Source organism: Pinus tabuliformis, chromosome 7 (assembly GCF_031772625.1).
Source record: "Pinus tabuliformis cultivar Carrire ecotype Pingquan chromosome 7, CPIR1, whole genome shotgun sequence".
NCBI lineage: Eukaryota > Viridiplantae > Streptophyta > Pinopsida > Pinales > Pinaceae > Pinus > Pinus tabuliformis.
The window spans coordinates 345,997,635-346,141,813 of NC_142293.1; the positions used below are offsets into that span (position 1 = coordinate 345,997,635).

Consider the following 144,179-nt stretch of genomic DNA (forward strand, 5'->3'; position numbering starts at 1 on the left):
AATGCCCCTTTTCCCTGTGTACCCGCCACAATAGTTGACTTTACGAATAAAACTAAAAAACTCATTGTTTTTAGTTTTATCGTGAAAAAGACCGCTCAGACCTCCATGCAAGCACCAGAGTACATGCAACCGTCAACCCACATCCAACTGCCAACTTGCTGAAGCTGCTGAAACTCCAGACCACCTTTCAGTCATGTGCGCTTCCTACAAACCGTGCATAGTCGCCCATCACTCCGTTCAAAGCCGAAACCAGGTATTTACCCAAATTCGCTGAGAAACCCTGTTTTATTCCCAAACCTTGACTCAATTGCTTTAAATTGCTAAGTAATTCAATAAGACAGTTGCCCAATGACTCCAAAATACTTTGAATTAGACTAGTTTTCCCCAATTTCACTGAAAACCCTTCGCCCCCATCCTTGAATCCACAAGAACCAAGGATGGCTGCTCCCATTGCATTGAATGTCCTACCAATTTCTACTCCCCACAGGGATTTAAACCATATCCCATTGGAAGATAAAGATTTTCAAATTAAAGATACCTTTGTCCAAGAATCCCCATTGAAACTATACCGCAGGTACAGAGACCATTACCTGAACCATGCAGACAAAATAGGTCTTTGGGAATCGGGTTTGCCCAAATACCAATTCCCTAGAGTTCATATCTTCCCAGAGATTATCCACTATTTCCATATGAACTATAGCCCCAGTCAGAGAGCAGCGATTACTCCAGACCATTCTGTATTATTTACCATCAATGATGAGTCCATAAATGAAATGCTGTAGTTACAACCAGGCCAAAACCCGACCCCTCTTTCTGTTGGAGATTTGCTTAACAGATTCCCTACACTCACCTAAATCAAACTTGCTCAATTATTCCAAACCTTTATTAGGGAAGAGCAATACATTCCAAAGGATCCTCCACCATACATGTCTACCATATTCTCTGATCTTGGCCGAGACATCATAGAAATGATATCCAGTGTGTTAGGCCAAACTACAAGTGAATTTGTTGATGAAATCATTATAGCCTTTATGTCCATTACACTCTTCGACAGCCCCCTGCCATCATGTTTGATTATGCTAAGTTCATTTCTGATAAGATGCATGATCAATTCATGAGGATGGATAATGAAAGAGTGTTCAAATATTCTTCAATGTTATATCATCTTTTCCTGTATTATCAAGCTGATAATTCAAAATCACACTCCAAAAGCTTGATACCAGAGGCAACCCTAGATCAGTGGTCTTCTGGACTTCATTAATCCACCTATATGACTCTCAATATTCTTATACTGATTTCATAGATCTCTTTGTGCACCCAGTGGCAACTATGTTACTAGGAAGTCCTCCCCCCAGAATCAGTGCAGATATCAGGAGGGTCCTACAGTTGTCCAAACAATATAGAGTGGGAGATTGGTACTTGTACCAAAATCACACTGAAATCAAAATATATGGATGTGAGTTGGCTCCCTACAAACTGCCTAGATACCTCCCCATGAGATTGTTTGCTCTGGAGTACTACAGGCAAATGATTAATTTAGATGAGGTGCATTTTGTGAAGGCCAAGAAGAAAGCTCAACTTAGGATAAAAGATCAACTTGGCCCCTTCATATGTAACAGTAGGTAAGCAGGAAAGGAAGCAAAAGAAATCCTCCAAAGGCTGAAACTAAAACAAAGTTTTATATGGAGATATGACCCTTTAGATTTCATATGCAATAGGAGACAAAAGAACAAATTATCTCCTTGTATCCACCACAGAATTCCTGAAATTGAACAGTATGTTAATCAACTAGAATGGGTGGAAAACACTTTCGTAGACCGAGATAGCACAGAAGTTGCTGTCAATAATGTATTGATTGATTTAGAAAGAAGACTTGACGAAGATTCATTTGTACAGGTGCCAAGAGAGTACCAATCTCAAAGGGAAACACAGGAACACAGTGGGCAAACAACAGAGGAAGGACCGCAAGAGCAAGGGGAATCAGAGCAGCCAGAGATATTAGAAGAACTTGCTCAGCCAAAACATATCATGAGTAATCCTCCTATTTTACAGACTCCTCTAAATGAGGAGAAGAATCCCAAGAGAGATAGAGAGGAGGCCACTCCTTCTAGCAAACCTGTTGCCCAGACTTATGTCAAGAGGCAAAGGTTGAATCCATTTTCAGAACAAGAGTTCACTGAAGAAATAGCTGGAACTGCAGGTACAAAAAGAGTAGAAAGCAGGCAGACCACTCCCTCAGGAGGTACACAAGAACCTTCCACTTCACAGGCTCAAATGCTAGAGAGACAACAGAGCATGGAAGTATCCTCATTCAGAGCTCCAAGTGGCCAGAGCCAAGACATTAGAGAGAAATATAAAGAAATAAAGGCCAAGAATGAAATATTGAAGGCCCAAAGCTATGCGCATTACCTAAAAATGGCTCCTACTAATCAGACAAGACTAATATTAGCCTTTGATGTGAAAGAGGGTGAAATGCAGATGACATTCGTGAAGCCTACTACACAGCAGCCCAGGTCAATTGCAAATTACTTGAAAATATACTTTGAAGTATTGGTGAAGGATATCCATCCTATTGACCAAATAGAATTACACAAGCAGACTGGGGAAATGGTCTGCTCCACCTTGACCAGCAAGGCAATCGCAGCTCACCAACTCCAGAATTCGCTGAATAATATATCAGCGCAATTCCAGTTAGAGAAGACCTCTTCGCAGGCCAAAGATACCAGGATAAAGTCCTTAGAGGACTTAGTCGTAGAACTGGGGCGTGATCCAAAAGATGTGAAAGCTGTAGAAAAGCTTATTAAAAAGAAAAACGATGACATAGTTTCACTGAAAAAGCAGCTCAAAATTCCTCCTCTGCATCATCCTCATATAGCTAAAGTATTGGAAACTCAGAAGGAGGAAGAGCTTATGGACTTAGTCCTTAATCTGAATGAACAATTAAAAGAAACAGAGAAAGAGCTGGATAACATGATACAGTCTAGACAGAGTGAGTTGGCCATCACTCCTCAAACTGTAATTCCTACAGTCTCTACAAAAGTACCCTCCACATTGGTTGCTTCACTAGCACCAACAGTTCCACCAGCTACCGCTCTGCCAGTTACAGGTACATCTACAAGCACAGGGACATCCACAGAAAAGACAGTTGAATTGGTAAAAGCCATGGAGGAAATGACCATCCAGGCTACTGCGCTCAAAAAACTTAGAGAAAAGGTGTCAAGTTTGGAAACTGATTACAAACTTGCACAAATACAACAGAAGGAAGAGGCTCAAAAGAATCAAAGAATGGGAGAAAGAATAAAAGTCCTTGAAAAGGACTTGACATTGCAACAACCACTTGGAGATATGAAGGAAATTCTTTAGGTCAACATCATTGGTTCTATCAATGATGTTTGGCCATCTATTCAAGTAATTTTTGAACAAACTGAACTAGTACAAGTGGCTACAAAAGCAATTCACAAGACAATGGAAGAGTTGGGAGATAAACATGAAGAAGCCAACCAATTGATAACATTCCTGAACAACAGAAACAGGTATCGGCTTGATGAACTAGAAATAGAAGATAGAACAGGAACCATCATAGAGATCAAGAAGGTTCTTACCAAGAGGAACCTTATGCTCAGTCTTGAGAAAAAACGCCAGAGTATTCAAGCAGACATTGATAGATTTATGACAAAGTTTGGTATTTTAAGAGAAAAAGGACTTCCCAATCCTATGGTAATACATGAAAAGCTGATGACCCAAGATGATTATGTTGAAAGACTAAACAAATTAGCTAGTAGCCAAGCTAGTACTTCAGGGGTAAAAGCTCTGCCCACTGGAAAGGTATTATATGATAGTCTGGAAAATCTGTTTTTCATAGAGCATGAGGTAAAGCACTTGTTTGTCAACAGGCCAAATTTTGCCAAGTATATTGAAGCTAACAAGATATATAGAAATATGATAAGGATGAAATTACCTGACAGTGAATGGTGGATGAAACTAACAGATTTACTATAAAGTTACTGCAGTAAATCTATATGGCTGCCAGTTAAAACAGGTAAAACAGAGTCAAAGTGTAGCAGGTAAAGAGTATCAGTAGGTAGAAGACATAAAGTGATTCCAGCACATAAGTATCAAGCAACTGAAAGAGCCAAATCTGAATTACAACAGCCAGCACAGTCATAATAAAAGGGACAACAAGAAGATAGTTCTCCATCTGTCTCTATCTTCATGCTTGAAGATATTTTCGGTTTCCTAGAATAATTCTCATATTGTTATGAGATATTTTGTAACAATTTTTGTATAAATACTTCACAAATTGAAGTAATTAGGGTGGATTAAAATACATTTCTGTAGACATTTTATATTGAGCCAAGGAGCTATTGTACTCAAGACTGGACTGGTTTTGCTGGGTCATGAAATAAAGCTAAGGACATTTCACTGGATTCTTGTGCATAGTTGGAACCAAATAAGTATTATCTCTTCATGTTTAAATATTGTTTTCTCATCATGTTATAAATATTCACATGTGTCTCTTATGAAATCTGAAAAGTAAACAAGGAATGATATCTCAGAATTAGCTTAAATGCTCTCTGTTTTAACTGTTTACTTTCTATATGTTTTCTGCTAAACTATCTTGGTCTGGGAATTCTTAATTGCTCCCTTACTTCCATAGTTCCCCCCCCATTGGTCCATAGTAAAGGATTCTTAGTTGCCCTTTGCTACTGATCATCCTTCTTTTCTTCATCTTAATCCCGGTTAAGGATTCTTCATTGCCCTTTGCCTTGGTTAGGACTACCTCATCCATTTGAACCTGCAGATTTGCTTTTTTCTATGCTAGCCTACCCTGTGAACTCTTACTTTAGTGATTGATCTGATCTAGTTAAGCCACTCTTTGATTGACTCCATAGCCCAATGGCCTGAATACTTGTTTTGCCCATCTGTTTTCTTAATTCCACCACCCAATCAAAACAAAACATCATGAGCACTAATAACTAGCCTGAAATCCTACCCAAAACAAAGTTAAATTATAAAGAGAGAGCCCTCTCTAGACTTAGGTTGGCTAGAACCTGAGTCTAAAAGATTAGGTTTGTGGTTACCTCAGATTATTCCTTCTTTTATAACTTCTAGGGAAGACTTCTGAGTGATAACACCATGGACCCATGTTGCTCCCAATTTTCCCAAAAAACGTCGTTTAGGGCCTCAAAACAGCTCCGGAAGTTTAGGACCCGAAAAATGGCTAAAAATAGTAAACTGTGCTACAATTAAGGAAACTGAAAAGTTGAAAGAAACAATGGTGGGGGTCCAAGTGGACTTGGTGGGTGGCCACCAATATCCACCTGGATCAAGGTGGAGGAGGAGTCTTCTTGTTATTAAATTCAGAAGGATGCTTATAGTTGGCATCTCTTCCTACTTAGTGCAATAAACACGCTTGCAATCCCTCGTTTTAATTGAGCAGGTCCCAACTTGTAGAGTTAATCCGAATGTAATGGATCACAATGTCTGGTGAATGCATGGAACTAAATGTTGTATTAATAGTGTTTCTAAGATCGATCATTTCAGGCAGGCAGTCATGAGGGGTTATAACAAGAAGATGGATCAGCTTGAAAACTCGAGGATTCGGGTCTAGTGTTCATTTCGCTTTGCAGGAGAAATCGATTGTGGCATGAATCCCTCAATGGAGCATCAATCTAGTGACAGACAAGAGGAAGCCTCCTTTCACCTGGCTCAGTTGACAATATATGTCGATTTCATCATGAATTTGATCTCCAAGCATGGAGAAATGATGTTGACTGAGTCATGCGCTCTTCTCACCTTGCTTTCTCAGAAGTTTAATTTGTTGGAAACCAATTTGGAGAGGTTGCAAGTGGTAATGGACATGTTGAACCTCAGGATGGATAATTTGGATATTTCGTCAGACTCTAGGGCAAACGGGGCAAATTCTGAAGAGTTTGAGGATTTCATGGCACAGCAGGATGAGACACTAGATCTTCAGGAGGCGGTAGTTGATGAGGAAAATAGAGGCTCAGTCTCTTCCGATACTCAGACATAGATTGGAAATACTAGATATGAAGTGAATTCTACTACTGGAGTAAGTGTTGTATGCTAGATCTTTTCTATAGTTTACACTATGTAATGCAAATATGTAGCCATCTTAAGAGTTTTTTGGAGGTTTTATATGAGAATCTACCTTAACCTTAAAGTATATAGACAGAGAGAAATAGATGTAGTTCTTTTTGGAATCTTTTGAAGGTTATGGAGGAAATTTATATTAAAGATGTAAAAGGTTCTTGCCTTCAAACGAAATTGATTTAATAGAAAACTATAACCACTTCCTTTATATATATATATATATAATACATATACAATATATGTATAAAAATTAAATTGTGATATTTCTTTTCAATTTTTTTATTATCATATACTAATTAGATAAATTCTAAAAAAACTTAATAAATAGAAAAAATTATCCTACCAGACATATGAAAAGTTTGTGGAGATGGGAATGTGTGTGAAGGTGTGGAAGTTTCTATTAAATGACATATAAATCTTCATCTCACGACTCCTGTTAGTCCATGGTTGTTGGCATTTTTAAACGATGCATTATGAGTTCATCTCAAGGAGTGACTTTTGCGGTGATGTTGTGTCAAAAATGTTCGACCCAACTAAAGTCTTCATTTTGACCTTAACATTTAAAATCTTGCCTTTACATAAGTCTAATGGCACGAATATACACAATTCTTGTCTTTGTAATCACAATAGGTAGCATGCAAGCAATTAATAACATTGAAGAAAGTGTGCAAGGACAATTGTTAAAAAAACAACTGTGCGGAGAAGTAGGTGTACAAAAGAAGTGTTGTGGGCAAAGGACATGTGTGCGAGAAGTTTGTGGAGGGGAGAATGTGTGTCGCCATTCGGAAGTGTGAATGTGTGCGGAAGACAAAGTGTTGTGCGAAACAAGGATGCACAGAGGTTAGGGATGCCTAAAGTTAATTGAACTATGTGTGGAGGTAAAACATGTGTCCAAGTAAAAGGGTAAGTATCATTTGACCCCTGCCACAACATTGCAGAAGCATGAAGTTAAAATATTTTATGTTTTACTTCGATGCATGCAAGACAAACATAGAAGTGAAAATAATAAATTCGCTTTAAATTCACATAAATCTGATTTAATTGGGAGAATTTATTAAAAAAATTATGCTCCACTCAAAAAGATGTCCAATGGTATTTATATAAAAATTAAGCGTAAAGTTAGTAATAAGAGTTGATGTTTATAGGTTTGCGTTATGAGTGTTTTGGCTTCAAGAATCCTATTAACTCTAAAATTGGTGGAAGCAAGGGGTCTGTGGAGGTAAGGCATGTGCGAAGGTAGATGGGAAAGTTCCATTGCTCCACATAAGGTGGATCAAATTGCAAATATTTAATTTATAATCGTGTTGACAAGGAGACCCAACTGGTTAGACTTGGGTATAATTGTTAAATAATGAAGTTGTGATAAATAAATTATACAAGGAATCTATCTTTACACAACCTTTCAACAATTATGCATAAAATGACTTTAACAGGAAACAGTGAAATATGGGTCCATTCTATATTCATTAACAAAATCAGGTACATCAACCAACAAACCCATGGAAGTAAGAACTTAAACCAAATTTAAAATCAATACTAAACATGGAACACACATCCGAGACTCAAAACTCCTGTCAAATGTTTATATTAATATTGATAAACAACAAAACATTAGATATAATTTACAAGCTAAGAGTGGTGCTTGGAAAACTCATTATCAATTAATACTCCTACCCATTGTCATAGGATTTAGAGCCATACAAGATTTCATACAAAATGTTATCTCATAATTCTTCACAACATTCGTGAGTAGACTCAAAATATACAAAATAGACAAGACTATATTGCAACATAGTAATCAAGCATATCAAGTCTTTTTGACATTGTCAATGATATTGTCTATTGAAATTGTGAAGGCTCCAGATATTGAGAATCCACATAACAATAAAACAACCTTTGAGTGTTTTGTTTTTATTTTGCAAAAGATATCTGCAAAAGTTTTAGGAAGAACTGTTGAAGAAGATCCCTTGAAAGGGTGCAATTTGGCTTGCCATCTACATCCTTGATTGTACACTGCAAACTGTTTTCACAAGAAAATAACTTTTTGCCACTACAACTTGTGCAATAAAGCATGTTATCTACTGGACACTCCATTGTTCTAATAAGCTATTTACACTCGTTGCAGAATGGCTTGTATAGTGCGCAAAACATATCATCTAGCATGAAGATTCTAGTAATCTACAATAGTTTGTTTGTTGATAGGCATAAATTTTTGTTAAATTTATGGTATATATAGAATGTAAGAAAAAAGAGCAGGTGAAGGATCAAATAATTCCAAAAACATAATAGAAGAAAGCTTATAAAAAGTTAAGATGCAATTGAAAACTTGCTTGGACATTTGTTTTTGTGAGAGCCTATAAATACGATTTAAGCTTATTAAAATTCAAGATGCAATTGGAAACTTGCATGGACATGTGTTTTTGTGAGAGTTTGTAAATAAGATTTTGTTGATTCATTATTAAGTGAATAAAAAAAACTTAATGAACATGTATGTATGCTATGTAACCCTTTTGGACCACTTCGAACCATGTTTTTGAACAGAAGCATGATTGTCTTTCTGCTTGCTATATCTTTTTGCAGTTCAATAATTTTTTGTCTATATTGTTCACCCAAATGCACTTGGTAAAAATTGAAGTGAAAAATTCAATTAGTTGCAACAAAGAGAGCATGAAAATATGAATTATTTTAGAAACGAGTGCAAAAAAAAGAAAAGAAAAGGGAAGAAAATATAGGGAAAAAGCAAAGGATAACAAGACACGATGACTCTATAGAATACAATGGCACTGTCATTATTTGTTTCACCATCTTGGACATATATTTCAAACTAACGATTATTTTGTTGGCATCTTATAACATCTATTGCAAAGCTTCCAACTTAATAATATGTATTTGCTTCTAAAAGCATAACAATTGTAGTATCTAGAGTAAGACGATGTTCAGAATAGAGCATTTATATTGTCTCAACAACAAATGTTGGAGTCAATTAGATGTGGTGACTTGTGCCACCCCTTTCATATTTTTTTAAGACATTGAATCTCGTTATGTGAACACAACTCCCAACACAAAAATAGGACAAGACTTCATAAATTAGTGTATCAGTTATGCTGATAGTTATTGTAAGTTTTCCATGCATGTCAACAAGATCAGCATGTACGGTTTGAGCATTTGGTGGTGAGCAAGATACTACAACACAAGCAGGGCCATATAATACTAAGGCATCTTCTTCAAAAATATTTGTTGAGTTTCCCATGCAAAAGTTAATTATGGACAATGTAACTATCTTTTCTTTTGCTTGATTGCGAAAAGAAAAAACATTTCTATTAGTGGTTTGTATCCTTTTTTCTACTTTAAAAACACTAAAATGGCAAAAGAAAATGCAAAAATTAATTAATGTGCAAATGCAAAGACTCTGCTTTGTTCTTGACTGTGGAAGCAGAAACAATGAATCTTTTGTCCATATGACTGGATTCATTGCCACTTGTTCCACTATATGCTTTGTGAGTTGACATCTTTTGCATTGTTACACTTGGAGAAGCACAACCATGAAGATAATATATTGTATATCAACTATCAACAAGATTATATAGGAACCTAGATGTTTTAAACATTGATTGTGGAAGCAGAAACAATGAATCTTTTGTCCATATGACTGGATTCATTGCCACTTGTTCCACTATATGCTTTGTGAGTTGACATCTTTTGCATTGTTACACTTGGAGAAGCACAACCATGAAGATAATATATTGTATATCAACTATCAACAAGATTATACAGGAACCTAGATGTTTTAAACATTGATTGTGTAACTTAAACATATCCTAGTAATATACTTAAGTAATGCATATGCAGTGTTAAAAACATGTAATTATATTTATATGCATATCAAAGAGGAATCATTGTTCAAATTTACTCATTTGCATTAAAACAAAGGTACACAATGCAAGGCTATTGAATTGCATATGCTTTATTTAAAAAATACACATTGAAAAAAAAAAACTTTGTAGTTCAAATGACTACAACTCCAACATTTGATTAACAATTGCTTCAAATTTTATTCAAATAGTTTATATCCTTAACATGGCATAAATTGAATCAAGGTAATTAGAGGCTTTATCTACTGCAAATGCCAAAGAAAATAGAGACATAGAAACAAACTAGTTGAAGGAGATGACAAATTACTTACACCTAAAGAGTACAAGTTTTAAAGAGTAAACATTGTTCAAGTCAACAAATTCCTTACAATGTTCCTATAACAAATATTTGAATTCATGTTAGAAAGGTTAATGATTGAACTATTAAATATGATAAAATATTAAGTCCCAAACAATAAAAGAAATAATGAGAAAAAAACAATACTTGGAACAAGGGGAGTGATTTTCTGTTGGTACTTTTAGTTTTTTTTTTTTTTTTTTTTTTTTTTTTTTTTTTTTTTTTTTAAAGAATAAACAATGCAGGTATAAGATTTCAACCATTTGTTGCAAAGTTCAATTTAGGCACAAGCTAGCATGAATTGCATCATGATCACTCCAATATGCATCCAACAAACCGACTTGACAACAACCAAGGTCAAGACTTGTCCAAATATGATCTATTTGAAATTATGAGTTTGGAGTATAATTGTATGTCAATTCATGCAACTGGATCAATTGCATATTTTCAATTAGTTGCTTTGTTCTTTGGCTATTTTAATGCATGTCAACATTCAATAATAATCAAGATATAGTGGCCATGAAGAATCAGTAATTTGGTAATTGATATTATTTCAATGACTGTAAAGACAGGAGTAAAAGGAGTAGCATGTATGTTCATATTGTAAATTGGTCATATTACATAGACCCATGACATCACAAGCTCACTTTGCATTTCAAAATTTATTTGTTTCAAATATGCTTATGTGTTTTTTAATGCCAGTAAGAACACCATGAACAGAGTATGATGAATTCAAATTGAAGTTAGAAAACTTATGTTCGCTAAATAGGCAATTTGTGCATGTCTCTTGCAAGAAAATAACCATGGTGTTCATAATGTCTTCATCTTCTTGAATATCATTAAGATGCACACACAAGCTACGCATGTTTGGGGAGACCAAGTACATTAGTATACGAAAAAATAGTTAAGAACAAGATCAAATTTCCGCGGTGTATTTTCAATCAAGCATTTCATTTATATGTCTAATTTTTTGTAAACATGGAAATTTTCATGTGTTAGTTTTTGAAGCAAGAACAATTAATTCATGGTTTTCACTCGTGAAAAAAGGGTTATGGAGGGGTGGATTGTGTGGAAGTAGGGGGTCCACCCACATGAGTCGATTGTGTACACTAAACCATCTGCTTTAATATTACTTGGGTCAAATGTAAGTATTTCTAAAGTCAAGCCTTGTGCTCTATGTGTTGTTCTAGCGCAAGCTAGTTTTACTGGAAATTGTCTTCATATTTTGCAATGACTTTTGCTTCCAAATGATGGTAATAACTTTGCAACACGAAACACTGGTGTCCATGTTTTTTCAATATCCGTGCCATATAATTCTTGGAATTTTTTTCTTTGTACTTTTCCGACAGATGAATAAAAAAATTCTAGCCAAGCTACATCTTGTCCATTTTCTCTATGAACAATGAGCTTTCAAGATTCCATCAACACCATTAACAAGGCCATCTTCGATATCATAGTTTCCATCATTTAATTCAATGAGTAGATTTATTTTGCTAGCAGTATCGTTGGTTTTTCATAAGATGCAAAGTTTGTTTGAATGCTTTCAATTTTGTCAAATTATTGAAGGACTATTAACTTTGTATCCACATGTGACAACATTTTTTCATTATGTCTTTGCACATCTTTATTTCTGTAAAATAGATATGGAAAAAATGGGTCAATTGATAGTGCATATAACAATGATGATTGAAGAATTCCATGTCAATATTCAACTGGTAATTCAATCTCATTTTGTTCAAAGTCGAAACAAAATCTATGTCTTTTTTACACACTGGAACATGAAAAACATAGTATTTTACTTTATCTTGCCAAAACTATATGTCATCTCAACTTGTTCAACATCAGTTGTTCAAAGATCAGAGAGTATTTAACAGGTTGGGTCTGATACAAATTGCCACACGTTATCAAGTCAACATTTCCAAAGCATTTAATAGGGGTATGTTTTGTTTTATACAATCATTTATCAAGATGGTAAAAAAGTGTGCAACCAACAAGAGAAACCTCATCAATAAGCACAACACAAAGATGTTCAAAATGTGTAGACAATGTATCCATCTTTTCATTGCTTAAAGACAAGTATTCAGATTTGTTAAAATGGATGAAAAGGTAGAGTGCAATGTGACACCACCAACATTGAAAGCTTCTTTTCTTGTATAAGCTGTTATGAATCCCTTTCTTGTAAGTGGATTGTATTAAGTCATATTATTGTACATGCGCACAAGCGATTGGAAATTTTCTCTTGCAACATATGTCTTTCTAGTGCTTTCATCTCCAATAAAAAAACAAATATATTGGTTCTGCGGGAGCTTGTTTCTTCTTAAGCAATATATATTTTACTATTGATGCTTGTTCTTTATTCAATTGTCTTCTTATGCTACAAAATTATTCATCTTCTAGTATATGTGGTTGTTTTACAATATGATAAGGTTGATCAATTGATGTTTTTATGTGTTTCATTCTATGAAAATAGTGGAGGTCAGTATCAATATTGTACTCTTCATATTCTTTACTTTTGTTCAAGAAGAGGCCATTAGAAATCGAATTGTTTTGTTCCATCACAACTCTATCGAAACCTCCACGATCATTTAGTTGATAAATGTTTGATGTGTCATCAAGGTCACCCCATGCTCTAGGAACTATATAAGTGAACACTTGTTCATTTTGTCTTATGGTTTCTTTTAGGCTCAAATAGGCATTCATCCAACTAGAATACATATGTTTAAAAACACATCAAGCCTATATGGCACATATAGCATCAACTTTTCTCGATAAAAGTTGTGTAGGTCCTTATGTTCACTATGGGAAAATGACACATCACCATGTTTTTGTTTCTTTCTCTTTATTGTATAGCTTCATGCAAACTCGTCTAAACAAATGTGTTTAATAATTGAAGGCCATTGCAAATTACAATCAATAATTCAAATGCATAACACAACCTCTAAATCATTTGGCTCTTGCTGCAAATGTTTTGGTCATTTGAGGATAGACTCCCTTTGATCTCTGGGAGAAGTATCAATGAATATACATTTTCTTGAACTTGTAAACAAAGGAAGGTAGAAAACAGCGGACACATTTTGTTGTGGAGACATTTGTTGCCAGTTTAGCAAAGCTTTTCCAAGCTAGATGATTGTTTGCATAATATCAAGGTTTGTTTTCAAATATTATTCTCGAATATGTTTAAAAGTTGTTGCCATGGTTTTATCAAGTTTTGTCATGTAATAGCTACGATATTTGGATGTTGCATAAGAATAAAGCACAAATTGAGGATATGTGTTTGCATTCCACATTTTTGGAATATGATTGTAGAAATTTGATAGAATTGCCTCTGCTCAAGAAATTGAATCTAAAATCATGAGACACAATTCTACTTTATTGATATGCGGAATGAAATTCACAATTTAGAACAACATGCATAAACATGCAATAAGAAAAACCACAAATACATAGTGATTTCTAGGAGAACCCAACTGGGGAAAAACCCCTCAAGGCTCTTTGCATTAATAAGATTAATAGAGAATCTATTACAATTGTTGATCCAGGTGGATATTGGTGGCCACCCTCCAATTCAACTTGGACCCCCACCATTGTTTCTTTCAGTTTCCTTATTTGTAGCACAATTTACTATTTTTGGCAGTTTTTCAGGTCCTGAACTTCTGGAGCCTGCCTGCGGCATTGCCAAACCGGCCATCAAGAAGCAAGGCCTCTATACTCCACTACCTACCCATAGTCGACCTTGGGAATCCATCTCCATGGATTACATGTCGGGCCATCTCCATGGATTACATGTCGGGCCTTCCTTCTACTAAGCATGGAAAAGACTGTGTTTTTTGTGGTCCTCGATAGGTTCTCAAAGATGGCCATTATGGCGGCCTGCAAGATGAATATCACATCAGAAGCCACTGCTAAACTCTTCTTTGAATGAGTGTGGGTACACTATGGGATCCCACAGTCTATCATCTCAGATCGGGACAGTAGGTTCCTCAATACATTTTGGTCCAGTCTCTGGTCGATGTTGGACACCAGACTCACTAAGTCCACAACCTTCCATCCCCAAACTGATGGCCAGACAGATGTTGTCAACAGGATGATCGTACACATTCTGCGCATGTACATCTCAAATCATCCACGCACATGGATGAGAGCCTCCCCTATGTTCAACACAACTATAATTGGGCTCTCCACAGCTCGACTGGCCACAACCCTTTTCAGGTGGGCTTGGGATTCCAACCACTATGTTCCATTGATGTGGCCATGCCATTTGCAGCTACTCAGGCAGATTTAGCTCATGTCCAATCCGAAACAGATAAGGCAAACAACTTCATTAAGCACATCCAACATATCTGCCAGCAGGTCCATGACATTCTAGAGAAATCAAATGCCAAGTACAAGCAACGACATGATCAACATCGGGTGCCACACAAGTTTCAGGTGGGCGACAAAGTCTAGTTGCATTTGCAAAACGAACGCCTTACTGGAGCCTATCAGAAACTCAGACCACTCTGATATGGTCCTTACACCATTACCAAGGTTATGGGAGACAATGCATTTGAGATCAACATTCCCCCATTCCTTGGCATACACCCAGTTTTCAATGTGGACCGCCTTTGGCCATACTTTCCACCATTACTAGACACATCCAACATTGCAGAACAACTCACACCAACAGAGTTAAATCCAGATTGCATGGAACAAGTTGCAACTGATCGGATCATGGACACGTAGATCAAGCACACTCGCCAGCAGAAGATCCAACTGTATCGAGTTGTCAAAGCATGCCAATTCCTTCATGAGGGAAAGTGGCTCACCAAGGACCAAGTTCAACAGAAGTTTCTTCATCTCATGGAGGAACTCAATGCAATAGGGACCATTGCTTCCTAAGGGGGGAGGAATGATCCAGGTGGATATTGGTGGCCACCCGCCAATTCCACTTGGACCCCCACCATTATTTCTTTCAATTTCCTTATTTGTAGCACAATTTACTATTTTTGGCAGTTTTTCGGGTCCTAAACTTCCGGAGCTGTTTTGAGGCCTTAAATGACGCTTTTTGGGAAAACTGCCATTGACCGATGTTGCTCTCCCCAAAGTTGTAGTCCTCAGATAGAACTTTCTGACAGGTGTTGTGCATGTCAAACAGAGATCGTATGCCAATGTTATGACCCCAGGAAGTTGATGTACCAATTTACCCAAAATGGGGCTCACAGTTTGACGCTTCATCTCCTAGGGTTAGGGTTTTGGAAGTTTAGGGTTTTCCATTGTTTCTAAAAAATAAATAGGCCTTCGAGCCTCATTTTAAGACAGTTCAGAGGCATGTAACCGCCACATGTCTCCTCAGAGATAAGCTATCATCACCCGAGCTAGTTTATTTCCATTTTTGTTTGTAAGCATATTTTAGTATTTTACATTAATTAAATGAAGTATTTTTTTCTGTTGTATCTCTGTATTTATGGTTATATCTGTAATTTGTTGCATGCCTGTTTAAATCCGGATCAATCGCTAGCTCCAACTCTAATCTCAACCCGCAAAAGAATAATTGTTCTTTCTGCTCAACAAACAACTCTGGCCAACACTTAGCCAAATATCAGCTCACCTAGCCTCCTATTTCCTTACGCAATTCCTGAAGAAATTAGCCCCTATTATTTTGGAATTATTCTCGAATTCATTGCGTAATTCCCAAGGATATATCATCTTATTGCATGCAACACCTATACACTCAAACTAGTTTACAACTGCTTGTTACACTGCCTTGTCATTTCCACTTCAGCTGAGGAACTCGAATTCTCTACATGCACTAGCTATTTTGGGATGATTGATCAGTTAACTAACAAATATATGAGTTAGATTGTTGTCCCACTGCACAACTGAACTTTAACTGACTCCAACAATACTTAGAGGTCAGTTAACTGAATACAACTGAAATAACTTAATTGGATTACTAAAACTTAGCAATCACACATGCATAACTGAACTCCAACCCCTCTAACTTGAATTTACTGGGCTAACTGAGTGACAAGAGTCATGTCACACTAGTTAATTGCCTCCAAGTTGTCCTACTAATGTGGAAATTTGATTTACTCAATTTGACTAAGGCTAAAGTCAAATTTATCATTTCTTGCTACATTTTTTCAACATTCCCTCTTAGCAAGAAAGGGATTTTCTGCCACCCCTATCCAACACCTATGGAATTTGAAATTACCTCTTGACAATGCCTTTGTTAAGATGTAAATATCTTGCTCCTCAGTTGGAATTTATTGTAGCAACATAATTCTCCTCTTCACACAGTCCCAAAAATGATGATACTGGATATCAATGTGTTTGGACATGTCATGAAATATCAGATTCTTAGAGAGCTTAATACAACTATGATTATCACAATATATCATTGTCAGATCCATCTTCTGACTGAATTTTCCCACCAATATTTTCCTCATTTAGATTGCTGCACATGTTGCTTGACTTGCAGCCATGTATTCAGCCTTTGTTGAGCCGAGCACCACATAACTCTGCTTCCTGATGTACTAGGAAATAACTGCGGACCCAACACTGAAGATAACACATGACGTATTTTTCGTGTTAGATGGACTCCCTGCCTAATCTGCATTGGTGAAACCTTGTAGCTTCACTCCCTTTATCTGTTTGTACCATAATCCATAATGGGTAGTGCCTCTAAGGTACCATAACACATGCTTTTTTTCCTTCCAATATAATTTGGTAGGCCCCACCATAGCTTGGCTAAGCTGGTTGACTACATAGCACATGTCGGGTAATGTGCTCACAATATACATTAGTGAAACCACAAGCTTCCTATAAATGGTAACAACAACCTCTTCACCTTAAGTGTCATTCTCCTTCCTCCAGTTTGTAGCTAGAGGTGTGCCCATGGGCTTATACTCTACATGTGAAATCTTTGAAGTATCTCGATAGCATAATTGCCTTGAGACACAAATAATTCACCATCACCCTTCCATACTTGCACCCCGAGGAAGTAATGCATGATGCCCATGTCTTTCATCTCAAATTCCCTTGCAAGATCCTCTTTGCAAGAGCGGATCAACTACTCATCACCTGTCAATATTAAATCATCAATATACAAAACAAGAATAAGCAACTTACCATCTACCACAATGTGATAGATGTTCACATCTGCTTCACTTTTGGTGAAGCCCAATCCAATGAGATAATTGTTGATCCGAGTGTACCATGCTCGGGGTGCTTGTTTGAGACCATATAATGCTCTCTTGAGTCTGCACACATGTGACTCTCGATCATATGCCTCAAATCCTTTTGGTTGCTCTATGTAAAATTCCTCCTCAACAACCATGTTGAGAAAGGCAGTATTCACATCCATCTAGTGGATTTTACACCCCATCTACACAGCCAATGCTATAATGGATCTAATTGAGGAATACCTTGCAACTAGTGTAGAAGTTTCCTCATAGTCCACTCCCTCTATCTGAGAGAAACCTTTGGCCACAAATTTGGCCTTGTACTTCTCGATGCTCCTGTTAGTTGCATGCTTCACTATGTAGATCCATCTTGAACCAACCATTGACCTCCCTTCTGGTCTCAGCACCACCTCCCATACAATGTTCTTCATGATGGATTCATATTCTTCCACCATGGCATCAACCCAAATTGGTTGAGCAATCGTTCCCTCAAATGAAGAAGGTTATGTCTCAATGAGCTTTGACATGAAAGCCATGTAACCAGTGTACCTATTAGGTGACCTCCTCTGCCCGCGTTGTGATGTGGGGGTTCCCACATTCTCCCTTGCATCCTACAACAATCTATCATCTTCTCTGGTTCTCTTTCTCCCCTCTTTGGAAGATTTTGGCTGAGTGGTTTCCAATACTCTACCTCATGTCTGCTCCACTGCATGTGACTACTCCAAAACCTTTTGAATCTCATCCCGAGGCTCCTACTTTGGAGCTAGCAGCTCCTGGTCCAGTGGGATACTCAATTCTCATTCTAACGAGCATATCATAATGTTGTCCTCATCGAACTTGACATCTCTCCTTACAAATGTCATCCTTAGTGAAGGAAAATACACCCGTTAATTGCGTGGAGTTTCGATGTATCCTAAAAAACTCCCAACTCTGCTTTAGGCTCAAGTTTCTTCCTTGAATCCTTAGAGACATGACAATAAGATGAAGATCAAAAATTCTGAATAAGACACATTAGGGTTTCTCCCAGAGAAGGCTTCCTCTGGTGTGATCATACCAAGTATCCTATGAGGACTCTAGTTCTGCAAGTAGATTGTGGTGTTGCATGCTTCCACCCATAGATGTAATGGAAACCCCTGATCATGCAACATGGACCTTACTGCTCCCACTGTGCTCCTATTATTCCTCTTAGCTACCTCATTTTGTTGTGGGTTATGGGGTTTTGTCAGCTATCTTCGAATACCTTCTTTCACACAAAAATCCTTTAAGGCATGCGAAACAAATTCACCTCCATTGTTGCTCCTGAGAGCCTTCACTTTCTTCCCAGTCTCCCTCTCAACTAATGCCTTGAATTCAACAAATTTTGAGAAAACTTCATCCTTCTTTCGCATGACGAAGAACCGACTTTTTCTAGAGAAATCATCAATAAAAATAACATAGTACCTATCTTTTGCGGTGGAGGTTGTAGAAAGGGGTCCACAAACATCAGAGTGGACTCACTCCAAGACTTCATCTGCTTTGTTATCTCGGTCATTGAAAGTGGATTTGACATATTTCCCCAATGTGCAACCCTTACAGACAGCTTGCTAGTCAAGGGAGCCTTTAGGGAAACCGGTGGTAATTTGTTGCATGATCTTTAAGGCACCATGGTGTAAATGACCCAATCTCCTGTGCCAAATTTTTCAACATCACGACTCAGAAATTTCTGAGCCTTACTTCTCAATGCCGTGCAATCTCCCACCTCAATTTTGTATAGGTTCTTCACTCAAACCCCGATTTGCTTCACTTTCCCGATAGCTATGTGTCTTATAAAGGATTTCCCTTTATTGAAAATAACATTATAGCCATGATCCTCCAATACTACTACATAGATCAGGTTCTTCTTCAACCCTGGTAGAAACATAGTATCTTTGAGGTGAAGAGGAGAGGATTTCTCCCTCTCAAAGGTGACAATACTAATTCCCATAACATTGTACCTCCCATCATCCCCCATTTTGATATGCATATGGAGATCCTTCTCCTCCAAGCTGCTAAAAAACTCCTTGCACCCTATCATATGGAACAAGGCACCAAATCAAGGTACCACACACTCCCCATAAGAGTGTTTACCATGCATGCTATTAGGGTGAATTCTAATTCGAATTATAAAGCCAATGCTTCACCTATCGCTCCTACTAAAGGATTCTTGGTAGACTTTTTATGCGGGCTTTTTTTTGCATAGTGCTTGAATTCGTGGCAGTGGAAGCATTTTATATTTCTTATGTCTTTCTTCTTGCCATTATTTTGGCTGGACTCAGGTTTGCTCTAGGTCTTCTTCCCATTTCCCTTCTTCCCCTTTCCACCCAACGCAAGATTCTCTTCATCCTCAGATTTCGATGATGTTCCATCCTAATTATTTCTCTTGTACTCTTCTTGAAACAAATCGAACCACAACCTTTCCCAATTCGGTAAATTTTCCCTTCCATTCACAGAGTCCTGGTAGTTGTGTTGGAATTTTGGAAGGCCTAGAAGACTTAGCCTCACTAGGTCATCTTCTGCAACATTCACCCCGACCCTTCCAAGCTCATCTCGAACTTGTGTAAACCTGGAGAGATACTACATAATAGTATCATTCTTCTACATCTTAATGTTTTGAAGTTTGTCTTTTAGGGCCAATTTTCTATGGTCACTGCTATTTTCGAAAAGCTAAGTCATTGCCCTCCATATAGAAAATGGTGTCTCTTTGCCGTGGAGATTTGAGACCACGTGGTCTCGCACACCTTCCAAAAGAACTCTCCTAGTCTTTGCAACATCCTTCTTCCATTGGGCTAATTGTTGTACATTTGACTGTGGAGGTTTTGCAATATCAGTTTTCATATATTCTAACACACCATTTGTCATTGAGCATTACTTCCATTCGATCCTTCCAGGCTATGAAATTCGAGCTACCCTCCAGGGAATACTCCAATCTCAGTCTGTTGAAAGAAATTCTCCCAATCCTGAAGAAGAATTGTCGCACTAAAGTTGCTACTTCAAAATTCTGGAAACAAATTTGAAATACTAGTTCCAATTTGATTTTTGCAACTCTAATACCATCTAGAAATTTGACAGAATTGAAATTGCTCAAGAAATTTAATCTAAAATCACAAGAAACAATTCTATTGTACTAATATGCAAAATGAAATTCACAATTTAGAACAACATGCATAGACATGCAATAAGAAAAACCACAAATACTCAATGATTTCTAGGGTAACCCAATTGGGAAAAAGACCCTCAAGCATCTTTGGATTAATCAGATGAATATAGAATCTATTATAATTTCTAGCTCCAACTTTGAGCTCAACCTGCAAAATAATAATTGTTCTCTCTACTCAATGAACAACTCTGGCCAACACTTAGTGAAATATCAACTCACCTGTCCTCCTATTTCCTTGCACAATTCCTGAGGAAATTAGCCCTTATTCTTTAGGAATTTTCCTCCAATTGATTACACAATTCCCAAGGATTGATCATCTGACTGCCTGCAACACTTGTACAGTCAAACTAGTTTGCAATTGCTTGTTACATTGCCTTGTCATCTCCACTTCAATTGTGGAACTCGAATTCTCTACATGCACTAGCCATTTTGGGTAGATTGATCAATTAACTAACATATTTATGAGTTAGAATGATGTCCCAATACACAATTGACCTTCAACTGACTCCATCAATAGTTAGAGGTCAGTTAACTGAATACAACTAAAAATAGTTGAAATGGATTACTAAAATTTAGCAATCACACATGCATAACTGAACTCCAAGCCCTCTAACTCGAATTTACTGAGCCAATTGAGTGACAAAAGCCATGTCATACTAGTTAACTACCTCCAAGTTGTCATGTTGATGTGGACATTTGATTTACTCAATTTGACTAAGGCTCAATTCAAATTGAGCCTTTCCTCCTACATTTTTTCAACATGATGACAAAATACAATTTGTACATTTTTTTTTCTTCATAAAATAATTATTTGTTTTAAACTAGTTTTTATGGCATCAATGTATTCTTGCTTGGACCAACTAAGTCTCTCAAAAAGTTGTCAAACACATATGTTTCATTGTATGTGGCATGTTCTAATGTTTCAAAAATAAGTTTGGCATTTTTCTTTGTTTTTTCATCTGTGAACTCAATTGGTTCAAGTATAGTTGTTTTCCTTATTGGAGGAATGGGAAAATTGAACCTACAATGAACATTTTTTTCCTATAAGACTTTGTATGATGATGATGGTGAATTGTTTTGAACATTTGTAATAATATATGAATCACAAGACAAATATCTATTTACAAAATGCTAATTATCTCAGCATGATCTCAACATTCGTATTTCTGCCATAGACTGGTGCATTCTTTGTTCATATCAACGCATGGTCATGTTGGCTTCCTCTGTTTTGGAATTCTGTTACAAAAAAATAGTCTTGCAATTCACCAAGATACTTCTTATCATGGGAAACTAGTTGTCGTAGGGCACCTATCCTATTATTGTAGTAATGTACACATGTTACTGGATCATTTCTTAATAAGGTTTCAATCATGTTTTTTGTTATCTCATTGTCAATAGAAGGGTTGCTTTTGTCCTTTGTAACTTGTATCACATTGACTAGTGGTTTCCAACGATGGTCACCATAACTGAAGGAAACAAAAAAAGTCGGTGGATCCAATTGTCATATCATTGCATAAACATTCCTACATAAACCAAGAAAGTAATATGGAGATGTGCAAATTGTTCTTAGATCCATGTAACCAACTTCTGATTTAAGAATATGATCTAGATTTGGCTTTGACTTAACATCCTTTGCTAATAGTTTTCTTCCCTTTAGTTTTCCTTTTCTTATTCTTACCCAAACACAGTTGAGAACTTGTCTAAGTATAATGCATACTACCTTGTAAAAAAAAATGTGATGTGGTATGAAAATTCATGGTCCTTGTGCAATATTTCCCATTGTGCAACTTTTTGATATGTAAATTTTCTTATAATATCATCTGCATGTTTTTCTCCATAGAAAAGTGCAGGGAAGCTCATTTCCTCAGAATATTTGTCCTGGAAAATCCCCAATGGCATATATACCTCGCCAGGGGCAATGTTTAACTAATTACTTTGAAGATCATAAATACTATGTGATTCTGTGAACCCATGCAACAATGTTTTTGTCATTGGCTCTTCATTATTGTCATTGATATCACTGTCTATTTCAATATTTGTCTCAACTACTAGTGTATTTGTGGCCTCCATAAAAGTTTTCTTCCAATTGTCATTTATGACAACCCTCTCCATCCAATAAAGCATGGTTTTGCATAAGCGATACAACATTTTCATAACCATATGCAACCTATCGTGACCATAAACATAAATGATTTTGTAATAGAGTATTCTCTTTATTGCCATTGCAATTGTATCCATTTCTTTTATGTCACAAGTGCATGTTGAATTTGAGACGTGTCAGTGGGAACACTTATTATACCTCTAGTTAGGCCCATTTGTTAACCTCTATATTTTTGATCCAGCGCTCGAATTTGCATGAATGGTAAGCACATTGATACTAGTCATTCTTCTAACTTAATTAGTTTGCATATGATACATATATGCTTATTATGTCTAATTTCTCGAGGGCATGAAAATATGGGAATCTCATCATGATCTAAGGATTTTTGACAATGCTTGGAAATTTTTTCATGTTTCAATTCCATATCCTTAGTTTCAACATGTTTTTTATTTTTTTTAAATCAATTTATTTATTTGTTATAACATCCTTTCCAAAGAAAGTTTGACAACAACATGAGCAATCGTAGATAAGCATGTTAGCAATTGCTTTTTCAAACATTTGTTCAATGAGTGTGACCACGTTCTTTGATATATACTTTCTCTTCCTATCATGAATTGTAACTGCTTTTGATTTTTTGTTCATGTTTTTATTGTTTGCCTCAATCTTGTTCATAAGAAACTTTTTTATTATTCGAAGGGAATTATTTTTTCATTCCATACAATTGCTACTTTTTGAAAGCATTGGCATACTATTCATAAATATATTGCCTCTATGTTCCAATGGTTCAAAATAACATTGCACCAAATTTTGTTAATACTGAATAACATTAAACGTGATTGACTTAGATTTCTCTGAATTGAATCAAGTCAAAATATTCTACAAGGCACACACAAATATCTAACCGCAAAACATGAGCCATCTCGGCAAAAACAAAAAGACCACCTTTTATGTCTCCTTTTTCATATGGGAGTGCCAAAAGTAAAATATAACACTTGCAATCCAAATTATTTGTTTTGTATTTTTGCATGTTAACTTTGACCTAGTGGTCTATGCATTTTAGTGCAAAATGATCACCTTGTAAAACTGCATTTGAGAAAGTCTGGGCCATAATGTGATGCAAGAAACCCACATCATATTCATGTTTTGTTAAATGACAAATGCATTGAAATGAGTTTTCACCATAAGCACCATTGAAATTTTTCATTTGTTGAAGTCCTTGTTATAACATCTTGAATTCTATTTATGTCCATTAGTGTTTGATTATTGCATACCATAAAGCATCTACATTACCTCTAGAACTATCAATATCTGCATTTTCCTTATTTGCATAAGAGTGGTTCAAAATGTCCAGCAAGAGATTGTCATCATGAAATAATATGTCATATGTGGGCATGTCTACAAATGAATTGAAATGTAAGTATGGCCTCTTTTGCATCTTTCACCAAATTTTTATTAGTATGTTGAACCACTTTTACGAACAATGTATGTAAAAAATGTCTACCCAAAGCCCCCTCTCATTCGATGTGCACTCAAGTGAAGCAGATAGTGATATACATAGAAGATAAACTTTAGGATCATCGACATTATGCATTTCCCTCAATGAATATGTATTTAACTCATTTCTGTAAGACAATAATGCTTCATTGCATTTATTTTGCAAACAAAGTCTAAAATGTTGTATTATCCCTTGTCTCAATTCTATGGAAGTATATCTATTATGCAAAAACAATCACGGAGAATCAAATAAGCAATATCCAACAGTAAAATTGAAGTTGTTTATATGAGTCAAATGGTGTTTTGTCCAAGCAACATTAATATCAAGCTCTTTATACACACCAAATTTGTTTAGTTTAGTCATGTGCTTGTCTCCATCTTCTTGTTTATTTTGTGCCTCAAGCCCATCCATTTGTTGTCTTTTTCTTTTCACTATCTACAAATTATAGTTTTATAAAAATAAACACAAAAAAAGAATAAGAATTATTTTTTCATTTTTTCTCTTTCTAGATATTGACAAAAACAATTTCTATTAATTCCATTTACATGTTGCTAAATTGTGCATACCTTGTATCAATTGGAAATTGTATAGATTTGTAATGACTATAAGAAATGTAGGCAAGTTCCACCTTAGATTGAGATGATTTGTTCCCTTGCAAATCAACAAAGAATCCAATCAAAAGAAGAAAATATCTCAATGATTCAACATTCTGAGAGTCCGAATATTACCTTCCTTTGTAGAATGCAAAAATCATTACTGCAAGCAATAAGGAAAGAAATGGTTCAATATCAACATACAAACCAATAGTGACACTGTAAAATTGCATATTATTGAAAGGACACTCATCGTTAAACTCAGATTTAGTGGTTCATTGTAGAAAGAGGATCAATGAAATAAACCGATATATGCATTTATAATATTGAATTAACAAGAAAACTTACATTTTGTCAATTTTAACACTCAAACTTGTTTTTCATATGGCAAAAAAAAATTCAAGTTGAATAGTTATTTCAAAATGACTCAGACTGAACCCTTAAAAAAAAATTCTCCTATAAATTTACCAATGAAACAATATATATATATATATTATGAGTCAAATTCCGTGGGTGCAAAATAAATGTGTTCCTTACTCTGCAATCGCATTTTCTCCACACACCCATTCTCCTGCATAGGAGAAATAAGATGGGTATTTCTATGTTTTTAACATAAAGTTCCATGTCCCTCCATGAGATTGCATGTAAACACTTATTCCTTAATAGTAAGAGAGTGGAGCATTGTTAACAAGAAGCAAGAGATAGGAAAGTCTTACGGTAAATGAAAAATTTGACATCATGCCATAGGAGTTTTATTGTGTGTTCCTCGAGCTTGTGCCCTAAGTCTCTCGCTTTGAAAAACCTTACCAAGTCTAATGCAATTACCTGAGTCATGAATTTCTACATACAAGATTACACTCACCACTGTAGCTAAACTTTGTGCCAAGTTGAATTTTGTACGAAATGAAGATTTGTGTGGAATAAAGACATGTGTAGAACTAAGGTATGTGTGAAACTGCGGAGATAAAAAGGTAAGTTTCATTGTTCCGCACAAGGTGAGCCCAAAAACAAACATTGAATTAATCATATTGGAAAAACAACACAAATATCTAGACTTGGGTGTAATGATTTCTTTAGTCATAGATTTCCTTTTTGCATTGCATGCAAAGAAATGAAGAAGGCCTTGACTTGGTAAATTAAAGAGTTAAAATGCTTGTAAAAGTGGTCAATTAAGATAATAAATTTGAAAATTAGAGTATTTCCTACCAGTTATCAATTACAAGTTGATGCAAATATCAACAAATATTTGCTTAAATCGGTCCCTCTAGGAGTTGGTCCCTTGAAAAGGCACTTCCTTTAACCCCCAGGATCAAATCCCTATTAAAAATTGTAGCCGGAAGATTCCAATGCACTTGGAAAATTATAAAGAAAACATGCACAAAAACACAACTCATAGGTTCTTTGTTACGTACAAATCCCATGTCCCCAGATCTCCAGAACTATTCAATAATATAATTAAAATTAGTTACGGGTTTTTGGCTGACTGGTTGCTCACTTAACCTTTTACAAATGGAAAAAATTACCAATGTGCTTGCTTCTTGCGGGCACCACAACCGCGTCACTTAACGGATTCGGGGAATGAAAAGAAGTTTCTGCCACCATCACTTGATAGTCCCTGGTCTTGGGTCCCGACGCTATTAAAAATAAAGTTATGGGGTTAGGGATTTTTGGGCTTTCCAGGCTAAGAACTCTATTACAGGATTCTGTTAGTTGACGATCCCTTGTCCGTCACTTGATTAACTCCTCGACACTCAATTAAAATAAGTTACGGGGTCTAGCATTTTTGGCTAAATCTTTGTCATAGGATTCCATCAATAAACAGTCCCGACTTCGATAATTGATAGACACATATAAAAGAGAAAAAAAAAACTAAGTGTCGGCCTTTTCAATCTTATTCTCAAGTTCGACTTTCTGATTCCTTTCAAACCTCTGCACTCTTTTTCCCCTCTATTAGACTATGTGACTCCTCTAAGACAACTCCTCTCCCTTCTCCACCCTCCTGCAACCACTCTGATACTAATATTGGGTGTTTTACAGGTCTTAGGATTGATAATTAAACACAAGCTTTATAGATCTGTGTGAAAACAAAATTCTAGAAGGATTGATTACACAATTATAGAGCTCTCGTAGACAAATTTACCACTCTCATGCACTCACTCCCCAATTTTCTTATTAATCAAAGAAATATAAAATTACATCAAAATGGTTTAGATCCTTGAATATAGGATATGAAGACCAATTTGGGGAAAATTAAACAAACCACAACAAATTGTCTAATTTTAATGAAATACATGGTAATTCTGAACAACTCCTAATCTAACAAACCACACTTTGAGGAACCAACTCCTCTATTAAATGATTTTGGCCTCTTGGTCAATGAGAATTGCGGATGCCCCACATCATATTCCCAAGGAACAAAGATTTCATGGGCTCATGTCCATGAGCTCTTCAATGGATTTGCCACTTTTCTGTATAAGTGTGGCAATCATCCAAGTTACATCTGACACTGGCAGGTTCTTCCATTTAACTAAGTACTCAAAGTACTCTTTGTCCCTGGTCTTCCTGATCAACCTTTTTTTCCAAAATCCTTTGTAGCTACAAAGGTTCAGCTACTAGTAATTTCTTTTCCCATGGAATTGCCTGCTACTTCTGGTTACTGGTTGGTTTTTATGTCTCAGGATCATACTTGTATAGGTCTGCTACATTAAAAATGGGTGAAATTCCAACTCCAGGTGGCAATTCAAGTTCATAAGCATTAGTAGAAAATTTCTTTAGAATTCTGCAAGGTCCTATATTTTTAAACTTCAATTTGTTGTACTCACCCTTTGGAAATCTCTCTCTCCTCAATTGTGCAAGTACCAGATTTCCAACCTCAAAATTATACTCTCTTCTACTAAGGTCTACTCTGCTTTTATACTTCAAACTATTGTCATACAATTTATGCTTCACTTGGTCATGGATCTCTTTTATAGTTGTAGCAAAATCCTCTCCTGTTGCACTCCTCTGCTCTATTCTTCCCAAATTTTTGAGTTCATGTACTCCTCTTGGGTTCATCCCATACATAATCTAGAAAGGGCTTTGTCCAGTGTTTCTGTTAGGAGTTTCATTGCAAGCATATTCAAACCGTGCTAGAATATGATCCCACTGTTTAGGGTTGTTTCCAATTAGACTGCACATAATGTTTCCCAAGATTCTATTCACAACTTCAGTTTGACTAGCATTATGTGGGTAATATGTTGAGCTAAACTATAGTTTTGTGTCAAATATCTTCCACAAGGTTCTCCATAAATGTCCCAATAATTTAGTATCCTTGTCTAAAACAATGTTCTTGGGAATTCCATGTAGCCTTATGTTACACGTCATTCTGTCGTATTAGGTAAATGACCATCGGTTTGGATCTCTTGTTATCCACACATGTGTTTTGGAGCATTACCCTGCAGAGTTTGAAACTAAATTATCCCAAAGAAAGTGGAATTTCTAGATCCTATGGTACAAAACCTCGATTTTGGCTATGTTTGCAGTTACCTAGCTGATTCCTGCACATACCTAGGGAAGACCATTATTATCTATGCATAAGTATGCACTATCTTCCACCATGACTTGTGAACATGACTTGAAGTACGTAAAAATAAAGAGTAAAGTCTAGAAGCATTGTTGGTAGCATCTATTCCAACCAACAAGCTTCTAATGAGTGCCTATTCAATGTTGATCCCTCCCATCATGGAGTAGCTCCCCTCCCTTTGTGGAACCTCTATCCCACTAATAATGGATCTCATCCCTTGGAGAATGGATCCATAACTTCCCATTCTTGACCTATAAAACCATTACAGGTCTAAGGATTGGGAGAGTAATGTTGGAAGTAGGTTTATGTTGTTGAGATTAGGTTGGAAGGCTTTTCTTGCAAGGAAGAAGGTTGGATATTGCAGAAGGGGCTTGATACATCAAGGCTACATGGTTGTAAGACTTTTCTCCAGTTTTATGAATATAATAAATTGTTCTTTCTTAGTTACATCTTCATTGATTTAATTTGTAGGATTCCTTGATCACCTACATGAGTTTTAGTTGTGAAATTGATCAGTTCACATGTATAATTGATTAATTAGTTCATTTATCTCTTTGATTATATGTTGTATGCTTTGATCTATTGTTTGTCTTTGTCTTTGTAGATCTCTTTCAGGACATTGTGGAGAAGCTGTTAGGAGTGACGAGAGGACATTTAGAGCATCAAAGAGTGAGTGATCAAAATATTTAAGGGACTTCATCAATCAGTTTGCTAAACTGGTAAGAGGTCCCCTTCATTTTATTTGATTTCAAACGATCATAACTTAGAGAAATGTAGCAGTTACTCTGTGTTTGTTACTAGGTTTCTTTGAAGTCTAGGGAGATCGCTCTTGTCTGCAAGAGGGATTTGTCCGCATAACACCTTACTACTTCTTTAAAAACCAAATTAGCAATATGTCTAGCATCACTACTCTTAGCAACAGGAATAAAATGAGCCATTTTTGAAAACCTATCTACAACCATAAAGACAAAATCATTACCTTTCTGTGTTTTAGGCATTCCTAGAACAAAATCCATACTTACAGAATCCCAAGGCCTCTATGGAATTGGCAATGGGGTATACAATCCAATGTTTTGGCTTCTTACTTTGGCATACTGACAAGTTTTGCACCTCTTCACAAACGTTTGCAAATCAGATCTCAGATTTGGCCAATAGTAATGTCTCCTCAACAAGTTATAAGTATTGTCTTGCCCAAAATGTCCTCCAAGGCCTCCACTGTGTTTATCCTTAATCAGGTTCTCCCTCATAGAATAATTTGGAATGCACAACTGGTTGTTTTTGAAAAGTAGTCCATCTTGAATCATGTAATCAAGTCATGAAATCTTATCTTATGAAGCTGGACTCTTACAAGCTTCAAAGACCTCCTTGAAGTCAGCAATAAAAGTTGTCTCTTGATAAAAGCATATGCAATTTTATTAGATTGACCACTGATGTGCTTTAAAACAAATGTAAAACTCTACAAGTATTCAACCCACTTAATATGTTTCTAGTTCAACTTAGGTTGTTGCATTATATAATGTAGAGCACGATTATCAATGTATAAAATAAATTCTCTAAACAAAAAATAACGCCTCCATTTCTTAAGAGCTTGAACCACTGCATAGAATTCCTTGTCATAGGTTGTGTACTTTCTTCTGGCCTCATTCAACTTCTTATTGCAATAAGTTTGTACTTGTGGCTAAGCACTACTCGAATTGCATCATTACTGGAATTAGTATTTACTTGAAAAGGCTTATTAAAATCTGGAAGAGCAAGCATTGACCACTATGTGATCTTCCTCTTCAACATCTGAAACCCTTTTTCAGCTTCATTAGTCCACCTAAATGGTTGTTGATTCTTCTTCATTGTCTCTACAATTGGTGCGCTCATCTTATTGAAATTTCTAATAAACTTCCTATAAAAACTCACCAAACCATTAAAACTTCTAACTTCAAAAGCACTTTTGGGAGAGGGCCATTCAAGGATAACTTTCACTTTACCTGGTTCCATCTTCAATCCTTCTTTGGTAATTGCAAATTCCAAAGATTACCAATTCTGATTTCAAAAAGGAACATTTCTTCAAATTTACAAGCAACTTCTCTTGCTGTGGCTTCTCTAATACATACCTCAAATGCCTCAGATGCACCTCATTGATTTGATTGTACACTAAAATATCATCCAGGTAAACATTCACAAACTTCCCTATGAATTCTTGTAGTGCTTCATTCATCAACCTCATGAATGTATTGGGTGCATTAGACAAACCAAATGCTATGACCATTCATTCATACAAACCCTCATTAGTCTTAAATGCAGTCTTCCACTTGTCTCCCTCTTTGATTATGATTTAATGGTATCCACTCATAAAATCAATTTTAGAAAACCAACTGACACTGTCCAGACAATCCAATATATCATCAATACGTGACAGGGGAACACAATACCTGATTATAATTTTGTTCAGGGCTCTCGAATCTGTAACATGCACCATCCACCATCCTTCTTTGGAGTCAATATTGTAGGTACTGCACATGGACTAAGACTCTCCATGATCAGTCCCTTATCCAACAACTTGCACTTGTTTTCTGACTTCTTCATTTTCCTTATGTGTCATGCGGTAGGCAACTTTATTAGGAAAACTAGCTCTTGGTATCAAGTCAATGTGATGACTGATACTCCTTACTGGTGGCAATTCACTTGGCAGATCATCCACCACATTATCATGATACTCCTCTAACATCTCTTGAATTTCTACAGGAAAACCAGAGATAGTACTAGAAATAAGAACTACTCCAAGCTTACAAACAATAGTAAAATTTATGTCTTCTAGCTTCATTTGTTGTAGGAATTCCTTGTTACTCATCAACAATTCCTTTGAATCACTACTTCCAAAAGTTCCTTCTTCCCACAATGGAAACAAAGTATGTTTTATGCCATCATTTTGGAACTTATAAGTGTTCCTCTTGCCATCATGCACCATGCTTCTGTCAAACTACCATGGTCTTCCAAGAAAAAATGTGACACACATCCATTGGCATCACATAGCATAAAATCTTGTATTTGTAGCTACCAATCTGTAGCTCTATCTCACGCTATTCATTCACTAAAATCTGATGTCCCTTCTGTAGCCAAGACACCTTATAGGGTGTTGGTTCTTCTACTTCTTCAATTGTAGCTTTTGTATAACCTCTATGGACACTAGGTTGTTTGTGCTACCACTATTAATTACTAATTTATAACACTTACCTTGAACCTTGCAAATAATTTGGAACAAGGCTCTCCTCTGAGCAGGCTCAACAAATTCTTTCTCCTGCTTGATCAACATCTTCTTCATCATAAGGGATTCTCCTATCTCTTGCACATTCTCTGCTTCTTGCACCTCTTCCTCCACCTCTTCTACTTGAGCTACAACAACATTGTTATGCTCTTAACCTGCGAGAAATTCCAGAATATGAAATATGCGAAGAAATACAACCCAGAACACAGAATAAAATGAGAAAAACAACAAGTATTTTATTATTCAGAGATGAATGCAATGTTCACTTGCCTCTTCGAGGGGGCAACCTCTAGCAGAGCAGAGCTTGATTAAAAAATAAGACTCGATGATCTTTCCATTCTAACTAATACTATTTATAACTAAATGACCTTCAACAACCTAAGGACTAGTGGTCCTTTGCATAACATGGGTTAACCACTTTATTTATTAGTTATGGCCTGTTTGCAACTAACTGTGGTCCCTTTCTTAAATGCGGGTCAACCACTTACAATTATTAATACGAGCTTATTGACTCTTTAACTAACTATGATTATGACTCGACCCTATTGGGTTTATTACATAAATAAAGGGGTTAGGGTTGGACCCTAACATGCCCTCCCCCATCAAAAGTAGCCTTGTCCTCAAGGCTGAAGCTGCGAAAACTGCTAAAGAATAGTGGCTAGTTCCCAGGTCGAATCTTCTGGAGAGGTGTCTTTCCACATGAAGAGGACTTCCTTGATCGTGCGGCCACACAGATGTCTTTCACGAGTGTCGAGGACATGTTCTGGTTGGAGCCAGAGTGAACCTTCCTCATCCAATTCGGGTAGACTGGTTTGAATTCTGCAATTGTTCCCCACCACTTTCTTAAGGCATGATACATGGAAGACTGGATGGAGTTTTGAAGTTGGTGGCAAGGCCAGCTTGTAGGCTACTACTCCAATGCGCTGGAGTATTTGATAAGGTCCGTAGAATTTTGGAGATAATTTCTGGTAGCCCTTTTCTTTTAGCGATGTTTGCTTATATGGTTGCAGCCGTAGGAATACCTAATTCCCGTTCTTGAAATGTGCGCTTGAACGATGCTAGTCGACCTGTTGCTTCATTCGATTCTAAGTTTGATGGATATTATCTTTAAGATGAGCTAGCATGGCAGCACGATTCTGTAGGAGTTGATCAATTGCTTGCACCTTAGAGCACCCAGGGATATAATAAATAGGTGAAGGTGGGAGTTGGCCATACGCTACTTCATATGGAGTCATCTTGGTTGCTTCATGATAGTTAATATTATACAACCATTCAGCTAAAGGTAACCACTATACCCAGTGACACTGCTTTTCTGAAGTGAAGCATCTTAGGTATGTCTCCAAAAATTTATTGACTGCTTCAGTTTGACCATCGGTTTGGGGATGATAAGCAGTACTTAGTTGGAGTTGGGTGCCTTGTAGCTTGAAAAGTTCTTGCCAAAATTTGCTGGTGAAAGTCGGGTCACGATCGGACATAATGGAAGTTGGCATGCCATGAAGTTTGAAGATCTGGTCCATGAAAGCTTGAGCCACCAAAGCGCGGTAAATGGGTGGGGTAGAGTGCAAAAATGAGCATATTTAGAAATTCTGTCCACAACCACCATGATGACATATTTGTGGCATGACTTCGAGAGACTAGTAATGAAATCCATGGAAACATCCATCCAGATGGAGGCAGGGAGTGGAAATGGCTGTAAGGTTCCTGGTAACCTTATTGTTTCTCCTTTGTGGCGTTGACACACATCACATTCAACTACAAAAGTAAGAATGTCATTTTCATGCATGTCGAAAAGAAATAACGACGAGTGCGAGCATAAGTCTTCTGAAAACCTGCATGCCCTGTAGTGGGAGATGAGTGTAGCTCTGCCAAAATGCGAGTTTTGAGGGTGGATGTCGGTGATATAACTACTCGATCCTTGTAGCGAAGAATATCATCCTTCCAAGAGTAGCCGACTAAGGAATTAGGATCTGCTTTCAAGTTATTAATAAGTTGGGAGAGAGAGGGGTGTGAAAACCATTCCTTGCGAGCTTCTTCAATCCAATCTGGTATGGGAAGAGAGATTGAGAGCATGGTACTTTCATCCTCAAATTAGCGCGATAAAGCATCCGCTAGTACATTGTCACGCCCTTTCTTGTAAATTATCTCATAATCATATCCCAACATTTTGGCTAGCCATTTATTTTGCTGTGGCAAGGAGAGATGCTGCTCCAAGAAATATTTGAGGCTTTGATGTCTGTGCGGATTTGGAAATGCCACCCCAATAAGTATGGTCGCTAGGTATTTACTGCATGTAAGATGGCCATAATTTCTTTCTCATAGGTAGATTGACCCATATGTTTCCCACTCAATTGTTGGCTGGTGAAAGCCAAGGGTCAACCTTCCTCCATTAAGACAACACCAATACCAGTACCTAAAGCATCACATTCAATCACAAAAGATTTGGTGAATTCTGGTAATTCCAATACTAGAGTGGAACACATGGCCTATTTGAGAGCCACAAATGCCTGTTGTGTTGCATCAGTCTAGAGGAATGATTTTTTCTTAAGAAAGTTTGTGAGGGGTCTAGCAATGTGACCATAATTGCGGACAAATTTGCAATAGTAGCCAGTGAGACCCAAGAATCCCCTCAGACTCTTCAAGGTTTTTGGTTGGGGCCAATCTTGCATTGCCTGTATCTTTTTAGGATCAACCTTGACACCTTCATGACCCCCAATGCGTCCCAAATACTCGACTTCTTCCACGCCAAAAGAGCACTTGGACAATTTGACAAATAATTTGTGATTCCGGAGTAGTTACAAGATCAGGGCTACATGCTGAAGATGTTTTTCCCAAGTTAGGCTGTAGATGAGAATGTCATCAAAGAAAACGAGGACAAATTTTCAGAGATATGGTTTCAACAGGTGATTCATGAGGCTTTGAAAAGTAGATGGAGCATTACAGAGACCAAATGGCATGACCAAGAATTCGTAATGGCCTTCATGATTTCGAAAAGAAATCTTGGGAATGTCTTCTTCTTTCATGCATATTTGGTGATAGCCAGAGCGAAGATCTAGCTTGGTAAATAATTGAGCACCATTTAGTTCATCAAGCAGATCATCAACAATCGGAATAGGGAATTTGTCTTTGACAGTGAGCTTGTTGAGGGCTTGAAAGTCTGGACACATGCACCATTCTCCATATTTCTTTAGCACCATGATCACTGGTGATGAATAAGGATTGATGTTAGGATGTATAACCCCTGCTTCAAGGAGTTCCTTGATTATTTTTTCAATTTCATTCTTTTGGGCGAAAGGATATCGATATGGGTGCACATTAGGCGGTTGGCCCCCCTGGACCAAAGGGATGCTATAATCATGTTCACATCTAGAGGGTGGAAGCTCTTTAGGTTTTTCAAGTACCTGCTGGTGGCGGTCTAAGACCTGTTGCATCTCAGGATGAATATGAAGAGTAGTGGATTCTATGGCTTGGATGGCATTAAACTGGGTGATGACTCCATGACAACCCTTTTTCAACAACTTTTCCATTCGATGCGAGTTGATGATAGTAGGATCACCTGCCTGGAGTCCACGTAGTGTATGAATGTGGTCATTCTGCTTAAAGCTCATATATAACTCCTGGAAATCCATTGTGATTGGGCCTAGTGTGCGAAGCCATTTAGCACCCAAGACAATGTCACAACCACCCATATTAATCGCAAAAATGTGGGTCTTTAGGTGGTAATCTCCCATCTGAAGTTTAATATTTTTGCAGCGCCTTCACATTTCATTGTCCCCCCATCAGCAACAAGGACTTGGAAATTAGAGACTACCCTTACAAAATAATGAATAGCTTCGGCGACTTGCTTATCGATAAAATTATGAGTGCTGCCACTATCAATCAATACCACTACAGGGCGATGTTTGAGAAAGCCTCTGAATTTGAGAGTTTGGGGTGCATAAATGCCCGCCAAAGCATGTAGTGAGATAACTGGTTCATCTGGCGTAGCTGTGAGATCATTGTCATGCTGGGTTTCCTCAACTTCGTCCTCTGGCCCCTCAAGGGGTGGGGCTTCCTCAGATGAGCTGTGATCAGTAGCATCAATTTGAAAGAATTTGGGTTCCTTGCATTTATGTCCCAGGGAGTATTTGTCATCACAGTAGTAGCACAATCCTTGTTTTCATTATTCCGCCATTTCTCCTAGAGACACCTTTTGAACCTTAAGTGTTTGGGTAGGGCCCTGAGCTTGGGTGGGACACCCCTTGGCTACTAAATTTGGACAAGTAGACTGGGCAGCTAAAGCAAGTTCCACTTCGACAACCTTTGTGCAAGCGTCTATCCATGTAGGTGGGTGGTGCATCCGAACATGTGCTTGGATGGCTTCTTTGAGACCACTGATGAAACACTCCAAGTATAATTCATCTCCTAGACCTTCTGTTTGGATGACCAATGTCTCAAAGGCTGCAATGTAGTCATTGACTGTGCCTGTTTGTCGGAGCTTAGTAAGACGGCCCAAAAAATTAGATTCTCTGTCAAAGCGGTCATAAAGGGCTTTTGAGAACACTTGCTGTTATGGAACCAGCTCAAGAAAAGATAGAAAAGATAGATCAACGCCTTAGAATTCAGCCTCTTCGAGGGGGCAACCTCCTTTACATTACATAAATGAACAATTCTTGGATGATTCAAATGGCAAAACCTCCTTTCTATATATAGGAGTCTAAGGAGTCACAATATAACCCAGCCGACCTAACAATAATAATATAAAGCCACAAAAATAACAATAGAGGGATTCTATGGGGCACAGTAATAACAATATGGGGATAATAGGGGCACAACAATATTAATAAGGGATGCAACTATAATAGTAATGGGGTAATCACTAGTATTATAGGGACCCAACATGCCCCTCTCCTTCAAAAAAGTGTTGTCCTCAACGCTTGAGTAGTTCTGGATGCTTCTGTATAAAATTCTCATCCTCCCATGTGGAATCTTTAACGGATAAGTTCTTCCACTTGAAAAGATACTCTGAAATTGATCGATTTCGTAGCTGTCGAGTTCTTCTTTCTGTGACTGCTTCCGGTTCTAATATAATTTTTCCTTCCTCGTCAAGTTCTGGCAATATTGTTTGAACTGGGAGCTTGTCGCCTATAACCTTCTTTAAACATGAAACATGGAAAACTGGGTGCAATCGAGAAGCTGCAGGAAGCTCCAATTTGTATGCCATAGTACCAATCTTTTGCAACACCTTGTACGGACCATAATACTTTGGTGATAAGTTATTATACTTCTTAGCTTGCTTGAGGGACATTTGCTTATATGGTTGTAGCCGTAGGAATACCCAATCACCTACGTCAAAACTTCTTTCGCTGCGATGTTGATCTGCATGTTGTTTCATTCTATTCTGTGCCAACACGAGGTTATCCTTTAAGAGTTGGAGGACTTCTTGTTGATGTTCGATGTGATGTTCCACTGCTTGAACCTTAGAATTTTCTCTTAAATATGATGTGATGGATGGTGGCTGATATCCATAAAGTGCCATAAATGGGGTCATTTTTGTTGCTGTATGGAAGGAAGTGTTATACCACCATTCAGCCAGAGGCAACCATTTGACCCATTGTGTCTGTTTATCAGATACAAAGCAACGAAGATATCCTTCCAAACATTTGTTTACTATCTCAGTTTTCCCATCAGATTGATGATGATAAGATGAGCCATGAGCTAACTGAGTACCAAGACAAGAAAATAATTATGTCCAAAAATTTCCAGTGAAAATGGGATCTATGTCACTTACAATAATATTTGGGTTTCTATGTAGCTTTTGAATTGTTTCCATAAATGCAGTAGAAACTGTACTGGCTTTAAATGGATGTGATAATGTGCATACTTGGTAAGTCTGTCAACTACCACCATGATGACACTCTTTCCCTCAGACTTGGGTAAACCTGTGATAAAATCCATTGAAACCTCCTCCCAACATTAGCTTGGAATGGATAAAGGTTGTAATAGACCTGGTGTCTTAATTGTTTCAACTTTATTTTGTTGGCAAACCAAACATTCCTCCACAAATTTTTGAATATCTGATTCAAGGCCATCCCAAAAAAATTCCTTCTTAACCCTGTGGTAAGTTTTTAAAAATCCTGAGTGCCCTCCTAAGGGAGAAGTGTGAAATTCCATAAGAATCTTTTGTTTTAGTTGGGAATTCTTACAGAGGTATAAGCGATCTTTGTACCATAAAGAATCATTTTGCCAACTAAATGTATCAGACGTACTGGAATCTTGTTGTAACTTTCGAATAAGTGCCCACACTTCTTCGTCATTCTTCCTTTCCTCCCTTGCTTCGTTTATCCAATCTGGTTGGATAATAGAAATGGCGCACAACAATGCTTCCACATCCTCATCCTTTCTTGAGAGTGCATCTGCCACCACATTTTGCTTCCCTTTTTTGTAGATGATTTCAAAGTCATAACCCAACATCTTTGTGACCCGCTTTTGTTGCTTTTCAGAGGATAATCTTTGTTCTAAAAAGTATTTAAGGCTATCATGATCCATTTTTACCTTGAAGTGTCTTCCCATTAGGTAGGGTCGCCATTTCTTAAGTGCATGGAGTATTGCCAACATTTCCTTCTCATAAATAGCTTTGTGTAAAAACTTTCCCTTGATTGGACGACTTTCAAAAGCAATGAGTCTTTCATCTTGCATTAAAACAACACCAATTCCATTTCTTGAAGCATCACATTCCACAATAAAGGTTTTTGTGAAGTCCGGTGTAGCTAAGACTGGTGCTTGGCACATTACCTTTTTAAGATGTTCGAAGGCCTTTGTTGCTTCTGGAGTCCATGAAAATGCATCTTTCTTCAATAATGTTGTTAGAGGTGCTTCTATTCTCCCATAATTCTTAACAAACTTGCGATAATACCTTGTCAACTCGAGAAATCCTCGCAGATGCTTTATGGATGTGGGGATTTTCTATTCCTTAATGGCTTTAATTTTGCTAGGGTCTACCTTAACTCTTTCATGAGATACAATATGACCCAGATATTCCACCTCTTGTACTCCAAAGAAACATTTGGATCTTTTTGCATATAATTGTTTCTCCTCCAATAGTTGTAGCACCCTGTCAACATGTTCAACATGATCCTTCCAAGACTTGCTGTAGATTAGTATATCATCAAAAAATACTAACACAAATTTTCTAAGGAATGGTTTGAAAATGGAATTCATCAAACCTTGAAATGTTGAAGGTGCATTGGTAAGGCCAAAATGCATGACCAAAAATTCATAATGACCCTCATGAGTTCTAAATGCTATTTTCGGAATGTCTTCAGTCTTCATTATGATTTGATGATATCCTGAACGAAGATCCAACTTGGTGAAGTAAATTGATCCATGCAATTCATCCAGTAATTCATCAATGATGGGAATGGGAAACTTATCTTTAATAGTGAGATTGTTGAGCTCCATATAATCCGGACACATGCGCCATGATCCATCCTTCTTGTGCACTAATACTACTGGAGGAGAGAAAGAACTTTGACTCAGTTGAATTATACCAACCTCTAGCATTTCTGCAACCATACGTTCAATTTCACTCTTTTGGGCATAGGGATATCTGTATGGCCTGATGTTTGGAGGAACACTTCCTGGAATCAGATGAATAGCATGATCACGATCACGAATAGGTGGGAGACTTTGGGAGTCTCAAATACCTTGGAATGATTGTCCAAGACCTTTTGGAGATCTGGAGAAATAGATGATTGCAATGTGGAAACATCTAGCGAACATAATTGAGCAATTACACCCCTTTGTTCCTTTTTTAGAAGCTTTGTCATACCGTTAGAGCTGATTATCTTTCCCGGTTTCCTTGCAATACTCCTTAATTCAACTTCCTTTCCTTCCACAGAAAATTTCATGAAAAGTTCTTGAAAATTAAGAGCTATTGTACCCAAGGATTGTAGCCATTGGACTCCTAGTACAACATCGGCACCTCCCATTGGAATGGAAAGCATTGGGCTAGTCAATACATATTCTCCCATCGATAGCTTGATATTATGGCACTTTCCAGAGCAATTTATGTAGAATAATTTCTTCTCAACACACTTATGACCTTTAGTGTATTTGCTATCACAACTGTAACAAATCCCTTTTGCTCTTTTTTCTTCCAATTGTTGTGGTGTCAACCTTATAGGTTGTGGAAGACTAGGGGCAACAACACTTCCATCTTTATAGTTGTGAGTGGTATGCTTCCTGGTTGCCATAATTTTGCTTTCCATTTTTCTTGCTAACCTGAATGCCTTCTCTAATGAATCAGGTTCCCAAAGGCGAACATCATGTTGGATATAATCCTTTAAAGACCCTATGAACACATCAATCCTATGCTCCTCTGGAATATTTTTTACCCTTATGTTCAATTTTTGGAACTCCTCAATGTGCTCCATTATTGAACCCTTTTGTTTGAGACTTATCAATTGGCTAAAAAAAGTGTTGCTTTTTGTATCCTCATAATGTGCTATCAATTCTTCCATAAAAATTACCCAAGTGATAATTTGTTTACGAGAGAAAAGCCATTGATACCATACAAACTGATTTGGTTCCAAATATAAAGTTGCAATACGTACCTTTAGTGTGTTTTGCACATTATTGAGATCAAAAAATTGCTCCATCTGTAATATCCATGTTGCGGGATCCTTGCCATCAAACTTCCTCATATCGATTTTTGGAATATGGTGAGTCTTCAATCCCACATTAGAGTCTAAGAAATCATGATTAACATTTCTTTTGTTTGCATCATGAGTTTCCTTTACTACCTTTTCACCATTAGTAAGTATTTCTTGCAGAAAATTTGTCAAATCTGTCTTCAAATCTACCATGTTTGTCTTCAAATCTGTCTTCAATTTGCCATGTCTCTCTTCAAATCTGTCTTCAAATCTATCTTCAAATCGTCCATCTTAGCTTCCACACCCTTTATCTTAGATTCCACGCCATTTATCTTAGCTTCTGTTAGCTTTTGTGAGAGTGACATTTGTTGCACTTGTTCTTGTAATTTTCATATATCATGTAGCATTTATTCCTCTTCTTCATGAGTCATGCTAGAGCTTTTAGGTTGCTTACTAGGTGTTTGCATTTCCTTTCCTCGGGGAATCAGTTATCGATAATAATGCTCTACTATGCCCTTTGAATTCCTTCAAAATAAATTTTCAAACCAAGCCTAAGCAAAAATTTTAAAAAAATCTACACACCTTTTTTCACTTTGTAGGAGCTCGATATTGCCTCTGATGTATCTCTGTACTTTCTGATCATCCAGTTCTGAAATTGTGACTTGCAGTAGCCCTCTATGTCCTCTTTCCAATGCCACCAGTCTGACCCAAATTGGATTCTCCAAGGAAGAGTTATGCGAAATCTCCCACAGTGACTTGATTATAGACTAGTTCAGTAGAGCAAACTTGTACGACGTGCCACGAGTCACTGTTTCGACCTTTGGCTCTGAAAAATATCTAAAAGAAACTACAATCCATCCTATTTCTGTAACTTCTGACGAAATTTCAATCTGATGCTCAGAGAGAAAGTTATGACGATTTTCCTCAGGTCACCTGTTTGGAATGTAATTTAGGAGTTTGCAAAAAAGACCAACTTCCTCAGATCATATCTCCGCAAATATAGCGCGAAAAGATTTGAAATTTGGACCTGAGGTTCAACGCGATGTCTTCTCAAATGGGTTTTTTTTTTAGCTTCTGAAACCTCGCAGAAAATAAGTTATAGCGAAAATTCCATGATGACCTATTTGGAGCAGCGAAACCCTAGAATCCAAAGCTCTAATACCAAATGTTATGAAACCAGCTCAAGAAAAGATAGAAAAGATAGATCAACGCCTTAGAATTCAGCCTCTTCGAGGGGGAAACCTCCTTTACATTACATAAATGAACAATTCTTGTATGATTCAAATGACAAAACCTCCTTTCTATATATAGGAGTCTAAGGAGTCACAATATAACCTAGCCGACCTAACAATAATAATATAAAGCCACAAAAATAACAATAGAGGGATTCTATGGGGAACAGTAATAACAATATGGGGATAATAGGGGCACAACAATATTAATAAGGGATGCAACTACAATAGTAATGGGGTAATCACTAGTATTATAGGGACCCAACACCTGCCAACTTATGTTCCCGGGATAACATTTCACATGCCACTGCCATTATTGCCATCTCTCTTGGTCCAAGTAAAGGGTTCCCACAAGTAGTTTAGTTGGATCATCGTAGATATCATTCAGAATGAAATATTGTTCCATTTGTGCTACCCATACTGCCGGATTAGAGTCATCAAATTTATACATGTCCAACTTGGGTGGCTAAGGGTGGGAATGTTGGGGATTTCCATGGAAGTGAATATAATGGCTAGATTCTCCTTCAAGGTGTTCATCAATACTATGCGCCTCCTCATGAAACCCCGACGTGATCTTAGTAAGGTGTTCAATGAATGTTGAAATTTTGTTCAGTTTTTCCTTGAAATCATCCAACCTTGTTTCAAGGCGCTCGATCTTCTCATTGGCCATGACTTGAGCTCCGGTTTCTACCATACACAGTTCTTGGTAACTTGAATTCACTTCAAAAAATTTGGGACTGCCAAAAAATTGAAGCTGACAAGTGAATGGTACCACTGCGATCAGCTCGTCGTCCTAAATCTTATGGGCTAAGTCTCCTGTAAATGGCCGAATTCCAAAAAACTTGATCTTGCCCAATGTCCTATGAAAATCGGGCCCGAACTATAGCAACAGCAAGCCTTACTGCGCAGAGAGTTGGATTTGCCTATGAAACCCTAACTGCTGAATGTGGTGTGCACTGTGGTGGTAGAACCCCAACTGTTGGATCTGATTGGTGCGACCGTGACATAACCCCAACTGCTAGATTTGAATTGTACTGCAGCGGTAGAACCCTTACTGTTGGATTTGATCTAGAAGATAAGATAATGGGCGATCTTCAGAGAGCAGAGGGAACTATGATCATAAAGGAGTGTCAGGTGCTATAGATCACAATATACATAAGGGTCCAATAATAGTACTCAACCCAATCTTTCAGGGCACTAACTAAGGAGGATGAACTGTGCCCTTAGCCGTACTACCCGATTACCCTATTGTATGCGTAAGTAATCTCCTCGAGTGTTGTTCTCAGTGTACTGTAGCAGCGAGACGACCGACGATTTATCTAAGGCGAGGTTTCGGGTGATCCTAGGGGGATTCCGATATACCCAAAGGGTACGTGGAAGTGCAGTCCATGTGCGGTTCTGTCTAATGCGTTGCTACTCGAAGGGGTACCCACATGGGTTACAAGGGAGTCCAACAAGCGTGACCACCTCTTTTATTTCCCGTGTGCATGCCTCCCCAAATCCGCGGGTTTATGCGCTCAACGACAGATCCTGTGGTTTAAAGACGTCAGAACACGTCTTTAGCCTAAAAAAAAATCTGCAAAAATTGAGGTGCCACCGGCCATGGAAAGTGCTCTGATACCACTTTTTATGCTTTTGACCTGCGAGAAATTCCAAAATACCAAATATGTGAAGAAATACAACCCATAACATAGAATAAAATGAGAAAAACAAAAAGTATATTATTATTCAGAGATGAATGCAATGTTCACTTGCCTCTTCGAGGGGGCAACCTCCAGTAGAGCAGAGCTCGCTTACAAAATAAGACTCGATGATCTTTCCCTTCTAACTATGTCTATTTATAGCTAAATGACCTTCAACAACCTAATAGTTAGTGGTCCTTTGCATAACATGGGTTAACCACTTTATTTATTAATTATGGCCCGTTTTCAACTAACTGTGGTCCCTTTCTTAAATGCGGGTCAACCACTTACAATTATTAATACGGGATTATTGACTCTTTAACTAACTATGACTATGAATCGACCCTATTGGGTTTATTACATAAATAAAGGGGTTAGGGTTGGACCGTAACAAACATTCTTTTGGCTTGGTTCTCTATTCTCTGGACAATCATACACCATGTGTCCAAGCTTGCCATACCTGTAGCAATGAACCTCTCTTCCACCTCTTCCTCGTCATCTGGAAAAGGATATTCAACCTATGAGCTCTCCCTCTTACTATCATTGTGGACTAGAGCTATTAGCCTCATCTTTAGATGCAATAGACCTCCCTCTACTTTGTTGTTGTCCTTTGATTCTAGGAACACCTTTACCTCTGCCTTCTTGTTTCCTTGCAAGCTTCTCCTCTGCTTTCAGAGCCAATTGGTATGCCTCCTCTACTGTCCTTTGATACAATACACTTATTTCATCTTGATTGTCCAATATGAGCCCATTAATGTGCCTTGCAGTATTCTTTGTAGACTCTTCCACATATCCAACTCTAATGTTCGCTTTCTAGAACTCCTCTGTGTATTCCCTAACTATTATACCTCTTTATTTAAGGTTCTGCATAATTCTAAACAAAGTCAGCTGGTAATCCTTTGGCAAAAACTTCCCTCTTAGCTTTTCCACCATCCTATACCAACTCTTAATCTTCTTATTGTTCTTTCTTCTCCTATCTATTTGCACACCATCCCACCAAAGAGTTACATGTCCCTTCAACTTTGTCAATGCGAACTTGACCTTGTTCTCTTCATCCATTTCCTCATAGTCAAAGAACTTGTCCATCTCTGTGATCCAATTGATCAACTCCTCTAGATTGATACTGCTTGTGTATGAAGATAGATCTAGTTTTGGTTTCATGACAGAATCCAAAACTGCTCTTAGAAGCTTAGCCTTTACCAGTTCTTTTGCTACTTCTTCTTCTGCAATTTCTTCCTCCTTAGAACTCTCATCTCCAAACTCTGGTTCTTTGTGTTGACTATTGTTGGCATTCTTTCCTCTAGCCACAACATCACTCTAAACAATTCTCTATTGGAAATTGGTCTTTGTCCTTGTCCTCTTGCACCTCATCTAACAACTATCCAAATTCTGGACGATATGATTCCTTCTCCTGTTCCTAAAGCAGACACAAGGTACACTCTGATACCACTTGATGCAAATTTCAAAAAATATTTGCTTAAATTTGTCCTTCTAGGAGTTGGTCCCTTGAAAAGGAACTTCCTTCAACCCCTAGATCAAATCAATGTTAAAAATCGCAGTTGAAAGATTCCAATGTTGTGGGGAAATTATAAAGAAAACAAGTATGAAAGCACAACTCATGAGTTCTTTGTTCTGTACAAATCCCATGTCCCTGGAACTCTTTTATAATACAGTTAAAATTATCTACGGGATTGCGGCTCGCTCATTGCTCACTTAACCTTTTACAAAGGGAAAACTTTATCAACACGCTTGCTTCTTGTGGGCCCCACATCCCCATCACTTAACGAAATTGGGGAATGGAAATAATTTTTTGTCACCGTCACTTGATAGTCCCTAGTCCTAGTGCTATTAAAAATAAAGTTATGGGATCCAGGCTTTCTGGGCCTCCAGGCTAAGAACTCTATTACATGATTCTATCAGTTGATGATCCCTAGTCAGTCACTTGACTGACTCCCTAGCACTGTATTAAAATAAGTTATGGGGTTTGAGTTTTATGGATTTTCTAGATAAATCTTTGTCATGGGATTGTGTTGATAGAAGGTCCCGGCTCCGACAATTGATAGACTCTTCCACAAGCGAAAAACAACTAAGTGTTGGCATTTTCAGGCTTATTCTTGGGTTCAACTTTTTGATTCCTTTTGACCCTTTGCACTCTTTTGCCCCTCTATTCAGCTCTATGACTCCTCTAATACAACTCCTCTCCCTTCTCCACCCTCTTATAATCACTCCGATACTAATATTGGGCGTTTTATAGATCTCAGGATTGATAGTAAAACACAGGGTTTACAGAATAGTGTGAAAACAAAATTGTATAAGGATTGACTATGCAATTACAGAGCTTTCGTAGAAAAAATTTCCACTCTCATGCATTTTCTCCCCACTTTTCTTATTAATCAAAGAAATATTAAATTACATCAATTCGGTTCAGATCTTTGAAGATAGGATTTGAGGACCAAGTTGGGGAAAATTAAATAAACCACAACAAATTGTCTAATTTTAATGAAATACATGGCAATTTTGAACAAATCCTAATTTAACAAACCACACTTTGAGGAACCAACGCCTCTAGTAAATGATTTTAACCTCTTGGTCAATGAGAATTATGGATGCCCTTGCATCACTAGCTTTGGTACCTGGTAATTTCAATACTGAAAGGCAAACTGGGGGTTTTAACGTTTTGAAAAATCTTTCGAAGAAAAAAAGTAAATAATTTTAGATATTAGCTCCAAGTTACTACCATTCATTCATTATCAAATTTATTTCTAACTCTAAATAAACGAAAAGTAAACTGGTATTGATAGACAAATGTATAGGTCATGCTTTGAAAATTTGTAAATTTAATTTTCCCCGCTTCACTTTTTTTCCAAAAGAAAAAAAAATTGTAATTTTATTCAACTTTAAACAAGGAAGAAAATTACATTTTGTAGATGTTGAAAGCATTTAAATAACATAAGCCTCTTATCTTATGTGCAAAAGAGAAAACTGAAAAAAAGTTGCATGGGAACTTGCAAAGTTTAGTATGATAATAATCTCTTAAATTTTCTTTCTTGCTCTTCTTTTTTTGGACCTTCTGCCATCGCCCTGAGTTGGGATCTACCAGAGCCATTTCTATTTCAATTCATGTTGTATTTGCTGAGAGTTATTTGTCTAAATCTAAGCTCTCAAAAACATGAGCTCGCTTTGTACCCTTTTTCCCAGTTTCTTTCTGTGCCTCATTTTTCTGTTGTTTGGTGCTTGGGTCTCTTCTGATTTAGTGCCATTCTGCATATGGTTTGGATCGTTGTCCATCGTTTTTTCTTCTGAGAGGTAGGGATCATAAGGTTTCCATCCTTTTGTTTTGTAAATCTGCACCTTTTTATTGTTTGTGATCTTTTTACTTGTGGGCATGCGTTCTGCAAGTGTCATGTTTGGTAGCATCTATTACATTTGAATTTCGTATATTCATAATCCAAAAATTGGGTCCACTGAACATTTTTGTGTCTCAGTTGAATGTGATCATGTATACCTTTACTAAGGTCTATTTCTACACAAATTTTGGCAAAGGTAAAAACCTTTCTCAATTCTTTTGCAGTCCATGTTTTTGAATGATCCCAAGGTGTTTCTAATCTCCTCTAGAACCTTGTGGTGCCAGAAAGGAAAGGGGAGATTTGGTAGCCTCACCCCAATTTGGAGACCACCATTTTTGTGGCATCAAAATATACTAACCAAGGGGTGGTTAAGAGGCCAACTCTTCCCCAAAACTAGGATTTATCATTTAGAACTTTCTCCAGATCTTCCTAGGTATCAAATTGAAGTATAAAGAAACCCTTGGAGCATAGGTAAATATCATAATTGAGGGTCCAAGTTGAAAAGACCCACTAGTGTAAAGCATCATATCTAGGCCAAATATCGTTGAAGCTACATATCACATCCCTAGATTGGAGAGCAGAACACTGGTGGTTTACTTGTGATAGGTTAACCTCCATGGTAGTAACTTGTTTCATTTGTCCTGCAATGTAGGGTCCTGGGTTGTACTGAGGTGAATCTGATGGATTAAATCACTTTCCTTGTGTAGCATCCTTGTATGATATAAAAACATTGGGGTTTCTAGGTCCCAGAGCACCTCCATACAACCTCTGGTTCAATATTATGTTGGAGTTTCTTGAAACGTGGTAATCCTTCATCTAAGAAAAATATGAAGCAATTTTCCTTCAAAAAGAAGAACTTGTGTATTTGATTTGAAATGGAATAGATTAGTAATGTTGTGCTAATTCCCCAATCAAAATAAAACCCAAGATGCTTATCATTTTCTTATCAAGTGCTTAAGGATTCACCATGTTTGCTTAATTAACTGATTCCCATGAGAGTTTCTTATGTAAATGTTATGAAAAATTTCACATAAAACAAATGTTGAACAACAACAAAATAACAACAAAGAACATCAAATACAACTCACAATACAGAGATTTGATGAGGAGTTCACTCCTCATGGGCTACATCTCCTTGCTCCAGCTTCCAATGCTTGGGCCTCTTTATTATGCTCAAAATTACAACAAAAGTGTGTTTACAATGCTCAGATGCCTCTGAAAACCTGTCTCAATGAGTTCATAAGACTAAAAAATGGCTATCTAGCCTCTTTTTGCATCCCATTTGGATAAGAATTGAAGAAGTTATGACTTCTCTCAGTTCTTCCACTATTTGTTCCACAAAATGCTCCAAAACCGACAGAAAACCACATTTTCGCTCCAAAATCCGCTAACCGAGCGAGATTTTTATCGCGCTGTAGGCCATAACCTACTGGCTGGATCATGAATCGCAATCGACGATGTCTAGCGTAATAAACTATGGGCTTGTTCTCTGTGCGATTGCGGTTTATCACATCGCAATCCAGGCCAATATCGCATAGCAACCTGGGTCGATATAGCATCACAACGTCTGGGGGCTGATTCTTATTGCTACTACGATTACGATATGCAATCGCATCACATCGCTACTCCCAACCTTACCAAGGCCAATTACCTTAACCTGATCCGCCTGTTTCCTCCGATGTGTGATATGCGATATGCGAGGGCCAATGGCAGCCTGCCACTTAGCGTCTCCTCATTAACTGAAGGGTTTTGCTTCGTCATCCAATCCTGCCATGTAGACAAGTCAAACTTGAACTTTGACTTGTTCTAACTTCTACATGCAAACTGGGATTTGCGTGTCGTTCACACTGTTTGATTCATAATGACGAGCTCTTCAATCTGAAGCTAAACTTATCAAGATTATTACACTTTGATTTTTTAGCATAATTTAGAGCACCTGATCACTCCTCCCCACTGGAAGCCTTTTGGACCCCAAAAGGGTCACTTTCAGTTATTGAACAAATGAGGGTACTGTTCCCTCACTTTGCCCTCTTCAATCCATTTGGCCTTTGATGGATTTGTACCTTCGAGACCCACTCGAAGATAATCAACATTTCCCCTCTTTGATGACCTTGTTCTTCTACCAAGTATGGTGTCTTGCTGAAGCTAATCAAGGAATTATGGAGAAAAATCTTCAATTGATGGAACCTTTACACTTTCTCCTGGATCTTCAATCAAAGGAGGCTCATACAATCTCAAATTTTTAACATTAACAACATAATAAATTTGCATATATGAAGGCAAATCAAGCTTGAAAGCATTATTACCAATCTTTTCCAGAATTTTAAATGGACCATAACGGATTGGTTTCAGCTGTTTACCTTCACCTTGAAGCCTTTCCTTGCTAATGTCAAGCAAAACTTCATCACCTACTTGAAACTAATGATCCACATGATTCATATCATGCCTTGCCTTATACTTGCCTTGACTCTTTTCTTGTTGTTCTTGAACTATTTGGTGAATCAACTGAATTTGCTCAATGAATTTCTTTGCTTTGTCTATGTCCATCTACAACTACATCTTTCTCAAAGATGAAATCTAATGGATATTTAGGAAAATAACCAAGACATGCCTCAAAAGGTGAAGTTAGAGTAGAAGAGTGTTTTGCTCGGTTGTAAGCATGTTGAATATAATGCAATTGTTCATCCCACAACTTAGGATGTTTGCTGCAATATCCTCTTAGAAAATGAATAACTGTTCTGTTAACCACTTCAGTTTGACCATCTGTTTGCCGATGGAAGCCTGTACTTTTCTTCAACTTGATGTCCATCAAGTTCCATAAACTTGACCAAAAATTCCCAACAAATCGGGAATCCGATCACTTACAATAGAAGTAGGTAACCCAAAATGAACCCATACATTTTGAAAGAAAAGTTGAGCTATTTGTTCAGCTATAATTTGTTTTTTACAAGGCATTAATATGCACATCTTGCTGAACCTATCCATAACTACATACAAATAATCATGACCTTTTCTTGATAAAGGAAGACCTCCCACAAAATCCATAGAAACACTCTCCCATGGACGTGAAGGCACTGGAAGTGGTGTGTACAATCCCAGTTTCCTATTACTAGGCTTATTGACTGCACACAATGAACAACCTTTAATAAAATGTGACACACTTTCAATTATACGAGGTCAGTAAAAATACCTCTGAAGATTTTCCACTGTTTTACTTACACCGAAATGTTCAACAATAAGAGAAGTGTGCGCTTCCCTTATGACATTTACTCTCTCTCCCTGTGGAACACAAAGTTTTCCCAAATGATACAACAGATTATCAAGTACATGGTAGTCTAATTCCTCAACTTCGTAGCCTTGACTCAAGTTTGAATATACCTCTTGAAAGTCAGCATGTTTTGCGTATTGTTCAACATAACTTTAAGGCAAAACATAATGATTCTTGAGTAAAACAACTACATTAACGACTGGTCTAGAAAGCATATCAACAACTCTGTTATAAATACCTTTCTTGTACCTGATTACCAAGTGGAATTGCTGTAAAAATTCCATCCAACGAAAATGCCTTGATTGCTGCAATTTTGTTTGAGATTGCAAATATTGCAAAGGTTGATGATCGACGTGAATAATGGCTTCTTTTCTCATCAAGTAATGCTTCCATTTGTCAACACTTGGCACCAATGCGTAAAGCTCTTTATCATAGGTAGGATAATTAATAACAACACATTTAAAAATATCAGAATGAAATGAAATGAGCTTGCCATGTTGTCAAAGAACTGCACCCATGGCATAGTCACTTGCATCTATTTGTATTTCAAATGGTTGTTTCAAATCTGGCAATGCTAAAACTGGGGTTGAACTGATCTTTTGTTTTAAAGCATCGAATGCTTTTTGTTGTTTGCCTCCCCATTGGAAGACAACCTTCACGCTGAATCATGTAGTGGAGCTACTATGTCCATGAACTTCCTCCAGTACTGCACTGCTCCTAGAAAACTCCTTACATCTGTAATTGATTTGGGAATTGGCCAATTCACAATGACCGAAACTTTAGAGGGGCTAATCTTCAGCTCACCTCCTCCAACTATGTGGCCCAAATACACTAAGGAAGTTTTCCCAAATTCACATTTAAAATAACTGTTATTTTTTCAAGACATCTAACACATTCCTCACATGCTTGACATGTTCTTCTCATGATTTGCTGAATATCAAAATATCATATAAATAGACAATTACAAACTCATCAAGAAAGGATCTTAAAAAATCATTCATAACTCTCATGAATGTCGCTGGAGCGTTGCAAAGACCAAAATGCATAACTAACCACTCAAACAATCCCTCTTTGGTTTTAAAAGTAGTCTTCCAAATATCCTCCTCAACTATTCTAATTTGATGATATCCACTTCTCAAGTCTAATTTAGTGAAATATTTTGCATTCTTCAACTGATCTATCAAATCATCTATTCTGGGTAGTGGCCCATCGATTCTTTGTAGTAATTTTATTCAAAGCTCGATAATCTACACACATGCATCAGGTTTCATCTTTCTTGGGTACCAAAACAATTGGTGAACCACTTGGTGAAGTAGAGGGACGAATTACACCTTTATCTAACAATTCCTAGACTTGTTCCTTATTTTCTAAACTTTCCAGAATTGATATTCGGTACATATCGATATTTGGGAGTGGACAATCTTTGTTGGCCCTCAATTTTGGTCATCTTTGCCTATCCTAAATCCATTTAGTTACCACCATATTCCATCCTATTTCACCTATATATGCCTAATTTTATTCCTATTTTGATATTCAGGTAACTAAATTAAGTTTTTCAATTTTTGGAAATTTTGTAAGAATTGGGTTTTAAGAGTAAATTTGGACTGCATTAAAAATTCCTGTAATAGCTTCATGGAAGTCATATGTGCAGGTGAGTTCTGAGTGCATATTTGGAAAGCTTGGGAACCATGGATGAAGAAACACCTATTGGTTCAGTCAAACTGAGCAAAAACAGGCCTAGTCAACGCTGGTCAAACTTGACCTGTCATTCAGGAATTCCTAGTAAAAAGGAGCAGATTTATTATTTTGTGGGATTTTTCCTGATTTTGTGAACTAGACTTGATGAGTTTGACCTGTATGGATGGATTAGGATTGATAAGGCTGTTAGGGCCATTATAACAAAGTTTTTTTACTATTTGCTTATTTAAATAGAGTTTATGGACCATTCAAAGGGGAAGAGGTGTGTAATTTTGTATTAAGATTATTGGAGACTTTTGAGATAATTTGAAGAATCATTTCTACTGTTCTATTTTCTATTCATGCTGTGGATGCTTTATTAAGTTAGTTGCAGCTGAAGAGTTCTTCAGGTGTACAAGGCAAGGTTGGAGGGCCCCCATACCAAGTTAAGTGCACTTTGGTTAAATTTTGTATAAATTAGCATAATTTTGATACAATATTTCTTATTTCAGTTTATGATTCAGTTACTTAGATGTGTTATGATTTATGTATGATTTTTGGATGATTTTGGTTTAAAATCTAATTTGCGTACGAAATGACAACCAAATATTTAAGTTAAATTCTCTTTCTATCAAATCATGAATCACAACTAAAAATCATCCTTTTTCATTTCTTGAATTGTTTCTTGAATTCCAGTTTATGATTTGATGTAATGGTAATGTTGTTGGAGTAGAACTGTGAGGAAGAACAACTAGAACCTCCTAAGTTAGGAACCTCTTCTCTTGCTTTCGACAAATCACAAACTGCTGCTCTTTAGTTTCTCTTCTTGAGGATAGTACTGTGGGGAAGCACAACCAGGACCTCCTATGTTAGGATCATATTCCTTCGCTTACTTCATCTTGAAACAAAGACTTTTTAGTTTCTTTAAACTTAGAACTTATTTGTAATATGCATTTCCTTTAACCTTTGAGCCTTGCCTTTTGAAATTGACTTTACCTAAAATCCATATACTTTGGATGTGCTTCCAAGTCTACAAACCCAGATTGACAAGTAAAACACTTGTGTTAGTTTACTTAGTAAATTGACCTGACATTTTTGGCGCCGTTTCCAAGGAAGCACATTCAGATTTAGTCAAAATAGGAAGCTTTAAACAAAACACAAAAACAAAAACATTTTTCATTATGGTTATTTACATTTAGACAGAAATTAGAAAGGTAGATTCCAAAACAAAACCCCCAACCACTAATAAAAACTCATTAACTACAAAATCCATTTGCAAAACAAAGATCTACAAAACATGATGTTAAATAAGTCATTTAGAGAAGGAGGGTATGCCACCACAAGGATTTTCTTAAACCCTTGTCCACAATTTAGAAAGGTCACTAGGGATGAATCTCCATTTCAAAAGATAGAAAAGCAACAAAGCATCCATGAAGAAGATCCACAAGAAGAGAATCTAAAATCTTATTCTAGTTATTGTTGTAAGGAGATCAATAAGTTATGGATCACATGCAATGAAATTCAAACAATAGAGCTAGAAATTGAAGAATATCTAGCATATGTATGACAAGATCCCTTGTGCATTCATGATTTTGAACAAGTTCTGTTAGTGTCATTCTTTGCAGCCTTCCTCCAGTGATCAAATATGCTCTTACAAAGTGGTCTCAGAGTGTCAAGGTCAAATTTTGTCATTTCAGTGAGTCTTCAAGCAAATTTTGGTCACTAGGCATTAGGTCTAGGGTTTGCTTTTACTCCTTTCAAAATTGTCCAAATGTCAGTCCTTGTCACTGTTCAGCTGAGTGTGCCATCATTCAAAGGGTTGTCTTTATCATGTCAAGTTCTAATGGGTCATTTTACACCTTGTTCATGCTTTAGTTGCGTCTAGGGAAGGTCATTTCCCTCTCTTAGGGTTTTGAAGGCAATTTCTCTTGGACGGTCAAATCATCAGCAAAACTTGTATCCTAATGTTCATACACTTTCCCATATCCTTAAAGTACCTTATCAAACACTTCCCATCACTGAGATCCCCCAAATTCCTCATTTTCGCACAAACCCTAGTTTCTTGCTACAACTTGGCAATTTTCTAGGTTAGGCCTGTGTTTTACCCTTTTGGACCCCTTCCCCTCACTCAATTTCTAATATTCTACTTTCCCCTACTTCTTAACATTCCTCCCTACTTCCAAAAATTTTCTCAAGAATTTAGAAGCTCCCTATCCCCTTCATTTCGCTTCATTTCGACAAATCCCCTGTTCCACACATCAGGATAGGTTTCACTCAAATGATGTTTTTGAGAAATAAAAGATGAATTTTTGAAAAATGAGAGAGGGTTTTGTCCAAAACAGGCCAAGGAAGAAAAAACCTCCTTCACTTTTTACACAGGTGTCATGGTTTTAGAGAAATGTCAAAAATACTATTGCCTCGGGAGAATTGATGCACCTCTGAAGTGACCTTGGGAAAATCAAGTTTTCTCCTAGCTTGGTTGGTAAAATGACTTGCTTGATGAGTCAAATGATAACTAGACACAAATATATTTCCAATGAGCTATCATGAGCTCAATTTGGAGTTGAGGAAGGCATTCAAAAGTTGATTGTAACAGCACTCTGCCTTTAGGCAGCCTCATTTGGCACATTTTGACCAGTCTTGGGAGATTTGATTTTTGATAGGGAAAATGAACTTCAAATTGAAAAATTCTAGTTGGTTTGGAAAGTAGACTCAAATACCTTTCCAACAAGCTATCCTGAACCCAATTTTGACACCAGGAAGGCCTCCAAAAGTCTTCCTGAAAAAGCATAACACACAGAGTAGGTGGTGCGGCACACTGGGAGAAATTGTCCAGTGTAATTCTGAAAGGGCGTGGCACACTGGGATCGCGCGGCGCACTGGGTATGTAGCGCGAAGAATACACCTGAAAGCCCAAATTTTCTTTAAATTTCTTTAAATTTCCCATAGCTTGCGTGGATTTTTCAGAATTCAATCACACTACAAAAGAGCAGTCCAACACAGTTCTTTCACCAGCATCTATTTCTCCAAGGCAGTGGTGCAACAATAGTTATGTCATCTGGTCATTCATCTGATTATGAAGTGGAAACCCAAAGTGACTCACCCTTGGAAGGACATGCACCCATGAGGCTTCATAGAGGTGGCAGACATATCATTACTTGTCCCGGAACTTGGTGTACAAAGCGAGAATCGGGAGTTTGAAAGCAAAGGTAAAGAGAGCATCAAGGAGGAAAAAAGTGGATGAAGGACTCCAGATATTGGCCGAGGCATCCTTGGCCCACCATTTCCCTTGATGAAGAACCTTCAGTCCAAATTTCAAGAAATTTGGAGCAATTTTTGACATTTTGGAATTTTTGCACTAAAAAACAGGGTTTTTCTCCCTGTGCGCCGCGCCACGTGGCGCGCGCTTTTGATAGGAAGCTCCAAATGGAAAAAAGTTTATATTTTTGGATTTTTCATGAAAAATAATAACTGCTGGTGCATGGTCAAGAAGTTTGGGCAAGTTTTGAGTCCCTAGGAGGTCAAAAACACTAAAAAAATGACCTCTCTGCTCCTATTTTGACACACAGGAAGCAGTCTTGGGAGATTGAAGTTTTGGAGGGGAAAATGGGCACCAAATTCATAAATTCCACTTGAGTTGGAAAGTAGACAGGCAAGGATTTCCAACAAGAACACTTGGGATCAATTTGGACTTCAGGAAGTGCCTCAAACTCAGCCTCAAAGTGGTGTGACGTACAAAGAAATTGGCGCGGCGCACAGAGGATTTTTGCTCAAATTTTCACCTTCCAGCTCAGAAATTCAGCTAGTTTTACTAGTTTTGATTTGTGATGTAATTCCTGATCTATCTTGATGTAATTGGGTGAACATGATGTAATTTTGGTACTTATTTACTTGTTCTAGAAGATTCATTCACCAAAAGGTGAAATGTGAGTGAATGAATCAGTTTCCTAGCATATAGGGGTAAGTTGTTTGTCTACCTAGTTTTCAGTTCTTTGTTTAGAATTGGTTCAAACAACTCCTAGAATGATGAGCTCGACCCCTAGAGGCAAGGGAATGGGTTGGGCTAGTCTATATCATGTCTTTTCTAAGTCATTTTCAGGGTTGGACACCTGGGATTGCTTTGGCATATCATTGTACATTCTATCTTTGCATTTTTGGCTAAGGAAAGACCAGGGTTTTGCAGCACTGTTTGGGATCCATGTGGATTTATGTTTTGATGGTGTGCTTCTCTGAGTACCTGTAATTTCATTAGTGTTATGTGTATCATTTTCCTCTCTTTTCTTCTGAATTTGAACAAATGAGTGATTAAGGTCGAATCTATTACCTGTTATGCTCTGCCTTTGAATTTGTTTAAATTTCCATGTTTTCATCTGTTTAAGGAGAATTCTTGAGACTCTCTTGCTCTCCTTAGCTCCTCACCAGTTCGATCTATCCATCTCACTCTCTTTAAAGCATCAAAACAATTGCCTTCCTTGCCCCAATCAGAACTCTGCAGAAACTGTGCCTCATCCCCGAGCCCAATTTGCCTTTCCCTGTTTCCAACACAAAACCCTCAAAAACTCAATACAAATCCTTGCACTTAATACCTAGCCTAAGATCAGTTGCAAATTTAGTTATCTTGAGCCTTATCGATTACCTTTTGCCGAGATCGACCCAGAGAGAGTCCTCTCCTGTCCTCGTAGGGCTAGCTACGAGGCTGAGCATGATTTGATGTGGACCTAGAACCTTGTCTTTTCAGCCTGAGGCAAATCTAGGCTCTAACAAGTTCCACAAGAAGAATTTTGTGTTATGACAATTGAGGAGAATCAAAGACTTAAAGATCACACTCAAACTTGGTTTCAACTAGTCATTAGGCCACAACACCACTTCATTTTTCAACATTTCTTAGCATCAAATCTTTATGATCAACTAACTTTTCATGTCCAAGCATTCATTAAGATAAATTTTTCAGACTTGGATATGAGTCTACTTATGATCTTGTTACGCAAATGGATGCATTGGAAATTCTCTTATAATTGAGAGAATGACTTATTTTTATACAATAGAATATGATAGAATAGAATAAATAAATAAGTAGAATGAGCTCACAATAAGACTTTTGGTTCAAACTTTCATGAAAAATTCTTCAAATCATTGTTTAATACTCATTTGGAAGGATTTCATGGAAAAATGCAGTAAAAACAATCCTATTTTCAGGAAACCATATAGGATCATTTTGAAATCATGTTTTTAAACAATATATCTCTTGAAATCTAGTTTTTAAATCCATTTTGAAATTTTCAATTTGGATCACAAATAAAAAATATGATCAAAATAAAAACTAGGTCTCAAGTGAAATTTTGAGGACAGAGTTAGTACAACCTTGATTTGAGGGGTCTAATGGAAACATTTTAACATGATATTTATAGGGAAGATAGCCCTTGGAATATAGTTTCCAAATCAATTTTAATCACCTCAATCCGATATCATATGAAAAAATTTAAACTCAAAATACTAACTTCTTGTTGAAAAATATGCATGGTGACAATTCTAGGTCTTGACTATTCATTGGAATATTTAACATACCAAATAATATTATTTTGAAAACATGTTTATATGGGAGATATATATTCAAGTCTATATAAATACAAAATTTGAATCATCCCATTTAGAGGTCAAATGAAAAAGTTATGCCACATTTAGTGATTGCATGTCTTCAAATTATCATAGTAAAACTCTGCCTCCTAGGTATGTTCATCAACAATTTTGTGATATCAAACCTAACAATTTAAAAAAAAAGTTTCTAATGTATACACAAAAATGAATCTAATTTAATCTCCAAGTGGAATCACATTGATATGGTCTTTAACAAAAAAGTTACACTCCAAATATTGACCGTTGGTCTAATAAAAATTTCACAAGCAACTCTATCAAACATGTTACTCTTCATCATTTTTAACATACCATTTTAAACCATTTTGAAAACCTGATTTTACTGGAAGTAGCCATAGGAATTAACTTCAACTTGGCTTTGGAATCACTCTAATTGGACATAAAACAAAGATTTTGTGAACAAAATACCGCTAGGAGGTCTAGGCTGGCCACCATTCCTCAATGGGTAAACAAATGCATTTTCTTTGTATATCATCTTTGGAATTGCTTTTAAAACATTGCTTATAATTATTTTACGTATTTCTTGGAATAAGAGAGAATGCACACCTCTCTTCCTCCATCATTTATTATTGTATTGCAGGCAAAGGCTATGTTTTTGCAGTTTATAAGAAGATTTGAGGGGTCAACTCCATGGAGGAAGGATTTTCAATAAAAATATTTAAAAATTCATATATTAGAATAATTAAATGCAAATATCCAAGTCAAAGTAAAGTGGAATTCACCTAATGTTGAGTTCATTCAAAGAAACTCAAAATCTTTGAAGCTTGCTTTTAGTTGCTGACCAACAACATTAACAACCCTATAACATCAATCAAGATCGAGGAAAAATGAATGAAGCTAATCATAAGAAGAAGAAGTCACATCCATTGCCTAAGAAGCCTTTCATAAGCCATATTGTTCATGATTTCATTCATCTACCATATTGTATGTTAATCTTCATAATAATTCAGATCTACCATATTGAAGTCCAGATATATTATCTATCTATCCATCTACTCCTAGATCATTACTTCAACTTATCTTACTTTTATAAGCTTTCCATACTTCCCTACACCATTATACCCCACCTCCGTCCAGAAAAGAAAAAGAATAAAAAAATAAATAAAGGAGTTTGATTGTGAAAATCCAGGATACTGGCTCAATACACTCTCGAATTCATATCAGAAAACCAACTTGTTTGGCTAATATGAATTATATTTTATGTTTTTCAATTTCATTTTGCAGAATCATCCTCCAAAATTCAAAGAATCGAGGAAAAGTCTCAATATCAGCAAGGGGGGAGATTCATAATAAACCAACAAACTCTGCAACTGGTTTAATGTCAAGCAGTTGTATTGCAGAAGGGACTCGAGACATCATAATCAATATTTATCAGTAAGGGACTTGAACAAGATCAATGTCATATGTTATTGTAGAAGGGACCTGATTATTCATCTTAAAATCAACGTCAAAAGGGACCTAAGAAGCAACTAAAAGCATCTACAATCCAGCAAAATCATTCAACATAATTCATTTTGAAGTCAAAGTATTGTCATCATTAGCAAAAGGTCAAGTGTTGACAAAAGAGCTAAGGTCATCATCAACAGAGGAAAAGCTTTGACAATGAGCTATCAAGCGAAAGGAAAGTACTGTAAGTTTAAAGTATTCTCAATGCTTTCAATTTTTGAATTTTTTTCTAAAATTGATAAACTAGTTTAAACTTGAATATGCAGTACCCCTATCCATGTATATATCATCCTACATTATCCTACATTACCCTATATCCTATATCACCCTACATTATATACATTTACCTCTTATATTATTCATTCGCCCTATTACATTCACTGACCTTATTATAACCTTACATTCATCAATTCATCATTCACTCAACCACATTCATTTGCATTTTTTACCAAACTTTTTGGCCACATCTCCTTTTTGGGCCAAAATTTTGTTTTGCCTCATGGAAAATTGATTACAAAACAAGAAGGATTAGTCTCATATGCCTACAAAACAAGAACAAGGAGGGTTAGTATCACAAAAGTAAATGATGAATGGTTCAATGATGAATTTTTACTCTATTCTAAGACTTGAAATGACCTTGAAATGGTCATTTCAAAGAGCTACCTTAAAGAGTAATAATGTTAAGAAATGCATCATAGAAAGGGAAAAACATTCACCCTAAAAGACAAAGAGGAGAAATCACTTATGATAAAAAGGACTTTGAAAAAATCAAAGTAATTACTAAATGGAATGCAATGCAAAGTGTAAGGATCAAAGTAATTACTAAATGAAATGCAATGTAAGGTGCATGAAATGCAAGGTGTATGCAATGCAAGGTGCATGAATGAAACTAAAATCCATACAAAGCAATGGTGAAATATGCAATGATGGCACATAAGCATAAAATTGATTTTTTAAAAAAACATTGAAAATGCATATGTATAAAGGGCAAAGTTGGCACATAAAATCGATTTTTTTAAAACTTTGAAAAGGCATATGTATAAACCATAGCAAAGTTGGCCCATAAAATCAATTTTGAAAATCGATGAGTGATGAATGGTCATACAAAACAACAAAATGAAAATCGATGAATGAATGGTTATAAAAAATGACAAAAAGGAGAAGAGACGGGTGTGCCATGGTGGAGTAGAATTCAAAACGTTGCCTGGTCAAACACCTACACAACAACTTTCATGCAAACACAGAAGAGAAAACAGTCTAGCACCTTCACGTAGATAGAAGAAGGGAATTTATCACCTATGCAGAGCAGACATAGAGGGCACCTTTATGCAGGAAAAAGAAGGAACTCAACAGGAGTATTGCACCTCAGATTAGGTAAGAAACACAACCTGGGAAACAAAAAATAAAAAAGGAGAAGAAGAAGAAGCGGATTTTGAAATAAAAATAGAGAATGATTTGTTTTGGGTATCCATGATTTTTCAATAGCAGAGGAGAACACCAAGTGATTAGAGTCCCGCTAAGAAAAACGTTGAGATTTCCAACTATATCCCAAGAATTCCACAGTCAGTACGAGTAAGATTTCATTGTAAGTAATTCAGACCTTGAGTTTAAGACTGAGTTAAATGTTGGCAAACGGTGTGGCAGTTAAATTAAACTTTGAGTAGCAAAATATTGGAGGCAATTTACGTTTCGATTGTGTGGTGGTGTTATTTAGACTCTAGGTGTGAATAAAATTCCAGCTAAACGACGCTACAAACTCCAAGCAAAAGGTTGGTGGAAAATCTAAGTTTCCTACTGCACAGTGAAAGTCTGCATTCAAACTCCATGCGTGAAGTTGTTACTTCAGTGGTATTAATTACACTCAACATCAAATCATCATTTCTTCCAAGCTTTGATTTCTCAAGTCCAGTGAACACTTCGACAGCTCCAAAGACCGTTGTATAGCACCAGGATTTTGCTTCAACTTCTGAACAATAAATAAGTTCGTGTAAGTGATTATTGAATTTGATTCCAAGTGATAAGAAGATAAAGTCGATTCCTGAGGAAGCAGAGAAGATTTTCATTTCCAAAATCGATTTCTCCAGGTCAGATTTTCATTTCCAAAATCAATTTCTCGAGAAAGACAGGGAGTGCATCTTAAAATCGATTTCTCCAAGTCAGATTTTCATTTCCAAAATTGATTTCTCCAGAAAGACAGGAAGTGCATCTTAAAATCGATTTCTCCAGGTCAGATTTTCATTTCCAAAATCGATTTCTCAAAGATAAATAGTGCATTTCTAAAATCGATTTCTCCAGGTCAGAGACTCTTTTCCAAAATCGATTTTAAGGACAGAGAAGAATGCATTTTTAAAAAAAATCAATTTTGAAAGACAATATTCTTTTCTAAAATCGATTTTAAGGACATAGAATAATGCATTTCGAAAAAATCGATTTTGAAAGACAGTGTTCATTTCTAAAAATCGATTTTAACGACAAAGAATAATGCATTTCAAAAAAATCGATTTTGAAAGACAATATTCATTTCTAAAGTCGATTTTGAGGACAACGAAGAGTTTATTGAAAAAAAAATCAAAATGGATTTTTGAGGACAAAGAGCAGTATTATCCAAAGTCATTTTTCTTTTGAAAAAAAAAGCAGAGAGGATCGTTCATTTCAGAATTTGAGGATCTCTGAAGGCAGAGTAAGATTCGATTTGCAAGTGTGGTGTTGATTAAAGGCAGAGAAGGTTAAAAACAAACCCGAAGGTGTCCAAAAATCGGTTCTCAAAGGCATTTTGACATAGTATCTTCTAGAAAGGGTATTTTCAAAGCCAAACTTAGAATATTTTGCCTTTCTCTCATAAAAAAAAGTATTCAAACGTCCATATCAAGTCTTGAAACCAAAAGGAACAAAGACACCCAGATTTCAGTATGGGGAATAGAAATGAACCAAATGGATTTCAGTTGGAAATTTGACACAAAGAAACAATAGAAAAACTTTACCAAGAAGGGTTATTGGAATTTTTAAGGAAGTTTAATGGACACAATGAAAAAGTTACAAAGGAGTTTGTAACCAATTTTGACAATAAAAAAATCCAGAGTTGGAGACATTTTTGTTCCCATCACTCCAGAATACATAGCCCAAGCCACAATTTTTCCACTAATAGGTGAAGAATACTACAAAGGGCAACACTTTAAAGAGAAAGGATGGAATTTCTTTTTAGAAAAATAGAGAAAAGGAAGGAGAAAAAGTAAAGAATGCCATCTACAAGGAAGGAGAAAAAGGACATGAAGGCATAGATATCCTTTTACAGGAAGCTCAATAGGAAGCTTCATCTTTAGGGGTCAGAGCCATAGGTACATCAGTAGGCCAGTCAACATACAGGGATAGAAGATCAAAGAGATCCAAATGGAGGAGGCAAACATGAAGACATGGTTGAACATCAGCAAGGGGGAGATGTTGGCCCTCAATTTTGGTCACTTTGCCTATCCTAAATCCATTTATTTACCACCATATTCCATCCAATTTCACCTATATATGCCTAATTTTAGTCCTATTTTTCATATTTAGGTAACTAAATTAAGTTTTTCAATCTTTGGAAATTTTTGTAAAAATTGGGTTTTAAGAGTAAATTTGGAATGCATTAAAAATTCCCGTAATAGCTTCATGTAAGTCATATGTGCAGGACACCTGGGCGAGATATGAGTGCATATTTGGAAAGATTGGGAACCATGGAGGAAGAAACACCTATTGGTTCAGTCAATCTGAGCAAAAACAAGCGCGGTCAACGCTGCTCAAACTTGACCTGTCATTCAAGAATTTCTAGTAAAAAGGAGCAGATTTCTTATTTTGTGGGATTTTTCCTGATTTTGTGAACCAGAATTGATGAGTTTGACCTTTATGGATGGATTAGGATTGATAAGGTTGTTAGAGCCATTATAACAAAGTTTTTTTATGATTTTCTTATTTAAGCAGAGTTTATGGACCATTCAAAGGGGGAGAGGTGTGTAATTTTGTATTAATATTATTGGAGACTTTTGAGATAATTTCAAGAATCATTTCTACTATTCTATTTGTTTTTCATGTTGTGGATGCTTTATTAAGTTAGCTGTAGCTGAAGAGTTCTTCAAGTGTACAAGGCAAGTTTGGAGGGCCCCCATAGCAAGCTAAGTACACTTTGGTTAAATTTTGTATAAATTATCATAATTTTGATTCAGTATTTCTTGTTTCAGTTTATGATTCAGTTACTTAGATGTGTTATGATTTTTGTATGATTTTTTGATATTTCGGTTTAAAATATAATTTGCGTATGAAAGGACAACCAAGGATTTAAGTCAAATTCTCTTTCTATCAAATTATGAATCACAACTAAAAATCATCCTTTTGCATTTCTTGAATTGTTTCTTGAATTCCAATTTATGCTTTGATGCAATGGTAATGTTGTTGGAGTAGAACTGTGAGAAAGGACAACCAGGAACTCCTAAGTTAGGAGAATATTCTCTTGCTTTCTACACATCACAAACTACTCCTCTTTAGTTTCTCTTCTTGAGGGCAGTACTATGGGGAAGGATAATTAGGACCTCCTAAGTTAGGAGCCTCTTCCTTCGCTTACTGCATCTTGAAACAAAGACTTTTTAGTTTCTTTAAACTTAGAACTTATTTTTAATATGCATTTCCTTTAACCTTTGAGCCTTGCCTTCCAAAATTGACTTTACCTGAAATCCATATACTTTGGACGTGCTTCCAAGTCTACAAACCTGGATTGACAAGTAAAACACCCATGTTAGTTTACTTAGTAAATTGACTTGACATTCTTGCTGTAGCTAAATTTGGTGTTGAATTCTCCTTTTTGGTGGCAATCCCTTTGGTTCTTGGAACATCTCTCCATATTTATTGACCAAATCAACTAATTCAACTTTCAGATTTGCGTCACAGCCTGCAAAGGATTCATGCTTCGTGTCATTCTTCTGCTTGATCATAAGGAGCACGAGATTCTTTCTGGAATTGACTAGTCGCTTCATTTGCCTTGCGCTTGCCAAAGACAAGTTAATCTTTCTACGATGGGCTCTCACAATATGCTCCATGCCATATTTGAACAAGTGGTACTTATTCTCAAATCTATGGAAAACGACTTTCCTATCATACAAATACGGGCTTCCCAACACAATCCCATAAATATCACGCGACACTACATCTAATTCGACTTCATCAATGAAATTGTCAGTGATTGCAAACTTGAATACACATTTTCGTGTGAACTGTAGATTGGCATCCTTGGTTTTCCAACCCAATGGATACGATTTATGATGAGGCAAAGTTTCCAGATTCAATTTCTTGACCAAGTCTGTAGAAATTAAATTTTCTTGGGATCCACAAACAACATATCGATTTTTGTGTGCTTGGAAATAACTCAGATGTGGAAAAACTCTATTCTGTTTTCCTCATTTGAAGCGTTGTTGGAGTTATTTGTTGCGCTGGTGCTTGCCAAGACTTTTCCCTTAGTGACTGTGGCTGCAATTTTTGATTCATCACCTGAGTCGAAACCCAAGTCTTGTTGTACAATAGTGTTTGTCCTCTATTTCCCTTTATTGTTGGATTTCTTCGATCTTAATTCAGGATGAAGCTTCCAGCAATGCGCTTCATCATGACCCTCCTTGGAACAATTCCTGCACACGGGTTTCTCCCCTTCTTTCTTAACAGAAGCATTTTTCTTCTGCTTTCCTTTAAATTTCTTCCCTTTTTCACCACTCTGGAATGGCTTCTTCTTACCTTCTTCTTGTACATTTTTCCCTCTTGCTTTGAGGTGTGTAGCTTGAACACATACCTCATCAAGATTCGTGGGACTAAACATAAGAATGGTGTGTCGAAGATAGCTATGCAACCCTCCTATGTATTTCAACAAGGTATCTTGTGAATGTAAGTCTACTCCTAACAAAAGAGCTCTTCTCCTATACTCTTGCAGATTTTGACCTTTTAACTGTCTGAAAATTTTCCAATTCATGATAGCTTTTTTCATATGAGCTAAAGGGTAGAATTTTCTTTTTATAGCAGCAACGAGATCAGACCAAGTAATAGAGATCTTACCATGTTTTTTGATCTCATCTTGAGTCCTTGCTTCCCACCAAATGAGTGCTACACCCTCCATTCTCAATGAAGCCAAATGAATTTTGATATCATCCTCTTGAATGTTCTGAATTCTACAATACACCGCCAACTGACGAACCCAATTATCAAACTTTTCTTCATTAACTTCTCCATTGTACATTGGCAACTCGAATTTAACATCAAGCTTTAGAAAATGTTATTTACCAGTTCCTTTTGAAGAATGATGATGAGTATGAGTAAGGGTTGTATTAGTGGAAGAGTGTGAAGATACTTGTGAAGAAGAAGCCGAAGAAGATGGTGGAGGGGGTGGAGGCTTGTCTCCATTCCAATTACCTCCTTTTCCATTACCTCCTCCTGAAGAGCCTTCTCCTTTGGGAGATTCAGAACTTTCTACTTGCAATATGCTATTCCTCTCTTCATAGAGGACCTTCACCATCTCTGTCATATCAAATAAATCCTTTTTGAAGGTCTTCTCATCTTTTGTCATGATAGGTTATCCTTCATTAGACATGGTCTCTGAAGACTCAATTGCAACTTCTGCAACTTGAGGATGTACTGGTGTAGAAGACTTTGGCAACCTTGCTCTTCTTCCACTTGACCCAACTCAGGGCTTCCAACCAACTTTCCTTCACCTCTTTTGAGATTTAACCTTGTAAGCATGACATAAACTTGTAAACAATTAAATCCTTCTTTCTTAAAGCAAATCTAGAAAACAAAAACCAGTGCTCTGATACCAACTTGATCTGAAATGGCGCAGATTAGTAATGTTGTGCTAATTCCCCAATCAGAATAAAACCCAAGATGTTTATCATTTGTTTATCAAGTTCTTAAGGATTGACCATGTTTTTTTATTTAACTGATTCCCACGAGAGTTTCTTTTGTAAATGTTATGAACAATTTCACATAAAACAGATGCTGAATAGTAGCAAAATAATAGCAAAGAACGTCAAATACAACACACAACACAAATATTTGATGAGGAGTTCAACCCTCCTGGGCTACGTCTCCTTGGTCTAGCTTCCAATGCTTGGGCCTCTCTATTATTCTCAAAATTACAGCAAAAGTGTGTTTACAATGCTCATATGCCTTTGAAAACCTGTCTCAATGAATTCAGAATACTAAAAAATGGTTATCTAACCTCTTTTTGCATCCCATTTGGATAAGAACTGAAGAAGTTATGAATTCTCCCAATTCCCCCACCATTTGTTCCACAAAATGCTCCAAAACCGACATAAAGCCACATTTTTCACTCCAAAATCCGCTAACCGAGCAAGATTTTTGCCACACCACAGTCCATAACCCATCGACCGGATTGAAAATCACAATCAGCGATGTCTGGCGGTAATATAATGTGGGCTTGTTCTCTGTGTGATTGCGATATGCAATTTCGGTTTATCGCATCACAATTCGGGTTGATATCGCATTGCAACCTGGGCTGATATCGCATCACAACATCTGGGGGCCAATTCTTATTGCTACTGTGATTGTGATATGCGATAGCATCGCTACACCCAACCTTGCCAGGATCGATTACCTTAACCCGATCTACCTGTTTCCTACGATATGCAATATGTGAGCGCCAATGGCAGCCTGTCACTTGGCGCCTCCTCATTCGCTGAAGGGGTTTGCCACGTCATCTAATCCTGCCATGTAGACAAGTCAAACTTGAACTTTGACTTGTTCTAACTTCTGCATACGAACTCCGATTTGAGTGCTGTTCACAACATTGGATTCAGAATGATGAGCTCTTTGATATGAAGCTAAACTTATCAAGATTCTGACACTTTTATTTTTGAGCATAATTTTGAGCACCTGATCAGTATTTCCAGGAACACATAACCTATTATTTATATGTTAATTCAACTTTTTCACTAAGTTCGATCCAAAAAAGGGAAGACCTCCCATTTAGATTCTTGATGAAGATTTGGAAGTTCTCTTGTTTATGCTCTTTGTTTCTTTCATCCCATTCAGATCAATGTGAATGGGAGAGATCTCCTTGTAAGTTCAAGCCACTCTTAATAATGGGTGACTTCTCCTCTATAGATTTCTTCCATCCCACCCAAATCAATGTGGATATAGGTGGAGTCTCCTTGTGGATTTACACCCTACAAGGAGTTGCAAGGGGTGTAAGCACATAGATATAGGTTTTCAACTCAACTAGCGCTAAGAAACATAACCGTGCTTGCCAAATTTAGTTTGAGTGAGGTTTTAGAAAAATTGGTTTTCAAATCTTGTAGTATAGCTATCTAGGTCAAGACGTTAACAACCCATCCCTTCCAATATTAAGAGAAGTTGTCACACTCGCAGGTAGGAGAAGAAAGGATGGGCTAGGTGATCTCCCATCGATAATTGTCACAAACTCCACCATTCTGTCAGCTGAGATCTTTGTTGTATTGTAGAAAAATTTAGCAGACACGTGGCCAAAAATCTTCACATATTGTAATGGTCAGTCGTAAACCATCGCCGTGGAAGGTGTTTAGCTCTTCATCATAGATCAAATAATGTCTTCGCTTTGCATCTCGAGCTTGTTGCTATAGGAGGCATATGGTTGAAGACCGCATATGGTACAAACCCTAAGATTCCTCCCGAGCTCCATTCACTTTTTAGAAATATTTATTAGTTTATACAACTTAAATAATACATTTTAAATTTATCTCGTCTTCAAATTTAATAAATATATAAAATATTAAAACAAATAAAAAATGATAATTATTACTTGAAATTACCTTAAATTGGATAATTAGACAACAAAATATGAGTGTTAGTCAATGTACACTCTTGCAAGAGGCCCATGTGTCCTTCCCCCAACCTCGAATGAAGGATTTGGAAAAAACCCCTTCCCACTAACCAATTCCGCTAATTTCTCTTTCTTCCATTTAAGTTTCGTGGTTCTCTCTGCACAAAGAAAATGAAATACAGGGTTTCTTTTGGATTCAAATACTCTCTATTTTGTAAGTCTTTGTCAACAAAAAACTTGGATAATGGGTTCTTGACTCCACATAGTGTATTCAACCTCCTGAAACTGAATGACACATTACTGAGCCTTTGGTGAATTGTTGTATTTGATTCTAATTTAGCTAAAAGATCAATATGGTGATTGCCATTAGAGACAGTCAATAAACCACTTGTCTTAACCACTTGATCAGGTGCTCAGTATTTAGCTCAAAAATCAAAGTTCTCATAATCGCTCAACTTGAACGACCGCGTCTATCTCAGCGAAACGATCCCAACATAACTCGTTTCACTAAAAACCAAGTTCGTATGAGGAAGATAATGATTTTTGTTTGCTTTGCCAAACAAAAGAAATTTTGCCAAAAAAATGTGTACAAACACTGCACAGTCAGCAATCCATACCGTTGACATGGCAGGTGACTGGGCAGGGTCAATAGGTCGGTCAATGCTCAATCAGGTTTTACCAAGTGTCAGATTGTAGTGGGTTTTTGGATGGTGATGTGGCAAGTTTTGATTTGTTTGAAGTGGACCATGAGGAGGGGACAAGTGGCAAGCTTGAAGGCAGCCACATGTCCCTCCCCAAAGGACCACATGTAATCGACGCACAATAAAATTTATGGCAGGTCGGCAGACTCGAACCCGTGACCTACACCGAACAAACACAACGTATTGCCATTAAACCACACCATTAGAACTTACCATTATGGGTCACCACATATATATAAAGTTTAATGTAAATGCAGTTGGGGGTTAGGAGGGCCAGCTCTCCCATGTGAACACTCTACGGTAATGGCTAGCGGCTAATACAAAGGCCAACGTTACATAATTGTTAGCTTAACCGATGGGAAAAGCCATGACATGTGTTCACTCCACTAACTGATGGGTTACATAAATCGTAACTATTTGCAACTAACCGCTTCGGGTAATGCCACCATGTGACCTCCTCTGCTTAAGCTGCCAGCTAACGATTTACATAACTGCACGCTTAAAGCGCTAAGCATGATACGATTAATTAACCCTAGTTTAGTTTGAAAAAATGTTTAACAGACCCTCCTTTTTCGGCGGTAACTCCAGTTTAGTGGAGTTAACTGGAGTTCCTCCAATTTTAGAGGAGGTTTTTTAGGAAAAACTATTTTGACCCATAACTGGAGAAAAATTTGACCAAATTTAGCTCAGGAAAAGGCATTCCTATATGATTTGAGCATTCTGAAGACATTGAACTAGGTTTTAGGAGCAGTAGAGCATTGTAAACATCATTTTTTTTTCCATATTGAGCAAATATAGAGGCCCGAGCCATGGAAGCTGGACCAAGGAGATGTAGCCCAAGAGGGGTGAACTCCTTCATCAAAACACTGTGTTAAGTGTTCAAATTGATGGTTTGCTGTACATTTTGATTGTTTTTGTTCAACACTAGTTTTTTCATGTTATTTGCTCATGAACTTAACATAAAACTTGATGAATTTACCCGTTTACATTAAAAAACACCCTAAGGAAACCTATGCACATGAAGTAATTAACAAGCATTTGTTTATAAATTTGAAGTTGAAATTAGCACAACAAAACTAACATTCAATAACAAATCAAGTTGGTATCAGAGCAAAGGTTATTTGCTTGATTGCTTGAGTTTTGTGCAAGTAGGGTTTTAATGGTTGCAAAATTATGATGCTTACAAGGTTAAAGTTGTGGAGAGGAGAAGGGAAACTATTGGTAGCAACTCCTGAGGTAATGCCCAGAAGAAGGAGAACCACAAGGCCATAATCTCCACCCAAAGTTCCAATTCTAGCTGCACTTGAAACACCTCAAGTTTTTCCTTCAATTGAGATTGAAGAGGTACAAGCAGTACTAGAAACTGAGCCTGAATCCACAACCATCATGTCAGGAGAAAGAGAGACTGAAGGTATTTCTTCAGAAGAGGAAGCATTCAAGAAAGATTTCTATACTTTAACTGAGATGGTTAGAGTCCTCTATGAAGAGAGGAATACTAGAATGGTTGGAGAGAGTTCTAAGCCTCCACATGGAGAGGGAAGCTCAGAAGATAAAAAAGATGACAAGAAGGATTCAAAGGGTAGTGGAGGAAAGCCACCTCCATCTCCACCATCTTCATCATCTTCCTCATCATCTTCATCATCCTCAACATCTCAAACAACAACATCTTCCACTTCCACCACAAAAATTGCTCATACTCATTCCCAAACCCCAAAAGGAAAAACTCCCTTACTCAAATTGGACATTAAGTTTGAACTTCCCATGTACAATGGTGAAGTTAATGTAGAAAAGTTAGACAATTGGAGGTTTATTGCAAAATTCAGAACCTTTAAGAAGATGACATAAAGATCCAGTTGGATTCATTGCGGCTAGAAGGAGCAGCACTAATCTGGTGGGAAGCAAAGACTCAAGAGGAAATGCGAATTCATGGTAAGATATCCATTTCTTGGGTTGAATTTGTTTCTGTAATTAAAATACAATTTTATCCTTTAACTTATATGCAAAAAGCCATTACAAGTTGGAAAAATTTTAGGCAACTCAAGGGCCAAACAGTTCAAGACTATATCCAAGAGTTTAGGAAGAGGGCTTTTTTGTTAGGAGTAAATTTGAATTCCCAAGATACACTATTGAAATATATTGGGGGTTTACATTCCTATTTAAAACATACTATCCTTATGTTCAATCCAAGCAATTTGGATGAGGTATGTGTGCAAGCCACGCACCTTGAAGCAAGAGGAAAGAACATTCAGGAAGAGGGTAGTAAGAAGAAGCCATTCAAGGGTAAGGAGAAAGAGAAGGGTGGAAAATGGAAGGGAAAGAAGAATGCAAGTGTGAAGAAAGAAGGGGAGAAAACTATATGCCAACATTGTTCCAAATATGGGCATGATGAAACCCATTATTGGAAATTACATCCCGAACTAAGGCCTAAGAAACCAAACAATAAGGGAAAACAAAAGACGACCATTACCACACAACATGATTTTGGATCAGATTCTGGTGATGAGACCAAGATTTCAGCCATGGTTACTAAAGGAAGAGAAGTTGTTGCAAGAACTAGTTCCTCTCATAGTCAAAACAACACTCCAAATGAAGAATCAAGAATATAATTGTTCCATGTAAGGGTAATTTCAAATCATATAAAGATTGATGCATTATTCAATACTAGGTCACAATCAAACTTAATTTCAGAAGACTAGGTCAAAAATCTTAACCTTGAAACTGTACCTCATCATAAGCCATATCCATTGGGTTGGATAGTCAATAATGCAAACTTACAGGTTACAAGGAAATGTTTATTGGAGTTCATCATTACTGAAAAGTTCATTGATGAAGTTGAGTTAGTTGTAGTTCCACTTGACATATAAACAATCATTTTGGGAAGTCCTTATTTGTATGATAGGAAAGTAGTATTTTATCGCCAGGAGAACAAATATCTGTTGCTCAAGAATGGGGTGGAGTACATTGTGAGAGCCGATCGCAAAAAGTTAAACATTTATTTGGTTAATGCAAGGCAGATGAAGAGACTAGTAAATGCAAGCAAAAAAATTGTTCTTCTCATGATCAAGAAAAAGAATGATATTGATTATGGATCTTTTGAAGGTTGTGATGACAAATTGAAATCTGATTTGTTTGATGTGGTAAGCAGGCATGGCGAGATGTTTCAGGAACCAAAGGGGTTACCTCCCAAGAGGGGAATCCAACATGAGATACAACTGCAGCAGGATGTTCTGCTTCCAAATATTGGCATGTATCGCATGTCGATTATGGAGAGCATGGAAATCAAGAAGCAAATTCAAAAATTGTTGAACAAAGGTATCATACGCCCATCTACTTCGCCATGTGGTTCACTCATTGTCTTGGTGCCAAACAAGGACGGGACTTGGTGCATGTGTGTGGATTTCTGTGCACTGAACAAAATAATGGTAAAGAATCGTTATCCACTCCCAAGAATTAATGATTTGCTTGATCAATTGAGATATGCAAATTATTTCACTAAGTTATACTTACGAAGTGGTTACCATCAAGTTAGAATAGCTGAAGAGGACATTTGGAAAACTACATTTAAAACTAACCAAGGATTGTTTGGGTGGCTTGTTATGCCTTTTGGTATTACAAATGCTCCAACTACTTTCATGAGAGTTATGAATGATGTATTGAGACCATTTCTAGATGATTTTGTCATTGTTTACTTAGATTATGTTCTCATATTCAGCAAATCCAAAGATGAACATGTCATGCATGTAAACAAGGTACTTGATGTCTTGAGAAAAGAACAATTGTTTTTAAAGATGTTGAAGTGTGAATTTGGCAAGACTTCTTTAGTGTATTTGGGACACATTGTTGGAGGAGGTGAGCTGAAGATAGACCCCTCTAAGGTTGAGGTCATTTTGAATTGGCCCAAGCCCAATACAGTTACAGAGGTAAGAAGCTTTCTAGGGGCAGCACAATATTGGAGGAAATTTATTGCTAATTTTTCTTCCATTGTAGCACCATTACATGCATTGACTAGTGTCAAGAAAGTCTTCCATTGGGGAGATGTACAACAGAAATCATTTGATGCTTTAAGCAAAAGATCAGTTCAACACCGGTATTGGCTCTTCCGGATCTTAGACAACCATTTGAGATTCAAACAGATGCTAGTGATTACGCCATGGGAGCAGTTCTTATGCAGCATGGTAAGCCCATTTCATTTCATTCTGAAATTTTTAATGGAGCTGTGACTAACTATCCCACTTATGACAAAGAACTTTACGCATTGGTACAAAGTGTCAAAAAATGGAAACACTACTTGATGGGGAAGGAGACCATTATCCATACCGACCATCAACCATTGCAGTACTTACAATCACAATCAAAGTTGCAGCAATCACGACACTTCAGATGGATGGGTTTTCTACAACAGTTTCATTTGGTTATCAAGTACAAAAAGGGAATCTACAATAAGGTAGTTGATATGCTTTCTAGGCCTATTGTAAATTCATCTGTTATACTCAAGCACAATTATGTTTTACATGAAAGTTACATTGAGCAATATGCATATGATAATGAATTTCAAGATGTGTATGCAAGATTTAGGCAAGGAAACCAAATTGAAGAGTTAGATTACCATGAACATAACAGTTTGTTGTATCACTTGGGCAAGTTATGTATTCCACAGGGATAAAGAAATAATATCATAAGGGAGGCGCACACTTCATTGATTGCTAGACACTTTGGTGTAGGCAAGACAGTAGCAAATATCCAAAGGTATTGTTATTGGACACACATGTTTGATAATGTATCTCGTTTCATTAGAGGATGTTCTTTGTGTGCAACAAGTAAGCCTAGCAATAAGAAACTAGGATTGTACACTCCACTTCTGGTACCTTCACGTCCATGGGAGAGTATCTCAATGGATTTTGTAGGAGGTCTTCCATTGTCAAGGAAAGGTCATGATTACTTGTATGTAGTTGTAGACATGTTCACAAAATGTGTATACTAACACCATGTAAAAAGCAAGTTACAATTGAACAAACATCTCATCTTTTCTTTCAAAACATTTGGGTTCATTTTGGTCTTCCTACTTCCATTGTAAGTGATCGAGATTCTCGATTTGTTGGGAATTTTTGGTCAAATTTGTGGGACATGATGGACACTAAGTGGAAGAAGAGTACTGTCTTTCATCCACAAACATATGGAAAAACCGAGGTGGTCAATAGGATAGTCATTCATCTCCTTAGAGGATATTATAGCAAACATCCCAAGTTGTAGGATGAATAGTTGCATTACATACAACATGCATATAACAGGGCAAAACATTCTTCCACAAATACATCGTCATTTGAGTCATGTCTTGGGTAATTACCAAGATCGCCATTGGACTTCATCTTTGAGAAATATGTCGCCATCGATGGTCATAGAGACATCGATAAGGCAAGGAAGTTCATTGAGAAAATTTAGTTGATACATCACACAGTGCAGGAACAACTTGAGAAAAGTCAGAGCAACTACAAGGCAAGGCATGAAAAACACCATGTCGATCATAAAGGTCAAGTTAGAGATGAAGTTTGGTTATATATTAGCAAAGAGAGACTTCAAGGGGAAGGTAAAAAGCTTAAGCCAATCCGTTATGGTCCTTTTAAAATTCTGGAAAAGATTGGTAACAATGCATTTAAGCTATATTTGCCTCTTTATATGCAAATATACTGTATTGTTAATGTTGAGAATTTGAGATTGTTTGAGCCTCCTTTGATTGATGATCAAGGAGAGCATGTTTAGCTTCCATCAATAGATGATTTCTCACTAGAATATCTTGATGAGCTTCAGCAAGATCTCATACTTGACAGAAGAACTAGAACTTCGAAGAGAGGGAATGTCGAATACCTTAGAGTGGGACTCAAGGGACAAAAGCCTTCTAAAGCCAAGTGGTTGCAGATCGAGAAGGTGAGGGAGTTGTACCCTTACCTGCTGAAAAATTGATAGTATCTTTTGGGGTCCAAAATGCTTCCAATGGGAGGAATGATCAAGTGCTCAATATTTGGCTCAAAAATAAAAGTTCTTAGAATCGCTTAAAACCCGAACGACCATGTATGTCTCGGTGAAACGATCCCAACGCAACTTGTTTCACTGGAAACCGAGTTCGTATGAGGAAGATAATGAGTTCTATTCACTGTTCCAAACAAAAAAAATTTGCAAAAAAAATGTGTACAGTCACTGCACAGTTAGTAGTCTATACTACTGACGTGGCAGGGTCAATAGGTCGGTCAATGCTCAATCAGGTTTCGCCTAGTGTTAGATTGTGGTTGGTTTTTGGATGGTGATGTCACAAGTTTTGATTGGTTTGAAGTGGACCAATAAAGAGGGGACAAGTGGCAAGCCCGGACGCCGCCACGTGTCCCTCCCCAAAGGACCACATGTAATCGGTGCACAGTAAAACTTATGGCAGGTCAGCGGAGTCAAACCTATGACCTGCACCAAACAAACACAATGTATTGCCACTAGACCACAACATTAGAACTTAACTATTATGGGTCACCACATATATATATAGAGTTTAATGTAAATGCGGTTGGGGGTTAGGAGGGCCAGCCCTCCTATGTGAATACTTCGTGGTAACGACTAGCGGCTAATACAATGGCTAGTGTTACATAACTGTCAGCTTAACTGACGAGGAAATCCACGACATGTGTTCACTCCACTGATTTCCGAGTTACATAAACTGTAACTATTTGCAACTAACCACATTAGGTAATGCCACCATGTGACCTCCTCCACTTAAGCCGCCAGCTAACAGTTTACATAACTACGTGCTTAAAGCATTAAGCATGATTAATGCTTAATTAATCTACAGTTAACGATTAATTAACCCTAGTTTAGTTTGGCAGAATGTTTAGCGGACCCTCCTTTTTTGGCGGTAACTCCAGTTTAGTGGAGTTAACTGGAGTTCCACCAGTTTTAGAGGAGGTTTTTTAGGGAAAACTGTTTTAACCATAACTAGAGCAAAATTCGACCAAATTGAGCTCATGAAAAGGTGTTCCTAGCTGATTTGAGCATTTTGAACACATTGAAGTAGGTTTCAGGAGTAGTAGAGCATTGTAAACAACATTTTTTTTCCATATTGAGATAATACAGAGGCCCAAGCCATGTAAGCTAGACCAAGGAGATGCAGCCCAGGAGGGGTGAACTCCTTCATCAAAACACTATGTTAAGTGTTCAAATTGATGGTTTGTTGTACATTTTGATTACTGTTGTTCAACACTTGTTTTTTCATGTTATTTGCTCATGAACTTAGCATAAAACTTGTTGAATTTACTTGTTTAAATTCACAAACACCCTAAGGAAACCTATGCACATGAAGTAATTAACAAGCAGTCATTTATAAATCTAAAGTTGAAATTAGCACAACAAAACTAACATTAAATAATAGATCACCACTTGCTCAAACTATGAATCCAGTTTAGGGGTGATGAACTGGATAAAAGTCGCGGTGTACCTAGCCTAAAAATGGTATTGCCAACAATTCTTTAGATACACATGTTTGTGCATATTTTGATTATGACCTATGTCATGTTTTATTGTGTCTTTGACTAATGCATGGCCATGTATATTTATGTGCTAGTAACATGAATGACCACAAAACTATCTGAGAGACGTCGTCTAGAAAGAATTTATAAAGAGAAAGCCCATCTCTGTTCACATATGCCATATATCTGCACAGGTCTTCCATGCTATCTCTCTTTCTCAGGTTTTAAACTTGAATTCCATCTACCTCAAGTTTCACACCTGCCTTTTCTAAATTTCTTCTTGCCATCTTATGCATTTAAAGCTTGCAACCCTCAGTGACTCATCAGGTGATCAATTTTAAGATAAAAAATGAAAGTGCCAAGAACTTATTGAAATCGACACCAAATTGATGAGCTCATCAATCTGAATCCAATGCAACTTGAATCGCTCAAAACCAATATCATATGCTCTCGATATCATGTTCTGATCATTTTCCCATACAAGCAAAAAATTTGCAGGCACACTGACTATGCATTCCGTACACTAACAGGGCAAGGTGACTTAGTAGGCTGATTGTACAATGTGGGCCAATGATAGGTTGTCACTTGTCCTCTCTGAATTGGTTCAAATTTGTTGTGTTTTTATCGGTTGAAGTGGTTTTTTAGTGGTCCAATGGATGCCTGCCCTATGGCCTCCTGAGGGTGCATTAAAATTTGTTATGGGCTGAACTTCCATCACAAGAATCGAACAGGAGACCTCTTGTTTAGAAACACAATTCCTTACCATTGTGCTAAGGATGGTACTTATTAAACATATGTGGCGCGCATATATTTCAATATCATATGTTTTGTTGTTTGGGGACAGGACGGAGGCTAATTCTTAGCCCCCAGTCACCCCATACCCACAGGACCACGGGAGAGGGAGCCAAGGGTGCGAGCTTAGCCTCGACCCATGGTTATGGCACCCTCGATAACCCACAACACCAGACCAACCACCAAACAAATGAAGGTGTTAACCATTTGGGGGCGGAGTTGGGGACCAACCCTGGGTCATATCACCATCATCGTGATCGAGCACTAAGGATTGAGGGGATCGATGGAGATTTGTGGAGGGTGATAAGGTATGGCCCAAGCCTAGGCCATATGGCCTGCAGTGTGACCACAAGCGTGGAGTTTGGAGGGCTCGACGGAGTTTAGGGTCAACCTCAAGGTCTTATGTGACCGAACGTGACCACGCGCCAGCACTAGGGAGCTCCGACAGGTAGGGTGGGCCATTGGCCCAATCCTTGGACACTTGGCACCACAAATGACCATGGACCAAGTTTTAAGGGCTTAACCAGCGAGGGCAGGCATTAAGGCCCAACCCTTGGCCCTATGTGGTCCATGTGGATGTGTTTTTCAGATTAAGGGACTCGAGACTAAATTAACTATCCAAAAAAATGCACCGGAGGGTAGTGAAATTGTCGCTCCGTTAGCGATTTTAGGGTAAATTTGTAGAACCGATAGACAAAAGGGTGTATTTGTAGGATGGTTAACAATGAAATTCATGAGAGAGCTTGGAAGCTCATAACTTTTGGAGTTTTTATCCGAATTGAGTTGAGAAAGAGGCTACATAGGGGTTTTTGGATGTTCTGAATCCATTGGTATCCTCTAATTCATGATTTGAGCACATCTACATAGTATTTTTGCAGGTTTGATACTAAAGGTGTATGGATCATTCATGGTTTGGAAGTAGTTCTGGTAGGTATTTGGGCATGGAGAAGACCTTGTAGGTGTATTCTCACTTCCATAAGCCTACTACAACAAATATAACCAGCAGGGTTCAACTCGGGTTCAACTTCTCTTAAAAATAAGTTTTTATTATGTGCTTCAATGTGGAATTGAAGGGTTCACATGTTGTTTTTAGCTCATTTCAGTTGAAGTATGTCATCTTTGTAGGAGATGTTTTGAGTTGATGTTGTTGTGAGAGTTCTTTGTAAGAGAACATTACCTTGTAGGGGTAATAGAAACATATTTACATGTAGCAAATGTTTATGTACTTCATTTTGATGCTGAATATACGAGTGGCCTAGTCATGTTGACAGGCCCGAAGCCCGAAGATCTAGTCGAGGAGGGGTGGACTTCATCAAAAAACCTTTGTCTTTCTCTTCATTGTACTTTCATGGATTATGTGATGTTATGTTCATTATGTTAAGTTACATATGAAGACTAATTCATGATTTGAAGAGATATTGGTATCCTGTTTGTTTCAAGACCCAATTTTATCTTGCAAAGCGTCGACACGGTCCGAATTTTTGTTTTATTTGATTTTGGAAAAGAGGAAGAAATCACCTAAATCTAATTTCACATCAGTTTGGTACCAGAGCACCAGTTGACCAAGTTGCGAGAATGGGCAGCAACAAGAGTCTTCAAGAGATGGAGGAGCAGAATTTGGCTCTTTGGATGGAGAACATAGAGTTGAGAAGGACGTTAGAGATAACCGAAGAGGAGAAGAGACACATGTGCTTTGTTTTACAACAAGTGCTTGATGAGCAAGCTGCAAAAAGCTCTACTCTTGTACCAGCAAGAGAAACATCCAACATGAGGCCAATATGTGGTCATGGTTCAAATAATGGTTTTAGACCATATGTGGAAGATGTTGCATGTGAATTTTTCAAACATCTTCAAGAAGCACACCATATGCCAGTGGATAAGAGTGGGTGGCTAGAGTCATCTACAAGTTGGCCATCATCGTCATCATCAAAAGCTGAGAAGATGAATGAAAAATTTAAGGAGGTAATTAGTGTCTCAAGTTCCACTCCCATTTATACGCATAAAACTCTTTTGTAGCATTCGAGCAACATACCAAAGGCATAGGTATGAATTTTCTTTCCAAGATGGGATATGAAGGTGGAGGCCTCGACATAAATGACCAAGGTATTACCAATCCAATTATGGTTGAGGAGAGACCGAAGTATATGGGATTGGGATATGGTCGAAAGGAGTTTGGGGAATGCTCCAAACAACTTGAGGTACATCAAACATCTGAGCATGAGATGTCACCACCTTGTGACAATCATCAAAGTTTCAATTGTAGAGACATGCATAACTCTCAAGAGTGTTTTCCAATGCATGGAAATTTTGAATACTTATGGAATAAGTACCCTTGTACATTTTGTGATGCTATTGACCATTGCATGACTGTATGTGAGCAATGTATGATAATGGTTAAAAGGATGAACCAAATTTTAGGCATCAAGCATAATGAATTTCTTTCACACGAGAGAACTTCTATGTCAGCAAACAAGAAGAATTTTTTCAGTGCTCATTGCAAGGTGCATGGATATGACACTGAACGATGTTAGAAGTTACATCCTGAGCCTCATTCAAATAAAAGTAAAGGGATTATGCTACATAATACAAGGGAAAAAAGAGGTGTCAAAGAGGAATCTCCACAATCCTAAGTGACCTTCAAGACAAGATGGTGCAACAAGAGAACCCACAAGCCTAGGATAGGCAAAGCTTGGGTTCACTTATTGTAAAGTTATTTTGTAAAATTTTGTAAGTACTTGTTGTCATTACTTGTTTAGGTAATTTTGTAAAGTGAACATTCATTGTCACTATGTTCAACAAGTAGATTTTTTTCATTGATGTATGTATTGACTTGTTATAGTCCACATGTTTAAGGGCTTTTGTGAATGTACAAGATTGTCGTTCAAAGTTGTCTACAAGTTGTCATATGTTCACTGATACAAGTATTCGATTTGAAACTTGTGTGAATTGAATCTTTGTTTTTAAGATTGTATAAGATGACTATGTATTGTAGGCAAGGTCAATCATATCATGGAAAATTTTGTAGTAGTGTACTTTTTATGTACAAGCTCAGCTTGAAGACGTTAAAGCAAGTTTATTTTGCTTCTGAATTCCTAGATGGGGTCAAGTTTGTCTTCAATAGTTTAAACTTCAAGATGAAGTGTTTTTGGAGCCATGCAAAGATGAGAGTAGAGAGAATGTTCATATTCCACTCATCAGTATTTTGTTCCTGCAACAACGATAAGAATGATGGCTCAATTCTTAATAGGACAACAGGTCTTCATGAAGATGATAAGTGAAGTGCCTTGATTGGGGTTTCAAGGGAACCAATTGAAAATGTTGCATTTTGGATTGAGTTTTTGGGTATTTTTAGTTCCATTCTCTTTATGTTGACTAGGGAAGTAAACTTTTGGAGTCCAAAAGTTCCTAGTTGGGAGTTGTCATCAGGTGATCAATTTTAAGCTAAAAAATGAAAGTACCCAGAACTTCTTGAAACCCATGCTAAATCGAAGAGCTTTCCGATTTGAATCAAATGCAACTTAAATTGCTAAAAAATGATATCATATGCTCCCGATATTGCATTCTGATCATTTTCCCAAACAAGCAAAAAATTTGCAGGTACGCTGACTGTATAATATGGGCCAATGATAGGATGCCACTTTTCCTCTCTGGATTAGCTCAAATTTTCTATTTTCTTATTGGTCGATGTGGTTTTTTAGTGGTCCAAAGGATGGAAGCCGTGTGGGCCAATGGATCGCTGCCACATGGCCTCTCGAGGGTGCATTAAAATTTGTTATGGGCCGAACTGCCCTCACAGGAATCGAACACGAGACCTCTTGTCTGGTAACACAGTGCCTTACCACTGTGCCACAGGTGGCACTTATTAAACATATGTGGCGGGCTTTTATTTCAATATCATATGTTTTGTTGTTTGGGGATGGGGTTGAGGCTAAGCCCTAGCCCTCGGTCACCCGACACCCACAAGATTGTAGGTGGGGGAGCCAAGGGCGCGGGCTTAACCTTAGCCTAGGGTTCTAGCACCCCCGATAACCCATAAAACCAAATGAAGAACCAAACATACAAAGATGTTAACCATTCTGGGGCGGAGTTTGGGACCAGCCCCGGGTCATATCACTATCATCGTGATCGAGCACAAGGATTAAGGGGCTCAACAAAGATTTGTAGAGGGTGCTAAGGTATGGCCCCAGCCCAGGTCATATGGCCTGCAACGTGACCATAAGCGCGGAGTTTGGATGGCTTGACGAAGTTCAGGGTCAGCCCCGAGGTCTTATGCAACCCAACGTGACCACACGCCAGTGCTAGGGAGCTCCAATGGGTAGGGAGGGCCATTGGCCTGGCCCTTGGACAGTTGGTGCCACAAATGACCATGGATCGAGTTTTAAGGGGCTTAACTAGCGGGGGTGGGCTTTAAGGCCCAACCCTCGATCCTATGTGGCCCATGTGGCCATGTTCTTCAGATTAAGGGGTCTGATGCTAAATTAAGTATCCAACAAAATGCACAGGCGGGTAGTGAAATTGTCGCTCCGTTAGCGATTTTCGGGCAGATTTGTAGAACTGATACACAGAAGGGCAAATTTGTAGGATGGTTAACAATGAAATTCATGAGAGAGTTTGGAAGCTCATAGATTTTGGAGTTTTTATCCAAATTGAGCTCAAAAAGAGGCTACTTAGGGCTTTTTGAATGCTTTGAATCCATTGGTAACCTCTAATTTATGATTTGAGCACATATACAAAATATTTTTGTAGGTTTGAGACTAAAGGTGTATGGATCAGTTAAGGTTTGGAAGTAGTTCTGGGAGGTATTTGGGCATGGAGAAAACATCATAGGGGTATTCTCACTTCCAAATGCCTACTGCAGTAGCTATAACCAACATGGTTCAACGTAGGTTCAACTTCTCTTAACAAGAAGTTTTGGTTATGTGATTCAATGTGGAATTGAAGGGTTCACATGTTGTTTTTAGCTCATTTCAGTTGAAGTATGTCATCTTTGTAGGATATGTTTTGAGTTGCTGCTATTGTGAGAGTTCTTTGTAGGAGAACATTACCTTGTAGGGGTAATAGCCACATATTTACCTGCAACAAATGTTTATGGACTTCATTTTGATACTACATATATGAGTTCTCTATACATGTTGACAGGCCCAAAGATGTAGCCGATGAGGGATGAACTCCATCAACAAACCTTTCTCTTGTTCTTCATTATGACTGCATGGATTATGTGATGTTATGTTCATTACGTTAAGTTACATATGAAGACTATTTCATAATTTGAAGAGATAATGGGAACCTATTTGTTTCAAGACCTAGTTTTATCTTGCAAAGCGTTGACACAGTCCTAATTTTTTTTTTATTATTTGATTTTGGAAAAGAGGAATAAATCACCTAAATCTGATTTCAGATCAATGACCTGGCTATTCTGATTGTAAATGATGGGGTTTTCAACTAGAATATTTATTGCATTCTTCATGATATTGATCTGACCAAACATTTAAAATGTTTTCATCAGATTTTGATAGATGTCCTAGGCATTGACCTCCTATAGCCAAAGGTTGTCTCTGGGGAACAACATAAATCAATGTCACTACCGAGGACGAAGTTGAATATTTACCCTAGGTATTGAAAATTTTAGAGATGATTCTCGAGGGTGACAAGAATCATGCTTAGGTTGTAAATATTCACCTAGTATTTTAATCTTTGGGCATTTAAAAAATTTCTTGAGTTTTAAAGGGAAGTCCTTGCATTCTTGGGCAACAAGTTTTCTCCATTAGATTTCTCTGGTATATTGGGTTATGCTCATTATGTGCCTGCATTTCATAAGTGGAATCTTTATTTGCTAAGATTAAGAGGAAAATAGGATGAAATTCCAGTTCAACACCTTATAGACTTTCACTCATGAATGAAACAACACAGTGTTATTGGTGGGCTCCAGTATTGTAGCAATAATGCTACAACTCCTAGAACTCCCTTCTTTAATTTTATCAACCCGGTAGTTCGTAACAAACTTGGAAGCGACGGTGCTGTATGCACAAGTACTAGCTCTTGCCGCAGCTGTCACTTGGTCAGCTGGCACAAGTCCACTAGGAGCTTAATCCAACTTCTATGAGCTCTTAGAAGAAGCTTTTTAATTGATGGATGAAAGCTAACTCGAAGGAAGCTAATCTAATTGCAAAAAGAAACTAACAGCCAAAAAGAAACGCAAACCCTAGCAAACCCTAATTCTACCAGCTAGTCCTACTGACGAAAAGGAGAGCATGCAAACTACTGAAAGAGATGCCATTACTTCTATGAAGGTAAAATGCAAATGTATAAGCTATCACTATCTGAAGAAAACATCTTTTTGTATTTTTGATTAAGTTGTTGGAATTATCATGCATGTGCTTCTAACTATTTTTGACTGTGCAAAGGTGGATCAAGGAGGAGAAATGCTTGGGAAAGGTTGGGAAGGTTCAAAGAGGGTCTAAGGGGTCCCTAACACCCTTCCAGAGGGTCTCACAAAGTTTGGCTGCCAAGAAACCATGTTTATGAGCTTCTACAGGAAGTCTGCAGGGGTTCTACAGGATGTTCAGGATTTCTACAGGATGTTCTGTAATTCTTCTACAGGATGTTTCGAAATGGGATTTTGGAGCATGGATGGAGGGAAAAAGATGGAGGAATGAGTATGGAGGTGAAATAGGGGTGTGAAGAGGTCTAGGACTTGGTGGATGAGGCTAAGGAGCGATTGGATTTGTTCAAGGATGGAGGAAGCGATGATGCACAAGAATGTAGGAATTAGGGCAAGGTGGGGAAAGTATGGCAAATGAAGGGTACGAATCATGGACTAAGGGTTGGAGCAGATTATCTGATGGATTATGGGTAGATAGAGAAGGATAACAGGTGCTCTGCAAGTTATTTTTCGAATTTAACACATGAAGACTTGGAAAATCAAGAACCTAATTACCTTGACCTAATTTGACCTAGATAATAGCAAAAGAAATGGAACAGAAGTTTATGTGCACAAAATCAGATGAACTAACTATGCAACTAAGCAATCATAACCCTAAGCATGCAGTCAAAACTAATATCAACTTTGACAACTAAGAATCCAACATTAATACTTGCATGGTGAAGCAAAACAACGTTTTTGTGGGCAGCAAGGTCACCTTTGTCCCAACTCACGATCCCACTGAGGGAGAGGTAAGATCAGAGGTGCTTGAGCTCCTTTTTCCAAGGATCCTTTATGTTATTAATCTATCCAAATCAATCTGAATATGAAAATTTACTTTAATCATCAAAATCAACCTAAATAACACAACAAGTTTTAAATCTAAATAGCAGATTTTACTCTAAGAATGCAGCAAAGACACATAAAGGTAAACAAAGGAGGTACTGGGCGCTTGAGATGGGCCCAACCCCAAGAGCTACAACCTCCTAAGAGAGATTTAGAGCTGGTGCAAAGCTGGATTCATCTTTATTGATCAAGAAATGAAGAGTTACATCAAAACTGTCCACAAGGAGAACTTGAAAATGAGCTGACAACAAAACTAATCTATTGCCTAAAAATCGAACTACAAAATGACTACAACAAGACTATGAAATGACTAACTACCAGCTAACCCCAAATGAGGCCCTAAGCCTTCTTATTTATACAAATTGAGGACCCCAACAGTCCTCCTAAACTTTAGGGACTCGGTTGCCCAAGACTTGTAGTTAACAACAGTCCTACTTGACTTGCTTGGCTGCCCTTGTGCTGATTGATTTGGTGGCCCTTGAACTCCGAGCTGATGGTGGAGAATTCGAGGTAAGGGCCCATAAATGAAGGGAACACCTTCCTAAAAATACTCTCCACGAATTTGGCTGCCAAGTGCTCATTTCAACCATTAATTTTGTCTCCAAATTGACCAAAAAGGCTACACAAAGCACACATTAGACTTGTTGGCATAATGACTAACCCAATTCACTCTATTAGCATAAATATAATAAAAAACATGCAATAAACTAATGAGAATGGTGGATTAAGTCGAATTAGGAGGTTGAATGAGCCCAAATAACTATCCATTTTTGGGGCTCATCATCACCCCCCTACTGAAAGTGTTGCTCATCCTCTGAGCAACCAATCTATCTCCTCATCTTTGATGGCCCTGGTGGCCTCCTTGTCATGCCAAGCTCCTGAAGTGATGTCCTCTTCTCTGTCATGAAAACCATGCTTTTCTCTCTGCTTCTTCCCACTGTCTGCTCCTTTTCCTAGAGAATTCTCAGCCTTGGTATGATTGTGTAAGTATATTTAATATGATGGTTGAAATGGTGGTGAAAGGAGATAAAACCCATGGAGGATGGAAGAGAAGAGTGGTTGCATGCCTCCTCAACAGACTTCAAGCTTCAAATCCCTCTCCATACTTGATTCTGGTCTGCCCAAAGGCTTCTACAAGATGTTTCTGGTAAAAATACAGAACTTCCTGTAGAAAGTCCTGTAGCTTCCTGTAGAAGGTTGAACCATGACTAAATTGTGTCCGAACCCTGAAAAAAATGAGTGTTCATGGAGGGGATGGATGCGCTTAGGGTGGCCAACACAGGTGCTGTCTCCTTAGCTAAAATCTCGGCCAATTTCTCCTTCTGTTGCCCTTTCTCTAAACTTCCTGTAGAAAGTCCCAAACAACGCAAAGCCTTTGAACTCATTTGATGAAACTTCCTCAAGAGTAATTCCCTTGATGCATCATCTAATTCAACAACTGATCCATCTGCAAGTTGTTGAAAAGCACTCCTTTCAAGCAAATTTTCCATGGCGCCCTTTACTAGCAGACGATTTTGTCCCATTGGTTCCATGACAATAACACCCATGGATTTTCGATCACAATCAAACTCCAATAAAGCCCGCCTCTTTGATCTTTGTATCCACCAATCACAATTGCCCAATTTCACTGTGCCACTGTTGAGAATGGCACTTGTATCACCTGCCATTGGGTCTGGAACTCCCATTTTTTCAACCAATACCTTCAAGGCTGCCTCAGTGGGAATACCAGTAGCACGGAACTGGTGACCTTGACAAGATATCCCTGCATCATTGCAAACTGCAGCAACTTCTGCCAGAGTTTCTCAATTTTCCCCCATATTATGTGCAGGCCAATCCAATATTTTTCCATCCTCAGGATTATATGTTGTTCCTTCAACAGTAAACTCTCTAAGTGAACTAGCACTGTGCCCTATGGCGATAAACTCACTAACCAGACATCTGATTGGTTGTAAGAGTACCTGTCTTATCAGAGCAAATCACTGTGGTGCAACCCAAAGTCTCCACGCTCGGTAACTTACGCACAATAGCATTCTTTTGTGCCCTCTTACAAGTGCCAAGAGCCAAACATGTAGTAATCACAGCAGGCAATCCCTCTGGTATGGCAGCAACTGCCAGAGCAACAACAATCTTAAAGTAGTACGTACATTTCTCAAAGGAAAACCTGATATTTTTTTGGCCACCCATCTATGACTTCCCATGAAAGAAAATATTTGTAGTTCATGATCCAGACAAGAATACAAATGGCACCAATCACTGTTGTCAGTCTTTCACCAAATTCATCTAACTTTCTTTTCAAAGGGGTATCATGACATTCCATTGAAACTTCCTGAATTTGTGCCTGAATTTTACCTATTTCTGTAAACATGCCATTGCTCACAACAATGCATGTGCAGCAGCCATTGGTAACTGTAGTTCCTGCAAACACCATGCATGCTTTTGACTGCAACTCACAGTCACACAAGGTGGCTGGATATGTTCTTTTGACCACAGGCATGCTCTCTCTGGTCAGGGAGCTCTGCTCCATCCTAAAGGTGGATGTCTTGAGGGACACAATTCTCATGTCTGCAGGAACCTTGTCTCCCACCTTCAGTTCCACTATATCTCCTGGAACAAGTTCTCTGGAGGGAAGATCTACAACATAATGTCCATCTCTCAAGACCTTTGCATGATCAAATTGCATTTCTTTGAGAGCTTCCAAAGCCTTCTCAGAATTATTCTCCTGCCATACTCAAACAATGGCATTGAGGATGAGAATAAGGAGAATGACCAGGGGCTCTACATAGGCTGTTATGCCCTCCTCAGAAGACACATTATCACGAAAGTAGGCGAGAAGAAATGAAATGCCAGCTGCCAGCAGAAGTATTTTAACAACTGTATCATCAAATTGCTCCACTACCAGCTTCCACAAAGGTGTACCATTTTTCTTCTGGAGCTCATTCCATCCATATATTTGACGACGTTTTTCCACTTCATGAGAATTTAAACCATTCTCTAAGCTCACATCATATTCTTCTAAGCATTCTTCAACAGTTTTAGACCAAGCAGGGAATATCTTGTCCTCCATGGACTATGAAATAGATGATCAGATTCTGAATTCAAATAGATTGCTCCACCATTAACAGATCTATAATGCATTTGAAAAACTCCAAAATCAATACTTTCAAGAACCCTGGTAACCTTGGACACGAGCTTTAACTACTTTTCTCATTTCAAGCTTGAATTTTGACAAGAATCTCGGGTTTTCCTTCTGCAGAGCTGTTTTCTGCGTTTCCTGTAGACGACTTCCTATAGAAACGCCTGTAGAGCGCCCCTGCGCCTCTAAGTGAGCCCGATACGTTGGAGAATTGTGAACCATGCCACAAAGCTCAATGGAGGATGATGGGTTAATCATTTTGTGGAATCAGAGGATGCATACTTCAGTTGAAAATGTTGCAAGTGGAAGTTAACAACAGTCTGTGAGTTTCAGCTGAGCGTTCGTTAATTGCTGCTTGATATGTGGTGAAGGAGTGAGGTGGCCAGGTGTACGTGGCCACATGCAGATGACAGTGCTATAATGAGCTGCATGTCCTCTTCTTGTTAATCAGTTGCACTGGAGTTAAAGCCTCTACCACTGTTTGTTTTTTTTATTTTCAATTTTCACGTGAGTGACTTACCCATGCATGCTGCGTGATTTTTGCCTGGATGAGTGCAATCGGATATGGATAGCTTCCTGGCTAAATCCCCCCATCTCATTCGTTCATGCAGTGCTTAGATTAGATTCATGTAATAGAGGAACAAGGTTTAGTCACGTACCTAAAGTCAGATGGTTGCTGTGAGGTGCTTTTTGCTGCTGCATGCATCTGTTTCGGTGCTGCATGCTTGGATCCTTTGTGCTATAAGCTCTTTGCTATCTGATGTGTTGTTGTTTTGCTTTTGCAGGTATCCTCTAGCCGGATCTAAGCTGTAGGAGTTCATTTCCACATTCAGATCTGCACCTTCAAGCTGCTGCTGCTGAATTTTCACAGGACCAGAACTTGTTTTTGCCATTGATCCCAAACAGTAAACCGGATTGATCTGAAACTTGCTGAGCACGTTCCTATCATCATTATTCACCTCCCACAGAAAAATCATGATCAATGGATGCACGGATTTCGAGAAAAATGGAAAATGGCTGAAGATTTCAGAGATCAATTTCTCGGAAACCGTGCATCGGAATCGGCTAAAACTGCTTGGGTAGGTTACTATCACTCATATGCCTATCCCCATGAAACAGGTTTTAAAACAGATGCACGGATATGGAGAAAATGCAAAAATGGCTGATGGTGATGGAGGTTGATTTCTTGGAAACCGTGCACCGGAATGGCCTGAGACTGCTCGAGCATGTTGCCATCATCCCTATACAATTCCCTGTAAAACGGTTTTTCAAATGGATGCATGGTTTTCGAGTTAAGGCAAAAACAAATTCTGTTCTAGGTATTTTTGCTTTAAGGCATTTTGCAGTTTTGTTGCATGGTATGAAAAATGAATTTGGGTTGTGATGCAGGTATGGAGATGATGGAGGAGGAGTTTGAAGATTGCAGGAGGACTTCTGAACCCTTGAGGAAGCTATCGTGTTCGCCAAACCACCTTTTTGCAATCCATTTCTAGCTTCCTACAATTTCTACAGGAACTTCCTGTAGAAGCACAATGAAGAAGGACAACGAGGTGGAAAAGGGTGAGGAATGGGAACATGGATGCTTGTAGGCATAACCAATGGATTCCAAGCTTTAGATCCCCTTCCAAAATCGAATCTGGCTCGCTTGAAGGTTCTACAGGATGTTTCTTGTAGAAATATAGAACTTCCTCTAGAAGGCACAAAAACTCCTTTGTCTTTTTTCTGAGTGATCCTCCTGACCTGCAATGTCATTGCTGCAACCTGAAATTATTCAATGGAAATTAGATTTCTTTTTTTTTTTTCTCTTTTTTTTGAAAAACAACTAGGGCGCCTCATGGAGGTTTTCACCCTAATTGCCTGCCCTGGGCGCCCCCAAGGAAGGTTTTCACCCAGGGATCTTATTCCCTTTTTATTTTCTCTTCTTTCCAACCCATTGACCGCCTCATGGAGGTTTTCAATCAATGAGCCAATCTAAGGCGCCTCCGAGGAGGTTTTCACCTTAGATTTTTCCTCTTATTTCCATTTTTTCATTTCTTTTCTTTTTTCCTTTTTTTTTTTTTTTTTTTTTTTTCTACCCTACCCTACTTGAAAAACAAAATCGTTCTCAAGTATAAGAATACTTCCAATGGAGCCATGTGCACATCGAGATTAGAGACAAAATGATGTGGAGGCTCGAAATGGATGCTTGGACAGCTATTTGGATTTTAGAGACCAAATGATCCGACTTTGAAGGGATCAAACATAGCTGAGGAAGAGAGTACCGCTGCAACTTAGTGACCTTCTGAAACCATATCTCAATATAGCTTTGATATCCTTGGTCCTTTTGCTGATCTGGGTCATGTTTGATGTCACTTTCTACCATGACTTCCTCATCTTCCTCTTTTTGCTGATCTTTCTCTTGAATACAGGGAAGATTTGATGGTAACCATGAGGGAACTCTCTCGATCTCTGATTTAGATCTCTTCTCTTCATCAAGTGCAGCCCATGGTTCTTTGATCTCCTCTCTTGAATCTTCTTTTGCTGGATGTGGTCCTTCAATGCTTGCAATATAGTCTCTTTTTTGCAATACTCTTTCTGAGCTATGGTGAAGATCATTGAACTCAAGAGGAGTTGTTTGGACATGTTGTGCCTCAGCATTACAATTGTGTTGAGCTACTCCATTGTATGGTTTTGGGAATGGTGGTACGGGTAGTTGAGTGGGGGTGTAATTTTGAGATGGATGTGCATGGGGTTGTGGTTGGGTAGGCATGTGGGGCTGCCTTGGTGGAGGAGGAGGCGATGGTTGCGGTTGAGCAGGTGGTGGAGGAAAATAAGCAGGAGGAGTGTTGTATTGGGGCCTCCACCCCTGATGAGGTGCATTCCACTGAGGCTGTGGCTGAGCATAAGAGTGAAATGAATGAGCAGCTGGTTGGGCATAATATGGATCTGTGAAGGAACAAGGAGGAGGTGTGAACCAGGAAGGATGAGCAAGGGGACCCCAAGAAGGCATGAAAGTGGCTTGATAGGGGTCATAATAGGTCTCGGATGCCCCCTGCAGTTCCTAATGGTAAGATCTAGGTCCATGTGCCCTCCTTTGGTTCATATAATAGAGTGATTCAGTGGCTCCTTTGGCTCTCTGATATGCAGCTTTGATTCTGGGTAAGGAAGGGCACTGATCTGTAGGATGGTATTCTTCACAGATGAAACACACTTCTAGGGGGTGCATTGGACATTCGTTCCTAGGATGCTTTCTAGTGCACCTGGGACAAAAGATGACCAAAGCCCTCTTGGCTTCCTCTTGCTTCTTTTGGATCCACAGGGTATCCAATTGCATGGCAAGAAACTGCCTCATATCACTCTTGAAATCTTCTATCTGATCTTCAAATTCATTTTTGGACAAGGTACTGCTCCCAACATTTCTGCTTGTAGCCATTCGCTCCAGAGGAATGTTTTCTTCTTCTTCTCCCCTAGAGGTGCCTCAAATATGTCTTGCTTTGCCACCTAGGGGTTCTTCTCTCACAGCCATCGAAGAAGAGAGAAGGTTGGCTGTGTGAAGCAGTGGGGGTGTTGTGCAATCATTTTTCTGAACTATCACTACTCCTACAAGGCATGAAAAGAAATCTTTTTGGTTGATTTTTGTATTTTTCTTCTTGTACCTGCAAAACTAAAATAGATTGAACTGCAACTAACTATCTTGCTGAAATGAAAATGAAAGCATGAAAGGCCTAATCTATTTTGCTCAAATGAAATTGCAGGAATGAAATGCTAGGTTACGCTTGCAGAATTGAAATGCTAATCTATGCTTGCAAGAATGAAATTGCGGAATTGAAATTCTAATCTATGAAAGCAGGAAATGTCTACTCTACTTTTACGGAAATGAAATTGCAGAATGGAAATGAAATAAACTACTTAGCAGAAGGTTGTAGTAGAAAATAGAAGAAAAGCAACAATCACCAATACTCTGACACTTCCCCGGCAACGGCGCCAAAAAGATGGTGGGCTCCAGTATTGTAGCAATAATGCTACAACTCCTAGAACTCCCTTCTTTAATTTTATCAACCTGGTAGTTCGTAACAAACTTGGAAGCGACGGTGCTGTATGCACAAGTACTAGCTCTTGCCGCAGCTGTCACTTGGTCAGCTGGCACAAGTCCACTAGGAGCTTAAGCCAACTTCTATGAGCTCTTATAAGAAGCTTTTTAATTGATGGATGAAAGCTAACTCGAAGGAAGCTAATCTAATTGCAAAAAGAAACTGACAGCCAAAAAGAAACGCAAACCCTAGCAAACCCTAATTCTACCAGCTAGTCCTACTGACGAAAAGGAGAGCATGCAAACTACTGAAAGAGATGCCATTACTTCTATGAAGGTAAAATGAAAATGTCTAAGCTATCACTATCTGAAGAAAACATCTTTTTGTATTTTTGATTAAGTTGTTGGAATTATCATGCATGTGCTTCTAACTATTTTTGACTGTGCAGAGGTGGATCAAGGAGGAGAAATGCTTGGGAAAGGTTGGGAAGGTTCAGAGAGGGTCTAAGGGGTCCCTAACACCCTTCCAGAGGGTCTCACAAATTTTGGCTGCCAAGAAACCGTGTTTATGAGCTTCTACAGGAAGTCTGCAGGGGTTCTACAGGATGTTCAGGATTTCTACAGGATGTTCTGTAATTCTTCTACAGGATGTTTCGAAATGGGATTTTGGAGCATGGATGGAGGGAAAAAGATGGAGGAATGAGTATGGAGGTGAAATAGGGGTGTGAAGAGGTCTAGGACTTGGTGGACGAGGCTAAGGAGCAATTGGATTTGTTCAAGGATGGAGGAAGCGATGATGCACAAGAATGTAGGAATTAGGGCAAGGTGGGGAAAGTATGGCAAATGAAGGGTACGAATCATGGACTAAGGGTTGGAGCAGATTATTTGATGGATTATGGGTAGATAGAGAAGGATAACAGGTGCTCTGCAAGTTATTTTTCGAATTTAACACATGAAGACTTAGAAAATCAAGAACCTAATTACCTTGACCTAATCTGACCTAGATAATAGCAAAAGAAATGGAACAGAAGTTTATGTGCACAAAATCAGATGAACTAACTATGCAACGAAGCAATCATAACCCTAAGCATGCAGTCAAAACTAATATCAAGTTTGACAACTAAGAATCCAACACTAATACTTGCATGGTGAAGCAAAACAACGTTTTTGTGGGTAGCAAGGTCACCTTTGTCCCAACTCACGATCCCACTGAGGGAGAGGTAAGATCAGAGGTGCTTGAGCCCCTTTTTCCAAGGATCCTTTATGTTATTAATCTATCCAAATCAATCTGAACAAGAAAATCTACTTTAATCATCAAAAGCAACCTAAATAACACAACAAGTTTCAAATCTAAATAGTAGATTTTACTCTAAGAATGTAGCAAAGACACATAAAGGTAAACAAAGGAGGTACTGGGCACTTGAGATGGGCCCAACCCCAAGAGCTACAGCCTCCTAAGAGAGATTTAGAGCTGGTGCAAAGCTGGATTCATCTTTATTGATCAAGAAATGAAGAGTTACATCAAAACTGTCCACAAGGAGAACTTGAAAATGAGCTGACAACAAAACTAATCTATTGCCTAAAAATCGAACTACAAAATGACTACAACAAGACTATGAAATGACTAACTACCAGCTAACCCCAAATGAGGCCCTAAGCCTTCTTATTTATACAAATTGAGGACCCCAACAGTCCTCCTAAACTTTAGGGACTCGGTTGCCCAAGACTTGTAGTTAACAGCAGTCCTACTTGACTTGCTTGGCTGCCCTTGTGCTGATTGATTTGGTGGCCCTTGAACTCCGAGCTGATGGTGGAGAATTCGAGGTAAGGGCCCATAAATGAAGGGAACACCTTCCTAAAAATACTCTCCACGAATTTGGCTGCCAAGTGCTCATTTCAACCATTGATTTTGTCTCCAAATTGACCAAAAAGGCTACACAAAGCACACATTAGACTTGTTGGCATAATGACTAACCCAATTCACTCTATTAGCATAAATATAATAAAAAACATGCAATAAACTAATGAGCATGGTGGATTAAGTCGAATTAGGAGGTTGAATGAGCCCAAATAACTATCCATTTTTGGGGCTCATCAGTTATCTATGAAGATGAAAAAATGAAGTTGTTTTTCCACTCTTGGAAAAATATGCATGAGATTGGTATAAATCCCTGCTTCATCCAAGTATTTCTGCTTTGAAGGATTTCCCTGAAGTGTTCAACTCTTTCTGTAGAACTTTATATTCACAATATTTTCTTTTTGAAGACTATTGTGAGTATTTTGATTTTGTAAAAACTTTCAAGGCTCATGATAAAGTTGTTGAAGAAATTGATGAAAATGAACTCCAAGAAGTTCTAGTTAATTCTGGTAACATATTAAGCATTAGAGGAAAGCATAGCCAAATTATTTGTGAATAAGTTTTTGAATGCAAGAAACATTCTTTTTTGAAGAAGATGCTAGACAATTGGAAGAAGATTGTTCTTTAGCGGCCCTACAAATAGAGGATTTACTGAAATTGCTTAAAATTAATAAACGGAGCACTGAACATGATGAAATTTTAGACTTGCATCAAGATCCATCACTCATCAATCAAGAAAAAGGAGAAATTATTGAGTTGCAAGTGAATCCTCATAAATCTTATTTTGTAAATTTTGATGGTGCTCCTCTCTATGATTCATATGATTCAGATGAAGAGTGGGTTACAAGCACATGCCAAGACAACTATGAGAAGAAAATTATGCTCCTAAATTAAAGGTAAGCAACCTTAAAGAGCTTGACCATATGCATATTGTTTCAGATAGAGATCAATGTTTTCACAAAGATCCCAAAGCTAAAGGAACACATAATAAAAGTGTTATATATTCTTTGAACTATGGTTTCCTTGTAGAAGAAGACATCTCTAGCTGGTAAGAGGGACTATTAAATAAAAAATTCATGATATACTTTAGCCAACTATTACAAAAAAAAAATGAAGCGACTGATCAAGATGATTTTTTCTCTCATATCTCATGATCTTGTAGCAGACTAAATGACACCTTTATGCAATGGGAAACCACCATCAATGTGGGGGTATGTATCAATTTTTTTGTCTCAAGAATGTTTAATGTTCATGCGTATTTTTATTTTCAAAGTTCAAGGATAAAGTGTTGTAAGGTCCAATACATAGAATTTGGCATGGTTGTTTTGGAAATTTGTTTCACCTCACAACAAGCAGATGGTTTGTTCATAGCAGCATGTTATGTATAAATAAGTTCAACAATTGAGCATTTAATTTGTAGTTGCAAAAGTCTTTGGTTCAATATGTTAGTGTTGGGATGGGGTCCCCTAGGTCCAATTTTGACTAAGTTTTGTAAAATCCTCTGCATTTTAAGGAGCACAATGCATAGGTCATTAGGAGTCAAGGGGTTTTAGGCAGGTCAAAGCCCCTTAGTTTTTGCATTGTTTTGAACTCCACCCATGGTTTGCGGACCATGGTATTATATTAGGAAAAAGTATCTAAAGGGATGTCTTAGATTATCTAAGACAGTATGTGATGTTATGATACTTGTGCTTTGAGTCTTTTATCTTTTGTATTCGGGTGAAGGTGAAGGTTCCTGCTGCTGTGTGGTGGAGACCTTGGTAAGTCTGCAGTTGTGTGTATAGGCCCCTGCAACTGAGTGCGCAGGGTTAGAAGTTTGTATTATTGAAGAATTGAAGTAATAAAAGAAGATTTGGAAGCATATATGTTTTCTGTTATCTGTTTTAGAGTTTCTGTACTTATGCTTGAATATTGTTCAATGTAGTATATTTTCCATATAATTGCATCGCGAAGACCTGGATACTGTTATTTATGTTGAATAATACATGTTGAACTAGTTATGCGTAGCTTATAAATCTATTAAATTAGGAAACTGTTCTATGACCGTGTTTATGAAGTTAATGATTCACGAAGGTTGGATTGAGCCTTAGATCAGAAGAAACCTTGCAACCACACTTCATACCCCTTTGAATGCAAAAAATTGGTTCTAGCATCCTCCCATATTGCCTCAGGTGAGATTGCGATCTGCCCTGCATGGGCCGTTGCTGAAAGGGACGATAATATTGGGTTTTGTTGGTGAGTGCAACCTAACTTGAAACGACGGAGCATGATATTTGAGAAGAACGGAATGAGGGTTGTTTTTCCTCTAGATCCCTCTGAAGGAGCGCGATACACATAACTGATCCACGAAGATCATGACAATGAGAATATTGAGCACATCTACAAGTCAATTGTGCGAAATGAAGATTGGATTAATCCCACTGCAGATGGAAGAATTCGCTGTCATGAATTTCGGACTCTAACGAGGAAATGGAGCATTGGTAGAACCAACTACATGAAGTCTCTACGCTGCATTGTAATAGATTGACGAAATCTCTTCGCTGTATCTCATTAGAGGTTTGTAACTTACCATATTATGATGGAATAGGGGATGTTAGTATCTTTTTAGATGAATTTGAAAGAGATGTCCCAGAGGAAGAAAGGTTCCAAGCTCTGGATATAGCTCTATGGTCTACACTTGCACGATGGTGGGGCACGCACAAACATAATATAGTAGATTGGAGGGAATATCAAAGATTAATGAGGCTCAGGTTTGGGTATGTGAATACGAGACTTGTAAAAAAGTACACTGAAAAGAATGACCTGTGCGAGCATCTGTCTTGCTAGACTACTACATGTGGTGAAGAACCATAACCAGAATGGGTACATATCTTTTTCCACACGTTAGATGTAATACCTATGAACTAATATCTTGAAACAGAACCGTGCCATGGCACCGTTGACTGGCATGAACTGAAGAAAAGTTTTATATTGACTTTTAGTTTTGAGGATGGGTTTGAACGTATAGATTATGCCCTTCAAGAGATCTGTGCAACTATTTTCAGATTACCAACTAAAGTATTGGCTTGGGTTCAACCAGATTGGAATGCGCAGATGCAACACACACTCGAATGCTACAACACAGATGCAGAAGAAGGTGCAAATTATCACTGCGCGGATGCAGCCTTGGGAAGAAGAGGCAGGGAAACTCTCATAGACTATGGAGGGAAAGCTCAAAAGTATGCAAAAAACACAATGGACAATCAACTTAGCAGTAAAAGGACCGACTACAGAGAAGTTGGTCGAAGAAGTTTGACAAGCAACAATACAATGCATAGAGGCACTTCACCCAGTGAAGTCTTTGTTCAACAACCTGAAAGCGAAGATGCAGAGCGTACCAACGGAGTGACTCAAGGATGAGTCACATATTTGTGTTTGGGGCCTATTGGGACAGGGTTCCCTAGGTCCAATTTTGACTAAGTTTTGTAAAATACTCTGCATTTTAAGGAGTGGAGCGCGCAGGTCATTAGGAGTCTAGGGGTTTTATGAAGGTCAAAGCCCCCTAGTTTTTGTATTGTTTTGAGCTCCTCCCATGGTTTGCGGACCATGGTATTGTAATAGGAAAAAGTATATAAAGGGATGTCTTAACTTGTTTAAGGAAGTATGTGATGTTATGATACTTGTGCTCTGAGTCTTTTATCTTTTGTATTTGGGCGAAGCGGAAGGCTCCTGCTACTGTGTGCACGGAGACCTTGGTAAGTCTGCAGCTATTTGCACAGCCCTTGCAGCTGAGTGCACAGGGTCAGAAGTTTGTATTATCAAAGAATTGAAGTAATAAAAGAAGATTTGGAAGCAAAGCTGTGTTCTGTTATATGTTTTAGAGTTTCTGTACTTATGCTTGAATACTGTTCGTTGTAGTATATTTTCCATATAATTGCATCACAAAGACCTGGATACTGTTATTTATGTTGAATAATACATGTTGAAGTAGTTATGCGTAGCTTATAAATATGTTAAGTAAGGAAACTGTTCTACGACTGTGTTTATGAAGTTAATGATTCACGAAGGTCAGATTGAGCCCTAGATCAGAAGAAACCCTACACCCACACTTCATACCCCTATGGATGTAGAAACTTGGTTCTAACATCCTCCCATATTGCCTCGGGTGAGACTGTGATCTACCCTGTGCGGGTCGTTGCCGAAAGGGTCGGTAATATAGGGTTTTGTTGGTGAGTGCAACCTAACTTCGAACCTCGGTCTAAGCCCCCGAAGCCAACAATTAGTTGATGAATAAAAGATAGAGGTCCAAAAAATAAGTGCTCATGGAGATTTCGTATTTCAGGGTTCTCAGAGAATTGACTCGATTAGCTTAATCCAAGGCGTCTGGTCTATTATTCTCAATGCCTCGCAAACAAGACATTGTCCCCATTTGGAGCCGATGTTTTAGCATAATTTTGCAAAGCTAAAAAGATGACGATTTCTTCGAGAAAACTCTTCTGGCTCTTTTACTTCTCTCGTCGTTGCAATAGAAATAGTCTCATCTTTTTAGATATTGTCTCCAAGGCCATGGATATAGGGTTTTACTTGTGTGTTGCACTCCTATATGATGATGCTCAATCTATTTTTACTTTTCATGATTAATGTAAGGAGTAACAAAGCATTAACATATACTTTTGGATACATATTCATCAAATGTGTGCAAAACTCAAATATGACAATGGACAATAGATCCCCCCATATGGTGATTTTTATTGCTTATTCACTGAGGTGTACATAGCCCACCCCCTTTGGGTTTAAATATCTAATCTGTGTCATCTCCCAGAATCGCAAAGAAGGGAATCTTGCTAGAATTTCAAAAAGACTATGATAAAACATTGTTCGGAGTTGCTCAAAAGTCGGGATGGAAGAAAAGTTGGATTGTTTATCCACCACAAGTTACATATGTAGCTCATGGAATTGAAAAATGTCATCCTTCTTAGACAATTTATTTTCTTCTTGAGCTGAATATCTGGTGGACCCTTCGCTTCTAGACTATGCATAAGATCAAGTTGATGAGGCCACAACTAGAAGAAGTCACAGAGCCAATGAAGCATGTGTTGATGCTAAAAGCCTCGAGGAAGGAAAATGTCGTGTACATTTTTTTTTAAACAATACAATGTTACCCCATTTACACTAATGAAAGGGATAGTAATTCAAGGCCTTATCTTCATAATCTTTTATTTGGATCTTTTGAACATGGAAGCCAATGTTCCATCCTTTAAAGAAGGTGATGCGCTTTGGTTCCAATATTTGACTACCCCAAAGAGTTTATACCTTCTCCTTGCATTGATGGTATGAAGCTTTTTGGAAACTATAGAGCTAAATATGCAAGAGGGATTAGAAGGAAATCCTATGGCAAATAAAATGAACATGTTCTCTTGATTCATGGCTCTTATAACAATGTCGATAACCATGAATTTCCTAAAGTTAATATTCTGCTACTGAATTACATCAAACTTGTTCTCGCTTGTATATGGCACAATAATCAAGATGCCAGGTGTTAAGAGAGCATTGGCTATTCTTGAGATACCTATGCCACCAAAGGCACCCACAACTCTTGTTGGATCTATCACAACAATGGAGAAATGACCACCATCATCTTCTCTTTTGCATTAGCGCATGAGAGTACATAAAATGATCAGTGTATTTCCAATCCAGGTCAGAATAATGATTATTGAAAATGTTTTTTGCATAAATGCACACAGATTCTTTCAGTACATTTCTGAAATGGATTATGGCATTTTTAATTGACCTTTTCACTAGACTTGTTGGCTTCAAAGCCTCTGATCAATTTTCACAAGGGCCTTAGATAGCATATTTCGTGTGCATTTTCTAAACAAAGGAAGGAAAATTTCAAAAAACTGTGCCATGGATTTCTTGCAAAATGGCCCCAATTGACTTCCACACGGGCATATTCAAAAAATTGCGAACCATTTGAGAGATTTTGCTTGTTCTTCCAAGGGTTATGCACCGAGTCTTGGTAATGACCATCACATGTTGATTTTTGTTTATGAACCATTCATTTAAACATATTTAGTTGGAATGATCATTTTTTCTGCTCAAGATAGAAAAGAAAGCATATTACATAATCGATACACTTGGAGAGAGATTGTTTGAAGGGTGTAATAAGGCCTACATATTAAAATTCAATAAGGATACAAAAATGTACCATTTATCACAAAGAAGGAAGAAACCAAAAGAAGAAAAGAACAATACCAATTTACTCTATGTTGGAGTGGAGAAAGTAGAAAATGTTAGTGAGAAACAACGAGAAAATGCAGGTTTCTAATTTAAAGACATAAAGCCACCAAAGGCTCAAGGAAACAGAGATACACAATAAAAACTTATTTGCAAAGGAAAGAAGTGTTGCAAGGAGTTTATCAAAGGATTTTGGCGGTTATTCCTTTACAGGAATTACAGATAGATATTTAAAAAGGCTTAATGATCAATTTTAATTTGCATCTTTGTGCAATTTAAATCTCATGACATTATCTATGGTCAAGTCGAGCGTTGTAATTCTTGCAGCCAAAATCATAGACTCTAGAATTGTGCAGTTTCTATGTAGCCACAAGTCAATGAAAATTTCTTGATGTAGTGATTGACGGTTGATATTGGTCTGTGCGTAGATTGACAGAGTGCAATATTTCTATCCCATCGAAGTTTAACCAGGAGGCGAGTCACCACATTGAGTTGTTTGTTCAAACCACTTTTGAATGCGATCTACGACGAGGATGAAATGTAGGGGTACCCCATCATTTTCACAACCATTCCATCGGGGTCCCGGCATAACTGTTTTGGTATTTGAAAATCATTTATAGTTTTCTACTTGTGCATGTGATAAAAGTGGGGCCTACGTCCCTGCATTTGGGTCTACTTAAAACTCGAAATGCATTGTCATATATCATAAAGTTTGTAAAAGGGGTGGGCTCCACTTTATGAAATAAGGTTTGTAAAAGGGGTGGGATCCACTTTATGAAATAATGTTAATTATGTTTTGCAATATGAGTCATTAATATTCAAGTAACTCGTTATATTTTTATTTGAACCCTTTTGAAAACATTGAAAAAGGGATAGTTTTATAACTGTAAAAGATTAGTTTTGTAACTCATCAAAATAATTATCTTTGAGACAAAAATAAAAGACAAAGAAAAGCACTGAGAAAGCGTTCAGAGATTGGGAGTTTGATAGCCATGTCAGGATGAAGTAGCTCAAGAATTTGTCAACAAAATTAAGTTTAATTCCATAACTAGAGCAAAGTTGCAGCATTTGTTGTGTTTTCTCCTATACTTTTATTTTTCACATTTTGTTTTCTTCTACTGAAGGAGGTGTATGATGCAACAAGATTACTCAATTCAAGATTATATATTTTCCTATGCAACAATATGTTTCATATGAAACCTGTAAGTTGAGTAAGAGCACCTTAATGGGTGCTTCGTCTCTTTCAGAAATACATCTATATCTTTTACTTCTTTCATCAAGCTCTTTGTCTCTTAGCTTTAAACTTGAATTCCATATAGTTCAAGTTTCACACCTACATATTCTAAATTGCTTCTTTCCATCTTATGCACTTTAAAGCTTGCAAACCTCAATGGCCTGATTTTCCTTTTTTTGGCCTATGTTCTCCGAGTATTGTGCCTATAAATAAGCTTCATCCGCTGTTATAGGTTTGAACAACATCACTTGCTTCTTCAGATAGCTATATAAACCCACTAGATTCTTGAGAAGTACGTTTGGTTTCTTTGGTGAGATACCCAACATTATGGCCATCTTTTTAAATTTGGTGGCATACTTCTATACACTTTTCCCCTACTTCTACATGCAGTAATGCCACTAGATCCAGTGGTCCTCTACATACCTGATAGGGTAAAATATTGACTTGATGAGTGCTTTTAAACCATCCCAATTAATCACTAGAGGATCTCCCTCCAAACTCAAGGTCTCCTTGTGGATTTCCCACCAGGTTAGGGCATGGCCCTCTAATTTAAGTTGAGAAAAAAAAATATTTTGTTCTTCCTCTATATGATGAACACTAGAATAAACTTCTAATTGCACAAATAGTGAATTAGCTTCAAATTGTCAATCTTACCTTGATACGGTTTGATGTTGACATTTGCTTCCATCTTGAATAGGGACTATGAAAGGTTCACAACACTTGAACTGGGTTGATATTTTTCAAATTCTTTCTTCAACTCCTTTGCTTCTTCCTGATCTTTTAATCTCCCCTCTTATCAAATTTCTATGTTAGAATCCCCATATTCTCTTGATAGCCTATGATTATTGGTCAGGGACGACATGATGAGGCTCACATTACAGTTTATGTCTGCAACTTGTGGTTCTATCCACGTAAACATCTCCTTTGCAGGATCACAAAATTTATTCATAGACTTGTTGGCCATGTCTAGGATTTTGCAATTTTGGATTAACTAAATTAGATCCCATGCAACTCCCCACAACATACCGAAAGAAACTGCTCTAATACAAAAATGATTTTTAAACTACCATGGATATTCCACTGGACAATTCCTCACAAAAGATCTAATAAAATTGTACTTAAAAATCTAAAATCTATACTATGCAAATTATTTTTCCTTATACTTTTGGGTTTATTAAATTATAGTTGCATGCATGCAATATGTAAAATGTGGAAAATAGAGAACAAATAAATATGCAATTAGTCACAACCATAAGAACACAAGATACAACCTAGGAAACCCTTTCAAGAGAAAAACCAGCTAGAAGGTAAGACTGCTTTGCTCTCTTTCTCTAAATGGAAAATGGATGAATGTACATGGAAATGAGGCTTGTGGCTCGTGGGCTACTACAATGCACACATCCTCTTTATTTTCTCTCTCCTTATCCACTCTTGGCTACTCTACTCATCTTTGGAATGAAATTCACTCGAATAGAATGGAACCCCTTGTCCTGCTAGTGGTCTCGTTATAACACAACCCAATAGCTTGTTGAACCCCAAAAATGTCATCTCTAGATATGGTTTTTCGATACTATTTCCTTACTTATCATACCCTTCCCCCCCTCAAACCTATCACATTAACCTATAATGCCTATTAATAGCATAATAAGGCACTCTATGCTTCACTCTCTAAATTCTATGTTTTAATTAGATAATTAAGTGTTTTTAGAGGTTGTTTTTGCTAATGAAAGAACCTTAGCTCACTTCCGGTATCCACTGAAGACTTTTGGTACCAAAGGAACCTCCAGCCTATGAAAGTGAATTCGTGGCTAACCATGCATGGGATCACTCTCCAAGTGGATCAAACACCTGACAACATGGAAATCACCTTCAAGCATGGATATGTATCTTCTCTTTGACAATTTCAAGGTCAAACAAGGAAGGTTTGATGGCATAGAAAGTTCAACCAAACCTTATGTTCATATACAATTTCAGAGTATGAGGGATCTAGTCAGCTACACTAGGGTTACAGAGGATCTGGTGAAGTTCATAATGTTGTAAGAGATCTTCTTGTTGCACTCATGGCTAATATGAGAGGCTTCATCCCTCATATCTAGGGATCAAACCCTATCCTTGGACCATACCCTTTTTGAAGAATATATTCACTATAATTCGAGGATCTAATCTATAATTCACTTAGACACTTTGATGCCAAGGGAGTTATATATTCTATGTAAATTGTGTTGATAATACTCTTGAGATCTTGTACTTTTGTGCCTCAATCTTATGGCACTAACCTTGATTTAACTGTGGTTTTGATTAATATGAAATTTTGTTATTGATCTATCACCATGGCGACTTTTAACCTTCGAGCCTATAACATAGCTAGGCAGCACTATGGGAGGGCCCCTCACAGGAGCATATTTATTGTAAAGTATATATTCTTTTCATCTGTATGTTTGCATTTTTTCCAGATTCACTATTGTTCATGCATGTTATGAGACATGGTGTGTATATGACTAATAATGTTTTTTTCATCATCATTTCTATTGTTCATATATCGTATGTGGAGTAAACCTGTGTGAAGGATCATTGCTATATAGGCATAATCCTCATTCCTTGGTCATATTACTTTCAAAATTGCACTGGATCGACGATCATTTACAATTATGTTGTGAACAAAGATTTCAATTATACGATATTTTTCATACATAGATCTACTTGTATTCATATGTAATAACCCTAAGATTTATTTTGTGTTTTGAAGTTTGATTCAATCTGGTTGCTTTACTATAACCTTATTGCTATTAGCAATATCAGTTCTTGACTTGTGATCACCTAAAATACTTTAACTTTAGGTTTGATACATAGTAGGCTTTGAGACAAAGTAATTTTTCCTACTCTACCATACTATGTTATTTATACTTCAAGTATGATATGGTTTTCTTAGGATTCATAGGAGAATAGTATTGCCTTTGGTTGATAGTGGATCAAGATCGATATCAAAGCCTTCATTCAAACTCTAATAATACATACCTATGTTAACATATCTCGATTTGCAACAGAGCATATATATACATATTGTGTGCTTAAGTCTCATTTATAAGAAGTCCTTGTCTTTGAACAGGGCTTTGATATCTTTTATATGGTCCATGGTATGATAGTATAAGGCACACATATTTAAAAATACTACTGTGTGATCTACGATATTTGATATGAATGTATATTTGAATAAATCTATATTGATCCATTGTAATAGGAGTATTGAATGTTATGAATGCACAATGAGCTACTATAGTAAGTGTGATGATTGTTATGAATGTAGAGTGATCCATTGTAATAAGTGTGATGAATATGTAGTGATTTGTTTGGAAGCATCATTATTTATTTCTTAGAGTATATATATAGTTCATAAAGTCTTGGATTGAGATTATTTTCTAGAGCTATACCAGTAATTTTTCTCGAGCAACTAGAAAACTAGTAACTAGTAATCAACATTTCGTTATCATAGATTAGTTTTAAAAGAGATATTTGTTACAACATTTCATTTACATGTTTTTCCTTTCATTCTAACACTTGGTTTTCAACATTTTTTGGGCTAGAACTAGAACCTTCTACCATTTAGATCTAACCTGCATTGAATACTTGAACGCTTTCTTGTGAGTAGTGAAAGAGAGTATTCTCGAGCCAAGCCTGGAGGTCTATGATAAAGGCTAGATAAACAGGCCTAAAGTTCATGCATTTTTTTTCATTTCATCTTTCAAAGTTTGTTTTGTTTTCTCAACATCATATCTCTCTATTGAACTAGATTAGATTAGATTAGATTAGGGCTTTGATCAAATATATATTATTTTGCTAGCACCTCTAAGTTCACAGACTCTTGGTTCCATAATTAAATGTTGGAAATATAATAAATATATTTGACTAACATTTTTGGTGTCATTGTCGAGGAGGTGCTAAAAATGGATTAGATGATCTAGGAGGATCTCCCCTCTTGGATAAAATTTAAAGGTGTTTATTGCTGGCACATGACGAGTTCCAAAACAACTTTTGCACACCAAAAGGAAGCTCAAAAAAACTTTGGAAAAAAGTGGGAATTATAAATTATTAATACTTTAGGTGGGTTTAAGTGCTCATGTATTTTTCATTTAATTTGTAAAAAAGGAAATTTATTTAAGTGTGAGAATCTACCGCACAAACAATTTCCTAATCTCAAGTTGGAGTTGAGTTTTTCATGGGATTGTATTCCTTAAAAATGTGGATGAGATCCTTGATACATGGATTTGAGAGATTTTCTCCTTAAGAATCTCATTCATCCTCTTTTAATGCATCTAAAGAGTTATTTCTCTCCTTGGAATGCGAATCTAAGGAGATATCCTCTCCTTTGTTTTTGGATCTCTAAAATGCTATAAATTCCTCTTATGTACTCTTTGGAGAGGAAGTCCTTTTTGAGAGAGATTTGGTTTGAGAGAATTTTGTTTGGAGAGCTCTAAGAGCTCAAGAGAAGTCTTTATGAGGCATTGAATAATTGTTTGTAATGTACAAGCCTTGAAGACTCTTTGGTAGTAGAAGGCAGCTCTATGTTTTCAACCCTTTTTGATAGAGCATTGTACACATTCTTCTATGAAGAAAGATAATAAAGTGATTTGACCTTTGGAGGCGGGTCTGGAGATGTAGCCTAGTGGAGGTGGTGAACTTTGTTATCATCTTTTTCTTGATGCTTCATGTTTTGTTTGTTCATGATTTGATTGAGTTCTATATTATGTATCTTAAGTTACATTTTTATGTGGTAATTTACATACTTATGTGACAATTATGTAACTTGATTTCATAAGCCCTTACAATCAAGTAAAAGGAATTTCTTGCAAATTTTATGCTCTCAATTTTTCATATCATTAGAGCATTGGTAGTTTTTTTGTTTTACCAACACTTGTGACTTGGGGGAGGATAAATAGTAAGACGCAAAGACGCCCTCACTTCAAAATAAATGACAAAAACGTTGTAGTATATGACAATTTTTTCTTTGAAATTGTTTTCATTTAGCATACTTTACTTATTTATTTTTATATGGGTGTTGCAAGAATCCCTCCCCCCCATGTACTAAACCATGTGCCAAACAGGGATTATCAACTAGCAAAAGGAATTCAATATTGGTCAAGAGTTCAAAAAATGATCCTTGAGGATATTTTTCCCTCGCAGTAGATGGGAAACTCTCTAAATCTCAGGAAGAGAAAATCTTGATAGAAATCAATAATATACCCAAACTCCAAGAAGCAATAGGGGGAAAAAGGATCCTTGAGCCACCTCCACAAGAAGATACAAACGTCTTCTATGATCATCTTTGCTAATCTGCCAAGGAGGCCAAAGGATCATGGGCTGAGTTTGATGGAGAGTAGCCATTAGAACTTGAGATTGAGGAGTTTTTGACATGCCTATCATCGGAAACATCATGCACCCGAGAGAAACCATTCAACAACACAAGTTATGCATGGCACGGTAGAGGAGGACATATAGAGTGGTCTAGATGAGCAAGAGAGCCAAGTACATCATTATTATATTGAGTATTAGTTCCAAATAACCATCAGATCCAAACACCACTCTCTTCTTAAACAACACTTTTCATCATGTCGTATGGAGCAACTGGTCTCTCATGATCTAGTATACATTGAAGTATACTTTTCAAACCCGAGTATGAGTATATTTATTATCATGTTACACACATGGCTTCACTGCAAGCACTCATAACTTGAGAAAAGGTTTGTTTTTCAAGTAGAATAAGATGATTTAATAAATAAATAAATAAAACAATAAAGAAAAAAACAAGTCTAGTTGTGAAAACTAGGTAAATGGCACAACTAGACATGAATCTTGTTTGAAAACTAGGACTCCATGTGAGTAGGATTCACAATAAGTTACGTAAGTTTATGTTAGTTCAAATCTTGTATTGTATTTACTTCAAATCATTTATATTTTGTAATTGCGTTGACTAATGTGGGATTTCTTAAGTCCCACCTTCTCACAAACTTTGCCCCATTGACTTTAGCACATCATCTTGGGTCAAAGTTAGAGATTCCTTATGATACCTAGAGGTTTGCATACATGAATGGCAAACTCTCCTACTAAAAACAATGGAGATTCCTTAATGCTTCATGTGATTAGATCTTGCAAGGGATTTGAATTCAACACATCTATTCATATTGTTAGAGATTTCTGGAATAAAACTGTGTAACACGTGTGATCTGTCCAATGTTTCAGATGGTAACTTCATCCATCATCAGGGACCACAAAGAGCTTTATAGGTAAACGAGTGCTGGATAGCCTTTTTATAGGAAACGATAGTCGAATGCCTCAAGGAGCACATTGGTGACACCAAATACAATCGTCTTTCAAAGTCTGCCATAGCTGAACACTCTCATAAATCCAAGCACTTAATTTGTTTCGATCATAAAAAATCATAGCCCCTGCATCATTCTACAACCCTTGTATTATTCGAGAAGCCCTCGAAATCGAGAAGAACCCTAATAACTTTAATATGGAAGATGGTTATAGGCTCAGTTAATCCTGGAACCCTGTCATCCACCATATCACCCTTTGAATCTTAACCCGACCCTGATTCCCCTCTTCCTCCTCTTTATCCTTCCCTTCATCTTAAAGTTTTTGATGGTTGTTTTTTAGATTCTTTATCTATAATTACTCTCTTCATCTTATTTTATATTAACCCTTAACTTTATTTCTTCTCACTTTATTTCTTAACCTTTTATCCTTTACTCCTTTTTATCCACTTTAATCCTTACCTCCTTTACCTTCCTTTATTATTTCCCCCTTTAATCCTTAGCCTCTCTCCTAGTCATATTGTTGACCATGGACTCTATATTATGAATGTTTTTGTTGATCCCTTTCCCATTTCATTTTTAATTTATGATATAATAATAATAGATTTAGATGGTCCCATTTTTCAATAATTATATTGAATTTCATATAATTACCTTTCATTTTATTCTTATTATTCATAATTAAATTTTTTAATTCTTACTAATTCTTAATTGTCTATTAAAAATATAAAAATAAAAATCTTATTTCAAAAATTTTAACTATAATTTTTAATTATTTCAAAAATTACCAAATCAGAATCATTATTGGTCAAAGATGGTGTTTTTATTTAATTCAAATAATCTTTGGTCTCAAAATTTGGTCAAATATTATTTATTTATTTTTTGACTGTTAATCCAACATTCAACAATTGTTTCCTATAAAAAGGCTATCCAACACTCATTTACCCATAAGGCTCTCTGTGGTCCTTGATGATGGATGGAGTTACCATCAGAAACGTTGGACATATCACACATGTTACACAATTTTATTCTGGAAATCTCTAACAATATGACAAACCGTGGAAGTCTCTAATCACTCACATCTATTCATCTCTAGCAAGTTGTACTGAGGCACCTTAACACTCATTAACATAAAAGGTGAGTGGTCTCACATTGGTTAATAACTTTCCTTATTTTCCTTTAATCCAATGACTTCCTTTTGTGTTCGACTTCAACTAATCCTTTCACATGGATGGGAAGTTTACCATGGTGGGTATGAAGAATACTTCTAGTTCGAGATTCAATAACAACAATATTCAACATCGTTCAAATAAAAAGGGAATGGTACTCAAGGAAATAGAGGTAGAGTTCACTGTTCCAAAAATAGGAGATTATCTAGCACTTTTTGAGGCTTTAAGGGATATAATTTCTTCTTCGCTACAAAACTTGGAATGCATCACTACTTCTTGCTATCTTTCACCATGCTTATTCTTCCCACTATAGTTCTTTTCAGAGACTCAACATTCATATTTAGTATTGGTTTGATTCTTCTTCAGTTGCAGATTTGGCTTTAGTTCATTTCAACAAATTGAGTTACAAAGGTCCATAAAACAACAATGGTATCGAAAAAAGCAGTCGATACCAAAATTTTTGTAGGTGATTTTTATTATTTATCACGGATGCTTTAATAGTCTTCTATCTTCACTTTTAACATCTACAATGACATGAAATGGTATTGGTAAGAAAATTTTATTAAGGTAACAACTTATCTTTAATTCAATTTTTGTCTATTAAGAACATCTAAATTTTCATCTTTACAAGAAAGATACCTATTCCATCTATTTTATCCTATTCTTACTCATAATCCCTCTGTAAATAACCCCTTATTTACCCCTTATATATCCATTCACCCTTATTCTGATTTTACCTTTCGTCATACTACAAATCCATCCTTATAATTTACAAGTGTTGGGTTGTCAAATGATGAATCCTGTTTGATAACTATTCATACACAACACTTGTGACATTCCCCCATTTCTTGTAATCATAACCTAACTTTTCTTTGATTTTTATGCAAACGCTCGATGAGCCACCTCCAGACCAACATTATTAGCCAATGTGACATATACATACCCAGTGCTATACCATTCCACATGTCATTAACCTCCCGTGATGGCTAATTATAATATATTAAGCTAATGGATTCTTTCAAACCCTCTAAACCCTTGTGCTATGCATTCCAATTAAACTATTGTTATAGTGTCATTTGTTGCATGTTGACCAGATTGCGAAATTGGTGAGCATATTAAGTGGTTGACAAGGAAAACAAACCAAGGTTTCAAGATGTAGGGCATTGGCATAAAGAGATCAAGGTTTCATGGCTTGGAGCAACAAAGTACTAATATCTTAGGGTTTCAAGTGTAACCCTCATAGAAGTAAGAATGGTGGTTGATATGCATGAGCCCACCGCTCAAGCCTTGGAAACATTGCCTAAGTATAATGCAAGTCATTGATGCTTCGATGGGTTTGAGTGGCAATAATTTTTGGCTCAGTTATAAGGACATGATGACATAGTAACTCTGTACTTTTCACAAAATTTCTATGGAATAATTTCTCGAATAGGAAACCTGGTCATGCAAGTAATCGAGGAGACCATGGATCAAGCCGCTAGCCTCCCTAGGATTGGGGAGAAGTGGTTCAAAAATAAGCCACTGGATAAAGACGCCTACAAATTAGATGCAGACTGGACTAGAGGTATAACTCGCACATGGCTCAAAAGATGAGTGGACCAAATTGTTGCTGATCCTACAAATTTTTTTAACATATCATAGCAAAATTTTGTTGTATTTTAAGTTTGGGAAAATCCCTAATTTTCCTTATTATCTATGCAAAAGATTGGGTAATATGGCAAGATAGACAAAACATAACAAGAAGAACCCTTCCACTAGCTTACACCATCATGAATTAGTTAAAATTTTGATTGTGGAGGAGTTGAACGATATGAATGAAACCTGGGATAATTTCATGGTCCAAAATAACTTTGTGTTTTGATTGCAAGGGAATAATAGAGATCCACCTTTACAGAAGGAGCATAATAACGAAAATCATGAGCAGAGCCCAACTCAAACTCAGGCATGGGTGGGTGACTCCCCACGACATCAAATACAAAAGAATAGGGCAACGTAGAAAAGATAAATCCGCTTGTACCCACTTGCAAAGTTATTAGAAATATGTCGAGACAATAGGGGTTACTAAAGTATATTAAGCCATCACCCGTGCTTACCCCACATATCACCAAGAACACTTCTTTTTGTGTCGAATATGGAAATATACGGATCTTGGATGAGCTCTTTGGAATAAAGAGAAAGCAAAGGAATCAGTTTACTAGCCCCATGAAGGAGACATGTCCTAAAGTGTTTGCTCAAAAGGTTGTTGAAAAAGAGTTTCAATGTGATATGCCTACTCAACCTTTTCATAGTTAATATATTAACCACAATGATCCCTTGCCAAATGAATCAATGTTTTATTATACTCCTAGTGATCCATTAGTTGAAAAATTGAATAGGAGAAACAATAAGATTAAGAGTCTCAAGGAAGATGTTCTTGAGCTAACAATCCTTAATTGTTGCATACAGAAGGAAAATGATCAATTGAAGGATCAAAGCTCTAGATTCTAGGAAGGAATTAGAAAGTTGTAGGATATACTTTCATCTCAAGGGAGATTAGCGAATTGAATAACTAGAACAAAGGGAGGACTTAACATCCTCATCAATGCAACAAGACTTTATTGAAATAGGTTACAGGATGGAGATACATAATTTTGAGATTTTGTGTTGGCTTGCAAGAGGACATATAATAAGATTTCCATGGGGGAGATGTTGAACCCCATGAATGTCATCTTTAACTATCCTTTTCCCATACTATTTCCTTACTTATCATACCCCTTCCCCCCCTTAAACTTATCATATTGACCTCAAATCCCTATCAATAGCATGGTCATGTACTCTATGATTCATTCTTCAAATTCTATGTTTTAATTAGATAATTAAGTGTTTTTAGAGGTTTTTTTGCTGATGAAAGAACCTTAGCTCACTTTCAGTACCAACTAAATACTTTTGGTACCAAAGGAACCTTGAGCCCATGAAAGCACATTCATGGCTAACCATGCATGGGATCACCGTCCAAGTGGATGAAGCACATGATAACATGGTAGTCACCTTCAAGCATGGATATGAATCTTTTCTTCAATAGTTTCTAGGTCAAACAAGGAAGTTTTGATGGCATAAAAAGTTTAACCAAACCCTATTCTCATCTACAGTTGTAGAGTATCAGAGATCTGGTCTGCTACACCAGGGTTGCATATGATCTAGTGAAGTTCACAATCCTGCGAGAGATCTTTTGGTTTTTCTCATGGTTAATATGAGAGGCTTCATCCCTCAGATCTAGGGATCAAACCTTATCCCTGGATGAGACCCTATCTAAATAATGCATTCACTGTAATTCGAGGATGTAATCTATAAATTCACTCAAGCACTTTGATGCCAGAGGAGTTGGATATTTTGTGTGAATTGCATAAAAAATACTCTTAAGATTTTGTACCTTTGTGCCTCAGTATTATGGCACCAGCCTTGATGTAATTATGTTTTATTTAATATGAAAGTTCATTATTGATCCATCATCATGGTTACTTTTAATCTATGATCTTGTAGCCTAGCTAGGCACCACTATGGGAGGGCCCTTCATAGGAGTGTCTTTATTGTAAACTATATCTTCTTTTCATTTGTATGTTTGCATTGTTTCAGATTCACTCTTGTTCATGTTGGTTATGAGACATAGCGTGTATATGACTGATAATGTTATGTTCATCAACATTTCTATTCTTCATATATCATATTCAGAGTAACCCTGTGTGAAGGGTCGTTGTTATATAAGCATAAGCCTCATTCCTCGGTCATATTACTTGCAAGATTGTACTGGATTGGTGATCATTTACAATTCTGTTGTGAACAAAGAGTTCAATGATACGATATTTGTCATGTAGAGATCTATTTGTATTCATATGTAATTAACATGATATTTATATTGTGGTTTGAAGTATGATTCAATCTAGTTGCTTTACTATAACCATATCAATATTAACAATCTCGGTTCTTGATTTGTGATCACCTGAAATAATACTTTAACTTCAGGTTTGATATGGAGTAGGCTTTGAGACAGAGTATTTTGTCATACTTTGCTATTTATACTTTGAGTCTAATATGGTTTTCTTAGGATCCATACGAGAATAATATTGCCTTTTGTTGATAGTGGATCAAGATCTATATTGAAACGTTCATTCAAACTCTAATAATGCATACCTATGTTAATAGATCTCGATTTGCAATAGAATAAATATACATACTGTGAATTTGAGTCTTATTTATGAGAAGTCATTGTCTTTGAACAGGGCTTTGATATACTTTATATGGTTCATGGTATGATAGTATAAGGCATATATTACTTATTGAAAAAGACTACTATGTGATGTGCGATATCTGATATTAATGTATAGTTGAATAAATCTATATTGATCCATTATAATAGGAGTATTGAATGTTATGAATGCATAGTGAGCTATTGTAGCAAGTGCGATGACTGCTATGAATGTTTAGTGATTTATTGTAACAGGTGTAATGAATATGCAATGATTTGGTTGCAAGTATTGTGGTTTATTTATTAAATTATATATAGTTCACAAAGTATTGGTTTGAGATTAGTGTCTAGACTTAGGCTAGTATTCTTGCTTGAGTAGCTAACAACTAGAAAACTAGTATCTAGTAATTATCATTTGGTTATCATAGATTAGTTTTAAAACGAGATCTTTGTTTCAACGTTTCATATAAATTCTCTGTCTTTCATTCCAACACTTGGTTTTCAAGAATTTTAGGACTAGAACTAGAACCTTCTACCATTTATATCTACCTTGCATTGAATACTTAAACACTTGCCCGTGAGCAATGAAAGAGAGTATTCCTAAGCCAAGCTAGGAGGTCTATGATAAAGGCTAAATAAACAAGCCTAAAGTTAATGTGTTTTTTTTTTTTCATTTCGACTTTCAAAGTTTGTTTTGTATTCTCAACATCAAATCTCTCTTTTGAGCTAAATTAGATTAAATTAGGTCTTTGATCCCACATATATTTTTCTAACACCTCTAAGTTCACATACCCCTGGTTTGACAATCAAATGTTGGAAATACAATACATATTTTTTGATCAACATAGCTTACTAGTGGTTAGGTTTGACTCCTTCAACTCTTAAGTATAGTTAGAAGATTAACTCTTCTAGAGTCTTCCTCAGCATGATCATATGGCTAGCCCCATTTCCATGAATAATGGGGGCTGATGTGGCATCCTTTCGAATATGGTGGTCAAAACAGGAAGGTCAACTTCTGAGTGGCATAACTTTTACATAGGGACTCTGATTGAGGCGATTCTTGCATTTTAGAAAGGTCTTTGTGTGTAGAATAACACAAAAATGTGATACGTTTAAGCAAAAAAAATTTACCCCCCCCAACCCCCCCACCCCCCAAAAAAAAAATGTTGTTTGATGCCTCAAACTTTTCTTGGAAGGTTTCAAACCCCAATTTGCTAAATTGTCGCCAATAAAAATGGCCTTGTGAGTTGATTCCTTCATATTTTTTCAGTCTTAAAGGTTCAAGATGGATTGCAAACAATATAATGATCCAATTTGGATCACTACTCATAAAAATTAATTTTATGTTATTAAATAATCTTTCATAAAAAATATTTTTCATTGAAATCATTATTTCCTTTATTATGCATGATTATGGACTACATATTTGTTATTTCTCCTTCTCAAGTATCTAAAAAATGATTGTGTGTTGCATAATATGATCTCCTTTTAATCAATTTTATTTTTTCTAGGTGATTAACAATTCTCAAGGCCCCTTTGGCAAAGAAATGATGTCATCATATAAAGAGCTATTGTAAGCAACCTTTACTTCATTTGATTCTTAAACCTTAGATTGCAGGTTGCTGGTGAATTGTAAGAAGTTCTATATTTTTGCATATTTGAACTAAGTCTGGTGAACATCATGAATTGTACTAATGTTAAGATAGTGACAAAAATACTTTACAACCACGTCAAACTCCTAAGGGAAAGTTCACCAACTAACAATGAATCAAGTAAAAAATCAATAAAAAATGATGAATCCTTCTTTAGATGCATGGACACTCCACATTATTGAATAAATAATTACCTTTTTTAAAATACCCATGGAGTCAATGATTTAGGGGGGAAAGTGAATAACATGGATGAAAATTCATAAAGAGAAATCATATTCAATTCTCTATATTCAAATGCTTGTATTTCTAGACAAGGAAAAGATAACTAAAATCACTCTTCTTATTATTGAGATTTGAAACCTTTCATGTTTATTTTTGTTTCACTAGCATGTTCATGACTTGCAGGACAACCTATGGTATAATAAACTATGACCTATTGGAATCTAATCCATCAAAATCATTGTGTGCTTGGGCCACACCAATCCTTAACATGGATGGATTTTAGGTCTCTCCTATTATCTACCACAAATTTTTGTTTGGGTCATCATATAAAATGAGGTCCTTCGAAACCAATTTCACTAGCGAGATTTGACACACATTTCATGTATCTTAGAATGCACAATACCAATCCTTTGGCATGCATGAAATAAATTTCCATCAATACAAGTGAAAATTTAAAAAAGGTGAGTTGAAGGCTGATAAAGAGCTCAAAATTAGGCTCAAAACTTAAAGTGGCAGAATCTCGATAAACTTAGCTTTAGATCGAAGTGCTCGTCATCTTGATTCCAACGGTGTGAATGACACTAGAATCCGAGCTCATATGAAGAAGTTAGAGCAAGTCAAAGTTCAGGTTTGGCTTGGACAAATGACAGGAGAAGATGACGTGGCAGGACTCTTCAGCGAATGGGGAAGCGCCAAGTGGCAGGCTGCCATTGGCAGGCTGCCATTGGCCCCGCATTTCGCAAATCAAAGATTAGAGTTGGGTTGGCATTAAAGAATTGGCCCCATAGCAAGGCAAGGTATGATGCGATAATCGCAATCGCACATTGCAAAAAGGAAGTGTTAAAGAATCGGCCCTCGAAAGGATTAGGGTTGCGATGCGATTGCACATTGCAAAAGGGAAAGCACTACAAAAATCGGCCCCCAGTGTACAAGGTTGCGATGCGATAATCATAATCGTAGATCGCACAAGTGCAGAGTCCTGTATATATGTTACCCCCCTAAGTCCATCGATTGCGATTTGCAATATTCTGAATGCGATAAGATTATGGACTACAATTTATAGTTCTGACGGGTCCGCCGCATATCGTAATTGCATATCGCCCACGCGGCATAAGGCCCACTAGTTCTTACCAATTGCAATTTGCGATGGGGCTATTGGTGCCGATAGTTTATGATCGGAACCGTCACCTTAACTGTCGGGCCTAACCACCTTGCATATGACCACTAGGCCTTAATTGTGAGATAGACGGGTTCGTTGGCAGGGAAGTTGGCGGGATCACCAATTTTGGTGGGACTGCCAAAATTAACTCCAGATAATGAATTTAACTAGAAGTTAGCCAAATTTGGAGGAGGAAATTGTGGAAAGACTAACAGAAGTCATAACTAAGGTAGTTTTCGACCAAATTGGATGCAAAAAGAGGATAGATAGCCATTTTTTCACATTATGGACTCATTGGAGCAAGTTTCAAAAGCATTTGAGCATTGTAAACACATATTTTTACACTTTTGAGCATAATAGAGAGGCCCAAGCCATTGGAAGTTGGACCAAGGAGACGTAGCCCAGGAGGGGTGAACTCCTTTATCATGTTCCTGTTGTAATTTGTTTTTTGATGATGTTCTGTACATGTTTATGCTACTGTTCAGTCTCTTATTTATGTCAAATTTCTCATAAAATTAACATAAAAACTCATCATTTCACTTGAAAAAATTCATGAATCCTTAAGCACAATGAAAGCATTTTGTTTCTAATCTGAGGAGGATCTTAACACATCAATCTAATATTATAAATCTGATCATTTTTGGTATCAGAGCTCTAGGTTTTATTTGTGAAAGAAGGATTTCACTGTTTGCAAGTATATGTCATGCTTACAAGGTTAAAACTCAAATGAGGAGAAGGGAGGCTGGTTGGAAGCCCTGAAGTTGGGTCAAGGGGAGGGAGAGCAAGGTCGCCGCAATATCCAACACCATTTCAACCTTGAGTTGAAGTTGAGACTCCAGAGATCATGTCTCATGAAGGAGAACCTACAAACATGACAGAAGATGAGAAGACCTTCATAAAGGTTTTTTTTGAAATGACAAAGATGGTGAAGGTCCTCTATGAAGAGAGGAATACTAGGTTGCAAGGGGAAAGTTCTAAACCTCCCAAAGGAGAAGGCTCTTCAGGAGGAGGTAATGGAAATGGAGATAAACCTCCACCATTTCCACCATCTTCTTCATCATCTTCTTCAAAAGCATATTCACCCTCTTCCACTAACACAACCCTTACTCATAATCATCATCATACTTCAAAAGGAACTGGTAAATCATCTTTTTTAAAACTTGATGTTAAATTTGAGCTGCCCATGTATAATGGTGAAGTGAATGCAGAGAAGCTTGATAATTGGATTCGTCAGTTGGAGGTCTATTGCAGGATTCAAAACCTTCAAGAGCATAACATAAAGATTCAGTTAGTTTCCTTGAGAATGGATGGTGCAACACTAGTATGGTGGGAATCAAAGATCCAAGAGGAGATTAAAAAACACGGTAAGATCTCAATTTATTGGATTGGTTTCATTGCTGCAATCAACAGACAATTCTACCCTCTAACTTATATGCATAAAGCCTTCATGAATTGGCAGAGCTTTAAACAACTTAAAGGTCAAAATGTGCAAGATTACACCCAAGAATTCAGAAAAGGGCCTTTGATGTTAGGTGTAGATTTGCAATCACAGGACACATTGTTGAAGTACATAGGGGGTTTACAAAGTTACCTTAGGCATACTATCTTAATGTTTAATCCCAATAATCTAGATGATGTGTGTGTGCAAGCCACCCATATTAAGGCAAGAGGGAAAAACACTCCAGAAGAAGGAAGTAAAAAACCATTTAAGGGTAAAGAGAAAGAAGAGGCTTTAAAGGGAAAGAAAAACACATCCATTAAAAAGGAAGGAGAGAGAAAAATATGTAAACATTGTTCCAGAGAGGGTCGCGATGAAGCTCATTGTTGGATGTTTCATCCCAAAATGAAACCAAATAAATTCAACAACAAGGGAAAAGAAAAGACAACTGTTGTCACTCAACAGGATTTGGGATCCGATTCGGGTGATGAAACTAAAATCACAACCATTGGGTTAAAAGGAAAAAAATCCATTGCTAGCACTAGTTCTTCAAACTCACAAAATGAAGCATATGAGAAAAGAAGAGAGGAGGAGACAGAGAGATTGGAGAGTGATGTGTCATCCACATCTTCCGGTGCTTATGCATCTTATTCATCGCCTTTCTCGAATAGGGAGATTAACTAGAGATTTTCAGAAGAAAATGATGAATTAAGAAGGCCATTGCGAGAAGAGAAAGAGGAGAATCAAAGGTTGCTACGCTGGTTGCAAGCCAAGGATGAGGCCTTGGAAAAGTTGCAGCGTGACCCCTGTGAGGTAAAAAACAATTCTTCAACTCCATGTATGTTTCCTGATGATGATTTCGCCATTTTTGAAAACCATACCACAAGAATTGGCTCCAAAATGTTAAGGAGAATGGGGTATGAGGGGAAGGGCCTTAACATTAATGGCCAAGGAATCATAAACCCCATCAAAGTAGAGGAATTACCCCATCATGCAGGACTTGGGTATGTCAGGAAGGAGGTTGGGGAATGCGCCAAAAAATCCAGTGAACCACCAACGACAGTTGATGAGAAGACCTCATCAGTTCTTTCTAAATTGACAATGGAGGTAAAATATGTTGATTTCTCCTCACTTTCGTCTTTGCATGATATAATTTTTGTTGGAACTGTGGAGATATCCATTACAGGGAAATACATGAGACTCCTTATCACGATGAGGTACAAGGAAGAAGAAGGACTTGGTGTTAATGGCCAAGGCATAACTCAACCATTGGAGGTTAAGCAAAGACCTCGATTTGCAAAGTTGGGGTGCATTGAAGGACAATGCTCAAATATGTAAGAAGCTTCCACGACATTGTTGAAACTGCCGAGGAAACAGGATGATGGGAACACATCACCATCAACCTATGGCAATATGCATTGTAGAGAAAGAGCTGAGGCAAGCTCTCGTTCCCATGATCATACCAGAGACCAACAAGAAAGGTATAAACAGTCTCGGTATTCTAATGTTCATTTTGATTACAACCATATTGTTAATAATGAACAGAAATCATGGCATAGAAGAACTTGCAGTTTTTTCGGATTGCATAACCATGTGTTTGTTGAGTGCTAGAGGAGAATAGCAGTATGAAAAAGGATGAGGCGTGAAAGACCCTCTCAACAACAGGCAAAGAAGAAGGTAAAGCAGATATGGAGGAAGAAGGCTTATTGTAGTCATTGCGACAGAGGTGGTCATCAAAGAGCCACGTGTTGGAGGCTCCATCCAGAGCAGCGTCGCAAGGACAAAGCATCCATGCATGAACCAGGTGAAACAATTGTTCAACCAACGAATGTGCCACAAGGAGACGACCTAGTCACTTTGATAAGTGAGGGATGGTTTTTTTAGGTGTGGTAGAATGTCTTGGCCTTATTTTGTGTTGCATTTAAAACTGTGAAAGTGATGATGTGTTTCCATCACTTGTTGAAGCAAAAATAGTGTTTGGCCTTATTTTTGTAAATCATGTGTTGCAGTGATGATGTGTTTTCCATCACTTATTGAAGAAACAATGATGTTTGGCCTTGTATTGATAGTTGGAGTATTGTTTCCATTTTTATGTAAACTTGACCACAGAGTATGTGTTATAAACTTGTGGCAAGTATGGGATGCTTGGCTCATTTTTGGTCATATAGCTAAACATGTAATTTGCAAGATATTGTACTACAGGTTTGCAGGAGATGTAGGTGTCAGCTCATCGCTTATGGCTCCGAAGGACAAAGGTGAAGGAGAAGGAAGGATGACCTGTTAGGACACTTGTGGTGCAGAAAATGTACAAAGCAATTGCAGATTATTTAATTCTTTTGGGTTCCAAAAGGATTCTAGTGGGGAGGAGTGATCAGGTGCTCAAAATTAGGCTCAAAAATCAAAGCGGCAGAATCTCGATAAGTTTAGCTTCAGATCGAAGTTCTCGTCATCCTGATTCAAATGATGCAAACGACACTTGAATCAGAGCTCATATGAAGAAGTTAGAGCAAGTCAAAGTTCAGGTTTGACTTGGATATATGACAAGAGAAGATGATGTGGTAGCACCCTTTAGTGAATATGGAAGTGCCGAGTGGCAGGCTTCCATTGGCCCCGCATTTTGAAAATCATAGATCGAAGTTGGGTTGGCATTAAAGAATCGGCCCTAGAGCAAGGCAGGGTGCGATGCGATAATCACAATCATACATCATAGAAAGGAAGTGTTAAAGAATTGGCCCCCAACACGATCAGGGTTGCGATGCGATCACATATTGCAAAATGGATGACACTATAGAAATCGACTCCCAACGTATCAGGTTGCGATGCGATAATCACAATCGTAGATCACACAAGTGCAGAGTCCCATATATATGTTACCCCCTGAATCCGCCGATTGCGATTTGCGATATTCCGGATGCGATAAGATTATGGACTACAATTTCTAGTTCCGATGATTCCGCCGCTTATCGCAATTGCATATCGCCCACGCAGCATAGGACTTGTCGATTCTCTCTAATTACGATTTGCGATGGGGCTGTCGGTGCTGATAGTTGATGACCTAACCACCTCACATATGACCACTCAGCCTTAACCATGAGATAGATGGGTTCGTTGGTAGGGAAGTTGGCGGGACTGCCAATTTCGAAGAAACTACCAGAATTAAATCCAGATAATGAATTTAACTGGCAGTTAGCTAACTGCCAGATTTGGAGGAGGAAAATGTGGAAAGACTGGCAGAAGTCATAACTAAGGTAATTTTTGACCAAATTGGATGCAAAAAGAGGCTAGATAGCCATTTTTTCACATTAAGGACTCATTGGAGCAGGTTTCAGAAGAATTTGAGGATTGTAAACACATATTTTTACACTTTTGAGTATAACATAGAGGCCCAAGCCATTGGAAGCTGGACCAAGGAGACGTAGCCCAAGAGGGGTGAACTCCTTTATATTGTTCCTGTTGTAATGTGTTTTTGATGATGTTTTGTACATGTTTATGCTGCTGCTCAGTCTCTTATTTATGTTAAATTGCTCATAAAGTTAACATAAAAACTCATCATTTCACTTGCAAAAATTCATGAATCCTTAAGCACAATGAACGCATTTTGTTTCTAATCTGAGAAGAATCTTAGCAAAAAAATTTAATATTCTGAATCATATCAAAGGCAATGAATGATAATAATGGATTACAAAAATATACATATATACTACAACAATGATTGATAGTGTTAAGATGATTGTGGACCAAAATTAAGATAAATCTACACATATAAATAATTCAATATATCATGATTGATCATGGTTGCCTCTCAAATTGTTGCCTTCAAATATGGTCTAGGTTTAACTTCTCAAAAAGGAAAGCTTCTATTAAGTCTCGAAGCCACTTTAAATGCATCAACTATATATTTAAGGTCACTGCCTAAGGAAATATTAAGTCCTGATGGACATAAAATAGGTTGCCAAATGACAACACCTTGAATAGTTAGGTGAATTTCATATTTTTTAAAGTTTTAAGAGAAATTTAAGCATGATATGTACACAGGGTGAACTATAATTACATTATTTATAAGGGAGAAGGTAGGAGGTGAAAAATGAAAAGGGCCCCAATTTATTAATCCTTAAGTACAAATGGAGTGTTTTTTTTCTACAACAATTGGTGACACACTCAGAGAACCAACTATCTATGTTCATGAAAATATGATAAATAATGATAAGATTGCATAAAGCATAAAATTTCTATTTTTATGTAGCCTTGTGAATAAATGTTGATGGTTATCTATAAAAATGAGAAAGAATAGACCTGTACTTGTACTTACCCATTAACTCTTATCCAAAGGGATTAGGGGAATAAAATACAATTAGGAATTTGGGCTTTAAATTTGACTACTAAGAGTGGCTTGCTTTCCATGATCGATGCAAACTATTCAACTCATGTTCTTTGACTAGACATTGTTTCATTTCTATCAAGCGTCCACAAACCCAACAATGTTGCCTTGATATAGTGTATGCATTAACCTATTGCCAATGAGCGTCCATAGCCCCAATGGATTTTCATACGCTTCCCACACCTTTGGTGCTTTTAACTTCGTATATTTTATAATTTATTATTTGCCTTTTGATAAAAAATGTTTAAGATTGCTTTTAAGCAACAATGAATAGGAAGTATGTTGATATTAAAGTTACTTTGATAAAATGCATCTCATGTAGCACAACTTAGCTTTCATATTAGTATTTTCCATTCCTAATATTATTTATTTTATAAGGGAAAATGAAACTCTGGAAAATATTTCATTTTATAATATTTTCCTAGGAAGAATCTCTCTATAAAGATAAGTCAACCATTAAACATTTATTATGATGACATAATGTTCATAATAAACTTTCAAGCTTATATACAATCATATAATAATTTTATATTAGGAACCAAGGATCCATACCGTTCATTGACTAGATGGAAGCAGGCTATCATTCCAGTCCTAATGCAATTGGTTCGATAGTTCTTCAGGTCCTCCACATTAAGGAAAATCCCTCACTTTATTGGTGGGTTTGAACTTGAAACAAAGATACAATGTGTGTAGCTCCTTGTTATAAGAAAAAAAAATAGCAAATGGATTTACAAAGAATATTTACATATTTTCAATCAAGATGCATTATCATTTGATGAAAAACATTTCTTCAAAATTTTTCCATTTACAGGTAGAGTATCCTCTACTCCATCTAGTTATTGTAACAAAAAGGTGCCTCTACTCCATCTGATGATTGTAACAAAAAGTTGGATGGACCTATCTTTTAAGGAAACTGAAATGGTCCCAGCCATATCTTTTGAAATTTGGTATGTTTCCCTTTCTCTTCGTGAGCTTTTTCCAATTTCCGAACAAGATTACCAACATCAAAATTCTTATCACCTTGTGAGTGATTGTCAAACCATTTCTTAATTACCTTTTGATGATTTGCATATGTTTGGTTGGATTTGCCTCTTTCCTCTTCTAGCTTTAAAAGGAGATGCTGGCAGGGACCCAGCCGATGTTCGATGTGCCTGAATGCTTCAGAAACAAACCTGCATATGTTCTTCCATTGTCCATCGTCACTTCAAATCTGGTATGATTTATCTATGCATTTTGTTTTCCCTCTCATCCGTTTCTCGTCTGTAGAGGAAGGAGTTCTTTGGTGGAGTGGGCAACCGCCCTCTAGGAGGTCACTGTTCATTATCACCTGTTGGCATCTATGGATCTGGAGGAATGCACATATTTTTCAAGACGCAAAGGAGCCTATCCAGGCTTTCTTCCAGCGTATACTGGCCTGTCATGAGTCCCTCCATTAAAAGCTTTTTGTATTATCATGCTTCTCTTTTGATGTCGTAGTCCTAGATCTGATCCTGGTTTTTGTTGGTCAATATGTCTCTATGCCTCATGATCCATTGGAACATGGTTCCTTCATATCAGTTGACTGGGCGCAACTGTCATCTTGGTGGTCTGTGTTTTTTGGTACAGTTTTATAACAGTTTTGTAAAAGTTTCTGGGTCTCAAAATCTGGGAGAAGTTCTGTCTCTTCTCAGTGTTATTTATGTCGCTGTCCTGAATTCGATTTCGGTCATTCTGAAAATGATGCTTAGGCATTTCTCATGAAGGTAAAGAATGAGGGCTGGGCTTCCTGCCGTAACAGCCTCATACAGTTTTTTGTATCTAGACCTTTATATATCCTTAATATAAATATATGATGTTTTTTTCTTCTGAAAAAAAAAAAACTCAAACAAGGTTCCTCCTCGATAGATTGGACTAACATAAGTGATGGTAAAGTGACATTAGGGGGTAATATGTCTTCTTTCCCATATACGAGGAAATAAGGGGAATTCCCTATTGTTGCTTTATATGTTATCCGATCTGCCCATAAGACACTAATGAGGGATTTATGCCAATTTTTATGGTTTTCACTAACAATCTTTTTAATTAATTTTCAGAAGGTTTTTATTAGTAGACTCTGCCAATCCATTGCATTGAGGATAATAATTAACTGAGTATTTTAATTTAATACCTTTATGTATAGAAAATTCAATAAGTGGTGTAGAGGAAAAGTATGTTTCATTATCAAATAGTAAAGTTCTCGAGAAACCAAACTTGACAATAATGTTTTGTTCAATAAAAGATATTACCTTATCTGAGGTAACACTTTTTAAAGGAATAGCCTCCACCCATTTTGTAAAGTAATATGTTGCTGTAAGAATGTATTTATGCTATTTCAAAGAATTATGAATAATCCAACTGATTACGTCCAAACCCCATTGGTTGAAAGGTTGATCAATGACCATCGGTTGCAAAGGTAAGGTTGATATTCTGTCTTTGCTTGCTAAGATTTAGCAAATCTTACATCTTCGAACATATGCATGCGCCTCCTTAAATAATGTTCGCAAATAATATCCTATGCATAAGATTTTATGGGGTACTGTATCAACACCTAAATCCCCACTTGTAGGTCCATCATGTAAATCATGAAAAACTTTATGAACATCATATTTTTCTAGACATCTAAGTAGAATAGAATCATAATTTTTTTTAAAAGAACTCCATTAATCAATTGATATTAGTTAGCCTTTGATATTAAGGTACACTTTTTCCTTAGATATAAATGAGGAGGAGAAATTCCATTAGATAAATAGTAAATCAAGTCGGCATAAATAAAGTTTGAAAAATCAAGAATAACACATACTTGAGATATAGTTTCAAATTCTTGTTCTTTAGAAATTTTGTTAGACTCAAAATCAATAGCTTGTGTAACCAACTTACATAAACCTTGACCATGCAAAATTTTGAATGGTTTATTCTCTAGATCATATTCTTGGAGTGTTGTGACCCAATGAGCTCTTTTCTCTCCAAGATCCTTTTGAACTAACAAACTTCGAACAATAGGATATGGAACCATTATTTTTGTGTGGGATTCTTTTTTGTATCCCAGAGGAACCGAGTAGCCTTCTTGACATGTAATTAATAGTAAACCTCTAGGGGGCTGCGATATGTCCTCCTCCCCATAGTCCGGGTCACAATAGGGGGGTTTGAACCTGGGCCGTTCGAGTTTCAACGATTTCACATTTCTTGGATTAACCAATTGAGCTACCCCCCCCAGAATCATTCTAGTGCTAAAGGCATACACACTCTATCCTCTTATGGATTTGAACCTATCACCTTTTAGGAGGGAACACATGCTCCTAAGCATTAGGTCCACTCAAGCTGTATATTTTGGTGTGGGATTTAGCAAAAATGGTCTAAAATGTTTTACATATTAAAGAACAACATAAACTTATTTCTCCACATCACAATAATTGATTTCAACTCCCAAAAATCCTAAACTATCAAAATAAATTGGTACTTTTGCTCCATGATCATTCTTTTGAGTGAGCATTGTTGCATAGGATTGGTCAGAAGCAAACATATAAAGGATAAATTATTTATTAAAATAAGGCAATATCAAAGAAAGAGCTTGTAACTTCATTTATAGTCTCAAAATCCTTTTTTCTGGAGTATTCCATTTGAATAAAACATTTTTGTAAGCTTGGTAGGACTACATCTTCATCGTGTCCAACTTCTCACCCCGATCGGGTGGATAACACGAGATTTGAACCCAAGACTTCCAGTTCGGTGAGACTTCATTTCCATGGCCATTGCCAATTGAGCTACCCCAAGTGGACAATAGTAATTCCATTTTTAGAAATGATGAATCCCAATAATTTTCCTTCATAAAGTGCAAAGAAAATTTCTTAGGATTTAACAAGATCCCATATTTCCTACATCATTCAAATATTTGTTTTAAATGATAAATGTGATCAAAACATTTCTTTGAGTAAATGGTAATATCATCTACATAGACAACAATAGACTTGTTAATCAAGCCTTTGAAATAAAATGTCCATTTGCCTATGAAGACTCTGAAATAAATGTCCATTTCCCTATCCTTGACTTAAATGAAGCCAATTCAGTCAACATCCTACTCAACTTCGGAACATAACAATTGAGAATCCCCAAGCCTTTTAAAGACTTTGTTAGACACATACATGGCAACAATAGAAGATAAATGATAAGCATGAGAGAGTATCTATTATTAAAAAATGATATACATTTATAGTACATTCATATGACCTTTGGTTTCGTATTCCAAGGTCTCTTGGACTTCCTTAGACTATTCAGCTTCCACACCAACCCTTAGAGGATTAGGTGTCCAACATTCCCCCCCTTAATCCGAAGGGTTATGTATGAGTCCAAGAAGAGCGCTGTAATACAAAACGTTCAAAAATGCATGGCAGCACTAGGCTGAATGTTCTCTTTGAAATGTTGGTATAAGGGAGATGGTTTAAGGATAACCACCAACACTGGAATGCTTAGTGCAGTTCCCAAAACTCTTCCAAGTCTAGCATGAAGCTCAGGTCTTCTGCTAGAGGAAGTGCTCCTGATGTTTTGAAGAGGGAAACCTTCAACCAATAAAGGGAGGTCTCACCCCGCATAAAAGGGAGAACCTCAACCTGAAAAGGGAGGTCTCAACCTGTGATGGTTTAAGGATGACCAATAACTCTGGAATATTTAATGCAATTCCTGTAACTCTTCCAAAACTAGCAAGAAGCTGAAGTCTTCCGCTAGAAGAAGTGTCCCCAATTCTTTGAAGAGGTATCACTAACTGAAGGCATGCTCAGGGGCATTTTTGTCTCTGACAACAACTCTGAATCTGGTATAGAAGGTTGTGGCTCAGACTTGCTTGATGTGGCTTTGATGCTTGTAGATGACCATCACTTCCCCCCCTTGTCAGATACAAGGTGAGAAGATGAAGAAAAATCTACTGCAAGACTTTTCAATATTCGAGAACAAATCTTGTTGTATGAGCGAAATATCTTCTTGGCTGTTGAAGCCCATTGCCAAGAAGCAATCCATCCAAGATGAATCTTTGTTCTTGCAGGAGGTTTGTTTCTGAAGCATCTGTTTGAAGAATGTCTTGTTTTATGATAGTGCTTACATGGATGAAGATCAAAACAGTGATCTTTCAGATGGCCAACTCAGTCACAGTGTTGGCATTTCACAATCTGTTGTTGCTGCTGTGGAAGAGGGGCAAAATATAGAACAACTGAAGGTGAACTGTCATGAAGGAATCCAGCGCTCTGAAACTGGATAGACTTTGAGTAATCTGGAATATGAAAGGGCATGTCCTTGTCATATCCAAGACCAGTTCTGTGCTTGTTGTGGACAAGCTCTTCCTAAGGTCTCATGACCGACTTGGGAAGTGCAGACTGAATTTATACATCTTTATGCGAAACTGCTCTTGAAATTGGCACTTGATGGGGATCAAACTCAACATTACTCACTTGATGACTTGCTGGTTGTTGATAGGATCCTGTTTCAAAGTCAAATAATGGATTGTTCTAAAAAAGTTCAAAAGGATGTCTTTTCTGTTGTAACTCCTCTTGCTGTAGCTTTGTCTCGAGCTGCAAAAACTCAATATTCTCTTATGCATTTTGCAGACACATTTTAATATTGGAAAGAGAGGTTTTGTTGATCTTAACCATCTCATCAATAAACAACATAAACTGTGAAACGAGAATTAATACTGTTACCCGTTTTGTAGAGATAGCAAAAAAGTAACCCGATTTTGAAAAGCGGCGATGCAGAATACACTTAAAATAACCGATACGATTACCCGTTTTGTAAAGGTAGCAAAAAAGTGACTCGATTTTGAAAAGTGGTGATGCAGAATACACTTCTTTTTTTTGGAGCATATTTTTGACACTTCAAAATTTTCTTATGTATCAAATATAAATATTTTTCTTTTTAAATGTTACTGATTTTCATGCTGATTTTGAGATGTGTTGATGCAACATACCTTTTTTTTAGAGGACTTATTTTTCACACTTTAAAATTTATTATGTTAATTTTTTTTGAAATCATGATTATTTAACGAATTTTCAAGTTTTTTTTTTTTTTTTAAAGATGATTATTTAAAAAAAAACAAATATATATATATATATATATATATATGAGACAAAAAAAACATAAAAAATGTTAAAAAAAAAAATTATCGCATAAATCATAAAAGAATTTGGGAAAAAAAAAGAAAAAAGAAAAAAAGAAGAAGTAAGTAAAAATAGAAAAATTTAAAAAAACATTAACAAAAATTAAAAATAAAAAACAAACTGGATTAAAAAAAATAGAAAATTAACAAAAAAAAATAAAAAACTAGTAAAATTAAGATTAAAAACATTTAAAAAGAAACTAAAAAAACAAAAATAAACTCAAATTATAAAAAAAAAAAAAAACCAAAAAAAAAAAACATTTAAAGTTGAAAAAGAAATATGTATTTTTGATTTTATATATATAAGCTCTATATGGTTTATTTAAAAACTAAGAAAAAAAAACATATATATGTTTGATTAAAAAAAAAATAAACATTTAACTTTTTTTAATAAATAAATGTTTTTTATTTAAAACAAAAAAATATGTGCATATTTTTTATTTTTTTTTAAATAACAAACATTTAATTTTTGTTTTTTTAAGTAAAACTTCTTTAATTTAAACATTTAAAACTTTAAAAAAAGATATTTAAATGAAAAAATAATGAACTATAGTTAATTTATACACGTTTATTTATTTTAAATAAATTTAAAAAAAATTAAACATTTATTTATTTATTTGTTTTTTTAAATCTATATAATTGTTTTAAATAAAAATATATTTGTTTCTAATTTTTTTTAATGTTTTTTTAATAAAAATATATATTTTTTGTTTTATATATATATATATAAATTTGAAAATACATATATATTTTTATTTTTAATTGTCTATTTGTTTGTTTTGTTTTGTTTTGTTTTGTTTTTTTTTTTTTTAAATTTGAGTATATTTTTGTTTTTTAGGTTTTTTTTTACTATTTTTTAATTTTAATTTTTTCATTTTTTATATTTTTAAAAATCTAGTTTGTTTTTAATTTTCATTTTTTTTTTAATTTTTAATTTTTATTTACTTAATTTTTTTATTTTTATTTTTTGCCAAATTTTTTTATGGTTTACAAGATTGATTTTTTTTTTTTTACTATTTATCTGTTTATAATTTTTAAGTTTTTTAATTCTTATTTTTATAGGTTATTTTTTTCTTTTAGCATTTTTATGATTTTTTTAGCATATATATATATATATATATATATATATATTTAATGTTTTTCCAAGTCATGATAAAATCTTTTATGCCATTATTTCGAAATGTTGAAATTTTACTATTGAAAAAAAAAGTGTTATTGGAACATCAACACTTTTTGTTTTGAGGGTGTTTTCTGGACCTTTTTTTGCACAAAAAATTGGTTTTCACCGCCGTTTTTAAAACATGTTGAAAATTTATCCTCGAAAAAAAATGTGTTATTCCAACATCAACACTTTCCATTTTTAACACTATTTTTCATGTTTTTACGGGTTTTTTTTTGTTAGAGTTCCCATTTTGAGTTTATAATTCCCGTTTCAAAATTTACATTGTTAATAGTGAAATGTATCAGATTATTTAACAACTCTAATGCATTATCAAGTCTGGTCATTTTCTCCATTATCAATCTTACATTTTAAAAAAACCATCCACAACTATTAACCACCAATGAAGAAGAAGAAGCAACAATCGCTCACAATTCAATGTTACTGCGATATCAGCTGTTCTAAAAAGTCACATAATAGTTCTTAACTGCTTTTGTGCTCTCACATCGATAACCTACCTCTACCTTTGTTCAACTGGATGGCAGTCGGTTTTGTAATATCCTTTTTAGCCAAGGATCGAATCAACCAGAACAATTTGTTGTCCTCGTTCGAGATATTCCTCCTGTACCGGCTGGTATAACACGCAAAGAACAAGTGGACTCTTTCTTCAGGAGGTTGTACCCGGAAACTTAGGGGGTTGTACCTGGAAACTTATGAAGGCTTTGTGATTGTCACTGACTTATGAAAGAAACAAGATGGATCATTTGAAGAACTAGGTCGTACTGAAATAATTTTAAATTCTTTGGATCCTCTCTGGATAACAAAACAAAGAATCATATACTATTTTGAGATTCTCCAGCCATTACTTTTCAGAGTGTATGATGTTGATAGCAAGTTTCACAATGTACCAGCGAAGATGCTTCGTTTGGATGAACAACAATTTCTTGGGGAGGCAGAATGCTTTCTGTCAGAGATAGTGACAAAACCAGGTAGAATTCTGACCCTCCCGCTCACACAAGGAACTGAACATAAAGGACCAAGCCCACGGCTACCAAAATTTGGAGAGATAACTCTACAAGTGGAGGAGACTACTGATTCAAAAACTATGGTTGAAATGGTTTTCCGCTGTGCTGATCATCTATTCTCCAAAAGTGACCCTTTTTTAAAGATATTAAGACTAGTTGAAAATGGTCGTTTTTTCCAAGTGTATAAGACAAAAGTTAAAATGAATGACCTCAATTCACTATGAAAACCATTGACTTTGAGCATACAACAGATTGGGAGTAAGGATAACATGTTAATGATTCACTGCTACAATTTCAACAATAGCGGGAATCATGAATTGATTGGAAGGATGCAAAAATCGTTGGGTAACCTTGAGAAGCTTTATATAAGCAGGTGTGGAGAAAACTTCTATTTACCAACAGGCAGTAGTAATTATCATAACAAGATATTGAAGGGTCAGTTATTTGTAGAGAAGTTCTCAGTGAGCACAAAGCATAGTTTCTTGGACTACGTTGCCAATGGGTACGCGTTAAACTTCATGGTGGCTATAGATTTTACAACTTCAAATGGGAATCCACGATTACCAAATTCTTTGCACCATCTCGACCCTTCGGGCCGGGTTTCATGCATATCAGCGAGCAGTGCTGTTGGATGACACACTAGCCCTGCCCGAATACTGTTGGATGACTGTCTGGCAAAACGCAAAAGGCATCCGTCCAACTTCCCACACTTTAATGTAATCTTTGCCTCCAACTTCGCCGACGGTCACAACAATTTTTCCCGTAAAACAACAACATTGGCTCTCTTTCCCTGACACCCTCTGTTGTTACCTCTAATTGGACAATGCAGGAGTCATCAATTATTTCTCTCTCTGCTCGCAAAATTGTTTTTTTTTTTTTTTCCATGTAAAGCATTTAAATAGATGCAACATTCACCAGAACTTGCAGGTGTTACCCACCATCCCATGCAAGTATTCACACTTCAAAACTAATTCACGCAGCAAGGACTAGCCAATGTGGTCAACATAATCAGCACGACGTTCAACATAAGGTAACAAGCATATGAATGGAATGTAACTCACAATATGAGCCAACGCATGCAGCAAAAGCATAACAGTTCAATGCACAAAGAATTTCAAAGCACATTACTCAATGTAAACTTGAATAACATGAACCAGCGATTTGTTATAGCAGTGATAACTCTTGAATAGCACTAACAACATTATACAATATGAACCAACAAGTCCTTGAATAACAATGACAACTTTAGATAATAAACAACACAACAACGATTTTCTTTTCACTGAGAGCCATCGCATCTGGAAAGACCGGCTCTCAATGGAATGACCGTCTCAACAATGGTTCGCAGCAAATGATATTCAACGCAAATGTAATTCAGCGCATAAATTTCCTACTGAGGGTTATTTAGGTGACTGCATAAATTTGAGGGATGCAAAGGAGGTGTTGTCTTCTTCAAAACAACGCAAAAACATATATGACGGGCTCATGTGCATTCGATAGCTAGGATGGACAGATGCTTTCTGCAAGATGGTGTAATTGTGCAGGGAACGTTTCTTAGAGCTCTTACAGAACTGGGCAGAGATGGCAGCTAGAATTTAGCTAAAAACATATTCATGAAATGCAAAATTGACATGCACAAAGATGCCACAAAACCAGTGGCTCAAATTGGAGCAGGGCAGATGTTGGACACATACATGGCAGCAACAAAAGATGAATGATAAGCATGAGAGAGTATCTATTATTAACAAATGATATACATTTACAGTACATTCATATGACCTTTGGTTTCGTATTCCAAGGTCTCTTGGACTTTTTTAGATTATTCAACATCCACACCAACCCTTATCCCTTAGAGGATTAGGTGTCCAACAGACTTTAACTAGATATAATATCATATTAATACTAAAGTAGCCAATATCAATGACTAGAAACTACCATTATTGATAGAACAACCTTGACTCTTTCACTCGGTCCAATTTACGTGACACATAGTTCATACGAATTTCTATGCATATTCCAAGAGTCCAAACATCAATAATTATTCTTGTCTATGATTGAGTTTATCCTAATAAAAAGACCCAATAAGTTAAAGAGTGAACCTTTGCAACATGTATGAGTTGAAACCCAATAAGTTAAAGAGTGAACCTTTGCAACATGTATGAGTTGAAATATTGTTTTTAACATGTGGTTGTGGATAGTTTTGAAAACACTTTATTTTTAGAATATCTTATCTATGTAGCTTTCAATTTAATAATAAGGAACAATATATAGTTTTACTAGAGTAGCAATATAAAATACACAATACACTACAGATATATTACTAATATTAAAAAAATTATAAAAATTAACTAAATTATAATTAGAGAAATTTGAGCATTCTTGTTGATTGAATACAATTAATCACTTCTCTTTTATTAATTTTGTCTTTTGCTACACTTCTCAGGATGTGTTATGAAGAAAAAGAGGGAGGGATTTTGCCGCAAAAGCAGCTGGGAAATTGAGCAAGCTATCACTGATGGAAATTGTGTCCATCCCTTAGCGTCTCATTACATAACAGACACTCCATCTCTCACATAGAGAGAGCCGGTTTCAAACCCTACTATTCGTTCCATCGTTCCATCAAAAATAAATTAAAGGCCACCACATTCAAATCACGACGGTCATCTCCTGCGACTGTCATTTGTTGAAAGTAAGCAGCTACATTTGTTCGGGATGGAAAAGAAAAAGGCAGGGGAGAATTTAACTGCGCATCCGAGATATAAAATTAAAGAGATATTTATTTATTAGAGGTCTCTTACCACAGATTTGGACATTTAAAGAATTTAGAAACAACAGGTGTCCCGCTAAAATTGGTGGCAGAGAGTCATGACCCTATAATAAATATGAACATGATGGGATACTTTACACTTTACACCAAATATTTTTGAGGAGGAAATCACATATCTTCAAATATTTTTCGGATGAAATCTCATATCATTTTGATGTTGAAGTGTTTCTATTATTCATATCATTTTAATGTTGAAGTGTTTCAAACCATGTAATTTATTATTTTGATGATGAATTACAGAATGTGGTTTGAAATTGGTAGAAATTAAAATTATATATGTTTTAGTTAAAAATATATTTGATATTTGATATAAATTAAAATTGTTGGAAAAGATCACAATTTTAGGTTACATTACATTATGGTAAAAATAGAGTGGACAAAGACAGGATTATTTTTTTCAGACTTGTTTTTAGTGTAAAATTTTGAAAGTTTTTCTGGTAGGTTTTTCTGGTCAAGTCAAATTTCTAAAATCTGGTAGTAATTTATTGAAATCACACGCTTGGTAAGTAACCCTTACAGAATCTAAGTGCTCTAAAAATTTTTCACGGTGCTAAATCTATATATACAATAAAAAAATTAATTTAAATAACATAAATCAAAATTTAACTTTAAAATTTTCCACTAAATTCCAATACCAAAAAATCCCAAAAAAAAAAAAAAAAACTCAAATCTGAAAATTATTGCATCTCATACCAAAAAAAATCTTGAAATTATTGCATCTCGATCTGTAACAAACACCGCCATCTACCTCATTAAATGAACCATCTACCTCATTAAAAGAACCGGCCTCAAAGCCTACCTATAGCACCGAAGACGTTAGTTATTGAATGCACTTAAAAGAAGATGATGGCTGGTGAGGAAATGGACAGGTGGTGAGAAGAAGAGGTTAGTTATTGGATGCACTTAAAAGAAGGATGACCGCTGGTGAACAAGTAGACAGGTGGTCAGAAGAAGAGGTTCGTTATGACGTAGTCTTTAACGCGACTTTTTGAAAGCCTTTTCGGCGATTTTTTCCGGTGAAAATCCGGCAGTGATTTATTGGAATCCAAGTTTGATAGCTAATTTCTGCACAATGAAACCGTCCCAGGGTTTTTTAGGGTGCTGAATCGGAAATGCAGTTAAAAAACCATTTTAACTGCAACAAATCATGATTTCGTCTCAAGATTCCGTGAATCTCAAAAAGTCGCATTATAGACAACTCCGTTAGTTATTGGATGTATCTGAAAGGAAGAGGACAACTCATGAAAAAGTTGACAGCGGTGAGTATAGAAAATTATTTTTATTGTATTTTTCAAATTGGAAAACAAGGTGGTCATAACTATTTCTGAAATCCAGTTGAACTCTTTATGCTTGCATATTACTATGAATAATCTCTAATACTATGTGGAAGTTAAATTGCCACTGTAGCTGAACTCTTTATGCTTGCATATTAATATGAATAATCTCTCATACTATGCGAAGATAAATTGCCATGGTTTTGTTTATAAATTTTATAAATCAAATTTTAAAATAAAAGATATTTATAAATAAATCAGAGATAAAAATCAGACTTGAATTGAAAAAGGAGTTGAATTGAAAAAGGAGGAGTTGCAACTCACAGGTGAGTACTGCACCTGGAGACTGCACTCAAACAAAAAGAACTCTCTCCGTACACTCTACATCCATCAAATGAGCAATTACATCATTAAGTACATTACTAGAACTCAGGGAGTTGCAACCAAATTCCTAAACTCTAGGAACAAATCCTAAACTACGGAGATACGTTACAAATTGTGTAACCATTTCTCCATTAATACAAAATAATATTAATTATTTTCAACTATCAGTATAGATTTACTTTAAGTATTCATCTGACAGGAGTCTAGATGATCAAATTTTTTCACTTGTAAATTTCTTTAAATTGAAAAATACAATGTGTTATATTTCATTATTTAAACTGTATATTTGAATGCTAATTAGAATATATATAAGTCCAAATAAATGTTTTATAAAACTTAATTTTTTGGTGATATATACATAATTGTTTTAAAATGATATATAATATATACCTAATTGACATTAAAATATTTTACATAACAGACAAATTAAAATGGTTTTTTAATCATTAATATATTTTTAAATATATGTCAATATTAATTCGTATTAAAACATTTCAGGATAACTTAAATTGAATATTTTTTATACAATATTCAAATATTTTACATAGTTACTTGTTTGTAGAATGAGCCTCTAGACTCAATATAAGATTTAAACCTCTTACTCACACATTTTTTTTTACTTCTAATTACTTTACCACATTATTTTTTTATTATATCGGACATTATTTTTCAATTTCGAACATAATTTTTAGTTTTTTTTAAGGGAAACACATGGAAAAACACAATTATACAACCCCTTAGACTTGTTTGTAAAATGATCTTTTCTAACCTACAAAAAAAAACTTCTCTATGATCTTTTCTAACATAAAAAAAAAAATTGAAAAAAAAAAATTATTCCTTCATAGTTTTTTTTTTATAATCTTAACATTGATTTCTAAATTGAAAAAGATAAAAAATATCAAATCTTAAAAATTATTAATCACACATTTTTAAGTATCTTTATTTTTTTATAATCTTAATATTCTTCTAAGTTGAAGAGAATAAAAAATATTAAATCTTAAAAATTATTAATCACACATTTTAAAATATCTTTATAATTTTTTTTTATAATCTTAACATTGATTTCTAAATGGAAGAGAATAAAAATGATCAAATCTTAAAAATTATTAATCACACATTTTTAAGTATAATATATACATATTTTTAATCACACATTTTTAAGTATCATATATACAAATAGATGAGAAATTATAGATTAATACATTTTATATGTACTTAAACTAAATAATATTTATTATAAGAAAATTAAAAAGTATTGAAATATTTATTATAAGAAAATTAAAATGTATATTACATTTCAATATTGAAAAGATTCTAGCATCATGAACCTTAGATATAAAAAAATACCATCGAATACTTAAATACAATAAAATTTGTTTTCAGATTATTTTCTATCCTTTTAAACAATTAACCAAATAAGAACCCACTCTGGAATTGAAGTTTTGAAATAAGATTGATGTATTCCATATCCATTCCAACAAATATATACATAATCAACAAGATTGAAATTTTGAAAGAAGATTGATGTACTAATATCCATACTGGTGCAAAACAGAGAGCTGAATACCCAGAATGATTAAAACCCTACCCTTTGACATCAGACAGGACCAGAGCGACTTTTTAGAAAGTTGGAAACATGAGAATCAAACATAAAGAGCTGAATACCCAGAATCATCAAAACCCTACCCTTTGAAATCATGCAGAATCTCAATCAATGGGCGTAGAGGGCGTCCTCCCTCGACCGCAATGTGATGGAAAACCCATCCTTGACAGGTAGAGTCAGTGCCAGCTTCGGCTTCAGACATAGCTCCGGATCTACATTCACATGATAGCGTACAGTAACATGGGCAGCAATACACTTCATGGTGATTATGAAATCCATATCTATTATTTCTCTTCCCAACGCAGGATACCCCAATTTGTTACTTCCTTCTTTATCACGCCCAATCCATCTCTCTGGCTTGAATTCCCTCGCATCCTTCCCCCACACACTCTCCATTCGATTCGCCCCATAAATCAAGCACAACACCACGGACCCCTTTTTCACAGAGGTGCCATCGGGCAAAACCTCATCTTCCACAGCTCGTACGTCACTGATCGGAAGTGGGGGATAAAGCCTAAGGGTTTCCCACAAAGCCGCTTCTAAATATTTCATGTCTTTCAGCTCATCCATATCAAAACTCCACTCATCCCGATAGATCGAATGGCTGTGACTGCATTGATCTGAGTCGATGATCTCAGAGAGTTCCATTAATATCTTATCTTCTACCTCTGGATGCTTGCTCAAAAGCCAGAAGAACCAGCAAAGTGCTCCAAGATAAAGCCTAGAAGCAAAGATTATGCCCAGGAATAAGTTCTGCAACGAGTTATCAGAACTAAAACGCCCTTTCTCTCCCTCAAGCTTGGTTAATCTGGAAAAAATATCAGTACCCACTTCGTTTTCTGCAGTGCTGTTAATAGCGAGCTCACTCTTTCTAGACTTCACCATCTGGCTTACAAATTCATGGACTATATTCTTGAGCTCTTTTGTCTCTGTAGAATTCACCATGTTCAGGCATTTCATCAGTTTACAAACAGCAGGAGGGATGATTAGGTTATAAGCCGATGCTTCAGTCACTTCATCAAATGCTTTGTCAAAGGAAGCTGCAGAAACTCCGCTCTGCTTTCCAAATACCATGCGAGTTGAACTATCAAACGCAAAGCTATGAAATACGGCCTGAAGATCTATAACCGAATCCTTCTTGTAGGCCTCTTCCAGAACAGGAACAAGCCTTTCTCGAACCAGCTTTTGAGTGAAATTTATTCTGTAATCCCGGAAATCGCTGCTGTTCAGTACCATATCAATGGCTCGCCTTTGATTTTCATGGGCAAATAACCCATCTCCAAATATATCATAGACATAGTCAGGGGTAGCCCTGGCAAAATTAGGGCATTTGTTCTCAAGAATATATGCCAAATTCGGAGGACTAGATGTAATAACATCAAATTTGGCCTTGAAAACACCAGACTTGAAGCTCAGACTCCCACGTATTGCCGCTGCCCATTCGTAGAAATTGTCGAGATTCCACAGCAACGAAGGCGTCATGCCTACTAGAGGCCAATTCAGCGGAACATTTGTGTTCCTATTAAATATGGATAAATATCTGCGGAGAAAAACGCATAGGATTAGCAGAGGAAATAGAGTAGCCAAGCCGCCAAAATTGATCTCCATTTCCTGAGGGAAAACTAATTGATCCAACACTGGCAAAGTAGAAATGTGACTGACATGGAAGAGGCACCCTGCGATCTATTTTAAATGTGCATTTGCAAGGCAGTGGACAGAGTTTCCGTCAACACAACACACAATTGAATGACTGAATTAAATATTTCCTCTACCCCTCAACACACAATTTGAATGGCAAAGAGTTAACCAGTCTGCCACACACAATTGAATGGCAAGAGCTAACCAGCCTGATATAGGGCATTAAATGTCTGATTAGCTGAGCCCTAAATATCCCTATAACACACCATCATTATTTTTTGTTTACAAACCCTAAATAGTAACACACCATCATTATTTTTTGTTTACAAAGTCACCGCGTGATTGTGTTATTGGGATATCGAGGGTGCAGCTAACCAGGGATTTAATGCCCTATGGCAGGCTGGTTAGCTCTTGCCCAATTGAATGACTAAATTAAATATTTCCTCCACCCGTCAACATACATGGATAAATGTAAAACTTTAATATTTCATATATATAAATAATTTCAACACAATTTAATGAGTGAATTAAATTTCCCCCACCCTCTCAACACAAATGGATAAATATAAAACTTTAATATTATATATATATATATATATATATATATATATTTCAGATAAAAGTTAGTGAGCATTTATTGTGCAAAGTCATTTAAATTAATGTTAGTTATAAATAAAGTATTTTAATTTTTACCTTAATTTTATATAAAGAGATTAAATAAATGAACTAAAAGACACAATTCCCTGAGCCTAGCTGCTTATTCTAGAGTCTAGTATGATATGTAACTTTGTCTGTCTGTCATTAAAGTTGAAAAATAAAATTTTAAAAATAAAAAAATTAAATAACTATACAAAATGTTTAAATAATCGTTTTATAAAAAAATTTACACGTAAAAAAATTAGATACCTCTTTTACACGTGAAGAAATTGGATACCTCTTGCTAATACGTACACCTTAGTTTATATATAACTAAATTAAAATAAAACATATAAAAAAAATTATTGATAAATAAATAGATAAATTAAAAACAATATGCATCGAACATTAACCATAAATAATAAATTAAATAATTAATAAATCTCTCACATATATATATAATAACCCAATTATTTAAAAAAAAAATGAAGTAATATGTCAACCCTGAATAATAGCTCCATTATTTCTTATACATATGTCTCAAAACCTTCCACAATTTTATAGATTGGAAAGGTTTTTGAGAGATTTATTAATTATTAAAAATTTTGATAAAAAATTAAAAAACTTGATAGAAAATTATATTACCAATTATGTGTCTCCTTACCATTAAATTTCCTTTTAACTCATCAGTTTACTTTTCAACTCGGACAACAATGTTTAAATCATGAAAATCATAATAATAATACTAAATGAAATTTATCATAATAATAAAAAATTTAAAATATCAAAAGCAACCGTTTAATTCGTTCAAAAGCAACGGTTTGGTTGGTTGGTTCGTCCAAAAGCGACCGTTTGGTTCGTATTAGGACAGAAAATAAGAAAATAGAAAAATGCGATTATTGTTTAAATTTAAAAAATGAAATCTATATGCATGTATTTAGATGCATTAGTAATATTAGGTGTCCTTTCCTATCTATATGAATTAAACAAACATTTAACCCTAGCTGTCTTTTGAATTTGGTGTGAGTTGACCAATTGATGCGTAGAGGTTGATTGAAATTCAAACTAAAATTAAAATTGAATGATCGCAATGATTATATGATTATAAGAGAGTTGTCTTTACTGGGATTTTTTGGAGTTTCTAGTAACAGAGTTTAATATTAGTGTTATTTAAACTAGTTTTTTGAGTTTATATTTAGATTCAACATCTTGAAAAACCTTAGGGCACTTCTATTGTGTAGGGGTTACCCATCAAACTTATGATTTTAATGAATTCCGACCGGATTTTAGAGAAATTAAACTGGAAAAATCCACTGGAAAAACTTCCAAAAAACCACACTAAAGACAACTCGGATTATAAGTTGAATGACACAAATATTTATTCAAAGCAGGATGGCGGTGGTTTTCAAGGGAGGATTCAAGGGTCAATCAAGGATCAGCGTTTTCATAATTTTATATTGTTTTTCATAATTTTATATTGCAGAAGGAGATGATGATATATAGAAAATTTTATATGACATGATGTTTGATTCATTTTATGTTGAGTTTACATTTAATATTTAGAATAAAAATATATTTTTTTTTTTGACAAGATCGGTTGCTATATATTGATTGAAAAAAGTAATAAGGCATGAAGCCATACATAGGTTGCTTCGAGAGCACTACAAATCCAAGGAGAGAGCATGAGGTTCCTATCCTTGAATTGGTTTCTGTAACTTCTGACTAAAAAACATCTATTGCTACTATAAATCCGGATATACTGATGGCACCAAAACTTGCATTTACAGCACATAGTTAATCAATGTCAATACGACTGATATTTCTTGCTGTGGAGTCCTCTGGGCGCTGATCTGCTTCCATTGGCTTTGCGCTTGAAGATGTTGATTTTTCTTTCTGCTTTGCTTCCATGATTTCCCTTAGGATTGTCAGCGATTCCTCAGCGTGAATGCATCTATTGTTGAGTCCGTTGAACTGCTCATGAAGAGAATGAACCCGGTGGAGAAACAGGTTCATTTCTGTGCGGTATTTGGCGTGAAGACTTCTGAACTGCTCATCAAATTTGGCTTCCAGGCTCCGAATCTGTTCAGCGTGCCTGGCTTCCATATTTCGCACTTGATCTTCCAGTATTCTTTGTTGAGCTCTGACCTCTTCGAATTCGGCCTGAAGGTCGCGGCAGTGAAAGCATTGCTCAGAACGAGCCATCACTATTTGGGCTTGGGTTCTATGAGGGTCAAATCCACTGAGATGGTCAGCTGACTCCTCCTTGCTGCGGGAGAAGAAAAAGAGGGGCCGGATGATGAAGCGAGGGGTTGAAAGAAGAGAGCTGGAGGTTAGTGAAAATAAACAGAAGGGTTTCGAGCTTACAGTTCTCGCTTTCTGGATGAGAGCAGGGATATAAAAGGAAGTCTGGTTGATAGCGCTCAAGATTGAAGGGGAAAAACTTGAAGTTAGAGAGGATGAGCCAGAGAGGGGCGAACTTAAGGGGCAAGAAGGAAGGATGGGGGACGGCCAGCAAAGGTTCAGAGTATAGAGCAGAGACTGTTGAAAGAAAGGCGCTATAGCTCTCAGCTTCCCACTGAAGCTAGCCCTGAAAAAAACCACGATATAGATTAGAGGATAGATAAACAAAGCAAGAAGAATCGATACCAGCGATGGAGTTCGTCTTCGAGTATGGACAAGAGCGCCTTCTTCGTTCCAGCGAGGCTGCTCTTGTTCATAGCAGTGTATGACAAATATTTGCCTTCCTGTGCCCGTATTTATGGATCGGGACCAACAGTAGCCTGAATACATAACAGAGATCGGATCCTCTGCATTATTGTGATATTTTCCTATATCTCTATGACGATTTGCTGGAGCAGTGAAACCGTTCTTCCGTCCATCGCTGAGATGATTATTTTCCCTCGGGATGTCAGCTATTCTTTGGATCAAGACCTGAATGAGACTGTTTGTGCACTTCATACTCTCAATCGACTGTCCTGAGTCTGTTGTAACCATGCCCGTCACACGCTTGCTGGATTTACGCGCCTGGGCAATGTCAGGATCGGCCTGCTTCATGGCAGAGGCTGGAAAAATTCTCTGTGACTGTGCCTCAATGCACCTTCCGGTTGTCCAACTGCATTATTTGCATGTTTATCCGCTTCCCCATTGTGTGTGCGGAGGATGTGACAGAATCTGATTTTTTCAAAGTATTCGGTGAGGAGATTGATGCGTTGGATATGTTGCTGAAGATTACTGTTTGGGGATCTCCTGTAATGGTTCATGAAGCCAATGATTATTGAGGAGTCTCCTAGGACAAGAGCTTTTCTAATTCCCATGCTTTTTAATTGCAACAATCCTTGATACAGAGCAAGAGCCTCTGCATTATTATTTGTTTTTTCTCCTAAACTCCATTCATAGTTGCAGATTTCTTCTCCTAATTCATCAATGATAACACCTCCTGCGCCTGCTGGTCCTGGGTTGGACTTTGAGGCGCCATCAAAGAATAAGGTTGAGCAGTTGTTACTCAGAATCCACCTTTTGAACTCCTGGGTTGGTAGTCTAATTTCCCAATCCTTGGTCTTATGTTGATGCTGCCTATAATTTCTCCGAATACTCTGTTGTTGGCCTGAGCGACCTAGAATATGCTTGATCATGAGCCTCTCCTCAACTGAATAGTCTGTTGCTTTAATTGTTCCTGAGTATTTGACTGCCATCGTCTCCTGCGCCAAGAGGTGAGCACTGCTACATGTCTTCCAAACATTGCCCTCTTTGTTTTGAAATATTTTCTTGTTTCTTGTGAGCCAGATTTTCCAAAGAAGGTTGTGGGGAATGATATCCCATGTTCTTTTGACTATCTTGCTCCGTTTATCTTTCCAAGGGCAATTCCTTGTCCAATCTTGGATTGTCTCTGCAATGTTTTGCTGAGGTTGCCATGTTATATTGCCCAAGTTGGCCATAATGGTCCAGCATTTCTTCGCGAAGATGCAGTCAAGAAATAAATGGTGGATGGTTTCCTCCTCGGAGCAGCAGTTAGGACAGATTGAAGGTCCATGTACCCCTCTCTTTCTAAGGTTTTCCGAAGTGAGGATTCTGCCCTTTAACAGCAGCCAAATGAAAAATTTGACCTTGGGGATGGCCTCAGACTTCCATATTATTCTCCATTGATTCCAGACCGAGGTCTGATAAGTATTGTTGCATATGAATTGATAGCCAGATTTAATGGTGTAACATGAGCCCGTGGGGTCCCATCTAAACCCATCTACTGCTCCTTTTTTTATGGGGGCTTTGTTTTGAAGATTTTTATGGAGGGCTTGGTAGCTTGAATCCAAGTGTGGGAGAATAACTGGAAAATCCCAGCTAGTCCAAGCACCATTCTCAGCATCCCATTTGAAATTTGGTCCATCCTCTGAATGCCTTTGCTGTTAAGATAGAGGATGAAGGGAATGGCTTCTTCAACAGTGTTTAGGGGTTGGTAACCCATGATTTTATCAGTGGCATAATTTATACTGCTCCCTTCCCCCGGAATCTTTGAGGTATTTTTAATGAGAATGGGGATTGCTTTCTTACAGAGATGCCAGATTTTGGTGGAGTCTCTGTTGGGAATATCAGATTCAAGAAGTCTTTGTCTATTGTCCGAGAGGTATTTGCATTCAATGACCTGTTTCCACCAGGCTTTTGGTTCATTAATTAGTCTCCAAGCCATTTTAATCCCAAAAGCGAGATTTAGAATTTTAGGAGCTCTGATTCCCAACCCACCTCTGTCTGGAGATTGTATTACACTTTTCCAATTGACCAAATTGTATCTATTTTTTTCTTTTTTCCCTCCTTGCCATAAAAAATTGCGGAGAGCGACTTCCAGCTTATAGTGGAAAGAAGCAGGAGCTTGGTAAAGAGTGAATCGGTATAAAGGTAAGGAGGAAATACCTGATTTGAGCAAAATTAATCTGCCAGCTGGGTTAAGCCATTGAGTTCCCCATTGCTGAATCTTCCTTTTGACTTTGTCGATTATTTCATTCCAAGTGGTGGCTTTAAGAGAGCCCAAGGTGACCGGCATCCCAAGGTAGGTAAAGTGGTCCCAGGTTGCTTTGAAGGCTACTCCAAAAATGTTAGCAATACTGTGGGCTGTTTGATTGGAAATGTTCCATCCATAGATGCAACTTTTTTGAAAGTTGACTTCTCCTCCTGAGCACGCCATAAATTGATCGAGGAGGCTTTTGAAGCGCCTTGCTATAGTAGTGGATGCCCCACCAATAAGCAGAGTGTCATCAGCAAATTGTGAATGATTGATATTTTTCACTCCGTTCCCAAACTTGATACCAGAGATGAGACCAACTCTTCTGTTGTGATCGAGGATGCTGCTGAAGGATTCAGCCATCAAGATGAATAGATAGGGGGAAAGAGGACATCCTTGCCTTAGCCCTCTTGAGGATTGGAAAGCTTCACAAGGGCGGCCGTTTATGAGAGGCGAGATCCAGGGTCCAGAGATGCAAGCAACAATGGTGCTAATGAAGTCAAAATTAAAGCCCATTTTCCTCAAGACAGCGAACAAGAAGGAGTGTCTTACTCGATCGAAAGCGTTGGCTAAGTCAAGCTTAAGAACGAAGCCTTTCTCTTGCCTAGAAGTGCTGGAATGGATAGCTTCTTGAACCAAGGTGATGGAATCATGAATTTGCCTATTGGACATGAATCCTCCCTGATTTTCAGATATAAGGGAAGGGAGCAGAGGCTGGAGCCTGGCTGCTATAATTTTTGCAAAGATCTTATAAGAAGTGTTACACAAAGAAATAGGTCTAAATCTGGAGAAGGAAGTGGGCCGGGTTTCCTTAGGAATGAGGGCGAGAAAAGTTGAATTTGTGAAGCCCCCCATTTTCTTTTTCCTTTGGATTCCTTTCATCATTTTAACAAGATCTTTTTTTATCAAGTGCCAATGATCTCTGTAAAAATTTATAGAGAAACCGTCTGGACCTGGGGACTTGTCAGGCTGTAAAGTCCAGATGGCTTTTCTTATCTCTTCCTCTGTTATTTCACTGTTTAACCTCTCATTCTCCTCAGCAGAGATTTTCCCCGGAAGGTACTTAAGGAAAGCCGAGTAGTCCGTGGCTCCTTGATTTTCAGTGAGAAGGCAATTATAATGGTGGAAGGCAGCTCTTTTAATAGATTCATGGTCATTATGCTGGCTGCCTTGACTATCAGTAATAGTGGTAACATTGTTTCTCGTTTTTTTTGCTGTGGCCTGCTTATGGAAATATGCCGTATTTTTATCACCTTCCTTTAACCATAATTCTCTTGACTTGAGCCTCCATTTGATCTCTTCCGCTCTCTTTATTTGAGTTAGCTGTCCCTGAACCTCCCATTCCTTACTTTTCAGCTGATTAGTGAATCCATGATCTTCTATTTGTTTGTGGATCTCTTCCAATTTCTGCTGCATTTTTTCCTTTATTTTTTCTGGCTCTTGGTAGCTGGCTTTTGCCCAATCCTTGAGTGCCTTCCTTGTGTTTCGAAGTTTTGTTTCCCAAATATGATTTGGGGAACCTTCGACGTGTTTCTTCCATGTTTCTTCTATGATAGCCTCTGCCTCAGCGCTATCTCTCCACAAGGGATTGTACCTGAACGGAATTGGTCCCAAATGAGCATGGGAGTCCAACGTCAATAGAATGGGGAAGTGATCTGAGGCTGTGGCGCTGAGAATTTTGGTGTGGCCTGCAGCAAAGGACGAAAGAAGGGAAACATTGATCAGTATTCTGTCCAACCTTTCCATAATGTTGCCTGGCCCCACTCTTCTATTGTTCCAAGTATATTTCCTATTTTTTGG

At 36.9% G+C, this 144,179-nt stretch overlaps 1 protein-coding gene and 3 pseudogenes across 1 annotated transcript; 2 read left to right on the top strand and 2 right to left on the bottom strand.

Moving 5' to 3' along the window:
• Positions 1 to 44,064: 44,064 nt before the first annotated feature.
• LOC149247353 (calcium-transporting ATPase, endoplasmic reticulum-type pseudogene) lies at positions 44,065 to 86,749 on the bottom strand (annotated as a pseudogene).
• A 10,948-nt stretch (positions 86,750 to 97,697) lies between these two features.
• LOC149247354 (mitochondrial inner membrane protein OXA1 pseudogene) lies at positions 97,698 to 98,454 on the top strand (annotated as a pseudogene).
• A 30,293-nt stretch (positions 98,455 to 128,747) lies between these two features.
• Positions 128,748 to 132,846, top strand: LOC149247355 (protein BONZAI 1 pseudogene; annotated as a pseudogene).
• Positions 132,847 to 135,223: 2,377 nt separating this feature from the next.
• Positions 135,224 to 136,597, bottom strand: LOC149247356 (cytochrome P450 86B1-like). Its single transcript, XM_089443988.1, has one exon. It carries the CDS (start codon positions 136,595 to 136,597, stop codon positions 135,224 to 135,226), a length of 1,374 nt encoding a protein of 457 aa, XP_089300114.1.
• Positions 136,598 to 144,179: the final 7,582 nt, after the last annotated feature.

What these genes read in the sequence shown, in the direction of transcription:
- LOC149247356 (XM_089443988.1), bottom strand. Translation starts at nt 136,597, where the DNA reads ATGACGCCTTCGTTGCTGTGGAATCTCGACAATTTCTACGAATGGGCA.